Here is a 140591-nt window from a genome sequence, read left to right as displayed (position 1 = left end):
GAACTCAGCGGGGATTCCCTTGGAAAAGTCGCCGGTCGATTCACACGAAAAATATCCGTGCACATCGCGGTATGTTACGCTACTTTGTACCCGTAAGTAATATATGAAAAATTCTGAAACCGAGAGCGAAGACAATCAAAGACTCAAAGAATGTACAGGGTGTCCACAAAGTCAATTACCATCCCTTATATTTTGGAAACATGGATCTTTCGAATCCAAGCGATTTCTATCTCGCACTTATTCGCTCATTTTGTGATTATTCTTGTGTAATTAATTTATACTACATTTCATTGTTTTTCAAAATCAAGTACATACATTTGTTCTACAAACTTGAAAGTATGTACATGAATTATTTCAGATTTTCTGAACTACTTTAAATAAGTGAAAAAATGACGGATTCGAAAGATCCATGTTTGTATGGATAAAGTGTCGTTTTTCACGTTATACGGTAAGGATTAATATTAAAGAAAAAGTAACGAAAAGTAACGAGTTTTTATCGTTATTTTTAATTAACGGTAACGAGTTACTTTTTACCAAAAATAACGGTAACAATAACGCGTTACTTTTAAAAAGTAACTTTCCAAACTGATATATTGTTTAATGAGATTTTACAGTATTAGGATATTCCCAGAAAGATAAAAAGCCACGTTTTACTTTCATTGTTATCTCTTTTCTGTTCTGATTAATTATCTCGATGTGCATTACTTCATATAATTGTATATTTGTCATTATGCAAATTATGCATTTGACAGTCTGGATTGGAGAACATTATTAATATCAATAATACTATTTTTTTCTCATTTTGTGATTGTGTGGTTTGTAGTATCATAGCAATAGTTATATAGTTACACACATATTATATTATATTATACAGGGTGAGGTACCTAAAACAGGCCACCTGAATATCTCGGCTATTATTGGTGATAGAAAAAATTGTGTCAGATTGGACTTGCATGGTTTCGAGGGACACATAATTTGTTCTAAATAGTTTTTTATTAGGTAGACGCGTAGAGATCATATGAAGGTCAACTTCGTTTTTTTAAATGGTATCATATGTCTTTACGTACCATCTATCAGTAGAGCATTTGAAGATGCGCACATTGATCTACGGGTCAAAATCATTCAAGGTCACTGAAGGCCAACTGCAAGGGAAAATAATTTACTTTATATTACCTAGAGTTCTCTGCTATTAAAAATACTGTAAACTCAGAAATGAAAAAGTTCTAGCCCTTAGAAATTTTTTCTTTTTCCGCAAAGTTCTGAGTTGATGATATCATTATTTTTTATATTGCCTAGAGTTCTCTGCTGTTGAAAATACCGTAAACTCAGAAATGAAAAAGTTCTAGTCCTTAAAAATTTTTCTTTTCCGAGAAGTTCTGAGTTGTTCATATCATTATTTCTTATATTGCCTAGAGTTCTCTGCTATTGAAAATACCGTAAACTCAGAAATGAAAAAGTTCTAGCACTTTTAGCCTTCAGTGACCTTGAATGATTTTGACTCGTAGATCAATGTGCGCATCTTCAAACGCTCTACTAGATGGTACGTAAAAAAACATATAGCATTTAAAAAAACGAAGTTGACCTTCATATGACCTCTACGCGTCCTCCTAATAAAAAACTATTTAGAACAAATTATGTGTCCCTCGAAACTATACAAGTTTGGTCTGACACATTTTTTTCTATCACCAATAACAGCCGAGATATTCAGGTGGCCTGTTTTAGGTGCATCACCTTGTATACTATTTTATATCAGCATACGTATTATACTTTGAATTATTGAGCAATTAGCGAATTAGTGAGTTGTCGGGAAATATTTTAATAATTTATATGTTCTTTGCAACTAAAACTAAGATTTATCCATTAAACAAATTAAAATCCAAAAATTAAGAATTAAGATTGCTATGAATGGACACGATTACGTATCTACTTCAATTTATTGAATCTGTTTCCGAATGTAATCAGCTTGATGCAACTATTCCATTACATTTTTGATAAAAATATTTATAAACGTACATTATATATAAATTCCATAACAAACAGTTCTTCGAAATTGTTGAAGATAGAATAATATTCTGAGATAGTAAAATCAAATATAAAAAAAAGACGATTTTGACCGCTTACATGACCATGCCGAAATCGCATCACTCATTAGTCGCAATTTATTTTTGAGTGCGTACAGAGTGATATGCAATATCTCTTATTTATTAATGATGACGAATACAGTAAAATCGGATTCGAAGTTTTGTTTTATTCGGCCGAGTAACGATGCACACACGTATACTTGGCGTAATGTTTTAAATAAATCCCTGAGTGAAATTCTTGAACCATGCTGATGCGATTTGATACGTCGAACTTGTTTTTGTTTGGCACAAATATTTGTGCGCGCGCTGCAAAATCGCACGGCAAAAAAAATCGCAGCTGATTTCTCCAGCTCGATCGACTGGGATGCGTTCGGAAATCGTGATCGTTTGCGCCGCTCTGAAACTACGCGCAGCGGTCGCGCAAACTACTGCCGCCCGTCGTGCCGATGTTTAGGTAAGATATTCGTCCTCGCAAATATTTGGAGATTGTCTACAGCCTCTAACCATCGCGCACCACTCTATCGGCTCTTACATTTAATTAATGACGTGCGCTAACGTCCGGGGCGTTAATGCGCCTTAATGCAAACGCCACTTTATCCGCTCTGTTTGCGCAGCGCGTGGGCATCGTTGACTTTATTACGATTATTCTTCCGATAATCTGTGGGGCGAAACGTCGATTTGCCTTACGTAAATTGCGTGCTTCAATATTTTGACGACTCGCAGCGTGCACTAGCAGAAATGCCGAGTAAAGCATTGAGATTAATAACTGGCAATCCCTTCAATGAGCTTCAATGAATCGCCATTAAATACCGAGAATTAAGTCATTTAATTTTATGATCAAGAAACATATAAATGTTCAGCTTTAAGATATTGTTTCACTGTAATCATGTGATATATACATGATATAAGATAAACACAAAGAGACACATAGACAACTTCATGGTTCGGGTTAACCATGGGTGAACCGCAATCCTTCGGGGTGGATTGAGGCTTCATAAAAAACCGCAGGTCCTTCCGAATAATGTGGTTAACCATTAATTGGCTAAATGGGAGCATCGAGAGCTAAGCGGTTGATCACAGAATAATAATAATACTAACTGAATCCTCTTGGTCGACACGTGATGTCAGAGCGCAATAATTTCGATGAAACAATGACGTATAATTCATTATTAAATCTATCTGTGACAAAATCAACAGAAAAGAATGACAATTAAAAAAAAGAGAGAAGAATGGAAAATCTATGTACGTATGTGCGCGTGTGCATGTGTGTGCACGTCAAATCTCCAATCCACCGGTTGTTTTGATTTATCCTGCCAATATTCCGCGACCAATTCCACTATGACCATTCTTTTCATTTATAAAATTGGTCTTTTTTGGCGGCGCTCATACGCACACATGTACACGTGCACGTTGGATTTCCATTCGCGGAGTATTGCGTCGATCGATTTCGGTCATAGCTCTTTGAGACATGTACGGGAATTGGTACGCGTCCGCGAAATCGCGATTAATCCGAATTCACGCGCGGTCGCACGGCACGTCGCGAAACGTAAATCGAAATCGCGGCGTACGGTGGATATGCATATACGGTTTTTCATTTCGGCGCGACTGTTCACGATTTTTGCCAGTTACGTTGAGTGCAGATGAAATGATCGCGCGGGAATAAATGCGATACATGGAAAACGAGCTATGGAGAACAAGCAAATCACTTACGTTGCTTGACGTCACTTAATTAACAATTTGATTGTTTTTAATTATTATTGTTAATAATTCCTCGGTGAATGATACATTAGATATTTCAATAATGTTGATCTGAAGCGAAAAAAATTTGTACAGTGACATTATGCGTGACACATTGGAAGGGTCAGTCATAGATTAAAACATCTGCATTTCGCAGAGTTCTGCTATAAAACTCGAGCAACCACGTGGCAGGGCAATGACAGAGATAAATAGTTAATTAGCGCGTTATGTACGTGGCTGCGAAAGTCGTGCGCAACCAGCCACCCGGTATCTGGCCGCTTATAATGTATGGCCTAGTCAGTTCGGCGCGGTCCAGTAGGGGTTCGGTTGACAAATCATTAACTATGCATCGAGCCGGCCTGCAAATACTCGTTACTAGTGCTTCTCCGTACTGGCGGCGCAACCCCTACCTCGCGCCCTCCACGATATACCGTCGTCCTATTCCTGCCCACGTCAAACTCTTGCTACCCCCGACAGTTCCGCGTCCGTCGCCGTCAGTGACCTCCGGGTGCAATACTCGACCGTCGCGTCACTGATCGAGCTTGGCAATCCTAGTCCATCAAACAACGTGTCCACTATTATGTCAAACTTTTCGTAAAAAATGAACAACTTTTATTATTATGTTTGAACGTTTCTTTTCTGATAAAAACTTATAACAGTTTCGGTCATGCATGACATTTAGCAAATTCAAAATCGCAGTATTTTATAATAATAATGCTAATATTAATAGCATAAGGATTATTATGTAATTTCTAAACAAAAAAAGTTACGTTTTATATTCATATCTGCATGTGCATGATGAGATAATAATTGTACAAGAAATTTTCTTTAATTCTTTAATTTTCTTTAATTCTTTAACTTTACTTTCTCTTTCTATCTTTAATTCTCACTTAAAAAATTAATATTTGACAAATGTCAATTATTAACTGATATATAATATAATAATCAACTAATTTTAACATAATTTGACGAAACCAGATATTTATCAATTATTAAATTATTATGGAATGCCTTGTGTAGGTTTCTCAAATTACAAGATTGTGACACTTATGAATCTTAAGATATTAAAACCTCATTTACTAGAAAATGTTATATTAATTGATTTTTACATAATTTTCTCATGCATGTATTCCTTTCATTTTTTAAGCCAGGTCATGATGCACACAAACAGAAAATCAGCATCGCGACGAAACGACCCGGTCGCGGTTAACAGGCTTGCGTGGGGGATGTACTGCAGCAGCCTTTCATCTCGCTAATGATCCACTGCAATTTGACTGCCAAAAGCACAATCGTGGCTAGGCCTTGCGAAAAAAATGCGTTAAAAGCACATCGTTTGACTGCGATCGGTACAGGTCGATCAGCGCGGCGGGAGATAAACAGGGATGAAATAGAATCTACGGGGTAGAGCGGGGTAAGAGGTGAAGCTGCAGGACTTGTGCGAGGGCGGTTGATAATGTGGTTTGAAGCCACGCGTATACGGGAATTTGTTGTACGTTATATAGCGCCCAGGTATGAGATGGATTCAGGGAGGACGAAGGGGGTGAGACAAGGGTGGTGGAAGAAAGACTCGGTGGAGGACGAGACCGGACCAGAGTTAGGATCGACGGCGGCAGGGTTGCTCCGCGCGCTCGGATACCGGAGGGAGTATCGCGGAGACGAGAGGGTGACGAACCCCGTCGGCGAGGGTGAGAGCGAATTCGCGGCACTAAACATGGTGGACTCGCGCATTGGTTGCGCAGTAGCTGGGCGTTACGGGCCGTACCATCGACCAGCAAGGCGCACTATACCGGTTCGCTGTATACCAACCATCCCGCGGTGTATTCATCCCCTCTCGTTGCAGGAAAAGAGAAAGAGAGAGGGAGAAAGAGAGAGTAACAGAGTCGCGCGCTTTCTCGTCTCCTCCGTGCCTCTTAAGGCGAATTTACACGGTGCACTTTTAATAATCAATCCGGATACATCGTTCGAGAAATACGGCATGAAAAGGAGCACGTTATTCCTTTAATTTTCTATCGCATAGAGCTTAATATTTAAACCACTAAACAGTTATAATAATATAATTAACTGTAGAATTATTTTATTTTATCTCAACAAAATTCCAATTCACCAGTAAAGTTATATAATTGATATTTATTAGTGCTTGATTATTCTGTACTTGCCAGCTTGGTCACTAATAAATATCTATTTTATTTTATTTCTAAATTATTATATAAATTATTATATAAAATATTATACATCAGAACATAATTTTGTGCAATTGCTGGATTACGTGACTTGACGATAATGTTCGAAATCGATTGTAATCGATTTTGTTGAAGGGTACTTGCGCAGTATTAATGGCATTAATGCGATAGTTAGGATAGGGTGAATCAGTTATTAGCTACTTAAGGAATAATCGGAGAAAAATTGTTTGATATCTGATTATGAATAATATATGTTGGCAAGTTAATCTTCTCTTTTATCATTAGCATTATGTCCGAAATATAAACTATAAATGAAGCAGAATTATCAAAATTGGGATTAATATGTGTGCACGTGTATTTCCTCGCTAAGATGCGTCGTAGGTAGCGGTAGTGTACATAATATACTGTAGTATGTATAATACAACATATTTTAAATGTAATTTCAAACAATATTCTCGCGTACAATTGACATAGTGAAGCGTGATATTCAATAAAGCACGTAACCGGAAATATTTACTTTGGAAAGAGCTAGAAAATCGAATAAACGGCCAAAAATTAACTTGCAAATTTGCCTTGCTGTATCTATATGTCTATGCCGTGCAATAGTTTACGTATCACTGATTAAAGATGTTATAAACTTCAACGTAACGATTAAATAGTATTACAATACAGTATTGAAGAAGGCGTGATTTATGAAACATACAGCTTACTCATTTAATTCCAGCAACATTAACTCTTGTGTTGGAATATAACATAATAAAAAAAAGTGTTTTAATTAATTCATTATCATTATTATATTAAGAGAACTATATAATCGCTTAATGCCGAATTTTTTAAAACTTTTAATAATTTTTAAAAATACTAAACAAAAAATTTAAAATTTTATTTAATAAAATAGAATAACGGAACGGTTGATGCAGTTAGTAGTGATGCAGTTCATTATTTAAACAAAACATGCTTATGCAAGAACGGTGCAAAAATTATAAGAACCGAAAGAAGGTGAAAGGGAGAGAGAGAGAGAGAGAAACGGAGGATTCAAAGGCGACTCAAAAGGATTTGATAGCTTCGATAGAAGAGAACGAGGGCTCGCGCGAAGGAAAGGATGCGCGAGCATAATAAAGGGTAAACACATTCACCAGAACAGCGGAGGGTACTTCGCGATTTCGTGAGATTTTCAGTTAATTTTCTGGTTCCTCTTACGAACCACTCCATCAGGCGCCCCCTCCAAGCGGCTTCCTGGGCTATCTCTCGTCCACCATTTGGATCCTCCAAGCCCTACCCTTCTGTAAGAGTTTCCAACCCTTCCAGCGAGGTAGCCTGGTATAATATTCAATTACATAGCTGCAAGTAAAGTCAAACAAGCCCACGGGGCCTGCAAATCTTTCTCTCTCTTCCCTCCCCCTCTTACTCTCTCTCTCTCTCTCTCTCTCTCTCTCTCTCTCTCTCTCTCTCTCTCTCTCTCTCCCTCCCTCGGTTTCTCTTTCCGTTCTCATTCTGTCTCGCCTCTTGCTGGGTTGGACGAGAGAGCCCACGGGGAGAGTAGCAGGATGTATACACCCACCCACCCAGTGTATATATACGCCGCGTTACTCCACGTTACTTTATCGCAGCGTTCGCGCAGTTTGCAGAGACGCCTGGCCATCGTAACGAAGAGAGTGCAAATTCTTGTTTGGAAAAGGAGGGACTGCAGGTCTCTCGTCCTCGTTCGCCTTACCCTGTCGCGCCACCAAGGCGAAACACACTGCAGCACGTGCAATTTGCGAGGGTTGCTCTTGAATGTCTGTTGCGAATTGGATAATGCGCAAGTTGACTAGTGGAGAAAAGAGAAATGTGTTATATTTTCTCATTTCTTTGGTATTCTAGTGATTATGATTGCTGTGTATATTCTGGTTTATATCATATATTTTATTTTTTATTCTTTAGGCTTGATAATTTGTCACTTTCCTAGACTAGTATATCCAGTTTTGAATAATATTAAATAATGATTTAATATTAAAATACTAAGTAGTAATCATAAATTTTATACCTGATGTTATCACAACTTTTTGTAAAATAAGAAACTTATAGTAAAGATTTATCATAAAAAAGTATCATAGTAACAAAACATTTATTTTTGCGGCAAAAAAGAGTATTATCATTATAAATAATAATTATTATAAAAGCTAAATATATAAACATTATATTTGTTTAGCAAGAACACGAAACGCTAATTTAAAAAGTCAGTACTATGATTTATACTTGAACTATAGTGCGTGAGTTTCGAGGTATACTAATTCGTGAACGAGTGAGGATGGTGGTTTACCTTGTTCTCCCCCCCTCAATTATTGGCGATGATGCGCCGACAATGGAGCGAAGTCGTCCGGAAACTTGGTATAATATCTCACGTTTAACCGTGGCGAACCCCTACGATCGACGCGTCCGTAACTACCCCTTGACGTACTGGGTGAATTAAATATGAATAGGCAGAACGCTGGTCGACCAAGCGATTCTCATGGCTCTCTCGACCGAATGAGACAAATGATCGTTTAATGGCACTCGTATGAGGTAATTGGAAGAGAATCATCAGGCCCGGGGCTCGCTCATATGCGTGATGTGCTTTCACGGAATCTAGTTGCACCTGTAATTTGATCCTGCGATCAAATGGATGAAACGATCATTTGGCATAATACAGTGAGAAACAAATGCAACTTGATTGCAAGTTACACGTGACATATATCATACATCTGTTACTTAATAAATATAGCTTTGTAAATATAATTACAATTATTGTATTACAATAATTGATTAAAAGCGATTAAATTATCAAATATGATATCATTTTTGTACAAGTCAGTTATGCAAAGTCAGTCTCAGAGGAGAGCGCTAATGATAACTCTCTTTCTCTCTCTCTCTCTTTCCTCAGAGTAAGATCTTATTCTTGCTTCAGTGACGAACGAAGTCGCAATTATATCTGAAAGATCGAGAATTACATCAAGACGGTCGATTAGTCGGTCTGAGATTACTGGTGAGGAATAGAGGTTGTCTCCCGTCTCGATTTCTTGCTTCCGTGTCCCTCCCTCCTTTGCCTTGATGAGGAATCCTCGCCGGCTCTCACGAACACCGGGCCAGCCGCCGCTTAATTCCAGCTAATTAATAAACTTTTACCATCTCCGTGTTTGTACCCATCCCCCGCGCGCGCTTAGTCGCTCACTCCCCCTCCCTCGCCCTCTTCGTACTCTCTTTCATGAAGAGGAGGAAGAGAACGAGGGAGAGAGAGAGAGAGAGAGAAAGAGCGTTCGAATTCATCTTCTAACCAGTCCGCTTCAAAGGGTGGCTTTACTGTTCGCTCGCTCGGCCCTTTCTATCACCGTACCACCATCCCTCGTCCGCTTGCCCTCCTACCCCTTCTTCTCCTCCTACTTTACTCTGCTTTCCTCTCAACTTTACCCTTTCGAGAGCGAATTCAATCCGCTTCAAAGACACCGTACAATCATCCGCCTTCTGGTATCCGACGTTCAACTTCGGAGATTTTCCGCTCCTTCCCGCGGACCTCTCATCTTCTCGTAAAGGAACTGACCATTGTAGCCGCAACATTTTCAATCCGATCTATCAGGCATTTCCAGAACCATCACCAGGACGATCCTTGTGCACATGCACTCACCGAGGAGTGATATAATTCTCTTCCGCGATATGATCAGAAAGCTGCAGGCTTATAAAAGGCAACAGCAGCAGCATCGGAACATTTAATTTTACAGACAAGAAGCGTTAAGTAATTGCAAGTAAGACAAAGTAGTACTCGCGTAGTCGGCGCAAAGATTGTCTTCCGTCGGCATTTAGCGTCATTAGGCGAGTCAGGGTGGGATGGATCCTGCGGTAAACGTGCTTTATCTGCCGGCCTAAGCACGACGAGGACTTCCCCCCGGGGGTCTTCTCTTTATTGGGGCATAATTCCGCTTAACACACAGCGCGACAGTTATTGCACGGTTGTGCGAGACTTTTGGTGGAGGCGGGAGGAGGTGGAAGATCTTTAAGCCGCCGTTTTCGCTGTGTGCTCCGGCTCCTTCGTTCGTCCTGCCCCCCTCGGTATCACGTGCTATTGTAGAACAAATATTGCCAGTCGCCCGGGTCGCTAATAAACCCGGCTACGGGGGACGTGATTTACACCGTCGTTGTCGCTACGAGAGACGGAGAGAGCTAGAGAGAGCAAGAGAGAAAGAGAGGGAGTTTGTGCAGTCGCGCGGCGCAAATTACACGCACACGCAGTTACGAACCGTCGCGTCGCCGCTACGACGTGAATGTGTATGTACGTGTATGTACTCGGGACTGTGCGTAGAGTGGCGCGAAAAAGTGCTGCGCTATTTGTTTTTCGGTTCACTCGAGCCGCCGGTTATGATCATCGGCGCGATGTAATTATACGCGTGTTAGCTTTGAGCTCGTTCACGTATATTGGATGTGCCCGTACTGGATTATGGTCCTGATGTCACGGTGTTCCTAGTCCAAAAAACGCGCACAAATGTGAGTTTGAAACCGTTTGGATCACTGGTTGTGATCTTCTTCGAGTTCTGTATGGAATAAATTGCATATAGAATTAGAGGTAAATGTACTACTTCCAAACATTTACTGAATTAGATTTACGGTTTACAATCAATCAATTAATTAATTAAAGATTGATTAGCCCTTCCAATTAGGCGTAATGTCGAAATGAAGAAGCGTCGCGCTTTGACACCGTCATTAATTATTATAACAACGAAAACGCCGTCGTTACACGTGTGTGCGATGTCCTCGATGTCCGTCGTCTCGCTTCCGGTCACGTGGCCACCGCGGGAAAGAAGAGGGTCAAACGTGAAGGACCACCCTCATTAGGCGCCGTATATCAGGACACTGGCGTGTGAAGGCGACGCGTAATTGCGCGCCTCACCTGTAGTAACCGTGTACCCCGTGGGGTGCTACGGGGGGTTGCCTTACTTGTATTACGTGTGTGCTCCGGCCGCGTGGACGTGGACGCGTCCGCGAGCATTAATTGCACGGGGCCGGTCGTCTAATTTATTTGCTTCTTCGTGTCCTCCTACCCCATGATGTGTGTAAACCACTCGCGACGGAATCTTTTGAGTTCCCACGCGACACGGACGCCCCACGGACGGTCCTGTTTCATTTGCCCAGCTCAAATATTTTGCTCGGTTGGCATCTCCCAGGTTACGCCGCGACGCTACCCTTACGCGAACAACATGAAAAAAAAGGAAGAAGCGACGGTGGGAGTATGGGAGCTTGTGCTTCGAGATTGTGTTGGTGGTCGGCGGACGCCACACTCGTTAAAAGCGCCGATTGAATTATAAAATTATAAACTTGGTAATATTAATGAAAACTCGATAAATGAAATTATTATGTTAATATATTTAATTATGATTTATTGGGCAGAACATGAAATATACGCGCCAGAGCCGACACATGATATTAACCCTCGATAATATATCTTGCTAATAATGATGTATTAATAATTACACTGACTATGTACAAAATGATTATATAAAAATAATGTAAAAATAATGTAAAATCTTGTTCGAAATATCTTGCAGTCATTTTAAGAGTTTTCGGTATACGAGATTATTGTACATATATGATGGAGAGAATCCACAGATACATATGAAGATGTTGATAACTTTGTTTCTTTTATTAACTGTCAGAAAGAAGATGCATTTTATATCATCCTTCGTTAATAGAAACGCATTTTTAAATTTTATTATAAATGCTTTTTTTTAATCGATATCTATTAAATATTTATTAAATAAGTCAGAAGCTGCGATTGCTATTGGGTTATCGTCGTCATTTGTAAAGTCGGGAATTTCGTTCTTGAAAAATTTTCCAGCTCGATCGGCCAATGCATTATTCAATTCCATCCCCAAACACTATAATTAGCCAGAGTATCTTTGCGAAGTAACGACGACGGGGGACTGGTTACGAGCGAAAAAGGACGAGCGGAAAGTAGAGCTTGCCCGGCGGTGTCTCGCTTTAAATCGGCGCGCGGATGTCTATGTATCTAACGCGAACAACTATGTATATTTGCCAGGCATAAACGGAATGGCGTGGCGGAGGCACCATGGGGTTGCCGCACCGGGTATCTATGCCGCGCCACTACCCAGTAATAATAGGCACTCAAATATTTCCCGATTAAATATTTGATCTCGTTTTTATGCCATTTATTAAAAGCCACAAGTGAAACTCGAGCGCGCGTGCGACCGAAATTCGCGACCGCGACGATTCTTCGATTCAACGTACCTCGTTACTACGGTTTGCGTATCGTAATATGGGGGATCCGGATTTCGGGACGACCGGTTTTGTCTAATCTCGTCCAATTCCGTTCGGCTTCCGGTATTTGTAATCTTTATTGTTACGAAGCGAATACCTAACTAACTTTCTGCAAAAATTATTTTACGACGGAAAAGTAAGCTTGAGAAATAGATGATTAACATGTAGAAAAGTGTGCAAGCGAAATGTTAAAACCATTTCTAGTAAAAAGTATAATCGGCAGCGTAACTCCTTTCGCGACGAAGTCAAACATTTCTCTATCGTTATCATATTTCTCCCTTCTCCTTTATCCCTCTTTTTCTTTCTCTCTCTTGTGCTTTTTTTTCGTTCTCGTCGTTTCTTTTTGCAGCTTTTTGCCGGCTACAGCGTACGTCACCCAGTATCAACATTTTCATCGCCGTGTCGATGCACATTTCGCACACATTCCGTTAATACGCGATTAATAAAAACCGCGACCGGCCGATCGGTCCGTTCGATTTTCTTCCTTCTCATCCCAGCCGACATACACGGTGATTCCTCGATAAGTGACCTCGGCATATTACCTAGATTACCATTGGCGATGGATTCTCTACTCGTTCTCTCTCTCTCTTTCTTTCTTTCTTTCACGGGAGATTCTCGATGGTCAGAGTCAGTCAATATATCCGGGACGATGAAGAAGGGGGTAAGGGATTCTCGACAGAGGGGTGGCAGAGAAGGGTGCAAAACGGCCGCGAGAGAGGGGCGGATGGCGAAGGGAATAGGAAGTGGTGACTGGAGGCTCGAAGGTGGAGAAGGAAGAAGAACAGTGGGAGAGAGATGGGTTGTACGATCGAGGGGGAGTGGCGCAAACATTTGCCTGCCGCCCGGTAAATTAAAAGCACACAGAGAGGAGAGAGAATAGAAACGAGAGAGGAGAGTGAGTAAGTGAATGAACGAGCGGACGAGGAACGGATCGTAGGTGGCCATCGTTTTCTCTGGCCTCTCCTTCCCTCCCATCCCTTTATCCCCCGCGTCCACCTTCCTCTCCTCTCTCGTCCGCGTGTTGATCGCTCTTCTTCTCTCCTGAAAAGGTCTACGTGAATGAAGAGACTCGTTTCCTACACGGATACTTTCCTCTCCCGTCACTGAACCGAGCGTGAGCGTTGCGTGAGCAGCTGGAAACCGTGTATGTCATGCATCATGTCAAAGAATCTTTCTGCACCGCCATAATTATCAATGACCTAGTTTAGATTAGAGCCCTAATCATATTCGTGCAGTAAACAGTACTTGGCAAAGCAAAGTAGGTACCACGTGTTAAACCGCCCTTGATCATTAGCCAGCCCATTGCAACGCGATAGTACGCTGACAAACTGTCATGATCGGGTCGGAACGCTGGCAATCGAGTCCTCCGTGTTCTTATCGCGCGTCATTGCCCCCCTCGTTCCGCTTTGTCTCTCAATCGGGCCCTTTTATGATTCGTTTGGTTCCCGTCCTCCTGCACCTCTCGTCAAACGTTCCTCCCTCGGCTATGCATGTCGTTTGCGGCGCGCACAGAGATAGAGCGGGATGGTAGCGCGAGCCTCTCTGTGTTGACAGGCAAATATTTGTCGCGGCATACACCACCACCGTCAACCACCACCGCCGCCACCGTCGTCGCCGCCGTTACCGCCACCGTCGCCTTCGTCTCGTCAACGCATCCATCCCCGCGTTCGCCAACCCTTTCTCGTTCATCCCGCTTCGAATCGCGTTTTCGCACGACGACCCTGAAGACGTTACGCTCTTACGAAGGCGCGTCGAAATTTCCCGGTAATGCAATGATGACGTTCCGCTTCGAGAATCTTGGGTCCTCGGCCCCTGCCGTCGAGTCACACGTATCTCACAGGGTCTACATGTTCTAAGACTCGTATACTTTGAGATCTGAAAAAGACGGGTTAAAATGTAAATTCTTTCTTAAAAATGTTAACAATAATGCAGACAACTTCTTTTAAAAATACTAAATTTTATTGGCTTTTATTTTGTTTTGTTGGAGTAATATGACATGTGTGAAAATATACATATAAACTGTTATTTTATACGCATATTTGATTTTATATAGAAATGTAATAAAAATACTTTAGACATGTAAAACCGTGTAGAAAAAAAGAGATGGAACAAGAAAAACTCTGTAGTACATACTTTATGAAATCTTCTTGCGGAATGTGCTTCACTAGATATTTCGGGATAGCGTATACGATGTTGATTGAAATGAGCAATCGAGTGTTTGAGATCCATTATGATACTCCCGCGCAGTCGATAACAATATTGTGATAACGTGAAGAGTGTTTGACGAAAGGGTAAGCGTCAGAGTTAAGAACAAATGAGATGACTTCTCGATGATTGTCTATCGAAACTATGCTTGTATGTACATGAATGTACATGAATAATTAATTTCTTAGTAAATTGCAAACTTCAATTTCCGATAATATTGCCAACATGTATAACAATTTAATGATTTTATTGAAAAAATTAATACAATATTATCTCAAGCTAATTATTATAAAGGAGACTATTTTACTTAAATAAATATCATATAATATATTATTATTATTACTATGTGTTATTATATAATAATTACAATATCACATATATTGAAAGAGAAAGAGACTATTTGCTTACTAATGATTACAAAAAAGACTTTTAAACTTTTATAATTGTTTCGTTAGACGTATATTGCGATGTTCCATTTATTCCAAATTGCTTTATCTGATCGCAGATATTTTTTTATGATATAATTATTTTTTTTCAATTAACTTAAATGTTAAGAGTTTCACCAAGAGTCATCATTGAATATAATTTTGCACAATAATCTCATACATATCTCCGATGTCCGAAAACCAAGTTCACATGCTCGTCGACGACGTTCCACGGCGTTTTATCATTCGATTAGTGGTCGTGCGGCGAAAACTGGGTCAGAAAAAAGAGAATACCACGCGCGCGGGTGAGAACTGAATGCAATTGAGTCTTTGTTGCGCTTTTGACCCCGAAGTCGACTAGACCGGCTAGTGTCTGCCCGTGTTTGTCCCGCGCAAACTTTGTTTTTGCAAATAGAACCACGTGTTCCTCCGTTCACCCTCTATCCCTCCCACCCTCCTCGGCGTGCACTTCTACCTCCACCTCGCCGCTTCGTTCTCTGTGTCTCTTTTCCTCTTCCGTTCCCCGTCTCTCTCTTCGTTCCCTCTCTCTTTCTCACTGACACTCTCCATCTCTGAATCCACACCCCTTTGCGCACACATGCGACAGGTGCCCGGCCGGTAAACTATAACAAAAAAGCAAGCTCATTCAGACGATTTGCGCACGATTGGCTCCGCTGTTTGATTAAGGAGTTTATCCGGCATTGGAATCCACGGCGATTTCGCCGCCTCGATGTTCATCCTCGTCCGGGCTGTTCTCGCGTGCAAAGCGGCTAATAAAATTCTCATGATGTACGACACTGACTATTAAACATTTCGTAAACATTTGTAGGCAGGATTAATTTCCAAATCGTAAAATACCACTAAACAGCGATCGCGGTTCATGAAGCAAGATCTACTACTCACAATCTGCATTGTCAGCTTAGTTGAGATCACTAATAGCAAAACAAACTTTTATTTGAGTTTAAAGAATAAAAACAATTTTACATACATTTTTGGAACTTTAATTTGGAGCTTGAACATTTTCATGATGTATCCTGTTTCCTTCTTCTAATTCTTTTCAGTGGCGAATCAGATTTGCGTCGATTTTATTTACGTGTTGATTTTATTTCGCTTTTTATTTCCGTTCTTCATTCCGTCTCAAGTTGTGTAAATCTGGTCGTCCGTTAATCAGGATGTAACCAGCGAGAGTTCTGTAAAAATTTTCAAACGGTTAATTTTGTCGATAGATGATGGTAGACATTAGGAGACTTTATTACGCGTGAGTGATAAATGTTTTAACGTTTATAGTATATAATGTTGTAAAATTAAGAATTCCGCGAAATATACATATATGAACTATGCGAGAGATACATAAGCTTTGCTATATTAAGTTTATCAAATTAATTTGTTCAAGAATATTGCGGAGCAATGTTCAGAAAATATATTACTGCAGAGCAATTCTTATAAAATTGTAAAAAAATATCGTAAAACATTTAAATTACGAAGCAAATAAAAATTTCATGTGGTTCGTATCATGCTCATGCGATAAATATTACAATTGTGTCACAAATCGGAATCTTTTTTTCATTATTTCATAAACAGTGTCGAAACTTTTTGTAATGGACGCTGTTAAATAACTTTGCAAATCTCGCGTTGTCATGTTATACACCGAAGAGATTTCTCGTTCTCCTAGAAATTTCATCGTAGGATTGTGAACAAGTCTGATGAGGCTGAGACGCCACGTATCACGTGATTCGAAACGTGTGTGGTACATACTAATTGAAGGGCCGGTTCGAAGCAACACAGTAGCAAGCTACGCGATTAACACTTTCTGAAGACCACACACATTTCGGATTCCACGTACTCGAAAGCTATACCTGTTTGAGAAAAAATTGGGATTCACTTGTATAGATTGAATGAAACATAATAGTGCATTATCAGACAATCGCTTACTAACGAGACGACGACAGACGAATGGCATAAATGGTAGCGATGCACAATAAAAATCTTTAAATATTTATTATTAATATATATTAAAAATATTATAAAATTACTTTCCAAAATCACGCTAAAATCAAACACATACGGTTTTATCAGTGTCTCGAAGATTTTGTCATTCACGAAAATCATTGTAAAAAAGAGAAATCGCTGAAATGATTTATATCAAAAGTAATAATAACTCGATCAATCTACAAAAAGATATCGAAAACTTGCCATATGTATATGACACTATTTTGAAACACACATAGCTCGTTCTATTCGGCGATAGTATTTTGAAAAATATACAGTACTTATCTATCAGTATCTCGTTTTCATCAGATGTTTGCTGACGTGCTCCTTGAAAATCTGTATCTGACTCTTTAATACATAGGTCCTTTTCAGTCAGTAAGTTAGTTATTATTTTCCTAATTATTTTCTTTCATAAGAATTTATAATATAATATAATATAAATATACATCGAATTTTATATTTTTAGAAAATTACTTGTGATACAATATAATAGTTTTTCACACTTGAAATGAACCAAAACCAACAGTCGAAACGTTGTGTACATGATCATCAATTGTATAACCAGTGTTGGTCAATAATAAAAAGGATTTATTAATTTTGTCATTCTATTATTGAATGTCGGGATTCACAGTTGGATTCGTTGAGATAAAGTCTCAGTTATGTTAGACAGCGCGATCCTTTCGTTCATTGCCCACGCGAATTTACGAACCCCGGTTGGTATTGTTATTTGAACAAACTGCGTGCGCTACACGCGAGCGCACAAAAGGATCGTCCCGCGGATGGGAACGACAGGGAAGACGCGAAAAAGCGACGACTTTCGGAAGTTCATGAAAGTTCGTTTACACAACTCTTTCCCTCGCTGCGATGCATTATGCTCTCGAGACGTAGTGACCTGAAATCTTCGACCTCCGCCGCTCTTCTTGAGGGAGCAGCAGCACTCGTCTCGTTATTCAGATGTGCTTTCTACGGGTCCGCGTTATACAACGTGTTTCGAAAATTGTGCGCGGGGAATAGCGAGAATCTTCACGTTCAGCAAACGCGGTGGCTCCCAAAACGCGGCTCTGTCCTTCGGCGGAAATGCTATGTCTGGAGATTCCTAAAAAACTTTATATCCGGAATATCATGGCGATTATTTATATGTCGATATATTCATAATTTTGTAACTTGTTGCTAACATTAACCATTGCAATCATAGATATGCGTTCCTAAATAATTTTATCGCTATAATACTATTATTCTATTATGTTGCAGGTAAAATTTTCAACGAGGATGCCGGCCGAAATGAGCGTGTTTTATTCACGCGATGAAATCAAAATTCGCTTACCGCAGTTGTTTTCGTAATTTCGCGAACACGCGGATTGGAAGGTGCGTTTTTCGTGTCCGAAACGCGTTTGAGAGTTCGATTCGGCCGATACGAGATGTGCATCTCGAGACTGGTGTCATTTTCTACCCGGTATGCTGTCCGGCCGACTACTTCTTCTGATGGAGTGCTTCGTCCGCGCGCGCAACCCCGGAGAGGCACTCGAGGCCGAGTCGAGAGAGAACTCTCTACATGGGTGGTCCATTCTTCTTACGCATGCATTATATAAGTCTTGTAAAGTTCACACTAAGGACAACAGGAGCCGGCCAGACGGTTGGATTCGTTAATTGTACCCGGTGGCCGACTCGCGAGGAATGCCAAAACGAATCCGAGCGGAAAAGTCGCGATCAAAATCAGATCTTGCTGTAATACTGGCCTCTTTTCCTCCAGTATTAGCATGATTGGCTAATCCAAGAAAGAATATGATTGAAAATGATGTTGCTTAATATTTCGTTGTCATTGCATTTATAAGATTTAAATATAAGTCTCACAATCTAAGTCTGGAATGAGCAGTTCTTCAGAGGAAGATTAACTGCGGGAATAAAATCCGATACTTCTGGGACACTCTGTATATTGCCGTGCAGTGCGAACAAATATGAAATCCGCCGGTTGTGGTCATAACTGATGTTAAAGCATGACTCGAGAATATAGAGGACACATATCCTCAGAATCGGTTACTATGCGAGGTCATCACGTCCGCTGCTGCTGATAAGGTGATTTGTCATTTTCTCACGCTGGATCACGTGTGATAACATTATAAGTGTAAATTTCAGATTAAACGAAATCATCCCGAAACTTGAAGACCACACGATTAGATTATTCTGAATCGGTAATATGATTTTATGATAAAATTAATACACACTTTTTCTAAATCTTATCTTCAATTTCACTTACAAAGACTTATTATCGCTAATTTATCTTATCTAATTTATTTCAGTTTTTAAATATAGTTAAAGTATATATATGGATGTTAATTTGGAAAGATACATGAAGAGCAATGTTCCTGAAGATTTTTATTTAAGCTTTAATCTTATTTTAGATTTTCTAGTGGTAATATATATTTTACAGGTCACAAAAGAAAGATTGTGTTTTTATCATATTGGGTCAAGTTTTAAAAGGCACGAGTTACGCAGCGCTTTTTGTATCCATTAGAGAGAAGCGTGAGAATACATGTGACAAAAGGACAGTGCGCAAGCAGGATTGACCCTCTTTCAGAAACAGTCTCTCAGAGAACAGTCCAGGACAATATGGCCGATTCATCATGGCGTGTTCTCCTCTCCTCTCCCGGACTCGGGACAAGGAACACGAGGGACATCGAGTATCAGGAGAGAGCGGGGAGACATTGCCTGTATTTCGCAGATAAGGATAGACCCTATATTGTAACGCTGACAACCCCGACCCTTTCCTACGATCAGATTCACCTCGATCCACCCTTTGGTTTTCGCGCTTTTCGTTGTCTTCCCTTCTCGTTGGAATTTCACATGACCACGGTTCATCTCGTGCAGGCGTGAAATACGAGAGGCTTACATGGTCAATAAAAAATCTTGAGCAAAACACGCTTATAGAGATAACTATTCTGTTGTCAGCATATTAAAACTCTAATTGATCTCGGCGTGCTATTAGCTATTAATAAAATTTCTAAGGAATTAACTTATAATTCTGGCCATTAAATGGCAATATTAGTAAATTATTTATATTCCGAATACTTTTATTGTGTTGAGAAATAAATATTGATTTATGTTTTTACGTTTACAAAAAAATGTTACATATGTGAACTTTCATAGACAACAGATAGATTTTTTATTAAATATATAATATTCCATATATATATTTATAAATAAATTGTTAATTGCACTAAGATACGTAGAATAAAAGAATAAGGAAAAAATAGAATATGTAAGCTTGGATATTTGACGAATAGTGAGTCATCTGTTGGCAAGTTTCACGAATACCAACCGAGATGTATCATCGATTTTATATATTATAGTTAACAAGTGATGATAAACCTTAAATAATTATAATTGAAATATGCAATAAATATGCAATAAATGTGTTGAATTATAAAATACATATTCTTGTCTAATTACTTCTAGATTTTTATTATTAATGATTTATTATTTAATGATTACAGATTTACAATAAAAAGTTTCTAACATATATAACATATAAACAAAATAGAATAAGTTCATTAAGTATTTTATATAATACTAATATGCATAATAATTTTCGATATTCGAATTCTTGCAATATTTTTATATTTTTTCTATTTTGTAACTTTTAAATATAGTAGGAATCTACATTATCGATGAAACAGTTATCGCCGGTCGGCAAATTTGCCGATAATGTATTATTGAATATTTCCGGCTGTAGATAAAATTCTAAATGGCAAACATACTATAGCTTTTGTCCAGTCTACACTGGAGGATAATCCTATTTGTGGCTCATCCGATGCCCTCTTCAGGCCGCAAGATGATCCTACATATGCAATTAATATATTATAAAATATACATTATATTTATTAGTATAAATAATTAAGTTTTATTTAATTTTATATTTGATTTTAATAATGTTGTACATTTTCTTTATTTTGATAATTGTTGGTAATCCTTTTATATCATGAATCGATAAGAAACAACATGTAATACTGACGTTGGTAACTTGACTCCCTGGGACTTATTGTTTTGACGAATTGTTACGAGATGTTTATGTGGTAGATTTTTTAAGTCAAAAGTCATTTACGAAATTATAATAATATATAATAAAGAATTCTGATACCTCTAAAAAGAAGCAGTAGCAGTATGCATACTAATAAAGATATTTTTATTATTACTAAACACAAACGAAATCTATCTAATTTTAATTTAATTAATGTTTACTGTCTCTTATGCTTGTTTTAATAATGTATTAGTTTTAATAAGCCGTTGCATTTTTAGATTTTACATTCAACTCTCCGAACGAGGCGCCGCATAATTAAAATTATGTGAGGACCTTTTTGCTTATCTGTGGTAGCGGATATCACGAAACTTGTGCACCTGATCCGTGAATCGACATTGTAATTAATCATACATTGTGTTAGTTACATGAAAAAGAAACTAGGAGAATTATGTTATTATTTGCATCTTATTATTTTAGCTCTACTTACGCTTACATTCATATTTATAATAACCGAATGTTAAAATCCTCGAGTGGAAAAAGGCAGACATCAACACAAGAAAATAAACTTAGCTACTGCTTGCAACTAGATGTGACAAGACTTTAAGTCTTATATTTTCTGATATTTGGTATAGGATGTTGCATTATAGAAAATTTTTCAAGATTCCCTTTTCTTTAATTTAGTTTTCTACCGTCTAATTTCAGAAGATACTTTTCTCATAAAACATTCTTATGTCGCGACATTGTAATATAGAATCATTACATCAACTAGACTGCATGATTGATGCATGACAATATTATTATGCGAGACATTCGTAGTCTGAATAATAAAAGTCGTCGCATGTGAAGGGGGAAGTGAAGCAAAGCGTACATCAGAATACTGTCCTAACATCGCAGGCTATAGACATTTGATGATCGTCAGTTTTTCTCAAGTTTTTGTTGCGTATATCTTTGTGAAACAATTTCATCATTGTTACAATTGTCTTCAAATTCTAGACTATAAAAATTGTTTTCAATTGTTAGTTGACTTGATGACTTGATAATTCATTTACCAGTTTGATTTAATTAATTAATAAATAACTATATAACAATAAAGAAGGACTGTTATATATCCGACGTATATATATATATATATATTAGTATATTTTTGATACATGAAAAATACACAAAAAGCCCAAAGGAAAATGCGCATTTTGGGATTTACATTCAAAATTTTAATGAGCTGCGGTTGCTGGATACCGAATTCTTGGCGGTCTCCACATAGACGTTTAATGTATCACGTATACACCATCTTTATACTTATGTTGATAAATACGTTTACATTGTCACAATTCTTGGATATAATTTTGACCGTGGATAACGCAGACGATTTCACAGATAATTTTTACATGATGCTTGCTATGATCGTTTCCTGTTTTAAGATGTTCAGTTTATTAATAAATCGTGGTAATATCGCGATGTTAACGGACATTCTTATGAAGGGACCTTGCAAGCCGCTCGAACAGGAAGAAATAGAAATACGACAGAAATTCGACAAACTCATCGAGTAAGTAATTGCGAGTGAATGAGTAAGTATTTCGAACTTTATCGTAAGTTTTAGCTAGTTTAGTGTATTCATATTTATATAACATACGTGTGTATATATTAAAACACATATATTTTAAGTTCGGTACCTAACATATAAATTTGATAAAACTTTTTGCGGATAATTAATGTTATAAATAGTAAAAACTATTTAGCTTTATAACTAAAACCAGCTATCTTATTTTGAAATTGCTTATGAAAAATTCTTCTTTTTTAATCAAAATTGTTGAGGGAAATTAGCAATTAATGGTGAATATTGAATGTTAAAGTTGGAAAAGTAATATTAAATAGTAAGTGAAATGCAAAACTGCCGACAGCTATTTTGCAGAACAAACACGCTACACTATATGATTCTGGTTGAATTGACATGCGCATCTACGGCTGTGGCATCATTGCTCACGGATTACAGAAAAACGCAGTTAACGTTTAGAGCATGGTTACCATTTAATTACTCCTCAACAATGCTTTATCATTTTACATATTTTCATCAACTAATAAGCTTAACGGTTGGGTCTGTCCTACACGTTGCTTGCGACGGGCTTATCTGTGGATTATTGTTGCACATCTGCTGCCAAATGGAGATACTGAGTTATCGTTTGAAAAAAATTGTATGCAGTCCAGAAAGAATTCGCGATTGTGTCATTCAGCATAATCTTATATTTAAGTTCGTTGTTATAAGCTATTAATGTTATACATTAGTTGATAAAATTACTTTTCCTACAATCTCTGTATGATTATATCATAGTTTTTATTTAAATCTTTTACAATACAAACAAATTGCAAAAATAGCTTTGTAGAAATAATGTGATATTCGTATTTAATATATTTGTACGTCTTGAATATCTCGACTGTTATTGGTGATAGAAAAAAATGTATCAGACCAAACTTGCATGGCTTCGAGGGACACATAATTTGCTCTAAATAGTTTTTTATTAGGTGGACGCGTAGAGGTCATATGAAGGTCAACTTCGTTTTCTTAAATGGTATGATATGTTTTTTTTTACGTATCATCTAGTAGAGCGTTTGAAGATGCGCACATTGATCTACGGGTCAAAATCATTCAAGGTCACTGAAGGCCAACTGCAAGGGAAAATAATTTACTTTATATTGCCTAGAGTTCTCTGCTATTGAAAATACCGTAAATTCAGAAATGAAAGTTTTAGCCATTAAAAATTTTTTCTTTTCCGAGAAGTTCTGAGTTGATGATATCTATATTTTTTATATTGCCTAGAGTTCTCTGCTATTGAAAATACCGTAAACTCAGAAATGAAAAAGTTCTAGCACTTAGAAATTTTAGCCTTCAGTGACCTTGAATGATTTTGACTCGTAGATCAATGTGCGCATCTTCAAACGCTCTACTAGATAGTACGTAAAAAAACATATCATAGCATTTAAAAAAACGAAGTTGACCTTCATATGACCTTTACGCGTCCTCCTAATAAAAAACTATTTAGAACAAATTATGTGTCCCTCGAAACTATACAAGTTTGGTCTGACACATTTTTTTCTATCACCAATAACAGCCGAGATATTCAGGCGGCCTTTTTTAGGTGCCTCACCCTATATATGAATTCTATGTATTAAATTGCAATTATTTACATACAATATACAACCAATTTGTTAAAATTTCTGTGATTGATTAAATAACTTAAAAATTCAATTTATTTTTAGGTTTGCTTTTATGCTGAATAAAAAGTTCAGATTCACTATCACCTTTCAGTTCCTAGTAAGTACATTGGTGGTATGCTTCACTTTATATCAACTGACCAAGACAAGTGGGAAGTTCGTCGAGATAGGATTATATATGTCATGCATGCTGACACAAATCTTTTTATATTGCTGGTATGGAAATGAAGTCAAATTGAAGGTAGTATCTAAAGGAAGTAAAATAATAATTTTCGTCTCGTTTAAATATTTTTACATATATTTAGTTTACATAGCTAAAAATATTTAGGAAAATTATTCTTCTGCATTACGTTAAATAAAGTATAAAAAAGATTTTTATATTAGAACATAAAATTTTTTCGAATGCACTTATCAATATGCCAAATAATACATATGTGATATTGGTGCTGATTTGTTTTTAATTATCTTCTTTTCGTTTTGTTTTAATTGAGATTGTGTATAATAAATAAAGATCTCGCATTTCCAAACTTAGAGTCTACAATTAGCAAACAATCTCTTTGAAATTGAATGGTTTACGTTGAGGAAAAATGTACAGAAAAATTTATTAATAATTACAAGGCGCAGTGCAATACCCATCGAATTTAGCAGTGCTTATGTTATACCTATGAATTTGGATTCGTTTGTGGGTGTTAGTATTTATTTGTGTAATATTATATATTGATATTTTATTATACGATTATATTATTATTATATTATTATATTATTAAAAGCAGTTAATAATTTATTTTTGAAATATGAATTTAAATTGGTTAAATTCTGAAGATATTAAAACAAGACGATTTTGCAGCTACTCAAGACATCATATTCCACTTATAATATACTTCAACAAATGCAAGATACGAATAACAAAGATTAATAGAAAAACCATGTTGTTATCTATATTTTTCATATTATATAAATGTTTTGCAAAGAATATGCTGACATGTTTGAGAATATTATATGAAGAATATACATAAAGCTAAGATTTGAAGTAGATTGTTTTATTTGATTGTTCAGGATCTACAGAAAAACGCAAAACAAAAATAGTCTCGCAATATTATTGTGAATAAAAGAAGAATGATTAAATGCTATTACTTTAAATTTAATATTAAATGATAAAACTTTCCCACTTTTATTAATTTACCGTAACATTGAATATGATCTAATTTTAAAAATAATTAACATTTGTAAAAAATTGTAGGAGTAATGCATGTACATAAATCGCTCTGACATGCAAAATAACTAATTAAAGTGTCATTTGTGAAGAAAACTGATAATATAAAATGACACATTAAAAGAAACCTTTTTTATAGGAAAATACAATAAATCCAAATAATCTGCAGCGCATGAATTTTACGTCTTTTTTGACTTTTTCATGTATGTATATTATTCAACAATTTCTTTAAATTTAAATCTTAGATTTACATTTTTCTATTATTTTTTGTGAATATACATACATTGTGATTAATTATGACGTGACATTATAATGTTCAACAAACTGCATGGTAGAAATCAACACAATGATAAAAAAGTTGCTACCACATCTGCGATGAGACAGGATATAACGATAAATTAAATATCTTTTGCCGTATAGGTTATTACATTATTGAAGATTTCTGTTTTTCATTCTATAGATCTAAGTTGTAATATCTAATTTCACAAAGTATTATTATATTATGATATCGTAGTATTGAACCCGCATTTAATGATCCTATTGTATCAGTAAAGGTACATAAAACTATTATTATTCTTAGGACTTATTCACAATATGAATAATAAAAATCATAGCATATGAAGGGGGAAGTTGTGCAAAGCTGCACTATCATGGGAAGATCGCAAGATTATAGACATTCTATGATGAAGTAGAAGAAAAATTATTTTGGCAATATTTTACCATCAACTCACATACACATACAGTATGAATCTGTCACAAGCATACGGACATAAGTACTAAATAAATAAATAAAATTATTTTTCACATGGTATATGATTTTTATATCACAATTATTTAATAACCACTTTATTGAAAAATGTATAAAAATAAGTTATTAAAACATTTAAAAAAATAATTGCGTGTGTCATGCGGAAATTTAGATTTCTCATTATGACTACAATACGTTCGTTGACACTTACATTGTGTGTGTGCGTTACTTTATTTATAATATTTATATCATTTGGATATTATTGCACATATACAAATATTAGATGACATAGAAAATTAGAAATTGTACTTGCAAAACTTGATGCAAGAATGAAAACTGTACTTAGAATTTAAGGTAAAAAGTTGACGAATGAATGAAGTAAATATTATTTCCAGTTGAAGTATAATTTATCGACAGTTTTTAATATTTTATAGTAGATAAATGGAGAACTCGAGTATTCACTATTCGAGAGTTATTATTTTTTTGTATTTCCGCTTTTTAACATATAATTTTACCGAGAAATAATTCCCGTGCAGTATTATTATGCCATAATATCACAACATTCGATTTATGTATAGACGATTCTACCACATGAAAATATTATTATATCAGGAAACACACACACACACACACACACACATGTACTTGTACAATCTGAATAAAATAAGAGTTGTCCCATGCGAAGGGGAAAGTTAGGGAGGACTGTCTTCATTAGAAATCCACGAGACTATAGATACTTTACGATCGCTCGCGAGAGTTTATCGCATATGAAACTATTATCCGTGCAATTTTATTATAACGTCACTTAAAGTTCTTATCAATTGATAACATTGATGATAAACTTAGTTGCATTTTTTAAAGAAAATCTTGAAGATAAACGTGACATGTTAAAAAGTACACATAAATAGTGTACATAAATTTTCATAATTGTTGAATTTTTATTGCGTGTGCAAACAAGATAAAATTGAAAAACATTGAATCAAGACATGCATATATTAGAAAAAACATTTATAATTCTAACCATTTGCGGTTGCTGGCGGCCGAATTCCTGGACATCGTTATATAAACGTATATTATACCATATGTATACAGTTTTTATATTTGTGTTAGTTAACTCATTTACTTTATCACAATTATTGGACATTATACTCATCGTGGATAATTCGGACGATTTCTCTGATAATTTCTACACACTACTCGCGATGATTGTTTCTTCCTGTAAAATGTTTAGTTTGTTAATAAATCGCAACAATATTGCAATGTTAATCAACATTCTGATGGAAAAACCATGCAAACCATTCAGACTAAACGAAGTGGAAATTTATCATAGATTTGATAAGAGCATACAGTAAGTAGCATAAAAATAATAAATGTTTATAGTAGTAAATTGTTATCAAGATTATTCAATATTAGCTATTAAGTTACGTAAAAAAATATGCATTTTAACGTGAAAAGTCATCATTTAAACATTCTCCTTATTCTAATTTTCTCCTGCCATTATTTAAATTTATTTAAATTTATTTAAAAAATGCAATTGTGTGAAGTTAAGCAATATACTAAATGGAATAATAAGTGATAAATGAAACGCGACAATGTCTACAGTTATTTTACAGGACAAACACAATACATTACGCAATTCTCGTTGAGACAACCTGCATAAGTGTTGCGATAACGTCACTATTCACGAACTTCAACAAGCGAATATTGACATTCAGAGCGTGGTTACCATATGATTATTCACTACCAATCCTGTTTTACATTACATATATTCATCAATTGATAGGCTTCATAATGGGTTCTATTCTTCATCTCGCTTGCGATGGTTTGATTTTTGGACTGTTGGTGCACATTTATGGCCAGATCGAAATATTGGAATCTCGATTGAGAAGGATAACACATGAGCCCGATATTCTTCGCGAGTGTATCTTGCAACACAACCGTATCCTCAAGTTGGTGTATACAATAATCCTGTAATATAATTTTTAATAGAAAAATTAATACTGCCTCGTTAATATAAAATCATCAGGATAATTTTAGTTTATGCATTGAGTTGTCAAGATAATTAATCGATATTAATTGCAGATTTGCCGTTTTGATAAATGAAAAGTTTAGATTTATCCTCAGCATACAGTTTGTAGTCAGTACATTAGTGGTATGCTTCAATCTGTTTCAAATAACTAAGACAACCACATCGAGCGCAAAATATATTCAGTTGGCATTGTACATGAGCAGTATGCTGACGCAAATCTTTTTTTATTGCTGGTATGGAAATGAGGTAAAATTGAAGGTATGCTCTTATGCACATAAATAAGCTTATTATGCTAATCTAAAAATAAATTACTTATATGTACGTATTTTGCTTACAAGGCTGATGCAATTAATTTATGCACATTCCTTTTACGTAATTTAATATTATTATGTAATTATTATTAGAGTCGACAACTCAGTAATAATATTTTTGAGATGGAATGGTCTACGTTAGATTCGAGGGTGAAGAAAACTTTACTGTTGATTATGAGACGTAGTACAGTGCCTATTGAATTCACTAGCTCGTACATTATATTTATGAATCTTGATTCTTTCGTAGGTGTTAGTATAAAATATTTATTATTAGACAATTTATAATTGCATTCGGTGAGATTTTATTTACGTTTATATTTTAAAGTAATCTGTATAAACTTCTTTAAATGGAAGTGAAAACATTCTTTCTTAAACAGTAAATCTATCAGCAAAAATTGGATAATTATTGGATAATTATTGAATAATTATACATTAGGGGACACCTCGCCGTCATCGGGTCATCGGTGTCCTCTAATGGAAATAATTACCGAAAATTGTTTTCGTAACATATAATAAATTATTATTTATGGAAGTCAATTACTGATTTATTTGAATATGTTATAATTACAGTTGTTAATATGCATTTTTAATATTTGTTACAGTTACTTAAAACATCTTATTCAGCTTACAACATATTGCAACAAGTATAACTATAAAAGAATAACGTATCACGGACACAAATAATTAAGTCACGTTACAATCAAGGCTCATAAGAATTCATATATTATTATAATTTTATTGGATAAATAAAAATTGTTTCTTGTACTTATATTTTTACATATTTAATTATGCGTTATACTTTAATTTCTCTACTTATATTTTCGAATAATAAATGGATGTTATTATAACTTGATATTTTGCAAAAATATTTCTTCATATTGTAATCCCTTTGTATTGTATACACTTCCATTCTTATATGTATAATTATAGATATAATATAATAATATTCATGAATATTATTTTGTTACTAATATGACTTCTAAAATACTTTATATGTTACGTACATCATTTTGGAATCCTTTGTGAAGTAGCAACAGAAATCAATTTTTGGGAGAAAGATTTTATGCAACATGGCATTTCGCGACATAATAATAAATTAAATGTCTCTCTAGTAAGAGGAGTATACAATTTATACATTGTAACATTAGGCAGAAGTGCGTTATAAGTGACTGGTAAATTTTTAACTGCTCCCCTTTTCTTTTCTCCGCTCCGCTTTCGAGGGACATGCAACTGGAAATCTTTACACAAGGGCTACATCTATGCTTTACATATTTAATTCATGATGATATTATATTGCGCGACATATTGCAAAATAAATAATGAAATTACTGATTATGGGGTAGAAATCGAACGAGAACCTGAGATATACATACCTGAGATACATGTGGCAAAGTTATACACTCTTATTAGTTGCTACATAGACTGAATGTCAGACTTTTATCTATGTATTCTGCGTAAAGAATTTTAATATAATTATTCCGATATATTTGTTAAAGACTAATTTCAATTACTTTTACATTATTTACAGAATACGCAATATGTAATTGTTTACTTCGTTGATATATATCATATATTAAATACATAAAATTTAATATACTAAGTAATAAAAGTAGATTAAAATGCATGTATTAGATTCTACTTTTAAGTTTTTAACTATTTGTGGTTGTTGGCGACCGAATTCTTGGACGTCATCATGTAAAAGTATGATATATCGCATGCACACAATCTTTATACTTGCCTTAGTAAACACATTTACTCTGTCACAACTATTGGATATAATATTCATCGTGGATAATGCCGATGAATTTACCGATAACTTTTATATGCTGCTCGCGATGTTTGTATCTTGTTGTAAGATGCTTAGTATGTTGATAAATCGAAAAAATATTACAATGTTAATTAACATTGTTATGGAAAAACCGTGTAAACCACTGGAGCCAGACGAAATGGAAATTTATCACAAATTTGATAAGAGCGCGCAGTAAGTATTATTAAAACAATGATACATTTATAATTGTTATATCATTTACTGTGTAACTATATAACAAATAACGATTTTAACATAGAAAATTGAGATTTAAATATTAAGTAAAAAGAAAAGACACTAAATTAATGTAAAACAAAACACTGAATAATAAATGAAACAAGACAAGGTCTACAGTAATTTTATAGGGCAACCACGATACACTATGCAATCTTGGTCGAGTCAACTTGCGTATGCATCACGTTAACATCATTGCTGACGGACTACAGAAAACAGGCATTGACATTCAGAGCGTGGTTACCGTATGATTATTCTTCGCCAATTTTATTTCACATTACGTACGTTCATCAATTGATAAGCTTGATAGTCGGATCTGTCCTTCATGTTGCTTGCGATGGCCTGATTTGCGGCTTTTTGGTGCACATTTGCTGTCAGATTGAAATACTGGAATCCCGCTTGAGAAGAATAGTGTGCGAACCCGATATTCTTCGTGACTGTATCCTGCAACACAATCGTATTTTCAAGTTAGTATAATTCCATAACTTAATTTTTAATAAAAAAAATCAGTCTCGATGAAATCATCAATGCAAGCTTAATATGAATTGTAATTTAATTAATTAATTGTAATTTAACATAATTGAATTGTTAAAATAATGCATTACAATTCATTGCAGTTTTGCCTTCCTGGTAAATGAAAAGTTCCGATTCACCATCACTATTCAGTTTATAGTTAGTACACTGGTGGTGTGCTTCAATCTGTATCAATTAACTAGAGTGACCACATCAAATGAAAAATATATGCAACTGGTGTTATACATGTGCTGTATGCTGACGCAAATTTTTTTTTATTGCTGGTATGGGAATGAAGTGAAGTTGAAGGTATGCAATAACTATATATAAATAATTAATTATTTATATATTTTATTATTTATATATAATTATTTATGCATCCTTAATAACTAAATGTAATTTAATGTACCTATGTGTATAACAAATGTGTAGAGTCGACAACTCGCTAATAATATTTTTGAAATCGATTGGCGTAAATTGGACCAAAATATGAAAAAAATGTTGTTATTGATTATGAGACGTAGTACAGTACCGATCGAATTTACCAGTGCTTATATTATATCTATGAACCTTGATTCTTTCGTAGGTGTTAGTATCAAATATCTTTTGTTATTTGATTAATAACTGGACTTATTAAGATTATTATAATTTACAATAATTATTATAATAATTTGCATACAATCAGACAATCACATCAAACTTTACAACAAATTAATTATTATTTATTTCTGACTATGTTAAAATTAAATTTTTAAATATATATTTTTCTATTGTTATAGTTGCTTAAAACATCGTATTCAGCTTACAACATATTGCAGCAAATGTAAAAGTATTTCTTAAAGTATAATTAATATAATAATTTATTTCGTTATTATTCGTTGTTTTAAATTTTTATAAGTCACACAAATAAAAATGTCTTAAAGAAAAAATCCTTATTATATTATAAACTTTATCAAAAATGAACAGGAATTATTTATAAGATTTATGTTTCTACATGTATTTTATTGCGTTTATATATTTTAATATATTTTATTATGATAGTTAAATAATGTTACAATTCAATATATTCTATAAATTTATATTATTATATTATATACCCTTATAACTTACTTTTCAAGGCGCTTTGTTTAAGGCAGGACCGACCTGTGACTAAAAATCTCAATGTAGTGGATAATCTCTGTAAGGAGTTGCCTCATCACAGTGTCCTTTTTCTTTATTAATCAATACTAGAAGGTTTAGATAAGTCTCTTCATCCAGAATAGATCCTTAAATAATTATGCCAATTTTTCGGTGCGAATTTTAACTCGTTTATTAAATTTATATGTGAATATTGTTTTCTCTTTAGAAGCCAATCTTTACACCACACACGGCGTGACCCTTTTTTATAGATATTATTAAATCCAAAACCGCTAGAGTCATCATCCATCGACATGTTTCTCGCACGAGTGTCTGCTGAGAACTAATGATCGACCTCACATCAGTGATGCCAGGAAGTGTGCGACGATTCGCGAGACCATTCCCATTCCATCTCCACTGCATGCTACAAAGCATGCTTTCTGGCACCGCTTTCTCACTGCGCCGTAACCAATAACGAGCGCGCAGCTCGCCTATCGATGGCCTCCCAGCAAACACAGAATATAACTATTATATATCTCAGAAGTAACACGTAATATAACAGTTGTTATACACTATTAATATTGAAGCTACATAATTTCCTTTTATAACTGTAATATTACTTTGTTTTAAAACTTTATTATAACTGTGTTATTTCCTGGTTATAATAATATAACAGCAATATAAATTGAACATAACACGTGATATTACAAATGCTATATTATTATTACCTTGATGTTATACAACGTGTTATATAGAGATGTTATATTCATTTTATATTATATATATTGGGTTGTTCGGAAAGTTATTTCGTTTTTTCAAGGAAAAATGAAAGGCGGTTTTTTCATATTTAGAATAAATTTTATTCAGTGATGTATTGGCCATTTTGTTCCACTACCTTTCGCCATCTTTCTGGCAACTTTAAGATTCCACGTTCATAGAAGTCCTTCTCCTTATTGACAAAAAATTGAAGCAAGTGATTTTTGACGCCTTCATTTGAATCGAAGTTTACATTGTTCAAAGAATTTTGTAGAGACCGGAACAAATGGTAATCGGATGGTACCAGATCAGGAGAGTATGGTGAGTGTGGTAGCACATCCCATCCAAGCTGTAAAAGCTTCTGGCGAGTGACCAAACTTGTGTGTGGTCTGGCATTGTCGTGATGGAATACGACACCTTTCCTATTCGCCAATTCTGGTCGCTTCTGCTTGATGGCAGCATCCAATTCATCCAACTGACGACAATACACTTTCGAATCAATCGTCTGGTTGCTTGGTAGTAGCTCGAAAAATACGATTCCCTTCCAATCCCACCATACAGAAAGCATCATCTTCTTTTGATGAATATCTGCCTTCGATGTCGATTGAGCAGGTTCATCTTGCCTGGACCATGATCGTTTTCGCTTAACATTGTTGTAAACAATCAATTTTTCATCTCTAGTTATGATTCGCTTCAAAAATGGTTCATTTTCTTCACGTTTCAACAATGAATCGCAGATGGTAATGCGTCGAATCAAGTCAATTTCCTTTTGAATTGTGTGGAACCCAAATATCGAGCTTTGAAACGAATCCAAAGCGTTTCAAATGATCGTAAACGGTCGAATTCGATAAATTTAACTTTTCAGCAATTTCGCGTGTTGTTATGCGACGGTTTGCATCCACCAGAGCCTTTATTTTCTCGTCATCAGCTTTAATTGGCCGACCTGAACGTGGTGCATCTTTCAAATCGAAATTTCCAGTACAAAATTTCGAAAACCAATTCTGACACTGACGTTCACTCAATACATCTTCTCCGTACACGGCACACAATTTTCTTCTCGCTTGCACTGCATTTTTACCCTTTCGGTAGTAAAAAAGCAAAATATTACGAAAATGCTCACTTTGATTTTCCATGTTTGATGTGATGCCAAACAAAAATTACTTGACAGATCGCAACACAATAAGATACTAAATGACGTCTGAAATGTCAGTTGTCAAAATATAAAACGAATTTGTCGCTTAGAGTAAGGTTAAGTATCGAGGAACGCGACTAACGACATCTCTTTGTGAAAAACGAAATTACTTTCCGAACAACCCAATATTATAACATGAATATAACATATATATTTAAAATGTTGCCTCTTTTCGTTGTTGGTATCCTTGCGTTCTTTTCAGTTCTTGCTGGTTCTTTCATCGTGTCAGCGTGTTGTTGTGTGGTATGGAAGTGCTCTCTTTATCCAAGGTAATCCTTAATTTCTAACATTGATTAAAAGTATTATTATAAAGACTAACTATTTGTGCATATATTTTTACTAGTATTCTTTAACTTATTGCAGTTAACCTATGTATATGTAATTAAAATGGTGTAGTAGGTTATGTATGCAAAAGTCACATTGCAAGAATACAATATCGGTCGTCTTCACTTCTACGGAACATTTAGAAATGCTTATTATTATTAAATGTACACAACTCTAAAGATTGATAATGAAATTAAGTATTTCTAAATGCTCCGTAGAAGTGGAAATGACTCGGCGTTGCATTCTTGCAATGCAACTTTTGCATCTATTACCATTTTACATATGCATAGATTAACTGCAATAAGTTAAAGAATACTGGTAAAATTATATGTACAAATATTTAGTTTTCTTTATAATATAATACTTATTTTGAATACTTTTAATATTAATGTTACTGTTAGAAAAGATTACCTTGGATAAAGAGAACGCTTCCATAACACGCAACAACACGCTGTGTATATTTTATATGTATATGTTTAGAGTGCAAAATATAATGATTAAATATTTATATTTTTCCCTTTCCTCTGGAAAAACTGCATCATTATAATAACTATAACGTGATTGTTATTGCATATGTTACTGTATTAACTTATATATTTTATACATACTAATTCCAAGAAAGGTCTTTGAATTAATTTCGAGCGAAAGCAAATGAAATAGTTTTTTCTCGCTTAGAATTAATTCAAAAACCTTTTCTGGGATTAGTATGTATAAAATATATATTTTCATTCTACAGTTACTATTCAGTTACAAAAAATATAACAGTAATATAACAATTACATAATTTACATCACGATTATATATATGTTATATAATTATTCGCTAACTTTGTTAAGAGTATATAACATGTTACATACGTATTATATTCACGTTATATAATTTTAACATGTGTGAGTAGGAAATTACTACTAACGTGTATATAACCTAGTACATCTATGTAATATTGCGTGTTACATTCCGTTTTATTACGGTAATGTAATAGTTATATACCCGTGTTTGCTGGGTTCACTGCACGACCGCGCTCTCATACGTTGATATCAATACGTTAATAACTCGGTTATTATTGCGCAAATCGCAAAATGATACAGGACTTTTCGACTCAGCTAATCCAAACGCCATTATCCGGCGGTCGCGAAGTCACCAGACACTCTGTATATAGAAGGTAATTAACCAATAATTGTTATCGTAATCTGTTCGTATATCTTCCATTTAATTTCTTCGTTCACTTCACATACACAATCAATAATCACTTCAAGAATCATTTTCCTGTTCTTTCAACTGTTTTTCTTTTCAAAGTAAAAATTGTAATATCTGAAAGTAACGAACGAAATGAAAAAAGAGAGATATACGACGATTATTCCATAACATGTGGGATAAATAAAATAGTTTTAAAATGGAAGGAAATGATATGTCAAGACCACAAATAATTGGAAACCTACATGAAGAATTTATAGAAGTAGAAGTAAGTGAAACAGTATCCATATAATTTACGTTCTATTTCTTATGTATTATAAAATACAATAGTATAAACGGTTCTATGAAGATCAGAATATAAAAATTATACATTTTCTTCAGATGTATAATATTATATCTCTAGTATAATAGTATAACATTACGGTAAGCGTGTATTTACGGGATCTATGATGTAAGTCCGCTATTATGATAATGATACGGGAATATAAATGAAGGAATATTAAAGCTGGAAAAAAAATTGACATGTTACAAACGTTTTATGATTCGCAGTCGTCGGTAAAACGTCTTGTTAATCATATCTCAAGTTATTTTAAAAAGATTGTGTGTATTACATTTTTTTAAATATAAATAAAATAAAATTTATATTTCAAATATAAATACAATACGGCGCATACAAATAAATTTGACGTAAAATTTTAGCATTTCGTGAATAAATCACAAATGTTATGTGAGAAAAATTAAGTAAAATCACAGGTATACAAGTTATATATGTATAAGTTATATGAAATTTAGAACTGCATAATAGTTGATAAAATATAAAAATGAAATAAAAATTAGAAATAATAGCTTTAAGCATAAAGTATTGGGTCGTCCGGAAAGTTCGTGCCGATTTTGAAGGAAAATTCAAAGGCAACATTTTTTTATGTCGATAAATATTTATTGACTTATGTATGCACCGTTTTGTTTCACAACCTTTGTCCATCTTTCACGCAACTGAAAGATTCCATTCTCCCAGAACTTCTTAGGTTTCTCGACGAAAAACTCCTCAAGGTGGTTTTTTATGTCGATCAAAGAGTTGAAGTTCTTGCCGCTAAGAGAATTTTGCAAAGACCTAAATAAGTGAAAGTCTGAAGGTGCAATGTCTGGTGAATACGGTGGGTGAGGTAGCACATCCCAGCCAAACTCCAACAATTTTTGTCGGGTAGTCAAAGAAACATGAGGTCTGGCATTGTCCTGATGGAACACGACGCCCTTCCTATTGGCTATTTCTGGACGTTTTTCCTGAATCGCTGTCTTTAATTCGTCCAGTTGCGAGCAGTACTTATCTGCATTTATCGTTTGGTTGTGTGGTAGGAGCTCATAATATAGGATTCCTTTCCAATCCCACCAGACACAGAGCATGACTTTTTTTGGATGAAGGCCGGCTTTCAGAGTGGTTAATGCTGGTACATTTCGCTTACCCCAGGATCTTTTTCGTTCTACATTGTTGTAAATGATCCATTTTTCGTCACCCGTCACTAATTGCTTCAAAAATGGTACGTTTTCGTTGCGCTTGTACAACGAGTCGCAGATGGAAATGCGATCCATTAAATTTTTTTCGGCCAAATTATGCGGAACCCATACATTATAGCGACTTACGTAACCAAGCTTCACTACATGATCCTGGACAGTGGTTTTCGATATTTTCAGTATCTCTGCTAATTTACGTGTCGTGTAGCGCGGGTTATTCTCGATCAGTGTCTTGATTTGGTCATCATCAGTAGTAGAGGGTCTGCCCGAGCGTTCTTGGTCTTTAAGGTTAAAATCACCAGCTCTAAACTTAGCGAACCACTTACGTACGGTTCTTTCAGCTAAAGCACCTTCTCCGTAAACAGAACATATCGAATTTGTTGCTTGTGAGGCATTTTTGCCTTTCCGGTAATAGAAAAGTATCAAGTGTCTAAAATGTTCTTTGTTTTCTTTCATCTTCAAAAGAGTACAAAACTGACACGAATCAATTTATCTCAAACAACTTTTTTCCTAAAGATGCGTTGAAATGTCACCTTTAAGCATATGTATATAAATCGTATGTTTTCAATAACATTGATATATTCAGACATGTTCCAACGCCATCTATTAAAAATCGGCACGAACTTTCCGGACGACCCAATAAATGTCTTTTTAATAATCTATTATATTCTCTTTAAAACAATGTTATCTACATATATGATAGTTAATATTAATTTCTTTATAATTATTTATATTTAATATAAATTATTATATTTTTTTATTGTGTATAATCAATACAATGTTTTCCATTTCTAAATAAATTTAGCGAATTTAAAAAGATTGCGCTCAATGAAAGATGCGTATTCTACAACTAACTTTTAAAATTCTGACGTTTATTGGATGTTGGCGACCGGAGTCATGGTCGTCCTTGTATCTGCGCATGGTTTATGGTGCATATACAATTTTCATGATTATCTTACTGTATACGTTTCTGATGTCGCAATTTTTGGATATTATTTGGAATGTTGACAATGCTGAAGATTTTACCGAAAATTTGTACGTCATGTTGGCGTCTGTAGTTTCGTGCTCCAAAATGCTCAGTCTACTGGTAAATCGACGTAATATTTATGCATTAACCAACATACTCATCGAAAAGCCGCACAAACCGCTACAAATTGACGAAATAAAGATCCAATATAAATTTAACAAATTAATACAGTAAGTATTATTATGTGAAAATAAAAAGTACTTTGGAAAATAAGTGAATTACAAATACAAAAGTATCTATAATATCATCATAAATTATATATCTCTGTGTCATTCTTTGTACTTAAAATATTTAACAATAGAGTATATATGCACGTGTTGTATAAAAAAAGGAAAGGTACATAAAATATTTCGATTTTCTCTTTTTATATTATGATCAATAAAAAATTTATTATAAATTTTATAAAAATGTCAGTGCGATAGGATCTTTTTCGACAGTTACGTTGCAGAAACAAAACGTTCTGGTACACGATTCTGGTGGAAACGACTTGTGCGTGCATCACGATGACATCTTTATTCACAGAGTTCAGAAAAGGAAATCTGACATATAGAGCATGGTTACCGTACAATTATTCGTCTACGATCGTATTTTGTTTTACGTATGCACACCAACTTCTCAGCCTGACAGCTGGATCACTTGTCAATGTAGCCTGTGACAGTCTCATTTGCGGATTGTTGGTGCACATTTGCTGCCAAATCGAGATTTTGGAATACCGACTAAGCAAATTATCGAGAGACCATGATGTTCTCCGCGACTGTGTGCTTCACCACGATAGTATATTTGCGTTAGTTGTTTTATATTTATATAGTACGCTAAAAATACGTCTCATCTCTTTTATTGAAGCGAGAAGAAAGCAGTACATTTGCCCTTTTCTTTGTACGTTACACATTTGCTTCAGCCTGATTCAAAAATTTTTGTAATGTACCTGTGGATTTTTTAATTACTTTTTTCTTTAATTTTTTCCGTAGATATACTTGTAATTATTATCTAACATTTGATATGGTTGTAGATATGCGCACAAACTAAACAATGAGTTCAGAATGACTATCGCCATGCAGTTCATAGTCAGCACGATGGTGGTATGCTCCAATCTATATCAGATGACTAAATCAACAACAGCAAACGCGAGCTATCTTCCGTTATTGCTATACATGTCCTGCATGATGACACAAATTTTTATTTATTGTTGGTACGGAAACGAAGTAAAGTTAAAGGTATGTAAATAAATTTATTATTTCACATACCTGCTTTGAAATCTTATATTAATATGTAAAATTAGATTAATATATTTACATGTTTACAATATGTAATTGAAAGAAACTAAAAAATTAATGAAATCCTTTGCGTTTTAAAATATAGAGCATACAATTAGTTGATAATATCTTTGCGATGGATTGGTTAACGCTGGACAGAAATGTTACAAGAGGTTTATTAATAATTATGAATCGTGCAACAATACCAATAGAATTTACGAGTGGTTATGTTTTCTCGATGAATCTCGATTCGTTTGTCGGGGTTAGTAAGTTAATCTGCAACTTTTTATTTTACTTTTAGCATAGTGGAAAAGTACATTTTTGTTCTTTTGAGTAAAATGTTTTATGGAAAATAAATTATATAATGGATTGTAAAATGTACCTGCATTTGTTACAGATACTTAAAACATCATATTCAGCTTACAATATATTAAAAAAAATGTAGAAAATCATAAGTAAAAGAAATAGATTAAATCGAGACTAATTATTATGTTTTATGTGCGTTTGTTGCTGATAATAATTAAAACTGACGAATAAAGAAATGGTTTTAGTTTGCATAATGCGCCTTCTAAAAATAATCACATATTTGATTATTAAATAACTTAATGAACAAATATTAAATAAAATTGTAATTTACCTGAATCAATAAAACAGATTACTTAATTCAGATAATTTTGTTCATGCGTTTGTTATAATTATTACAATTAGTTTGTATATTATGTATTATATATTCAGTTTGTATATTATGTATTATGAATTATGTGATATACAGGATGTCTGACATAAGGCGAAAAACCTCTCGCCCACAGGTAGATCTCGTCAAACTGAATTAAAAAGTCCTGTACCATTTTGCAAACAACCATGTAAAATTTCGAGTAAGTAAGTAAAGAAAGTTCGCTAATTCAGCGGACGCAATTGGCAGAGAGGGAAGTAGGCATATTCAGTAGGAAACGTCTAGCCGCGCGCACGACGCGATTGGCAGCGAGTATCGGATTACAGCGGCAGGTGAGACGACGTGTGGACAATAATTTCTCAGCGTCTCATTCAAGCACTCGTATTGCCGAGAAAGTGTTGTCGTTCTTAAAAGCGTCGCCTCGCCTACCGCTGCCGTTTCTTATACATCACAAAAAGTCTCGCCTGCCGCTGTAATCCGATACTCGCTGCTATCGCGTTCTTCAGAACTACGCCAGCGCTCGCGTCGCGCGCACGTTTTTTACGTTATTCATTCATACACTTCCCTCGCGTCCGCTGAATTAGCGAACTTTCTTTACTTAATTACTCGAAATTTTACGTGGTTGTTTGCAAAATGGTACAGGACTTTTTAATTCAGTTTAATGAGATCTACCTGTGGGCGAGAGGTTTTTGTCAGCCTTATGTCAGACACCCTGTATATTCAAATTGTATGTATATACTACAGCTGAAAATATCCGGATAATAAATTATCCAGATTATCCGAGATATTTTTTATCCGACTACTGAAGTTTGAATCCTTGAACTATCCGGATAATTCGGATCCGGATCCGGACCTTAGTATCCGAATATTCGAACCTATCCGAATCTGCAAATAAATCCGGATCCAGACTATCTACAATAAATTAAACAGAAAAATAATCGTTAAAAGCGTTCTATCTTTCTTCGACATGTAATAAGCAACAATGATATAATGACGTTTTCAGCGTGTCAGCGTCCATAGCTCTATACATGGTGGACCAAAAATCTGGATACAGTCGATTATCTCGTAAACAATGCAATTTTGAAAAAAAAGTTTTAGATAAAAATTGTAGTGCTTGAAGGGGGCTAAAATTAATTTTTGGAAAAATTGAATTTTTAAGGTCATATGGTCATAACTTCATATCATCATCGCCATTTTTTTTAACGGAATAACTAACGTTATAAACAATATATATGATTCCTTTAATTATTCTGCACATAAAAGTATTAATGTGGAACTTTCGAAAATAGTTTACGAGATATTTTATACTTTATTCTGGCATATTTCGACATAAAATATAAAATATCTGATAAACTATTTAGTTTTTCACAATTGTACCTTAATACTTTTGTGCTTAGAATAATGAAATTAATCTATTAGTGCAAAAATAATATATATTTAGTTGCTTTAAAAAGAAATATGTAATTGCATATTACATATTGTAGGTAGTTCGGATCCGGATTTATTTGCAGATTCGGATAGATTCGAATATTCGGAAACTAAGATCCGGATCTGGATCCGAATTATCCGGATAATTCAAGGATTCAAACTTCAGTAGTCGGATATTTTGATAAACGAATTATTCGGATATCCGGATATTCGAAAATCCGGATCGTATTTACAGCCCTAGTATATACACATATTCTTACCCGATTTTAAACAAATAAAGATTTACCAAGAGCAGACATGTAAATAATATTCTAATAACAAGTAATTAGTTTACAACTCGCATATATGCATTTAAATATCTTTGAATTACGATACTGATTGTCTAATTCGATACTATTGGATAGTAACAAAAGTTCGTAGCATTTTTTACTCAAATTCTAAAACAATTAATTATATATGTATATGTATAAATATTTATTCAATCACATATTCACCGTTCCTTTCCATTCCTACCATTTGCATTTTAGTTTCATGATTCCGTCCTTCCAGAATTTCTCATTTTTCATTTTTTTGCTTGAGCGTTCCTGATCTTCGAGATAAAAATCATCATTGAAGAGAACCACTTGCGAAGTACTTACAGCTTACAGTACTTACAGCTATTGCATTGCATCTTCATAAACGCCACATATCTTTTTGGTTGCTTGTAACGCGTTTTTACTTTTCCGAAAGTAAAATAACATATGTCGATAATGTATCTTATTTTCTTCAATTTTCAAATAGATATACAACGAACATCGCTTTGATTATACTTGTACTTAAAAGACGCGTTACAATGTCATTATTCAGAAAATACACATATTAGATGGTTAAGTCACATGTTACAAAGTTTCATGCGTTTTAATGTTACTTATTAGAAAATGCCACGAACTTTCCTTATAACAATATAAATGAAATTTACTACTCGAAGTTGAAAAGAAATCTAACTAGCAATCAAAGCTATAGCTACTGACATCAATACATATTTATTAACTAAATATTACTTAGATAGAAAATTTATACATTTAAAATTTATGACGATATCAGATCTAACGACTATGGTTTCATGCATTTCGTCCAGACTACAAAATTTATACATTTAAAATTTATGATTTCATACATTTCGTCAAAACTTATACACAATTTATACATTTACAATTTATGACGATATCAGATCTAACGACTATGATTTCATGCATTTCGTCCAGACTACAAAATTTATACATTTAAAATTTATGACGATATCAGATCTAACGACAATGGTTTCTTGCATTTCGTATAGACTACATTTGAAACGTATCATTATCTATTTGAATGTATCATTATATTACATACTGGTTGCCTCATACAATTTGCATTGGAAAACAATTCCATATGCTGTAGCACGAAAATGTGAAGAGACGATACTGCAAGTTTCCTACAATAATTATATAGTCGAACCCCCACGAAGGGAAAACTGGACGAACGTTGTCGTCAGAAAATCATATTGTGTGACTATAGACAGACTATAGACACTTCGTGAAACTGATTTAGGGTGCTGCTGACAATAGAATAGCAGGAGTGCTTTACAGTGATTTACGTGTGATAGAATTACAATTTTTTTTCTTTCTTTAACTACAGCTTGTATTCTACCTTAACATTGTACTTATTGTACTTACGCGTTAAATTTATGTTCCATACATCTGCAGTGTGTAAAAGTACGTTAAATTTGTAATATAAATTAATATAAATGAGATATAATAAAATATTCATTAATAATTATACTAAGAATCTAATATAGTACATGATGGGTGTAATATGTGTTTTGTGAGAATGGTTTAACGCGTCGATGTTTGTATTTAATAATATAACGTTATCAGAGAGCGTTTCTTTTCTAAAAGGTCGAGAATGAAATTAGAGATGGAAGAAACAAAGATTATGGAATTTACGTTAAACGTTCTTTCGGTTGTGGGAGTTTGGCCGCCAGATTCTTGGTCGTCCTCTAAACGCGCCATGTATAACGTTTACTCGGCTTTCATAACTTTCATGTTATTCACTTTTATGATACCTCAGTTTCTGGATATTATTCTGAACGTCACCACTACTGACGATTTCGCTGATACTTTCTACATCTTGCTCGCCATGGTTATGTCCTGCTTCAAAATGACCAATCTTTTGTTTAATCGCAAGAATATAAAAATGTTAAAGACTATCCTCTCTGAAAGACCGTTTATCCCAGTGGAAGCTGACGAGATGGAAATTCGACGTAAATATGATATAAGTATACAGTAAGTACCAAAAAACTACTCTTTACAAATTTTAGAGGCGTTATTTGACAGTTATTTTAATATTACACATTTTTGTGGAAATATTTGATGAATGAATCAAGGGGAATTATTATTTAAAATATGCGAATATTAAAATTCTGTTTGGCAATAAAACACTGTAGTGAAGACGGTGTCATGCAAAAAACTGTCCGTAAGAAACCGTGCAGTCATTTTGCAGCCAGAAGACTTTTTGGTATACGGTTATGGCAGAGGTGACATTAGGGTGCATTGCAATGACATCGTTCCTCACCGATTTTCGAAAGGGCCACTTGACTTATCGGGAATGGACACCTTATAATTATTCCGAGACAGTGTTCTGCGTCATATATGTTCGTCAATTAGTAAGCGCGGCAATGGGCGCTATGGTGAATATAGCCTGTGACAGTATGATTTGTGGCTTTATCTTGCATGTGTGCTGTCAAATTGAAATACTGGAGTGCCGGTTAAGAAAAGTCGCACTCAATCAAAAGAATCTACGAATGGGTGAATGTGTACATCAACACGACTGTATATTTAAGTTAGTTCCTTTAATAGAAGAATCTTTCAAACTGTAGTTATTGTAGAAATCTTATATATGTTGAAAATTATTTATACTTATATTCATTGTTTTCTATAACTTTACGTACGAACATAGATCATCTTATTATACAATAATAATTAATTCTTTCGCTATGACAGCGTCGATTGAATAGCGATTATAGAGAGAAAAAATAAGAGATTAGAAAGACCAAAACGTAGATCGTCAGCATCTGAGTAATATTGCAGAATTACATTCTTTATTTACGTAACATTTTTAATTTTTAAAGTATATTAAATTATTTTTATTATATTAAAGATATAATATCCAAAATAAAATGAAATTTACACATAAGAACAAATATTATTAGTTAAACTTAAATGTAGTTTACGGACTATTTCACTGATGAGTGTCAACATTAGAGCGAAAGGGTTAAATGAAGATTCACCTAAACGTTTCCTCATAAGCATGTTTTTCTTCTGCAGATATGCATTTATGATAAACGAACACTTCAAGCAGATTATTACCATTCAGTTTATAGTGAGTATGCTAGTGGTGTGCTCTAATTTATATCAATTAGCAAAGGTAACGTTGAACGCAGAGTCTTTTCCTTTGATGTTATACACGGGCTCCATGCTAACACAGATTCTCATTTATTGCTGGTTTGGAAACGAAGTTAAGATAAAGGTAATGCAATTATTATAGTTAATCGAATTAGAGAAAAATTTGTCCTTTTTCTATTCTGTAGAAATTTGATGTAATGTTTTACTCACGTGTCTCTTTCTTATTTTCAGAGCGTTCAACTCGCTGCAAATATCTTCGAAATAGAATGGCTGAAACTAGATAAAAACTCAAGAAAAGATTTGATGATAATTATGACTCGCTCGTTAGTACCCATTGAATTTTCAAGTGCATACGTTATAACGATGAACGTTGATTCCTTCGTAAGCGTTAGTACCAGTTTTTATTACTGTAACAGCTAATGAATAATAACATTTATTTTAAATATTTTAATTACAACTAGAAGATTAGAAAATCAATTTTGAGATATCCATATTTTTGTTACAGTTACTTAAGACATCATATTCAGCTTATAATGTACTACAGCAAATGGAAATGGCATAATTCAAACAAAATAGTAGTATGAAAATTATCGTATAACTATCATAGATAGTCATATTGTTTTCCACTCATATTAGATATAGTTGTTGATTACTGTTAATTATCGTAAGTCTTTTATCCCTGTTCTATTATTATACTATAAGCACTTACTATTAGCAAATGAATAAATAAGAAATAATTAGAACACGCCTTTTTTCTTCTTTATTAGATAAAGTAATAAACTATTAGATAAGGTAATAAACTCTTAATTAGAATCTCATGTAAATATCTTGATTATTTAATAATAAAGTACGGAAAGGGGAATGTAGTTAAAAAATTATGAGAAATATAATATTTCGCTAACGTGTTAAACATGTATTTATTTTATTAATATAAGAATGCAGAGATTAAAATCTTATTAATAACATATACAGGTGATTCAGACCATCCGTACAGCCCTTTTATTTCGAAAATAGAACATTTTAGAGAAAAATGTTTCAGACAAAAGTTGTATGGCTTCGAGGGGGACATAAGATGGTATCATTGGTTTGACCTTGAAGAGTTCTAATATATCTAATAGCTATGTCTTATTCAAATGAAGAAGCATATGATATGCTGCTACTTTTGGGGGAGTGTCGAGGTGTATTCGCTGCAGCAGCAAACTTGTGGCAAGAGCGTTTTCCTAATCGTACTCCTTACTCGCGCAACGTTTTTTTACGATTGGATAACCGAATCAGAACCGAAGGAGTCGTGCAGTCTCATCATAATAAAGGTCGACAGATTAGGCGTGCTGTTAGGGATGAAAGAGAAGCTGACATTCTTGCATCGGCAGAATTGAACCCTCATGATTCGTTGAGGCGCCGAGAAATAGATTCTGGCGTCAGTTATAGTAGTATCCAACAAATATTCAGTCAGCACAAGATTCACCCTTACCGAATGTCTCTTCATCAAGCTTTAAATGATGCTGATTTCCAAAGTCGGCTTACATTTTGTAATTGGATAAGAGAACAACCACGTACTTTCCACCAAAATATTTTATTTTCTGACGAATCGACATTCAAAAACGATGGTAATGTCAATACGTGGAACTGTCGTTATTGGTCGCACGATAATCCTCACTGGTTGAGAGAAATTGATCACCAGCATATTTGGAAAGTAAATGTTCGGTGCGGCATTATTGGAAATCAAGTCGTAGGTCCTGCTTTCTTTGATGAAAATTTAAACGGTGCCAGATATGCAGCTTTGATAGAGACACAACTTCCTGTGTTACTAGAAAATCTACCTCTGCAATTGCGCCAGGATATGTGGTTCCAACAAGATGGATGCCCGTCACATACATCCAGAGTTGTTCGTGCAGTGATAAATAATATGTTTCCCAATAAGTGGATAGGCAAATATGGTCCAATCGATTTTCCACCTCGATCACCGGACCTCACTGTCCAGGATTATTATTTATGGGGAAGGATAAAAGACATAGTATACTGTGATCGCCCAACTACAAGGAATGACATGATTAACAGAATAACAGAAGCAATTCAATCTTTAAGTAGCGTTGAAATTCTTCGAGCAACCAATTCTTTTCAAAACAGAGTAGACGTTTGCATTGAAAAGAATGGTGTTCACTTTGAACACTACCTTACTTGAATACAGACACACACACACACACACACACACACACACACACACACACACACACACGCACGCACGCACGCACGCACACACCCACGTGAGAGGCAAGGGGATTACTCACGTTAAACCAACACCCCAAAGGGAACAGAATTCTACTACGTCCACGTCGTTGTTCCTGGATAGCGCTAAAAGTAGGATGATCCGAATGTTTTTAAACATGCATAACTACAGAGATTTGAGTGAAAAGGTAATTTGATCTTAAAATAATACCTAAGGATTTACTTGACACCATGACATAACAACATACAACATATTTTGTACTTTATGTCAAAGTACTGCAAAGTACTGCTTTGGAGCCTCATAACTCGAAAAGTACTCAATGAAAAAATATTTTATTATAGTGTTTTGGAAAGCTCTCGAGATAAGCTACAAGAATATGTAATGAGAAATAGTAGGTTCTATTTAAGAAATTGAATATGACCTTCATGTGACCATCAAGTAACTCTTCAAGATCAAACCAATGATACCATCTTATGTCCCCCTCGAAGCCATACAACTTTTGTCTGAAACATTTTTCTCTAAAATGTTCTATTTCCGAAATAAAAGGGCTGTACGGGTGGTCTGAATCACCCTGTATATGTAAAATCCAAGTTTTGGAAGAAATTCGCGTTAGAACTTCGCCTAATAGTGTACATAAGATTGTGCTATTGTTGTTCCCACAACTGATGCGTTTTAACAGTTATTATTTTCCTGGTTTTTCACAAAAGTTGCACATTAGTGATGATAATATATGTCATTAAGTACGAAAACAACACATCAAATTCAAAACAGAATACATAACAACAAACTTTAGCATTTGAAAAGCAAAGTAAAAAGCACGAGAAAGTCCATGTCTGCTAATGAAACAAGACTTCCGAAGAAAGATCGTACTCGCCAAACGTGTTTGTTATAGGGCCGAATACTTTGTGTAACTTCAAGATAGACGGCAATGTCTCGCGTCAAGTGTAAGGGCCCAGACACAATGAGACACAATGAGAGAAATAAGAACTGAAATATATTACTTTTCTATGTAATATTAATACTTGTACTGATTAGAACTGTTTTTGTTCTGATTTTTGTTTCTTTTATAACTATTTCAATATATATACAGGATGTCCCGCGTAAAGTATCCAATCACTTTCTTGCAGATCTCGTTAAACTGAACTAAGAAGTCCTATATCATTTTGCAATTAACCACGTAAAATTTTGAGATATTAAGAAAAGAAGATTCGCGAATCAGTACGCGCGTTAGCGCGACTCGTGCAGCGAGGTCGTCGGTAAGAGGGCCGCGCGCTCATGGTTGGTTACGGCGCAGTGGTGCAACGGTGCCAGAAAGCTTTGTAGCATGCGGTGGAGATGGAGTGGTGGAAGAAATCTCGCGAATCGTCGCACGCTTTCTGGCATCACTGATTGTGACTATAGAGGGTGAGGGCCTCAAGCGTGCGACGATTCGCGAGATTTCTTTTCAACTTCGAGAAGAAAATTTCATTTGTATTAGGTTGTAAGAAAAGTTGGTTGCGTTTTCTACTAGATAGTATTATAAAACGCTGAAACATTGTAACATGTGGCTTACCCATTTGATATGTGTATATTTTCTGAATAATGACATTGTAGCACGTCTTTTAAGTACAAGCACAATCAAATCGATTCAGTTTTGTTCGTCGTATATCTATTTGAAAATTGAAGAAAGGTGCATTATCGACATCTTATGTTATTTTACTTTCGTAAAAGTAAAAACATATTACAAGCAACCAAAAAGATACGTGGCGTTTATGAAGATGCAATGCAATAGCTGTGAGTACTGTTCGCAAGTTGTTCACTTGATTAAAAAATGGTGATTTTAATCTCAAAGATCAAGAACGCTCAGCCAAAACAATAAAACATGAGACGTTCTGGAAGGACGGAATCGTGAAACTAAAATGACAAATGGTAGGAATAGAAAGGAACGGTGCATATGTGGTTGAAGAAATATTTATACACATTCATATATAATAAATCTTGGAATTTCAGTAAAAAAACGCTACGAACTTCTATTAGAATCCAATAGTATCGAATTAGACAGACAGTATCGTAATTCAAACATATTTGAATGTATGTATGCAAATTGTAAACTATAAGTCTGTTTTACAGGAGAGTCTATAGCAGGCAAACCTATAGCTACTGATATCGATAAATATTTCTTACTAAATTTTACTTACATAGAAAATTGATACATATAATTTATGACGATAGCAAATCTAACGACTATGGTCTCTTGCATTTCGTCCGGTCTTCATTTGAAACGTATTATCCATTTGAATGTATCATTACATACCGTAAACGTATTATCCATTTGAATGTGTCATTATATTATATTATATTACATATAGTATTATCCTTTTGAATGTATCATTATATTACATACCGGTTGCCTCTTTCTTTATAAAATGTGCATTGGACAACAATTACGTATGCTGTAGTACGAAAATATGAAAAAACGATGCTGCAAGTCTCTTATTACGATAATTATATAGCTGTCGAACCCCAATGAAGAGAAAACTGGATGAACGTTATCGTCAGAAAATCATATTGTGTGATTATAGACAGACTATAGATACTTCGTGAAACTGATTTAGGGTGCTACTGACAATAGAACATCAAAAGTGATAGTGTTTCACAATGATTTACGTGCGATAGAATAACAAACTTTTTTATTTCTTTAATTATAACTTGTATTCTAACTTAACATTGTACTTATTGTACTTACGCGTTAAATTTATGTTCCATACATCTGCAGTGTTTAAAAGTACGTTAGATTTGTAATATACATTAATATAAATGAGATATAATAAAATATGCATTAATTATAATAAGAATATAGTATACTGAGTGTACTATGCATTGTGTGAGAATAACGCATCGATTTTTATACATTTTGTAACATTATACCGTTATCAAAGAGAATTTTTATACCTAATAATATAACGTTATCAAAGTTTCTTTTCTAAAAGGTCGAGATTAGAGATGGAAAAAGCAAAGATTATGGAATTTACGTTCAAAGTTCTTTCGGTTGTGGGAGTTTGGCCGCCAGATTCTTGGACATCGTCTTTTAAACGCGCCATGTATAACGTTTACTCGGCTTTCATAACTTTGATGATATTCACTTTACTGATACCTCAGCTTTTGGATATTATTCTGAACGTCAAAACTACTGAAGATTTCGCGGATATTTTCTACATGCTGCTCGCCGTGGCTATGTCCTGCTTCAAAATGACCAACCTTTTGATAAATCGTAAGAATATAAAAATGTTAAAGAATATCCTCTCTGAAAGACCATTTATCCCAGTGGAAGCTGACGAGATGGAAATTCGACGTAAATATGACAAAAGTATACAGTAAGTACCAAAAAACTACCCTTTACAAATTTTGGAGGCGTTATTTGACACTCATTTTAATACTACACATGTTTATGGAAATGTTTGATGAATGAATCAAGGGGAATTATTATTTAAAATATGCGAATATCGAAATTCTTGCAATAAAAAAACTGTATTGAAGACAGTATCATGCAGAAAAATGTCCGTAAGAAACCATGCAGTCATTTTGCAGCCAGAAGACTTTTTGGTATACGGTTCTGGCAGAAGTGACATTAATGTGGACTGCACTGGCATCGTTTCTCACCGATTTTCGAAGCGGTAACTTGACTTTTCGAGAATGGACACCCTATAATTATTCCGAGACAATGTTCTGCGTCATATACGTTCGTCAACTAATAAGCACATCAATGGGCGCTATGGTGAATATAGCCTGTGACAGTATGATTTGTGGCTTTATCTTGCACGTGTGCTGTCAATTTGAGATACTGGAGTGCCGTTTAAAAAAAGTCGCTCTCGATCAAAAGAATCTGCGAATGGGTGATTGTGTACATCAACATGACTGCATATTTAAGTTAGTTTCTTTATTAGCAGAATCTTGCAAACTGTAGATATTGAAGAAGAAATCTTACATATATTCAAAATTATTTATACATTCATCTTTTTAAATAACTTTACGTATGAACGTAGATCATCTTATTATACAATAATAATTAATTCTTTCGCTATGAGAGCATCGATTGAATAGCGAGTATAGAGACAATACATAAAAAACAATAAAATAAAAGGTTATTAAGACAAAAACATAGATCGTCAGCATTTGAGTAATATTGTAGAATTACATTCTTTATTTACTTACTAATTTTTGGAGTATATTAAATTATTTTCATTGTAGTAAAGATATGACATCCAAGCACAAAATAAAATGAAATTTACATAAGAACAATGATTATTATTTAAACTTAAATTTAGTTTACGGACTATTTCACTGATGAGTGTAGTCAACATTAGAAGCGAAAGGGTTAAATGAAGATTCACATAAACGTTTTCTCATAAGCATGTTTTTCTTCCGCAGATTTGCATTTATGATAAACGAACACTTCAAGCCGATTATTACCATTCAGTTTATAGTGAGTATGCTAGTGGTATGCTCTAATTTATATCAATTAGCAAAGGTAACGTTGAACGCAGAATCTTTGACTTTGATGTTATACACGACATCCATGCTAACACAGATTCTCATTTACTGCTGGTTTGGAAACGAAGTTAAGATAAAGGTAATGAAATTATTATATTTAATCAAAGCAGAAAAACAGTTGTTCATTTTCTATTCTGTAGAAATTTGATGTAATGGTTTACTCACGTGTCTCCTTATTTGCAGAGTGTTCAACTCGCTGCAAATATCTTCGAAATAGAATGGCTCAAACTGGATAGAAGCTCTAAAAAGGATTTGTTGATAATTATGAATCGTTCGTTAGTACCCATTGAATTTTCAAGTGCATACATTATAACGATGAACGTTGATTCCTTCGTAAGCGTAAGTACAAGTTTTTATTACTGTAACAGCTAATAAATAATAATATTTATTTTACTTATTTTAATTATTTTAATTACAAGTAGAAGATTAGAAAATAAATTTCGAGATATTTATATTTTTGTTACAGTTACTTAAGACATCATATTCAGCTTATACTCTACTAAAGCAAATGGAAATGGAATAATTCAAGCAAAATAGAAGTATGAAAATTATTGTATAACTCGTATATAGTCATATTGTTTTCCATTCATATTAGGTATAGTTGTTGATTAATGTTAATTATCGTAAGTCTTTTATCCCTGTTCTATTATTATACTTATCATAAGTAAATGAATAAATAAGAATTAATTAGAATACGCTTTCTTCCTTTATTAGATAAAGTAATGCAACTCTTCATTTGAATCTCATGTAACCATCTTGATTATTTAATAATAAATTACGGGAAGAGGAATGTAGTTAAAAAATTACGAGAAATATAATATTTCGCTAACTTGTTAAGCAGTTATTTATTTATTTCATTAAAACGCAAGTATAGAGATTAAAATCGTAGTAATAACATATATATGATATATATAAAATGTAATTTGTTCTCTTGATTCTAATAGAAAAGAATAATAAGTTACAATTCGCATACATACATTTACATATTTTTGGATTACGATACTGACTGTCTAATTTGATATATACTATTGAATTGTAATAAAAGTCATTTTTTTACTGAAATTCTAAGACAATTATTTTATATGTGTGTGTATAAATAATTATTCAACACATGTGCACCATTCCCTTCCATTTCTACCATTTGCCATTTTAGTTTTATGATTGCGTCCTTCCAGAACTTCTCATGTTTTATTTTTTTGCGTTCTTGATCTTTGAGATTAAAATCACCATTTTTGAATCAAGAGAACCACTTGCGAACAGTACTTATAGCTATTGCATTGCATCTTCATAAACGCCACATATTTTGTTGGTTGCTTGTAATGCAGTTTTACTTTTCCGATAGAAAAATAATATAATATGACGATAATTCATCTTATTTTCTTCAATTTTTAAATAGATATACGACGAACAAAACTGAATCGATTTGAATGTGCTTGTACTTAAGAGACGCGTTATAATGACATTATTCAGAAAATATATACATATCAAATGGTTAAGCCATATGTTACAAAGTGTCACGTGTTTGATAGTGCTACCTATTAGAAAACGCAACAAACTTACAATCCAATACAAATGAAATTTACTACTCGAAGTTGAAAAGAAATCTATAGCAAGCAAAGCTATAGCTACAGACATCAATAAATATTTATTAACCAAGTATTACTTACACAGACAATTTATACATATAATTTATGACGATGCCATATCTAACAACTATGGTTTCTTGCATTTCGTCCAGTCTGCATTTGAAACGTATCATTATTCATTTGAATGTATCATTATATTACATACCGGTTGCCTCATAAAAGTTGCATTGGAAAACAATTGCATATGCTATAGCACGAAAATATGAAAAAACGATACTGCAAGTTTCTTATTACGATAATTATATAGCTATCGAACCCACGAAGGGAAAACAGGATGAATGTTGTCGTCGAAACGCCACATTGTATGACTATAGATACTTCGTGGGACTGGTTTAGGGTGCTACTGACAATAGAACAGCAAGAGTTATGGTATTTCATGATTTACATGCGATAGAAATATAAACTTTTTTATTTCTTTAACTACGGTTTGTATTGTAACTTATTGTACTTATTGTACTTAAATCTATGTTCCATGTATCTGCAGTGTAAAAGTACGTTCGATTTATACTATAAATGATATATAAATGATATAATAAAATATGCATTAATTATACTAAGAATCTAATATAATACATAGTGGGTGTAATATATATTTTGTGAGAATGGTTTAACGCATCAATTTTTATACTTAATAACATAGCGTTATCAGAAAGTTTTTTTTCTAGAAGGTCGAAAATGACATTTGAGACGCAATAAAAAAACGCAATAAACAAAGATTATGGAATTTACATTAAAAGTTCTTACGGTCGTGGGATGTTGGCCGCCAGATTCTTGGACATCTTCGTCTAAACGTGCCATGTATAATGTTTACACGGCTTTCATAACTTTGCTGTTGTTCACCTTTATGATACCTCAGCTTCTGGATATTATTCTGAACGTCAACAGTACTGAGGATTTCGCAGACACTTTCTACATCCTGCTCGCCATAATTATTTCCTGCTGCAAAATGACCGGCCTTTTGATAAATCGCAAGAATATAGAAATGTTAACGAATATCCTCTCTCAAAAACCATTTATCCCACTGGAAGCTGACGAGATGGAAATTCGACGTAAATGTGAGAAAAGTATACAGTAAGTACCAAAAAACTACAAAGTTTGGAGGCGTTATTTGACAGTTATTTTAATAGTACTTTGGAAATGTTTGATGAATAAATCAAGAGAAGTTATTACTTAAAATATGCGAATATTAAAATTCTGTTTGGCAATACAAAAACTGTGTTAAAGACGGTACCATGCAGAAAAATGTACGTAAGAAACTGCAGTCATTTTGCAGCAACAAGACTTTTTGGTATATGGCTCTGGTGGAGGTGACATTAGGGTGCTTTGCAATGACATCGTTACTCACCGATTTTCGAAAGGGCAACCTGACTTATCGGGAATGGACACCTTATAATTATTCCGAGACAGTATTCTACGTCATATACATTCGGCAACTAATAAGTGCGACAATGGGCTCTCTGGTGAATGTAGCCTGCGACAGTCTGATCTGTGGGTTTGTCTTGCACATATGCTGTCAAATTGAGATACTGGAGTGCCGGTTAAGAAAAATCGCACTCGATCAAAAGAATCTGCGAATTGGTGAATGTGTACGTCAACACGACTGTATATTTAAGTTAGTTTCTTTAATAGAAGAATCTTGCAAACTATATATATAGATATATAGGAAGTCTTAAAAATGTTCAAAATTATTTATATGTTTATCTTTGTAAATAACTTTACGTCATTTTATTATAACAGTAATAATTTATTCTTTCGCTATGACAGCATCGGCTGAATAGCGATTAGAGAGACAATACATAAAAGTAAAAAATAAAAGATTATAGAGACAGAAACATAGATCGTCAGCATCTGAATAATATTATAGAATTATATTCTTTATTTATTTACTAATTTTGAAGTATATTAAATTATTTCCATTATATTAAAGATATGACGTCCAAGTACAAAATAAATTGGAATTTACATAAGAACAATGATTATTTAAACTTATATTTAGTTTACGGACCATTTCACGGATGACTGTAGTCAACATTATAAGCGAAAGGGTTAAATAAAGATTCACACAAACGTTTTCTCATAAGCATGTTTTTCTTCCGCAGATTTGCATTTATGATAAACGAACACTTCAAGCCGATTATTGCCATTCAGTTTATAGTGAGTATGCTAGTGGTGTGCTCTAATTTATATCAGTTAGCAAAGATAACGTTGAACACAGAGTCTTTTCCTCTGATATTATACACGGTCGCCATGCTAACACAGATTCTCATTTATTGCTGGTTTGGAAACGAAGTTAAGATAAAGGTAATGCAATTATTATAGTTAATCGAATTAGAGAAAAATTTGTCCTTTTTCTATTCTGTAGAAATTTGATGTAATGTTTTACTCACGTGTCTCTTTCTTATTTTCAGAGCGTTCAACTCGCTGCAAATATCTTCGAAATAGAATGGCTCAAACTGGATAGAAGCTCAAGAAGAGATTTGTTGATAATTATGAGTCGCTCATTGATACCTATTGAATTTTCGAGTGCATACGTTATCACGATGAACGTTGATTCCTTCGTAAGCGTTAGTATGAGTTTTTATTACTGTTATATATGATAAATAATAATATTTATTTTAAACATTGTAATTATTTTAATTACAACTAGAAGATTAGAAAATCAAGTTTGAGATATCCATATTTTTGTTACAGTTACTTAAGACATCATATTCAGCTTATAACCTACTGCAGCAAATGGAAATGGCATAATTCAAGCAAAATAGTAGTATAAAAATTATCGTATAACTATCATAGATAGTCATATTGTTTTCCATTGATATTAGGTATAGTTGTTGATTAATGTTAATTATCGTAAGTCTTGTATCGCTGTTCTATTATTATGCTTACCATAAGCAATTGAATAAATAAGCATTAATTAGAACACACATTTGTTTCCTTCTTCATTAAATAAAGTGATGCAACTCTTAATTAGAATCTCATGTAAACATCTTGATTATTTAATAATAAATTGTAGGAAGTGGAATATAGTTAAAAAATTACAAGAAGCATAATATTTCATTAACTTGTTAAACATTTATTTCATTAATACGAAAACGTAGAGATTAAAATCCTTTTATATTTATAATATATAATATATGTACAATCCAATTTTTGAAAGAAATTCGCGTTAGAACCTCGCCTAATATTATACATAAGATGTTGCTATTTTTGTTCACGCAATGGATGCGTTTTAATAGCTCTTATACTTTCCTGTTTTTCCACATAAGTTATTGATCATGTCATCAGTAAGTACGAAAACAACACGTCAAATTTAAAAAACAATACATAATAACAAACGTTCACAAATAAAAAGCAAAGTAAAAAGCACGAGAAAGTCCATGTCCGCTGATAAAATAAGACGTCTGAAGAAAGATCGTCAAACGTGTTTGATATAGGACCGAATCCTTTGCGTATCTAATATCTACACGTATATTCCGCTTTATACTTACAACTAATAAACGTTTATTAGAAACATTTCAAATTTAAATTAATTATTCTATTATTCACGTTAAATAAAGAAGGAACAAGACAAATAAATATATGTAAATTTAAACGTGATTTGTTTGTTCTGTTTATAGATAAAAGATTTCGTACAATGTAATACTTCGTTTAGATTAGCGACTAGATATACATTATTGCAACTTACCATGCTTTACCTATGTAGTTATATTTAATGAGATTTTGAAACTGCTTGTATCCTGCCAGAGTTACGAATACGTCGATATGAACAGAATTAACAATGTCATAACAGTTGGATGTGAGACGGAGCTGAGGACAACAACGAATTCTATATTTCCTATACAAGTATGAATTATAACTGCATTAAAATTTTATAACGATATACCATAATTCATAGTCTGTCAGCAGTCAGAGACTTTGGTATATCCATACTTAACTGCAATGTGTACTGCTTTTTTTCATTTCGTTCCACATATAACACGATATTATATTCATTGTCATATAAAATTCGCAAAACAGGAAAAAGAACGGAATCGTCCATATAATTTCATGAAATTATTATTAGCCATCGGAATTATTGCAAGCAACTCGATATTGCTGTAATTATATAGCAGTCGAATACGAAGAGGAAAGCTAGGCAGGGAACATTGCGTGTGTAGTTGTATCATATGGCTATAGACATTGTAAAGTTTGTCGGAGTTTTATAAAATTGTTAAAAATATCAGCGTACACAAGCTCGACATTTTTTAAACAATTAAATTTGTTCTGATTTAATTCCAGTTATATGTGTGAGTAATTCCAGATTTATGTAATGATGAAAAGTGCGATGAAAAGTTTAATAAAATAACTTTTTAAATATTAAATTTATTTACATATACTACGAATTTTAATAATTTATTTTTAAAACTTTGTCAGGACTATACCACGGATTATAAAATTATATTTTGCAAATAAACGTAAAATTATATTTTACTAAAATATGTAACATAGTATTGAAAATATAGTTTACATTTGGTATTTTGTGATATTAAAGACTAAACAAGAAAGTTTGAAAAATGCGAGCCATGCAGTTTCCATTAAAAATCCTTATGGTGGCGGGATGTTGGCCGCCAGTTTCCTGGTCCTCACTGTGCAAGCGAACAGTATATAATGGATATACGATTTTCGTAACTTTAATGTTGGTCACCTTCATGTTTCCGCAAATCATGGACATCATTTTGAATGTCGACAATGCTGATGATTTTACGGAAACTTTTTATGTTATGTTGGCCACTGTTATCGCTTCGTGCAAGATGTTTAGCTTGTTGCTAAATCGCAAGAACATCAAGATATTAACCGACACATTGGCCGAGAAACCATTTAGACCACTGGAACCAGATGAAATAGAAATACGACAGAAAGTTGAAGACACAATACGGTAAGAAATTTGAACATTTATGTGATAACATTGGAAGAAATATTGCATTTATATATTTGTGTATGTATTTACATATTTATATAGTTTTTGAAGAAAATATCAATATGTCTTTTTTCAACTTTTTATAATAAGTAGTAAAGTTTACTTAATTGATAAATTTACCAAATATAATATACAAGGATTTTCATAAAAAAACAATAAGGAATTAATTAAATAAACGTATTCTCTGTCATCTTGACCAAAAGAACTGTTCCACCTTCCATTCTCTCTTCCATCTTAAATTAAATAAAGACAAAAATATTGATTAAAATTCTCACAAAATAGTTTAGCATCTATAGTTGTTTTATAGGACTAATAGTATATGGTATATATTTTTGGTTGAAATAACATGTGCGTGCATAAATCTGACATCCTTGCTCACGAAATTCCGGAGAGGAGATTTAACGTATAGAGAGTGGACACCGTATGAATATTCCAGTGTAATGTATTATATTACGTATTTTCGCCAATTAATAAGTTTGTCAACTGCAGCTATCGTGAACGTCGCTTGTGACTGCATAATTTGCGGATTGTTGGTACACATTTGCTGCGAGATCGACATTTTGAAATATCGGCTAAGGAAATCCTTGCGTAACCGAACCGATTTCAGGGAATGTGTACGTCAGCACGACAGTATCTATAAGTTAGTTTTTGTACGAAAAATTCTGCACATAACTTTTTTAAATTTAATACATATTAACTATTGATAATTGCAATTGTTTTATTATATCGATTAATCCACTATTATTTATATATTTAAATATATTTAGAAGACAATCACGTTAAAATCTAAAGTTATAGTCATTTTGCATGGAATTATAATAAAATAGTACGAAATAGTGTTACAGGTATACACTATACAGCAATATACATATACAGCAATGCATCTAATCAATCTTCTAAATTAATAAATCAATTATAATACTTTTATAATTAAAAATTCATATTTAAATACGTTTTGATTAATTATATGTTTACGTGACAAATTTTATTGTAGTTATTGATATTGAAAAATTATTTTATTATTGACTGTATGTATAATCGATATAATATATAATCTTATTATATTATATTATATAAGTAATAATATAATACTTTTGCAAACAAGTCAATAACATTTTAATTTTTGTAGGTTCGCATATACGATCAATGAAAACTTCAGGATTATACTCGCTATTCAGTTTGCAGTGAGTACGCTGGTAGTATGTTCCAATATGTATCAAATTGCAAGAACATCGTTGAGCGCAGAATATATCCCACTAATGTTATATACATCCTGTATGTTTACACAAATTCTGATCTACTGCTGGTACGGTAACGAAGTGAAATTAAAGGTATCAATTAAGTGCATAATTATGCACATATTGTGAATCATCAATAATGTAATGATGCAAAATTCCAAGATTAGTAATCTAAGAGAACGAAATAGTTTTTAACATACGTTAGGTCTGCAAATTAATTTGGTGCTATTCAAAAAATTGAGTCTCTATTATAAAAAAATTATAAAATTATAAATGTTAATTTTCAAAATATTCGTCATCTTTTTCTAATTTGTCTCCATCTATCGGACAGCTAATGAATTCTCTTTCGAAAAAAAGAAAGTAAATAAAGACTCAATTTCTTCAAAAAGGAAGTACCGAATTAATTTACGGATCTAATACATTGCATTATTTATTGCTGAAAAATTATATTATATAGTTTAAATATTATTCAATGTTATGTAATAAGATTTTGTAATAACATTATGTAATAACATTGAATAATATTTACACATAATTTACAGCTATAATAAAAAATATTAGACTTATTCATATTCTAATTTTCATTACAGAGCGTTCAACTTGCTAATGAAATTTTTGAGATGGACTGGATAACAGTGGATAAAGAAGTGAAAGAGGGTCTTATGATGATAATGAATCGCTCTCTGGTGCCTATCGAATTTTCTAGTGCACATATTTTTACAGTAAATTTAGATTCTTTCGTCAAGGTTGGAAATAAATTTACTCTTACGGCAGTAAACTACTATATAAATATACTTCAGAAATGTAAGAATGGATGATTTTCAGATACTTAAGGCATCATATTCGGCATATAGCATACTTCAACAAATGAAGTAAATAAAAAGGAAGGAAGTAAAAAGTAGTAATACTGTTAAAGGATGAAAAAATAGGAATATTTAAAATGTGGACATGCAGTGCAAAGAGAATGTTAAAGGACAAAAGTGTTAAAGATATCTGATAATAATAATAATAATAATAATAATTTTCTGCGCAATTGCATATCATATAAATAGAGGGAATATTATTATAATAAATTATGGAAAATGTAATTAATGTAATAAATATCGAAATGCAGTCTAAAGGATATTATTTAGATGATTGTTTTTCATTTTCTCTGCCAAAACATTTTATTTTTTATGCTCTGTTGTTTTTGTCTTCCAGAATATTTTTATTCCAGAAAACTAAATTGACTATTGTTTTCTTTTCTTCAGCAAAGAAATTTGTTCCTTTTGTTGTTCATTTATAAAGAAAACAACATTTATATTTATATGATAAAAATAAATAAGCAATATAACAATAACAATAATATATCAATAAATCTAATAAATGTACTCACTTTGACGAAACGTCAGCGGCACTTGAATACTGCAATGAATAAAACGCGCGTCGTATACTCTTGTTTGCCATCCACATTAAGTGATCTGAAAGGTGCCAATACCCAGTGAGAAATGACTCGTCGATCGACGTCGAAACCGTCAAATCGACGTCGGTTCGATATTATTTCAACGTCGATCGACAAGTCATTTTTCACTGGGTAGCCACTTATTGCACGAGAACGAGCACTGTTATTGGTCATCACGCGTTTAAGTAACAGATGTTAGTGAGTTCTGAATATGGGCCGACGTATTACTGCAACGTACTACGCTTGCTTTACATGTATATATGTATATTTAATCAGTTCCTGAAACCGCGCTTGTGTGTGTATCCTGCCGGTCAATACGAGCACACACATACTCAACAGCGTTAACGATGACAGTTGCACGTAGGGTGGAACATGGGGCAATAACAAATTCTACATTTGCTATACAAGTATGGACTATAACTGCATTAAGATTGCATGTCGAAAGATATAATTCATGCTTCATTAACAATCGAATCGTCTATTTTACTCATAGACTATTGCATTATTGCCTCTTTTTATTAAAATGTAACATGTATATAACAATGTAACATGATATACGATAATGAATATAACATTGTATTCATTATTATAAAGTATCTTCAAGAGAAGAGAGAGAAAAGAATGGACACGTCCATTTATGTAATGGATACGTCTAACGTAATTTCATGAAATTATTATTAGCGATTGAAATTATTGCAAGTAGTTCGATATTGCCATAATTATATGGCAGTCGAATGCGAAGAGGAAAGCCACGCGAGCAACATATGTGCGGAAAGTCATGTCACATGGCTATAAACTTTGCCAAGTTTGTCGGAGTTTCGTAAAATCATTAAGAAATATCGGCGTGCAAAATCATCAGGATTAGCTCAACAGTTTTTATACAGTTGCTAAACTTGTTCTTCGATACAATCCCAATTACATATGTGAGTAACTTCATGTTATGTAATGGACAAAACTGCACTTTTGAATAACTTTTTAAGTAACACCTTTATTTGGATATTGTATTAAGAATTTCAACAAATTATTTTTTAAAGCTTCTCCGGATTACACTGTATAATTACATTTTGCAAGAATTATTTTATATGTAATATAACACGCGCATTGTAGGTATCTTTTTACATTTGGTATTTTAAACTATTAAAAGTCGAATAACGAATTTCGAAAAATGCGGGTCATGCAATTTCCATTGAAAGTTCTTACGGTGGCGGGATGCTGGCCACCAATTTCCTGGTCCCCATTGTGCAAGCGAACAGTGTATAATGCATACACGATTTTCGTAACATTATTGTTGTTCACCTTCATGGTACCGCAACTTCTGGACATCATTTTGAATGTCGATAATCCTGAGGATTTTACCGCAACTTTTTATGTTATGTTGGCCATGGTTATCGCTTGCTGCAAGATGCTCAGTTTGTTGCATAATCGTAAGAACATCGCAAAATTAACCGATACTTTGGCCGAGGAACCATTTAGACCATTAGAACCAGATGAAATTGAAATTCGGCAGCAATTTGATAACATGATACAGTAAGAAGTTTGAACATTTGTATGTTGGAGGAAATATTGCTCTTATATGTATATGTGTATATATCTGTACCTATATCATGCTTTCTGGGAAAAATATCAATTTTTTAAAATTATTTTATTATATAATAGGTAACATTGTTTACTTAACGGATAGATTTGGTAAATATGAAATGCAATGGTTTTAGTAAAAAAATAATTATATAGATAATATATCCTCTAAATATAAATATATCGTTTTAAGAGAAAAAAATGCATTCTCTCTTTTTTAAAAATAAAACAAAAAGAAAATGCAAAGCAAACTTATCACGAATCAGTTGAGTATCTATAATCGTTTTGCAGAACTAATGCCAAAGTGTACACAGTTATGATCGAAACAACGTGTGCGTGCATGAATCTGACAACCTTGTTCATAAACTTCCGAAGAGGAGATTTAGCATACAGAGAGTGGCTGCCATATGAGTATTCGTCCGGTATAATATATTATTTTACGTACTTTCGCCAATTGGTCAGCTTGACAGCTGCATCCATCGTGAATGTCGCCTGTGACTGTATGATCTGCGGATTGTTCCTGCACATTTGCTGCCAGATTGACATTTTGAAATGTCGGCTAAGAAAATGCTTACGCAACCGAAACGATTTGAGTGAATGTGTATGTCAGCACGAGAGTATCTATAAGTTAGTTTTTGTATGAAATTTTGTGAATTAATATGTCTTTTAAAACGTACCAATAAACCGTAATCGTCTTCTTACTTACAGTTAAACTAATTCACTATTGTTTAACAATAGCATAAAACGGTTCCTAAAGCCGTTATAGAGGAAAGACGCCGAAACTGACATAAACCTCTTAAAACATACCCCTATTTCTCCGAAAGTAAATGTTACTTTATCAAAACTAATATAAACGCGATCTATTTAGTTAATTAACGTATTAAGAACTTATAATTTATATATTTCTTGTTTGTTTATATGCTAAATGAGCTTATATCGAGTTCTTGAAGTTCAAAAGATTTTTTTTTTATAAGTTTTCTATAAGTTTTTTGACGAATTACGTAGTTTAAACAACGGCAGTCATACAGCTGTTTTTATAATATCAAGTTCTTCTATATGCTTGTAACTTTCTAAAAATATTTAATTTAATTTTTATCTTTATTACAGATTTCAAAGATTTAGAATTTAAATTTCAGAATTTACCGTAAACCGACATACTCTATCGGTGTTGATTGGCGCAACTTTACTCAATAATTACTGCTTTATTAAGCATTATAGAAAAAAATGGTTCAGGACTTTTCGACTCGAGTTTTCATCAGAACACTATGTACTTAGTGGGCGCTTTTTAAGTTACACCCTGTATATAAGTATGTGTACGCAAATATTTATTTCGAGCTTTAAGTTAAAAGATAAGAACCTCCAAAAACAAAATGGTATGTCGGTTTTGGCATCTCTTCTCTACTAATCTAAAATTATGGTTGTGTAAAATTAAAACGTATTACAAGTACGATTACGATACGAAGTATTGGTATATACAGCAATGCTTGCAATTAATATAATACAAAAATAATATATTTAGTGTAATATTTGTATAATTAATTATATGCGCTTTGATTGATTGTATGCTTATATGCCAAATATTAGTTATTAATTATACATACAAATTGTTTAATTGTGTGTATTAATTATATATGTTATTATAAATAATAATAATATTTCTAGAAATAAACCAACATGTGACAATAACATGTTTCTTTTGTAGATTCGCATATATGATAAATGAAAAATTCAGGGTTATAATCGCCGTTCAGTTTGCAGTGAGTACGCTAGTATTATGTTCCAGTATGTTCCAACTAGCAAGAATGTCGATGAACGCGGAAGTTGTCCCATTATTATTATACACAATCTGTATGTGTTTACAAATTCTAATCTATTGCTGGTACGGTAACGAAGTGAAATTAAAGGTATTAATTATATGTATAATTAAATATCGTCACAATGTCAGACTTAATAATCAAAGAAGAAAAGATAATTATTAGCACATACGTGACATTTTGTTAAAAAGGATTATATTATGTACACTAACGTAACTAGATCATTTAACTGTTATTTATATTTCTAATAAAAAATATATGTCTTATTAATGCTCTGACAATTTTCATTACAGAGTATTCAACTTGCTGATGATATCTTTGAGATGGACTGGATAGCATCGGATAAGGGAACTAAGGAGAATCTTATAATGATAATGAATCGCTCTCTGGTGCCTATCGATATTTCTACTGCACATATTCTTACAGTGAATTTAGATTCTTTCGTTAAGGTTGGAAAATAAATTTACTCTTACAGCAGTAAACTATTATGTTCAGAAATGTAAGAACGGATGCTTTTCAGTTACTTAAGGCATCATATTCGGCATATAGCATACTTCAACAAATGGAAGGAAATAAAAAGTAGTAATACTATTAAAGGAAGAAACAATAGGAATATTTAAAATTTGGACATGCAGTATCAAAGAGAATGTTGGACAATGGTGTTAAAGATAATAATTTTCTGCGCAATTGCATATCATATAAATAAAGAGAGTAGTATTAGTCTCGTACATATTGTACTGTATCTTTAGCTATATATTTTTATAATAGTATTGCTCTATTTAAAAACTAAAGTAAATAAAACTTGCAACATCTTCAAACTTTCAATCAGGATGAATAAAGAAATAAAATATATTTTTAATGTGACGACATCTAAACAAAATATAAGTATATTTCTTTAGAAATATACAGCAATGAATATGTATTATCAGTTTACCAATCGAAAACAAGCGTTTGGGGAAGATTTTTCACATGAGGCGCAGATCTGGAGCGTCTGTCCAGGTCTATCCGGAATGCTCGGTCGAGGTCGAGGTGCGCGAAAAGATCGCATTCTCGTAATTTCGTTGCACTGTCGGTTTCATTAAGCGAAACATTCAACTGAAAGGTATCACTTCGTTGAAAGTGGCTATGGAACTTGCTAAAGCAATTAAAATAATCGACGAAAATAGTTTTATTAAAAGGAGACAAAATTCCGCCAGTAAGGGGGGCGCGGAATCAGAGAAATATAATCGGAAACGGAAAGGTGAGACAGGAGACTAGTGTTTCATGGAAACGCGACGCGGTAAACAAAGAATCGAAGTGAAAATGCGGTTTTGGTGGAGCCACCTCCGGACAATATCATGTTGTTATTTAATGCGAATAAAATTAATTTCTTGAATTAATTATAGTTATCATTTTTTCAATATTATTTTTTATTTCTACACATAAAATACACCAAGTAGTATTTTGTTTAAAATGTATCTATTCTAACGTTCTTCCGTATTATCCCACTTCATTATTTTATTTTCGACTATAATAATATGACAGACGCGCATACCGTAGATGTAACTCTTTCCGCGTTTATATTACGATTGCAGAAATCGATAAAGAATGACATCTCGAGATTCCTAGCTAAAGGTAATAATAAATGAAATAAAATTACCGATGACATAGGATAAATAAGGTGTATCAAGAAAATTATTCGTTTTACAATCGGGACTTCTAAAACTTCAATTATATGCCTTTCCTTTTATTTTTATTTTTTCTCTGTTCATGGCCGTGTAACGTAAGAATAATACTTTACTATCTAATAAAGTGATAAAAGTTGCATTTAAGAAAAATGCTTTCGGTTGATTCATATAACCGTTATTTTGCGAGGAATTGTCGCAAAGGTGACATTACCGAGATAATACATATTAAATGCTGAAAAAAAAAGAAAATTTCATCGCTGTCAGAGAAATAGCTCGCAAATCTATAGACATTTGGAAGTTCTCCTTCTGAAGTTACGTAATCAGTTTTCGCTTTTGCCGCGTTATAGATCTTCGTGAACAAGAATCTATCTCGAAGAGTACAAGCATTGCTTAAGATATACGTATAACTGAGTACAATACGTATTTTATATATTATGTATTGTAATATTATTGCAAAAATTAAAATATAGTGACATCAAAAATGCCTCTGAAATTGACATATACAATCGTTATGATCGCTGGATGCTTCCGGCCGTTGTCGTGGACATCCCCATTTAAATGTACAATTTATATCATCTACAGATTATACATAATTAGCATGTTATGCACTTTTACTATGCTGCAAATAATGGATATTTTGCTGGACATTGACAATGCCGACGACTTTACAAATAATTTGAACATGCTGTTGACCACGTCCGCCGCGTCTTACAAAATGTTCATTATGTGGATAAATTACGAGAATTTTGCAACGTTGATTAATTATCTCACTGAAGAACCGTTCAAACCATTAGATCTGGATGAGATAAATATTCACAAACAATTTGATAACATCGTACGGTAAATATATATCTTAATTAATTAAGGATAACTTTATATAAACTTTAATAAAAAAGATTATAATATTATAACACTTAATAAAAAACTTTATAATTATAAAGAATAAGAATTGTAATCCTTTGAAGAAAATTTGATAAATTCACAAATATACAAATATCTTAATTAAACATGTTACAATATCATAATGTTTAATTAAAATTATATGAATGAGTAGAATCTGGTAGATGCGATTATGTCGATGTGTACATTTTTATTATTTATCTTATAATTATACAATATTTGAACATTTTAACTTCGCTTCAAATTTTCTAATGGATTTTTAATGTCGACTCTAATATAGTCATAATATTTAAACGTCCTTTGTTTTAAAATATCTTTATGTTTAATTCACCTTGAGTGTGAGTTGATTTTAAATTAAGTTTTGTTGTTAATACAACTTTGCTATTAAATAATATATCAACTGTTACGAAAGATGTAATATTATAAAAGACAAAACTGACAGCTGCTTCATTCGGGAGTTCATGTTAGAAGTCGTAATAATCTCCTCAGCAATTTTTTTCAGGAATAACACATTACGTTATACAATTTTGATTGAGACAACGTGCTCCTTCATCGCTTTGACATCATTGTTCACTGATTTTACACATAGAAGGTTGACGTATCGAGAATGGGTACCATACGATTACTCGTCTTTCATGGCGTTTTGTTTTACGTACGCTCAGCAAATGGTAAGCACGTTCCATTGCGCTACTGTGAACGTCGCTTGCGATACTCTCCTTTGCGGGTTCTTAATGCACCTGTGCTGCCAAATCGAGGTCTTAGAATATCGTCTGAAGAAGCTTTCAAGCAATAAGAATAGTGTGGGCTACTGCATACGACATCACAATCGAATTTTTGAGTTAGTATTTATATTGATGTCGGAAAATTATATATCATTCAGTATTCATTATCATGCAAATGATTGAAGATAAAAACATAAAAATCATATTCCTACTTTTAATATAATTTATTATTAATATAATTTATTATAATTTATTATTGTTTATACATATAATAATCTCTCATTAATTACAACAATTAAACTAAATTTTATTGACTTGATTTAATACGATCTTGAAAAAGATATAATTCGATTTCAGATTTGCACGATTGGTGAACATAAGATTTGCGAAAATAATCGGATATCAGTTTATAGCGAGTATGTTAGTAATTTGTGCCAATTTATATCAACTGACTAAGTCGTCCCTGAGCGCAAACCATGTTCAGTTGATCATGTATACTAGCTGTATGTTAACGCAAATATTCATTTATTGTTGGTTTGGGAATAAAGTCAAATTAAAGGTACGCCTAATAAAATGGTTTGGTATACAGATTATAAGTAATATCACGTATCTTTTTACAGAGTTACCAATTAACAGATAGCATTTTCCAAATGGAGTGGCCAATCATGAACGATAGTATTAAAAAGTGTCTGTTGATTATTATGCAACGCACGACAATTCCTATTGAAATAAACACTGCATACATTTTGACTATGGATTTAGACTCTTTCGTCCGAGTTAGTATAAAACATTTTTCTTAATTTATTATATTATATTAATTTTTCTTAATATACATATGAATTAAATTGATAATTAAAAAAATTTTATTGTCTCTCGCTCAATTACATATAACAATAGGACTTTTTTGATAAAAAGTTTATTATACTTTCCACCAATTGCTTAAGAAATTTATTTTTATTAATTAATTAATTTTATTATTATTGTTTACAATGATCTGATTTTATTCGATTATTATTTTATTATTTCAGTTGCTCAAAATGTCATACTCTGCTTACAATTTATTGGGACGAGTACAAGAAGAGTAAAAGGATTAAGTTAAAATAACTGTTATATTTCTGATTGTTATCTATAGTTACTTATGCATATTTACGATGTGATTTCTTTACGCAAACCCTGTGTGCGGAATCAGTACCTATAAAGAATATGTTAATAGATGTTTAATTCCTAAAAGCTTATAATCACTAGGAAAACAATTATAAAATATTTTGTTGTTAACATCGAGGTCCAAACAGTAGAGTAATTATAACAGTAAAATAACACTAAAAGTAACAGTAAAATAAGTGTAAAAGAATTGTAATAAGATAATTGTGTTAAGGGGGGATTCCGATCTAGGAGCCCGATTTTTCAGGTATTTTTACTATTTTTTTTATGCAAAATTGTTTAGATTTATTTATACCAGGGTTTCTCGTACATATTAGTACACATCTTGAGTATCTTTCAGAATTTTTTATTGCTTTATTTTATAAAATAAGTCTTGTACAGCAATAATTATAAGGGCATGTAAAAAATAAAGTGCTCCACGGTACCTATGATTGCGGCCGTTCTGCTTATTTAAAACAAAAAATCCAAAGAGATTCTTAAAATATATGTTGATGGCTATCGCCTGAACTAGAATCAAGTCAAAATGTTCATTTTTATTAATCTTGCAGCCCTTTAAATAAAAAAAAAATCGCAAAAATCAGAACCCAATCTTCTAAACGATGCCATTTTGTTTTTTTTTTGCGATATTGTTTATTTATTCTAGTTCAAACGATAGCCATCAACATATATTTTAAGAATCTCTTTGGATTTTTTGGTTCAGATAAGCAGAACGGCCGCAATCATGGGTACCGTGGAGCACTTTCTTGTTTACATGCCCTTGTAATTATTGCTGTACAAGACTTATTTTATGAAACAAAGCAATAAAAAATTCTGAAAGATACTCAAGATGTGTACTAATATGTACGAGAAACCCTGGTATAAATAAATCTAAACAATTTTGCATAAAAAAATAGTAAAAATACCTGAAAAATCGGGCTCCTAGACCTGAATCCCCCCTTAAATAAACCTAGCGCGCGTGCATGTTTACAATATTTTTTTCTGCTATAAATAGAAAAGAAATATATGTATATATATTTTTTCTTGTTTAAAATATTGTTAAAATATATTACAAGAATTTTCAAATTTTTTAAAACATTCTAAATATATTGTTAAATTTTTATATAAATATCTTACATATCTATTCTTCAATTTTTTAAACTTTCTTTTCTGTCTTTCCTTTCTATTATCAAGACTAAAGTGATGCAGTTCACTGAATTAGATTTGGACTTCACTGAATTCACTGAATTGACTGTGAACAGTAATGTCTACTTATATTGCCTTACGTGCGTTTCCGATGCAACTATGTTACACATTTATAAAGCGTGTATAGGAATCAATAAATAGGCGACATATGAAATTCCAATTCCTAAGAAATTCTAAGTTTTAAGAAAAAGGAAAGATAAAATATTGTGTTTTTAATGTATCAGAAAATAGTAAGCAAAGCTATTATGGAAATTACCCGCATTTTATATTAATAAAGTTTTGACGGATTCATTCTTTCCGTTGTATTATAATTTTTGTCCCCTATGTTCTGGAACATATTATGTAAGAAGAAGAGAATTCCTCTTATAATAAGTTTTGCGTAGCACTATTTGCAGGCAATTTCAGTAAACGGTAGTATGGATGGAAATAGATACTGAATATACTAGATATATCATCAGAGATCATGTCGGGTCATATATAATAAGTCTATAGATATTCCCAAGAGCTTTCTTTTTCTCTCTATCTCTAAATAACATTATTTGATTTCCAGTTATACTATTGCATCCAGATAGAGATTCTGTCAGATTGCAGAAATCTTGTGAACAATGTATATCGTGTTTATCCACTGACTTTAAAACTTATACTATAATATTATATCATTAAAATCTCAATTAACGCATTTTTCACGCATTTTACATAGCTAGGTACACAGTATAATTAATTAAATAATATCTGAAAATGCATATTCTAAAATTAACATTCATGATTGTTATGTCCGTTGGTTGCTTTCGACCGCCTTCGTGGACGTCATTATTTAGACGTGTTGTTTACAATATCTACAGAATATTTATAATTACCATTCTGTACATATTCGCATTTTTACAATTTATGGACATCGTGCTGAACGTAGATAATCCCGATGATTTTACTAACAACTCATACATGATGTTAAATGTGTCCGTTTCGGGCTATAAATTATTGATCATGTGGATGAATTATAAGAACATTGCAGCACTAATTAGCAAATTCACCGAGGAGCCGTTTAAACCATTGGATTTAAGTGAGATGGAAATTCGCCGGAAGTTTGATAAATTAATATGGTAAATATGTAACTTTCAGAGTTTTCTTTAATCATAATCTTTTTTCTAAATTTATATTTCATTTTATTCACAAAAAGCACTTTATTTTTGGAAGATATATGGAGTAAAAATATTTTTATATTTAAAAAGATGAAATTAAAAAATTAAATTAGAAAAAAAGGATTCTCTTTTACATTTCTTACACCAAAAGCTACATGGAAATGACATTCCTATCATCTCTTTAATTACTTTTTAGGATGAACACATTACGTTATACGATCCTCATCGAGACATCATGGTCATGTTCTGGCTTGACATCATTGCTCGCTGATTTCAGGCATAGAAGACTGACGTACAGGGAATGGGTACCATATGATTATTCATCTTATATGGTGTTTTGTGTCACTTACGCTCATCAGTTCCTAAGCACCTTCTATTGCGCCACTGTGAATGTCGCTTGTGATACTCTTATATGCGGTCTCTTAATGCACGTGTGCTGTCAGATCGAGATCTTGGAGTATCGCTTAAAGAAGCTCTCGCGTAATGCAGATACCCTGGATTATTGCATACGTCACCATAACAGTATATTTGAGTTAATTATCCTTATAATTATTATTATCGTTATATTAAATATATGCATGAATCTTAATATTTTGTTTCACTGTTTGAAAAAAATGATTTAAAACTGGAAAATGTTTTGCCCCAGAAAAATTATTTAGAGTTGTAAAATATTCCTGTCCTTTTGCGATATTAAATTTTTGGATATTAAATTCTAGTGTTTAGATAGTTGGAAATTAAAGTCTCTAAAATATTATATATTATAGATACCATGATAGAAAAATTATTTTTTATAAAATAAGAATTAGAAAAAGCTTAAAACTCATGCATAAACTTAATAATAAATCACTCTTTTATATATTATATAAATTTTAAATTATATAGATTAAAAGTTAATAAAAACTCGATTGCAGATTTGCGCGGTTGGTAAACACGAGATTCACGCAAATAATCGGATTTCAGTTTATAACGAGTACACTAATAATATGTTCTAATCTGTATCAACTAAGCAAATCAACAATGAGCGCCGACAATATTTCATTGATCGTATACACATTCTGTATGTTGACGCAAATATTCATTTATTGCTGGTTCGGAAGTAAAGTCAAGTCGAAGGTGCATTTAATCAAATAGAATATTTCGACATAAAATGTTTAGAGATATATGTATATACGTAATATCAAGCAAAAAAGATTTGATCTATTATGTTATTATAATATTGTGTTTTATTTTGCGTACATTCTTATGCCGTTCTGTTGTATATTAAAAATTTTCAATTTCAGAGTCTTGAATTAACAGACAGAATTTTTCAAACGGATTGGCCAATGCTGAATAGTAGCATTAAAAATAGTCTGTTAATCATTATGAAACGCGCAATAATTCCCATCGAGTTTACTACTGCACATATCATCAGCTTGAATTTGGAATCGTTTGTAGCGGTTAGTACAAGACATTTTATTGCATAATTTATGGTTGAGTCAATTAATAAAATTTCATTTATTTCTTCACATTTTTATTATATTTTATACAGCTGCTTAAAATATCGTACTCTGCTTATAACTTAATAGTACGAATGCAACAAGAGTAATGGACGTAAGCAGAATAAAGCCTGTTTTAACTAAAGGTACAAAAATTATGATCAAAACTTTGTAAATAATTTATAATAATTTATTGCAATATCATATATTAAATTACACAATATTACATTTGATTTATTAGGATTATGCAAAAGATTTAGTCTTTTCTTCAGTATTATTTTTCAGTATTATTATTTAAACTTTAAATAAATTCTCTCATTTTTGAAGAATTGGCAGCGAAGTTTGTAAAACGTCATATGTCATGATTTAAGGATAAATATAACTTCGAAAAACAATAATGAATGAGCAATGAAAACCTATATATGCTTTTCAGCAAACCATTTTGGACTTGGATTGAAAAGTTTTTCTGCATGCGGCATATTTATTCAACTTGGCACTTTCGAATTATCACTTATTCCAATCGACTAGCCATACTTTTTAGAAATGGCTGAGAATCATTTTTTCGCAAAGAAATTCAAAGTTTATTTAAATTTAAATTTATTAATTTTTTTAAAATTAAAAATACGAGAGGTGACAGAAAAATTGTAAAAAACGAGGTCAAAAATATTCTGATTACAGAATTGTATTGCATATATTATGCACTAAAGCGAAAACGTGCAGAAAATGAAACTAAAAGTTTTGCATATATCTAACATATATACAATATATACACAATACATATATGTAATATTTAACGAGAATACCAACTTCAGAAATCTACATCTCGATGACATTTGAATATCATCAGTCGGTATAATAAGAAGAAATGATAGAGGAAAGTTCCCGATTATGAGATACCATATCGATTTTGCCGAATGTAAGGAAATCTATAGGCAGAATTTAAAAATTTAATACGTTATCTTGAAGAGAATTTAATAAGCTTTAGGTTGGTGAAATGAAAAATCTAATTTAAATATTATTTTTTCTGAAAATTAAAAAAATTTGAAAAAGAGCTTTACGCAGGATCAAGAAAGTGTGCTCCTAATATAAGATACCTCGAGAAATCGGTGTTAAAAGTGCAAAATACATCAGTATTGCAAGTAAAAAGCTTTATTAGATAATTTTATAAAAATACTGCTGCCACAGCCTTCGCCAAATCTTCACGATTCCACTGTCGACGCTTCCTCATTTCTCTAACCCCTATAGTCAGATTCTATAAAAATTAAATACAAAACTTCGTAATATAAATTCGTATTAACTTTTTTTTAACCTTAAGTAGTATTTTCTTTCTTTTTATTACACTACATAATCTTCATATTCGAGCAATAATTATCTCATATTAAGAGTACCCTGAATATCTCATTATACGAGCCACACGCCTAGCGGTTCCGCGATCATGAAATCTAATCTCTACAATTAAGCAATTCAACAAATTGCGTATTTTCCTGTTACTACGATTCTACTCTATCATTGCATACTGAATTTATTGCCAACCATTTTTTTATTATATAATAAACAAGGTTTAAAGACTTACCTCAAGTTACTTTGACATGTTCACAATTTCACAAACCTTTTCTTGCAAAGGCTAAACGCAATAACGAACAATGAATTTTTCACTAAATACATTTTACACCAAGAGTAATAAGTTCATGGTGGAACTAACAGATGGTGCTCAATAGTTTAGCAGAAACCCCATTATCTCATATTAGGAGCATATCTCATAATAGGGGATTCTCCTCTAGTAATAGTTTATAGCCGCATATGTAACTATGGGTTAGCTGTAGATTAAAATTTCATGCAGATAAATTGTAGCTATTAAGTTATCAATTGATATTTGAGAAATGCATTTTTTCGTATATTTCACTACACACGAGACGATGTTACATCGGTGTCCTAGATAGCAATAAATAAAATATTTTATAATGAACGTATAACATATGCACGTACAAGGAAATGTATCAAGCTATCTTCTAAATGGTTCACAACTGCTGATCTATGGATGACAACCTGCAAAATTTATTTTACTGTATACCTGGCTTTCTTTTATTGCAATATTTCCTGTTTCCTGCGGTTAAAGTAACTGGATATTACGCAATTTGACAATAAAGATTATCTTGAGAAAGTAGCTTCTCGATTTATAAGAATATTCTTTCATGCAAATTTATACGTGAAGGGAAGTCCGATGAGTATTGCTATTATTGAGTCGGGAGACTATAAACACGAGATTGTCATTTCTACATGTAATATTATTTAGTTTGTTCTATGACACATTGCAATTTAGTCAAATCTTTAGCAACAGCAGAATGTTATTTAAACATGTTGAAATATTTTTATAAGTTTAAAAATATAAAATTATATATACAAAAACTACACAGAATATATTCTAAATATAGACATTATAATAAATGCGCTTTTAATAGTGTACGCTTTTTAATATGTTCTTTTATTTTTCTTATTTCTAGTAAATCATTAGTTTTGTATTTGTTTATTACCATACTGGAAGGCAGTAGCATTAGAAAAATAATTTAGAAACTATCTTTGTTTTATAATTATTTAAATAATTGAATTATTATATAATTACTTAAAAAACTAAATGATTAGATATTTTTTTCATAGCTATAAATGTTATTACACACAACTTGTAATCGTATAAGCATTACATAATCCATATTATCAGTGCATTATATCGTATTATAATAACAGCGGAAATGGTAAGTAAATAAATGCATCAATCTCTCAATATAGCGATTGATGTTGGGCAAATGGATAAGAGAAGTGAAATGCCTGTGTTAAAATTCACACTTACGGTTTTGGCGGTCGCAGGATGCTGGCGACCAACATCATGGACCTCGCTATCTAGAAACATAATATACAACGCTTATTCGGCATTCGTAATTTTAACGCTATACGCATTTTCGATGAGTCAATTTGTGGAGCTCGTATTAAATTCTGACGATGCTGAAACGTTCGGCGATGCCTTGTTTAATATTATGATTTCTCTGCTGGCATGTTACAAGACAATTGTTATGCGATTGAATCACGAAAGTATCACAATGTTAGTTAATAGTTTTACCGAAACGCCATTCAAACCATTGGACCTGAACGAAAGCATAATACGACAAAAGTTTGATAAGAGAATAACGTAAGTATTACTTTTCTTGATAAATATAATGTTTACAATAATAAAAATTTCCTGTGATGAGTATAACATTATTAATAATTCTTAAATAATTATATTTCATATATGATCCAATTTATCCTTTGCAAAGAAAAAAATTTTATATGGTTTTATGCGTGCGCACATTCAATATATTTTAATAACTTTAATAATGCTCAAAAATATTATCTTATGGTTAAAATCTTATGGTTAATGATTAAAATAAAAATAGTTAATATAAATTTCAAGCAACAAGTTAGTATTCTACTGCAAATAAAAATTACAACTTTGATTTCGTAGGAACAATACGTTACATTATTTAATCCTTATCTTCGTAACTGCTTTATACATGTTTGTGCTTTCGTTGTTCACAAACTTTAAGGATGGGTTACTAATGTACAAGGCATGGATACCGTTTGACTACTCAATCTCTGTGCTATTTTGTCTTGTATACGGTCATCAGATATTGAGTATAATATTTATCGGTCTTGTTCATCCCACCACTGACAGTTTTATTTGCGGATTATTGTTACACGCCTGCTGCCAAATCGAGATTTTAGAGTATCGCTTGTCAAATATCGCGTATGGTCGCGGAAACTTGCGTGATTGTGTACGTCATCACGTAGGTATATATGAGTAAGTTCCTTTTTAGAATAATTTTATTATTTCTATATCATATATGTATATGTATGTATGTATTAAATTATTTATTAAAATATTTATTTAAAAAGTAATATATTTCCATACTTTAATATTAAGTATTTAATCAGTCAAATGAAATGTGTTGATTAAATGTCTCGGGCAGTACATACACAATTGATTGAAAATATCCCATACAATATTTTAGATATGCACACATACTGAATGAAAAATTTGCTAAAATAGTTCCCAGTGAATTTACAATGATCATTGTAGTAATGTGTTATAACTTGATTCATATGGCCTTAACATCATCTAGCACCATGTTTATACAAGATTTGATGTTCGTAACTTCCACACTGGCAGCGATTTTTTATTATTGCTGGTTTGGAAATGAAACTAAACTAAAGGTAGTTTGCAATGAAAAAAAATCTCAATTTACTTAGAATATTTATATATATTATTATTAACAATATTACTTCAATATCATATATATTATATTCTCATATAAATAAAATCTTTTTCTAAAATAAACTACACATTTTCTCTATCCATTTAATATGTATGTAAGAAAGATAAATAGCATATAAAATGTTATTGTGATTTTATGTGTAGAGTCTGCAATTGTCGAAAAACATTTATAACATGGAGTGGACATTCCTTGATATTAATATAAAGAAAGGATTGTTAATGATCATGAACCGTGCAACAATACCTATTGAATTTAGCAGCGCAAATATAATGCCAATGAATCTCGAATCCTTCTTAATGGTTTGTACAAATTTCTTCTTTTGTAATTAATATTTTTTAATTTATTCAATGAATTTATTAATTTTATCATTATTATAGGTACTTAAGACGTCCTATTCATTATTTAATGTATTGATACAATCACGAAAGCAGTAATTTAGTAAATTGTGATATTGTTGTTTATTCAGTTATTATTAAATTTGTTAATTCCATGTAAGCCATATAATAAAGATAGTACTAATTTATTAATCAATCTAATAGTGCTAATAACATATTTTTAAGAAAAAAACAGTTAAAGCATAATAAATAAAAATAAATAAAACGAAACAAATTAAAAATAAATTGAAACGACTGTGGACCAAAATATAGCAATGTATACAAATTGCATAAAACAAATATTAATAGACAATAGATTAACAATAACATAAATGAATTATTGCAAATTTTTGATATTTTGTTTTCATATTCTTTCCCGTAATGCTAATAAATAAATAAATGTTTTTTTATGTCTATATTAGCAATAATTCTATAATAAAGTAAAGCAATGATTATTTTAATTGTCATGATAATCCTGAACTGATTTATTACTACAATCACTACTAATGATATTATGAATTAATTTTCCTCCAGCGTTTATTTTATCAAAAATCGTGATTAGAAATCGATAAGCAGAATATAATGACATATCATATAAGCAGCAATATACAGTTTATAATATGATAGAATATTTATAATATGATAGAATATTTATAATATGATAGAAGATCTCAAAACAAGTTCAAAATCTATAGAATATTTATAATATGACAGAAGATCTCAAAACAAGTTCAAAATCTATAACACAAGATTAAAAGTAAAAGAAACTATAAAAATGCAGTCCTATACGATATTATTGGTTCTTATTTTTTATCAATGGACATCTAAATGGCAACATTTCTAACAAGAACCTAATGCGTACTCAAGAAAATTAGCGTAGCCTGTTGCCATTTAGATGTCCATCGATAAAAAATAAGAACCAATAATATCGTATAGGACTGCATTTTTATAGTTTCTTTTACTTTTAATCTTGTGTTATAGATTTTGAACTTGTTTTGAGATCTTCTATCATATTATTAATATTCTATTATAAAATATTATAAAAAAACATATCAATCTCATTTAAAAAATGAAGATGATCTTGATATCTCCGAAGCGCACCTGGACAAAAATTATTATTGCTATATGATAGCCTCCTTCGTACTGTGAAATTTTGGTTACACCAATTTTCTTCTGGATCACATAAATTCGAAGATATTTAAGATGGTAATAATTATTGCCACACCTTATATACAATCAACATACAATAAATGACATTTTTATGTGAATCGTAACTAAATATGTTATATATTTTGCCTCATAAAAATAACATTCCGCGTCCTCGCAAAATCGATATTACGGTAATGACACAGCTTAACGAGAAAAAAATTGACCAACGAAGCTATTATCAAAACTCTGCTCTGTGAAATACATTCACAATGTATTCCGTTCTTTCGTGTAAATTGACGTTATTTAATTCTTTCTTAAAAGCAAAAATTGTTCGAATACTATAAGTTATTTTTAAAGATGTGGCAAAAATTGATTGGCAAAAATTTGTGACAAATACTTTAAATGCACAGAATAAAATATACAACAATACAATTCAACTGTAGAACTGTGTAAGTATAAGATGTGCGTTATATATCGAAAAATTAGACATTAGTCAATAGAATTGCACTATTCAAAATGCTATTATAAAATACATGCTTACTTAAATACAAGCACTACAAATATTGTGCTTGAAACATATATAATATTTTTTATTATTTTTATATTAAATTTATTTAGTTTTATACTTGATCACAATGGAATCTAATATAAAAAATAATTTATATAGGCAAAATTAAATAACAAGGAAAGAATTGAAATGAGCGTAATGAAATCCACACTTTTAATCTGCACGATCGCTGGATGTTGGCAACCGCCTTCGTGGAAGTTATCGTTTAAATATATAATAATTTATAGAACTTACGCAATGTTTCTTACATCCTTGTTGTATTTATTTACGATATCTGAATTTATGTACATCATCTTGAACGCTGATAGCTCTGATGACTACACCGATTCTTTATACATGTTGTTAAGCATATTTGTTACAGCGTACAAACAAGTTTCTATGTGGATAAATTATAAACGCATCATGGCGATAATTAACGTACTTTCTGAAAAACTTTTTGCATCATGTGATTCATGCGAAGTGACAATTCAAGAAAAATTTGAGAAAATGTCACAGTAAATATTATATCATTTTTATAATATATTTATTAAATTTTCTATGAAAAGACTATGTTATAACCGGCTAAATTTAAGAAGATATATTTTTTATAATTATTATGATTGCTTTTTAGGACTAATACGTCGCGGTATTTAAACATCGTGATGTTATCCGTCATAACGATATTTTCAATGTCTATTTTCACTAATCTTATGAAAAGAAATCTCACGTACAAGGCATGGATACCATTCGATTATTCATCTCCTGCTGTATTTTATATTGTATATGCTCATCAATTATTAGCCATGGTCACCTCTGGTATAGTTAACATCGCTTGCGACAGTTTGCTTTGTGGATTCTTGTTATATATCTGTTGCCAGCTTGAAATTCTGGAATATCGATTGACAAAAATGGTATGTGGCCAATACATCCTGCGTGATTGTATTATTTATCACAATTATATCTTCGAGTTAGTTTCTTGTACAAACAATTTGTAACTCCAAGAAATTGGATTGCGCAAGAGAAGTATGGCTCCGTTTTTGTATTCTTGGTTTCATATTCTTATCCTAAGTAGCATTGAAGAAAAGGATTGATCGCAAACTTTCTGCTCTAAAACGTTTTTTCATTTATAAATTCTGAAACACATTTTTGAGGTATTATGTTTCAGTGATAAATTACTTACAGAATTTGTAAGTACTAAAAGATGCGAATGAAATTCGAAATACTCTATATTTTTCCTTATGATTTAATTATTGTCTTCAATTTTTAATTTAATTAGTATTATATCTAATAAAGTGCGATAATGCAATTATTGAATAATTTTAGTGAATAATTTTAATAGCTATTTCCAAGAAAAAGAATTAAAATTTTTTTTAATCGCAGATACACATATGCTGTAAACGTGTTCGCAAGAATAATTGCTATACAGTTTGTTGCGAGTGCGATAGTAGTCTGTTCAAATTTGTATCGAATATTTGTCGCAGTCGTTGAAAACGATTATATAACTACTCTAATAATATCAACATATACATTTGCTATATTAATGCAAATTTTTCTCTACTGCTGGTTTGGAAACAAAGTTAAATTAAAAGTACGTATCTTATTTAAAGTAATCTTGTTTATATATCAAACGTTATCAAAAATAGATATAATATGTTAATAATAATAATAAATTATTAAATAAAAAGTAATATAGATAATTGAAACAACTAAAAGTAATATGTTTTTAATTTATAAAGTAATATTTGTAATATAATGTAATATATACAGGATGAGGCACCCAAAACAGGCCACCTGAATATCTCGGCTGTTATTGGCGATAGAAAAAAATGTGTCAGACCAAACTTGCATGGTTTCGAGGGACACATAATTTGTTCTAAATAGTTTTTTATTAGGTGGACGCGTAGAGGTCATATGAAGGTCAACTTTGTTTTTTTAAATGGTATATGTTTTTTTACGTACCATCTAGTAGAGCGTTTGAAGATGCGCACATTGATCTACGGGTCAAAATCATTCAAGGTCACTGAAGGCCAACTGCAAGGGAAAATAATTTACTTTATATCGCCTAGAGTTCTCTGCTATCAAGAGACACGGTAGTGTCTCGCGCCAAGTATACGTGCAGCGAGACCGCACCGTGACTCTTTACGCGAAGCGACGCTTTCGCAGACACTCAGATTATTAGATCTCAATAACCGCTGAACGGATCAACTTCTAAGTAGGCTCAATGGATAGCTTGGGGTCGAATTATATAATAAAAGTGTTTTTATTTTTCTTGTACGTACCCTACGAGCGGAGATATGGCGATGCAAAGTCTAAAATTGGATGAAATGGAAAATTTCATTTAAGAAACGTCGTCGTCGTTTGTACAGTTCGTTCTTTTTCGTCGAGATGGCAGCAGCTCCATTTACGTGTGACTCAACATAACGATCATATGTATGTAGAGGCTCTACATTAGAAAACTCTAACTTATCGACCCGACCGTCATGTGTAAGTCACACGGATATACGGATTGAGATATCGCGAATCTGATTGCGCTGACTTTTTGACAATCGTTTGTAGTTTCGTTTTGTTTGTAGTTGAACTGTTCAAAAGGTATTAATTCACATTTGTTTAAATGAAAAATAGCTACTTTTGCCATTTGTTAAGATATCGCGAATCCGCTTGCGCTGTCTTTTTCAAAATTGTTTCTAGTTGTTTCGTTTGTAGTTGAATTGTCAAAAGTTATTAACATTTGTTTAAATAAAAAATAGCTAACTTTGCCATTTGTTAAGATATCGCGAATCCGCTTGCGCTATCATTTTCAAAATCGTTTCTAGTTGTTTCGTTTGTAGTTGAATTGTCAAAAGTTATTACCATTTGTTTAAATAAAAAATAGCTAACTTTGCCATTTGTTAAGATATCGATATAATTAAAAAATTAAAATAGTAAAATATTTAAAATATTTATTATAAAGTTTATAATTGAGAATATTCACTCTTAATTCACTCTTCGTCTCTTTTTTTTGTGCTCTTTATAAAAACACAAAGGTGCAATCGAGCCTAAATTTTAAGTTTTATGCCTCAAAATCTCATTGTAACTTATTGTTACAAAAGAACGCTATCGCAAAGTGAAAGATGTTCCATGGGCATTGTCAAAAGTAATTGCTTCAAGAGAATTGTCAAAATCAAATATCACGGCAAAATATTGCTTGGGGTTTACATGGTTTACAAAATACAGATAATGTTTCGTGTTATGCAAATCCTCATATAGTATAAAAAAGAATACTTCACACTACAAAATGTGTGAAATCACAACAAAATTACCTTTTTAAAAAGGTACAAAAAAGCGCCAAGTATACGCGCCCGAAGTTCTTTCAAAAAAGAACTCTACAAAACTAATGATATCAACAAATTGCGCCAACTAGGTACAATGGGTATTTATGCAAACCAGAAAATCTATTACTTTTTATTATTACTCTTTGGCCGATATTCATTGTTGATTCTTATTTAAGACCATCTTAAGTACATTCATAAGATATTTGAATTGATACGAATAAATATTTTAATACATATACATATATAAATATGTCAATACAAATGTGTTTTTTGAAAATACTTGGCGCTGCTAAACCGAATAAAAAATTCTCAACAAATCGAACCAATATGTTAATTGCCTTATTCTCTTTCTTCCTCTCTTGTGAATGTGTGTGTGTGTGTGTATTTCGGCGATTGTGTATGTAAGTTAGGTGTGTGTGTGTGTGCCCCTCTCTCGTGCGCACGCGCGCGCGTGTGTGTGTGAGACATTAGAGTTAAGTATAGAATAAGTGTAATTAACTACATTTGTACATTTCGGCAAGTTGTTGTGTAAATGAGAGTCTAAGCAAATTATTGTAATGTTTAGATTATTTAAATACTAAGAGAATGTTTTATTCGGTTTAGCAGCGCCAAGTATTTTCAAAAAACACATTTGTATTGACATATTTATATATGTATATGTATTAAAATATTTATTCGTATCAATTCAAATATCTTATGAATGTACTTAAGATGGTCTTAAATAAGAATCAACAATGAATATCGGCCAAAGAGTAATAATAAAAAGTAATAGATTTTCTGGTTTGCATAAATACCCATTGTACCTAGTTGGCGCAATTTGTTGATATCATTAGTTTTGTAGAGTTCTTTTTTGAAAGAACTTCGGGCGCGTATACTTGGCGCTTTTTTGTACCTTTTTAAAAAGGTAATTTTGTTGTGATTAAAAATACTGTAAACTCAGAAATGAAAAAGTTCTAGCCCTTAGAAATTTTTTCTTTTTCCGAGAAGTTCTGAGTTGTTCATATCATTATTTCTTATATTGCCTAGAGTTCCCTGCTATTGAAAATACCGTAAATTCAGAAATGAAAAAGTTCTAGCCGTTAGAAATTTTTTCTTTTCCGAGAAGTTCTGAGTTGTTGATATCTATATTTTTTATATTGCCTAGAGTTCTCTGCTATTGAAAATACCGTAGACTCAGAAATGAAAAAGTTCTAGCACTTAGAAATTTTAGTCTTCAGTGACCTTGAATGATTTTGACCCGTAGATCAATGTGCGCATCTTCAAACGCTCTACTAGATGGTACGTAAAAAAACATATACCATTTAAAAAAACGAAGTTGACCTTCATATGACCTCTACGCGTCCACCTAATAAAAAACTATTTAGAACAAATTATGTGTCCCTCGAAACCATGCAAGTTTGGTCTGACACATTTTTTTCTATCACCAATAACAGCCGAGATATTCAGGTGGCTTGTAGGTGCCTTACCCTATATATATTTTGTTCTTTTTTTGCTTGCAGAGTCTGCATTTAGCAAATAGCATTTACGATTTAGAATGGAGAACACTTACCGTTAGCACCAAGAAAGCTCTTCTATTAATTATGAATCGCGCTAAAATTCCCATTGAATTCAAAAGCATCTCCATAATTACGATGAATCGTGACTCGTATTTAAATGTTAGTATCAATCAATAATGACAAAATGATATCAGTTTCACTGCAAACATTTTAAATAATTTATGTTTAATTTGTTACAGTTGCTTAAGCTATCATACTCAGCTTTCAATGTGCTGTATCACACACGATAACGTGATCAATAAAAGGAAGTATATATTGCAAAAAGTAAATATATTAATATCTTATTAATAATAGATAAATATAATTTCCAGAAAGTTCGTAAAATCCTGCCAAGCAAGTACTTTTACCGAAAATTCTTTAAAAAATAACCATAAATAAAGTATTTTTATGAAATTGAAAATTGTGAATAAAAACGTTATGTTAAAACATTACAAATGTATATTTGCACTCAGATATAAATAAAATGATTATAAACATTCTTAATATTTTATTTATATCATATGCCATTACATTAAAATAACTCTTTATATTAAAAATATCGATTTTTCATGTAGATATTTTCAATAAAAATGGGATCAGATATTACAGATATTATAACAATAATTAAAAGTAGATGAGAGGAACATATACACATATACACAAAGCGAAAATGTAAATACCAATAAAATATCCCAATAAGAGAATGTATGCTATCAATCTGATATGATATCTGAAAAATTCTATATTTAGGAATTAGAATTTTCTTTTCTTATCTTGTTTGTGCTTGACGAAAGAAACGATGGACATAAAATTTGTATTCAATAGAATATGTCACAGATTGTGATATATCTTGACACCATGATGTCAGGTCGTATACAATATATTTTTAAAAAATGTACATATTGAACGTACGAGCCACCAACATTTTATAAGTATAAAGCACGTCAATGATTTGTTAACGTACATTCGAAAGCACATATCTAATAAAATTGTAGATCGTATCATAAAAAGTAATAAATATAGTCTGTAGATAAAGAAAAGAAGCTTTTATGAAGCTACATAGATCAAAATATTATGAAATGAACACTTAATCTTTTATTGAGAACAATTATTAAGAATGTTTTATTAAGAACCTTTTTTCTTCTGTCATGTATTGCCATGAAAATACTGACGTATTATGCAATTTTCTTATAGGACATCTTGAAATAATGTTGTGTTTCAATTTATCAAAGTATTATTTCGTGAGGATATTTCCGTAAAACGTATGGATATGTATGTAGATAATGATACTAACAGTTATGATAATAACAGATATATGTATCTATATACAAAGGGGAATACGACAATATTGCTATTGAGAAGTACCATTATTGATGTATGTACACGTATATGCCACGAGGGGCTATAGACATTCTGTATTTCGCATTTGATTTAATGCCTGAGGTGAGGCATGACGAGCGGTTAATTAAATTAAATTTATAAAATTGAAATAACTGGTAAAAGTATAATAAACGGAATCATATTTTTGAAAACTATAGAGAACTAAATGCAGATGCATATAGTTCGTACAAGCGGGTCAGAAATTTTTGTAAGTGCAATACATACTATACATTATATATAAAAAGTTTAATGTTAAAAAATAAAATCAAACAGTTAATTTCAAAAGTAATGTATATACAATTTACATACAAAATAGTTTTTTGAGAACACAAAAATTTCATTTTCAATATTTTCATACAATTTTTATTTTTTGAAAAACATATTTTTATAAGAAACAGTAATATTTTCATGAATTTGATAAATTATAATGTAACGTTATTAATAACTGATGTAGGTAAAATTACATTAGAGAAGCTCGATAATTAGAGAAGCTAATGCGCGTACTGAGATTCACACTTTTAATCTGTGCATTCGCTGGATGTTGGCAGCCGTCTTCATGGACATCGTTACTTAAACACATCATTTATAAAACTTATGCAATGTTTCTCGGTTCTGCACTATGTATTTTTTCGATATCGCAATTTATGAACATTATGCTGAACGTTGAAAACTCTGACGAATTCATTGATTCGTTATACATGATGCTGACCGTATTCGTCGCAAGCTACAAACAGGTTTACATGTGGAGAGATCGCAAAAATATCATGATGATCATCAACGTATTCACATTCAAACTTTTTGCACCTTGTGAATCATACGAAGTAACGATTCAACGGAAGTTTGAAAAGATTACAAAGTAAGTATTATTTTAAAATTTTACAAGTAAATATCATTGTAACTGTCTCTCAATGATATTTTATCTAGTAAGCACAGGATTTCGAATTACTGTTATAAATGTTGATGCTTTGATGTATTTACATCGTGCATATTTTATTATATGATCTGTATAAATAACGCGTTAACGCCATGTAATGAATTAATCAAATTAAATTAATTAAAATAAGTTTTATAATTAATTTTATATTAATTGTATTAATTGAAAAGTATAAAACGAATAAATTAGTGTAAATTTTATAATTATTTTTCAGAAACAATACGTTGCGATACTTACTTCTCATCGTGATAGCAATCGCATCGATGATTATGATGTCTGTATTGACAGAACTCACAAAACGAAATTTGACGTACAAGGCATGGATACCATTTAACTATTCATCTCCTGCCGTGTACTTTCTTGTGTACATTCATCAATTAATAGGCATGGCGACTTCCGGTATAGTGAATGTCGCTTGTGAGAGCTTAATTTTCGGACTCTTGCTGCAAATTTGTGGTCAACTCGAAATCTTGGAGCATCGACTGACGAAACTCGTACACGATGAAGGCATCATAGGCGACTGCATTCTTCATCATAATCTTATTTTTGAGTCAGTTTTCTCAGTAATTTCTCTCTTCCAAAAATTTGCTTCTCATCCAAAGCTCCGTCTCGTAAGACAATTGCTAATTGTTTTCCGAATAAATGTTACTGTTCAGACCGATTGAGAAACCTTCATTTAATCGCAGATACGCGTACAAGGTGAATAACATGTTCGCAAAAATAATCGCTCTCCAGTTCGCAGTAAGCATGTTGGTAGTGTGTTCGAATTTGTATCGACTAGCAATGGTAACGGATTATGTGACATTTATTTCACTGACAACGTATACGTGTGCCATATTAACACAGATATTTATCTATTGTTGGTTTGGAAACGAAGTCAAAATAAAAGTATATATAATTTTTTCTATTAAAATAAAATAACTTTATCAAATAATAGAATTATTATACTTGAAGAGTAACTTAGAATAACAAGAAGTAAACAGTTTTGGAAACTAAAAGTTTTAGTATCTTTTATTTATAATATGTGATATTTTTGTCTTTATTTATAGAGTCTTCATTTGGCAAATAAAATTTACAATATGGAATGGTTGACGCTTAGTAATAGCTGCAAAAAGGGTCTCCTAATGATTATGAAGCGTGCAACGGTTCCTATTGAATTTAGTAGCGCATATGTTATCACGATGAATCTTGATTCGTTTGCAGCTGTAAGTACTGTTAAAAGACAATAAACATTATGAAAATTTTGCTGTAAACATTGCAAAGCAGTTTAAATTAATTGTTTGCAGTTGCTTAAGATGTCATACTCAGCCTTCAACTTGTTACATCAAACGCAAGAATAGTAGATTGAAGTAAACGGAAATTATTATTATTGCAAAAAAATTATTATTCATATCTAATCTAATTATGAAATCATACGTAATAGATATCAAAGTATGCAGAAGCAAATATCTAATTATTATAAGTAGCGAAATAATACTTTGTTTTAATAAGTGGAATAAATCGAATATTATCTCAGAATTACCAACAAGAAAATATTTGTTTACTTATTAGATGCATTATGCACTGAAAATATTACATATATCAATTCTCACCTTTTTTAGCGCATATTAGATGATTCTTGCATAATATTATTCAGTTTCTATAATAAACGCAACATAAGAGAGGTAATGTTTAAAAACCGCTTCGATATTATGTCGCTAATGTCACTACTTTGTTACTCGATGTTCACGATGCTCCTCGTCGACAATCGTAGACAAATCGATAAACGTAGCGAGTGATGATATATCAAATGGTAGCGATAGTATAAATAAATAAAATATTTTTTCGTCAACGCACGAGAACATCTTACATGAATACTTCATAACGACAAATTACTACTTGGTGTTCTATATTAATTTTCAAAGCTATTCTATCTTGATTTGTTTCTTACTTTATGGAAATATTATTTATTCTCCATTGCAAGGGTTCTGCATCGTCACAAGACTATCATTACAATAATAATGGAAGTGGATAAAAAGGGGTTTAGTGAACAACATCGCTACCAGAAAATCGCCTTGTGAGAACTATAGACATTCTGGATATATACCGTTCTTCTGTAAAAATTTGACGTGCAACTATGCGCAATTGAGTTACATAATTCCTGCGAGATTTACCGGAAGGGTGTACATTATTTTGGAAAATATTTGTGGCAAAGTGGGTAAATTAACTACAAAATCTTGCAAGTAGAACATGTATTGTACGTCAAAACTACGAGTTAAAAAATAGAATTATATAATTCTAAATTAAGATTAGTATTTGTGCTTTTTATTTATTTTATAAGATTTCTTTCATGAAATAATTTTTTTAAAAATATTTCTTCGACGGAAATTCGTCCGCAATTTTTTAATATGTAATGTAGCATCTGTATTATTATTTAATTTTCATAAAATCTTTTTCTTCCTTTGTTTTATATGAGATATAAAAAAAGTATATCTTTTTTTCTTTGTTTTATATGAGATATAAAAAAAGTATATCACGTCACTAAAAGACTACCTTGTATTGGCAGAATAAAATCACTTTAGATGAAGTTTACACTTCTACTCTGTACTCTCAGCGGATGCTGGCTACCGCCTTCGTGGATGTCGCTACCCAAACATAGAATGTACAGCATTTATAGAATATTATTAATTGTCATTCTATTCACATTTACGATATCTCAAATCATGAATGTTTTATTGAATATTGATAAATTCGACGAAATCAGCGACAGTATATACATGATGGTATCGATATCCGTTGCGGCCTATAAAATAATTGCCGTATGGATAAATCATAAAAATATCACGGAGATAATCACTATATTTGCGGAGAAACCTTTCGCAACAGTAGAATCGAGCGAGGAAATGATTCAACAAAAATATAATAAAGCGATAAAGTAAGTGCCGCATTTTGCGAGTGAAATGTATTTATAAACGTATCTGTATAGCTCTATTTTTATTGTTTAAACAGTATTGTAGCGTAAACACACTGATAATAAAGTCGAATTGATAAAATTGGCTATAATTGAGTGGTAAAAAAAATTATAATCGAGATATTCATTTTTATAGTAAATTCTATTGTAAAAAATATTAGTAATATAATATTATACTATTCCATTATATCATTAGCACTATTCTATATGCTTGGCGCCTCAGGATACTATAAATTATAGTAATTCCAACTATATTGTTTTATCAGTGTACCTTTAATAAAAATGATACATATTTAATAAAAATCATATTTTGCAGGAAATATGCATTATGGTACGTGATCCTTGTCGAAACAACAGTAGGGATCATGATTGTAGGATCTGCCTTCACAGACGGCGTGGAAAGGAAGTTGCCATACAGAGTATGGCTGCCGTATGACTATTCGCCACCTACTATATTCTATCCCACATACATCCACCAACTAATAGGCATGACTATTGCCGCAAATATAAACATCGCCTGCGACAGCTTGATATCCGGGCTCTTACAGCAGATCTGCTGCCAGATTGAGATTTTGCAGTATCGGCTAACAAAAGTCTCGCATGATGGACATGTGCTCAATAACTGTGTACGTCACCACGACCGTATATATAAGTTAGTTTTTAAAGCAATTCTCTTATTTCAAAAATTACGACTGCGGTGTTTCGTACGGAATACTTCTGCACGTGTGAACCTATTTTTTTGTTCGAAATTTTTTTATCAAAGCGAAAATTGAAAATTACGAGATTATTAATTAGCGAATAATGGCATATAAGAAATTAAACTAACAATAAGATTGGTAAATTTCTATATTAGGGGTCTCACCTTCGATTTAGTTCAAACTTTACATGAAGCTTCCTTTTGACTTATAATTAAGAATTATGATATCATCACTTGATGATTTTCCCCAAGAACATATTGTTTGCCTGCCTTTAAAATATCGTAACTCTTAATTGTAAGCCGAAAGGAAGCTTCATGTAAATTTTGAACCAAATCGGAGGTGAAACCCCTAATATAGAAATTTATGAGGTTCTTTATCTAATTGCAGATACGCACAAACGGTGAATATGAACTTTACGAAGATCATTGCTCTTCAATTCGTGGTGAGCATGCTGGTGGTGTGTGCTAATTTATACAAATTGGTGATGGCAACGATACTTGCGGACTTTATTATATTGATGTTGTACACAGCATGCATGCTGGCGCAGATCTTCCTCTATTGCTGGTTTGGAAACGAGCTCAAGTTAAAAGTATATAATTTATCTGTAAAGTCATTTTATTATATGTATATTTATCAAACTTGTGTATCGAAATTAAATTTTGTGTAATTGTATAATTAAAAACATTTTATAATAATTTTTAAAAGAATTGTATTTTAAAATGCGATATATTCTGTTCATAATATGTGATATCATGTTCATAATATGTGACATCTTTACTTCACAGAGTAAATCGCTATCAAACAGCATATACAACATCACCTGGTATACACTTGATGACAGCAAAAAAAAGAGTCTTCTATTAATTATGAAACGCTCTATGATTCCCATCGAATTTAATAGCGTAGTCATTATCACGTTGAATCTTGATTCGTTTGTATCTGTAAGTATCAATTAACTAAAGTAAGAATATTCATCATTGGTCATTATACCGATTATTAAATATTTGGTCATTATACATTTTCAAGTAATTTTCTAAATATATTTACAATCATTTTAGTTGCTTAAAGCATCGTACTCGGTTTTTAATGTATTAAAACGCGCACAGTAGAAATGTGAGTAATAAATAAAAATTATTACGGTTCATATCTAATTAGCCAATATATAAGGTTTGTTGAAAAATATATTAATATATTACTGAAATATTATTTACATAAGTTTTAAGTAGTATGTAAAAGAAATTTATAATAGCAGAGTCATAAAATAAAATAATTACAAATATTTGTGATATTTCTTTTATCCCATAGTTATTCCATATATTTTTATTTCACTTTGAGCGAATATCGATATATTGAGTCAGTCAAAAAGTTTGACACAAAAGCATTAAATTTTACTTTATTGCAGTTTGTTTTAGTATAAACAAATTATTCATCAACGATGTAATTACCAGTAATCTATGATCATAGGCAACGATGGTGATTACTTGATGAATTTGTTTCTATTGAATATAACAACGTAAAATTTGACACAAAAATTGAAGCTTTTTAACTAGTCTAATAATAAATTGCATTATAAAATTATTGACTGATCAATATTTCATTTTATTGTATATTTATTAAATTAAATGTTCTAGCAAATAATGCAATAAACAAGATTGCATATTATAACAAATATATCAATAGAGGAAATTATTGATTTGATAAATTTCAAATTTACAGATATTCAAAATTTTTTCTTTTTTTATCCCTCCTATAACAGGCGGATAAACCAATATCAAACAAAATACGTAATTCCAACACATCTGGACACATCTAACACATATAACGACAAGATGTAAGCAGTATCATAACAAGAAATGTACTATAGTCTACTGTGAAATGTACGTACCAATATTAAAATTTCATAGAAAGAGAGACTACAGCTAATGTTTCATTACGCGACAATCAAGATTTTATTCCAGAAAATTGCAGGTAAATAGAACATTTTATAACAGAGACGGAAAAAGCTATCTCATAAGATTGCGACAATAATAGATGAGTAATGCTGTACTACGAGCAATTCCTAGAGAATCTATTCTTCCGCATACTTCCTTTTTTCTCTTTTTTTATTCTCTCGATGAGGAATAACGATAACTATATGCCAGTAATATACTTCTCTATAACACAATTGTTCAATAAAGTATGTATTCTGAATCAATGTTTAATTCATGAAAATATTGTTTTGCGAGAAAAACGTTGTGTTACATCGATTCGGTATTATCATATTAATGACGATGATGAACAATCGAACATCACCGTTTTAAATTCGTGGAAGTATAGACATTCACCTGCCATCGTTTGAAAAAAGAGTTTTATGTAAAAACATTCCTCTATATAAGGATCGTGAGAGCATTTAAGATCGATTTTACAATATGTGATAGACAATTCGAATACATACACAAATCATCTAAAGTGCAAATTTACCACAAATTTCTGTAAGTGAATTTTACATTCGACAGCTTAAAATTAAACAAAATGATCTCCAAACAATATTTAACAGTCAATATAATATGATTCTTCGATTAATTTAAAAACATTTTTATAAATTAAAAAGATTTTTACAAACTTTTGTTAATGTTTAATATGGAATAAAATTTTATTTAAGTACAACATGAAATTTGAGATTAATTAATGAAAAAGTATTTATGAAATATATACATTGAATGAATATTCTAGTTTGCATCGTAACATCGTTATTACATTGTTCTCATTATACATACATAATATAATATATAATATATAATATATAATATATGACATTAATATAAAACAATCAAATATTTTAATAACAGTAAGTAATATTGTAACATTAAGAGCAATTGTGTAGGCAGTAGTGCGTTAGAAAAGCTCAAATGAACGTATTAAAATTTACGCTCATAATATGCGGATTCGCTGGATGTTGGCAGCCGCTTTCATGGACGTCGCTGTCTAAAAATATAATGTACAAAGCTTACGCAACGTTTCTGATCTCCTCATTATATATATTTTTAATATCGCAATTTATACATGTCGCATTGAATGTCGGTAACTCTGACGAATTCACCGATGCTTTATACATGATGTTGACTATATTAGTCGCAGGCTACAAACAAGTTTATATGTGGATAGATCGTAAAAATTTCATGATAATAATCAATGTTCTTACCGAAGAGCCTTTTGCACCATGCGAATCGCACGAGCTAATGATTCAAGAAAAATTTGAAAAAATAGCACAGTAAGTATATTACGTGCAGCTTTGCGTAGGTAATTGCGGCTCACGTTTTGATGATAAGTTTTACAGAAAAAAATGTGTAAATGTGGATTTTTTATATAAATACATGCAATAGTATTCATTTGTAGGACTAACACGTTGCGGTACTTGATCCTCGTGTTGATGTCGATCTCATCGATAATTTTAACGTCCGTCTTCACGGTGCTCACAAACCATAATTTGACGTATAACACATGGATACCATTCAATTACTCACCGCCTGCTGTATTTTTTCTTGTATACACTCACCAGTTGATAGCTATGTCTACCTCTGGCATAGTGAACGTCGCTTGCGACAGCTTACTCTGTGGATTCTTGTTGTACATCTGCTGTCAGCTTGAGATATTGAGATATCGACTGTCGAAAATTATACATGGCCAAGACATTTTGCACGATTGTGTTTATCACCACAATCGTATTTTTGAGTTAGGTGTTTCAAACAATTTACTTTTCTAGATACTTCTTGCTGTCTTCTAAGTATTTCCTTTGAAATAATTCAGGTTTCTAAGTAATACAAAAATACATAATTATAATATTTATAAAACAATAAATGATATCGCAGATGATCTTATTATGTGTACGAGTTTTTAGTCAGTTTTGAATTAATTATCTTGACATTGTGTATTTATTTTTAATTATTATTATAAATGTCATAATTATAATTATGTTCAATAATCTATCAATTACTGTAGAATTATTTCTGAAATTGATTGATATTTCTTTGTTTAATTTTAGATACGCTTACATAGTAAACAAGAAGTTTGCAGTAATAATCACTATCCAGTTTGCCGTGAGTATGTTAGTAGTATGCTCAAATCTTTATCGAATAGCTATGGCGGCGAATTATATGAGCTACATTCCATTGGTAGTGTATACAAGTGCCATACTGATGCAGATTTTTATCTATTGCTGGTTTGGAAATGAAGTTAAGTTAAAGGTATATATATATTTTTCGTAATTTTTATCTTGCTTACATTCCAAGACATTATTGTATACATTATTAAGAATGCATTAATTGTTAGATGATATAAATACATAATTAATTTCCTAAACAATTAAAAGGAGAATATTGTATTTTTAATATGCATGCAATATGTTTTGCACTTTTTTTTATTTGATATAGAGTCTTCATTTAATGAATAACATTTACAATATGGAATGGACAACACTTAACAGCAGCAGCAAAAAAGCTCTTTTATTTATAATGAAACGCGCGATGGTTCCCATTGAATTTCATAGCTCATATATAATTACAATGAATCTTGACTCGTTTGTAGCTGTTAGTATTACTCAATAACGATAATAAAAATTGTATTACTATTATAAATATTTTAAATAATTTTGTAAATATGCTCATAATTTTTTCTAGGTACTTAAGATGTCATATTCAGTTTTCAATTTGCTGCTTCAAACGCAAGAATAATATAATATGATTAAAAAATAAAAAATCATCGAGTAAAATATTATTGGATATAATATTGGATAATACACAAAATATTTTTGGAAACATTCTTAATTTCTTCTTACCATATTTCCTTTTGCCATATCTCTTCCTATTATATGTATTGCAAATAGTTTTAGATAATTAATTTTTTTATTTTGAATATTTGTATAGTTGATTCATTGAGTTTGAGCCTTAACTAAACGAAAATAATAAATAAATAAAATAAAAAAATAGCTTTTGCATACAACTTATACATAAATTTAAAAATATATAATTTATATATAATTAATAAAAAAATTTAATAATTAAATGAAAAGTTTTTTTTCTCAAATACATTACATTTACCTTACTTCTATTTCGTTATTTATATGAAAATGCAGAAAATAGATTTTCTAATAAAGCATGTATATCATACAAACTTTGCATCTCTGGTCATGAAAATATTATTTCACGGGGACATTGTTGCAAGCGCTCTGTTATTACGTTAATATTAAAATAATAGCAAACGAGAATAGAAAGGGGTGCAGTCAGGACTGTTGGAAAGCAATGTTATGAGATTAAATATTCGGAATATCTCAGTATCTTTTGCAAAATTGTTCGCACAACACATTTTATAATAATATTTTAAACAGAACTTTTTATCAAGAATAACGGATCTAAATTTGTTTTTTAAAGATATTCGATCTTCAGTTAAACGCAAATATGAATAATGTATAAATAGGAATATAAATTAATTGGAATTGAGAAAATACATACATATTACACACAGACAGTGTAATCGATAATTATTTTTAGGTACTTAAAATGTCATATTCAGCTTTCAACTTATTAAATCCAACGTAAGAATAGTAAAAATATAGTGAAAATTGTAATTAACATTGTCATATTTGCTTTCTTACCAAATCATGTACAGCATATTAAAACTGATATATTATCTCCTTAAAAAGAGATTATTAACAAATTAGAAATGTGATGTTATAATAGTTAGCTTATTTCTAGAAAGTTGTGCTAAATTTTTACTGGAAGTGTTTACTAACATTAATTTAAGAGATGAAATCCTTTTCTTCGACCAAACTGGCTACTTTATTAATATCTGACTTTAATTTCTATTTCTAATATTATTATCTGACAAAAGATACCATGCCTCCAATATTGAAACGGTCCGTACAATTTTATACAATAACTGCTATCCGATGGAATTCATCAACAGACATATTGATAGAAGACTCAAAACTATTAGGTTTCGTATTGATCATGGTAGCAGGACGAATGACGGATCTGTTGATAATAGTCGTAACTTTATTGTGATGCCTTACGTGAAGGGATTAAGTGAAAATGTTAAGCGAATTTTGAACCGTTGCAACGTGGATTTTGTGTACTCGGTGCCTAAGAGATTGAATAATGTCATTAAACTTGGCAAAGACGTGGTGGCCAATAATCAACAAATGGGCGTTGTGTATGAGTTGAGTTGCGTTGAATACGAATCGGTCTACATTGGTCAGACTAAGAGACACCTTGAAACACGAGTTAAGGAGCATAAATCGAACATTTGTAAAAAAGACAGTTGTTTGTCGGTAGTGAGCAAGCATAGACTTGAAAACGATCACAATTTTGACTGGAATAATTGTAAAGTTTTGCATCGAGAGAATCACAGAAGGAAGCGTGAGATTGCGGAAATGTTTTTTATTATGCGACAATGTAATGCGATAAATCTGCAGAAAGATACAGATGATTTACCGCCTGTTTATGACACGATTTTGGGAAACATGTAGTTGTTTTGGTTGGCTGGCAGTCGCCAATAGACCTTTGTAATGGTTGAGCGTGTGTTTCTAAGGCTTTAACCTGGTTATTTTCTGCCAGTGAGTGGTATTATTTTATTGATTTATTGCGGTTTGTTTCGTTCTTTGAATTGTATCATTTGTATCATTTTTCTATCATTTTTGTACATTTCTTACTTTCGGTTTATTGATGTGTATGACTTAACTTTACTGTAATTGTGTAATATTTTTGTATGACTTAACTTTATTGTAATTGCGTAATATTTTTTGTTGCTTTTTCTTTATTGTAGAAAATAACTGTGTTTACTTGAGAAGGACCTAAAATGAAGGTTGAAACGTTGTAACTGATATTAATAAAGTAGCCAGTTCGGTCGAAGAAAAGGATTTCATCTCATTTGTTATTCTGGCGGAACAAACAATTTTTACTGGATTAATTTAAGAATTTTAATGTACTTCAAGAGTGTAGTTATGTATAGGGAGAAACAAAATTAAAACACATGTAGTACAAAAAAATTTATATTAATAGTAAAATCAGATAGAACTGTTGCATACATCTATGATGTTAATATTTTTTTTCTTTCGTATCACTCTTTTATATAAAAAATGTCATTATATCATATCAAATGTAGAAAGCGTTTCAATAATATTTTTTCTATACTAATTTGAGTACTATCATGTATAATTTAATATGAAATTTACTTATCACAAGCTTATTTTCCACAAAACATATCATTTCTACTTGATATTATAATATTTCACAAAAAATACCTAAGGTGACGTGTAAAAGATGAATGTGAATATTTTAATATTAAAACATTCCAGTAATTTGAGGTATTATATTCATTTAATTTATAAATCTTATTCCTAATGTAAATGGTATATTGATTTTCTTTCCGTAAATTGTTTACGTTGGAAGACAAACGCACTGTCAGACGCATGCACACATAAATACAGACATTAAATACTGAGCGTAATACCTTTACGTAATGAAGAATTGAGCACTAAGTAACAAGCCTGAGAATTATTAAGTCGGCCTATCACTCAATGATTAATCGCATTTGATCATTGTATTTCGACATCATCATTATTAATTAATTAATGATATGCATTATTTTCAGTTATGTTTCTTTTCCAGCATTTATTATGTAATCCTTTCTAGAATTGTAAAATTATAAAGTTATTATTATTTAATTAAAGAATAATTGATATAATGACAATACATCATTATCTTGGTAGAATGATAATAATGAGAAAATAAAAACCATAATGTTTACATGTAGACATTTCGCTTCTCAGAGCAAATCGTTTCAGCATTTTGTTTATTAGAATGGCTGTATTATCAAATTAATGCAAAGTAAAATTTATTTACAACTGTATCTCTTCGTCAACATCTAAAGGTAATCATACTAATAAACGTATGAAAGATATTGGCGGATCACGAGAAAACGGAAGCGCTTCGTTCATTACGGTATTTGTAAGCGTCATCGTTCTTCCAGGTTCGACTTGTAGATTGGTCTACTGTTGAGTGGGTTGTTCCTGGGGATGGTATTGGTTCTGACTTGCATATACTTTGGCCTCTTGTGTCGCCTGCTCCAATGAAGGTATGCATACCATCCCGCTATCAAGGCACCCAATCCGTTGCAGGTACACGAAAAAATGAGGAGGATCGTCAGGATATTTTCTACCTCGGGACAATTGAGATCCACGTACCTGATGACATATACAAAGTAATATTTTGCGTGCGTTACATTTCGATATGTCACTAAATTGCTATTTGTTACATTTGTGCTACGTAAAATGGTATTTCCTTCAAAATAACTGTTTTTGGTATCAAATTGATATTTGTCTCGTTTCTCATACTAGGAATAAATAAAAGATAACGCTAAAATGCTTATAAAATATAAAAAAACATTCCCGTATTAAATCTTTGAATATTTGAATATTTATTCAGATATTAAAAGATTACTCGACGTTATATAAAAAATTGAAATAAATTCTCTCTTGGACATTAGAAAGAGTTATTATTATTATTTTTAATTTAATTTCATTATCATTATTATTTTTTTGTACGGATTTATGATATTATATGAGTATCATAAACATATCATATCATATTTTTTATGATTTTGTAGATGTGCTCAGAAAAATATTATGTGATTTATCAGTTCGAAGTTGATCTCATGGCATACCTCACTGCACCTTCGAATGAATCAGGCGGTTTATCGCGTGGCCTGCATACGCACGTGGCATTCAGTACCCGCGCCGGAGTGCATTCCAGTCCCATAAGACGCGACAAGTGCATCGCGGAAGATGCGCACGCGCTTATACACGCAACTGTTGCCATAAATGCCAGAAACACGCTAACCATCTATTCGATACAAAAAATAAAAAAATAAAGATATAACAACACGTTGAAAAAGAGCAATTATTCTACATCTCTGTGATTAATCATAAACTATTTAGGAATTATGAACCATTAAGACAAGATAAAAATGCAATAAAATTCTTTCTCGCGGTAAAAAGATATTACAATGTAATGTAATGTAATATTATACTAAACACGGTATTGCAGATTACACTAACGGTATAAGAGATTATCATTAAAGGAACTGAGTAATAAGCGACTCGACCTCAAGATTTTTTCAAGAAACCTACGATGAGTCATAGAGCTCTTACGTGCCTTCGTGAGGGAAAAACAAAATCCAGGACTCATGCTTGGATATTCCTTCTTGAAGCAGCACAGGAGACAAATTCCGAAAGTCCCTGACATCAAGAGCTGAAGATAATGATCGTGTGTATTATACTCGTGTAATAATTAACGTATAATAAAAAACGCATGTAATCTTATTTTTTGTGAATGGTATATATACACATGGAGTAATATTATTATTATAAAATTAAAATTATATTATTATATATAATAATATTATTATACAATTAAAAGATCAAGAAGATTGTGTTAGTATGATTTCGGTGCAACACAAAAGTATCGATTTTGTTACATACTTACCTTCATTCATCAAAATTTCAATTCTTAGACATTTTGTTAACTTTACATGAAAAATGTATCGTTCAAAATCGAACGAGACTATTAAAACTGATGGGATCGAGTGTTAGTCTCAGTGAGTAATCGCTCTGATTTATAAACATATAATATTAAAAAATTCGCGACATTCTTATTGTTTAAAAAAATGTAATTATTACGCATATACCAGCATGATTATAGTACACTGAGAAAAAAATGTAATTGATCTTACGAAATGTTTTGTCACGGGCTGCCAACAAAATATATACTTATTTCAACAAGTTATATATTGAATCAAATATATAATTGTTGGATTATAATTCTCATATGTGTGATTACACATCCATATCCATAATCCAAGAACTACATATTTGTTTCAATATATAACTTGTTGAAATAAGTATATATTTTGTTGGCAGCCCGTGACAAAACATTTCGTAAGATCAATTACATTTTTTTCTCAGTGTAGTTACATTGATATATCCATTCCAACAGAGTCATTCAGCTTATTGGAGGAATGGCAAATAAGCGGGAATTGCCGGTCTGCGTTATCCTTGCAGCGTCATGATGAGCAACGCAAGTTCAACTAAAGAACACAAAAATCACTTACAGGCGCGCCGCTCCAATACGGATTGTCCACGATGGGTAGATGCGGTGCCCAAAGCAACAGCCACAACGACAAAGCGATTATCGCAACGCCGAGGATGGTCTGCACCGTTGCCAGACATCTGGCTAATCGTTGATGATAAAGCAGAGGAGGTAAAAATTTCTCGGGACCTGAAAGTAAACCTGTCTCTCGGTACTCGTGCTACTCTAATGATCGTCAGTTTCGCAATGCACACCGCGAACGTCACTTATCGCGAGCGGATCGATCTCGCGGATCCGCCAGACTCTAGAAAGTTAGTGGTAATTATATAGAGATACGGACCGATTTCAATAATTTTTTAATATGTCATCAAGATCATCATCCTGAGTGACCTTCAGAAGATTTTAGCCGGCGCTCGTTGTTTATTAAAAAGTTATTAAAAGAAAAGTTACTAAAGAAGTGTAATAGTTTCGCATGCGTTGTCGACTGTCCACCTGAAGTAAAGACTTGACCTTGACATATATTATAGAGGTCAGTCTCCTGAGTAATTTGCAGGTTTCAGCCGTGACTCGTTGTTTATTAAAAAGTTAGTAATAAAAAATTTTAATGATTTTGCACGAATTTTCAGCTGTCCACGCGATGATGACCTTGATGACATATTAAAAAATTATTGAAATCGGGAGGTGGTCCATATCCGTATGGTCGGTATGTATAATTACCAGTTAGATTTCCGGGCGATCGATTGTCTGTTAGATAATTCGATAATTACTAGCACGATTGATACTTTCATCCGCCGTTCTGACACACATTTCCCCGTGACGTAAATTGTCGGCCAATATAAAACCCGTCGTACGGGGAATGGTACTATGTAGGTCCCAATGAGAGGAGAGTTTCCGAGTAGAACGGCCTCGTCGCTGTCCCTCCTTACAAGGCATCCCAACCGTGTGATTGAACGAGCGTATGTCCTTGCCGTATGGGAAGAAAACTCGCCTACCTCACCACAATTTGCACAAGATTCGCGACGGCTATTTCCCCCCGAGGGTACCGGATAGAAACGCGAACGATCGCCTACCACGACGATTTGTACGACGTTTTGCAATAGCACGGCAATTGCACCTCCTTGCTTGGCTTCGTTGACGCAAACGTCTTGGATTAGCTTCTCTGGCTTACGAAGAGAAAGAATACGTCGGTAATGTCCAAGATTCCTTTTTCTACACGATTTTTTATCTTAGGATCGTGATATTCCATTATCCTGTTGCTTTCAATAGAACTTAAATAATTTATATAGGAATTTAAAGAAAAATATTAAATAGGAATTTAAATAAAAATTAAAAATTTCTTCCAACTTTCTTTTTTGACACAAAATTATTTCTTCATGGAGAAAATATTAGCTCCTTCCTGGATCATTTTCAACCCAATGCCTGTCCCTGTAGCCGTTAACTGGCGGATATCGCTGCTCCTTTGAGGAGCGATTCGCACGGTGCGAGAATGCGGGACGTGAATACGTGTCGTTCGTATTGTGCCGTCTCGCCATACATGCCGTATTTATTGCACAATGTGAGAATATACCAGTGTGAGTATAAAGGAAGAAAGGGCTTCATGACGAGAGGTCAAATGACGATAACGGTCGCCGAGACGCTTATTACATTTAATCCGATACCAATTCGATATCATTTATTGTTAATATATCGTTGGCGTGACAAAATATTTTAGCAATCAAGCATGATTTTATACGTGTAAAAAAACGTATATAAAAATTCACAGTAAAAAAATGTAAATCTGAGTGATTAAAATAACTATCAAAAAATAACTATCAAAAAATAAAAGCACGTAACTTTCGGTGCTACGACGATCAAAGGCAACTGTTGAAATTATTTAAGACTGATATATTTAAAATTAATATATTTAATAATTAATATATAATAATTAATATAATTAATATATTTAAAATTAATTGTCAACATTGTTTAAGATTACTTGTTAAACTTAAGAGGCAAAATGTTATTTCACGTCCGCATACACGGACGTATACAACATCATGTAAATCCGCGTAGCTACCTATAATTTGTCTTCGTCTGCATCAACTATCGAGCTCATAGTCGAGCTACGTGAACGACCTCGCTTGTATCAATGTGTGCGAACGCATACATTATGCGAAGATAACAATGAACTACGTAGTTCTCGTTGATACATCGCGCCGTTATGGCCGGAAAATTTTACCACAAACGCATACAGCCCACGTACACACACATGTAATGTAAAACCCATACGTGCTGGCTCCGACGCATAGCTATAATGATACGATGTCGCGACTTGCGTAAGAAACACGGGGTAATTGTGTAATTACGCTGTACCGATAATACATTTATCCATTGTCTCCAATTTGCCTTATTATTTATCGAATATGATCAGTAGTTAATTCCTAGTTTTTGAAATAAAGTGAGAAGTCCGACATCGTAAGAGAAAAAACATGCAATTACGTTATTAATAATTTACGTGTTAAGTTTTAATTAATTCACTGAAACTGACGTGAGCACAAATTATCATGAATTTTCATGAATCTGATATCCATACAGTTCAACTGCTTTTAACGAACGAAGATATAATCGTTTGATTATTTAGCATCTCTAGTTGAAGATCAAACATGGATTAAACGAGTAAGAACACTGGAAATTGGACGTAAGAATACCGATCTGTAAGCCTGTTCCGCCGGTTCCAAAATAGATTTAGGGCCACGCCAAATACATGGGCGGCCCTTGAACGGGAATCACGGTACGTACACATTTCATCAATTTAGACCCTTCGCCATACGCACGTGTCGTTTATATTTCCTCACAAATGAATGAAAGTGCTATTCACTGCTCGCATAACGTGTTATTTCTTTATTTTGTAATTAGATGTTAAATGTTGAACAAATATCTTAAAAATATATCAAATAAATCTTTTCGTATATGAAAAAAATAAGAAAAAATTAAAAGGAAATAATATTTAGTTATCTTGATTATGTAAAATTATGTAATACCTTATATGATACGCTCATACGCAATAATTTAATAAAGATTTTGTTTGTATACAATAAATGTCTTCGTAAAGAAAAATTTGAAATTATAATAAATGATAATTAGAGTTAGCCATTCAAATCAAGAAATGTAGTAATTTTATATGTATAATGTATTAACAACGATGCAAGTTAATTGTGGTGTAAAGCAAAATGAAAAATATAATAAACCTTTGCATTTATGCGCGAAGTTGAGAATATATTTTGAACGCGTGGCAAAAAGATCACGCGATATATTTCCGGTTCGGTACTTCCGCTATCTACAGAGAAACATGTGCATCCACTTTAAAGTACGTACGGTGGCCAGCGGAGCAAGAAACGTTTAAAACGGTGGGATGTATGTGCGAGGAAAACACAGAAAGAAAAAGTTAAACCTCTTTTTTAACAATAGAATACATTTCTATTGTTAAAAAAGAACAATAGAACATTAATGTTATATTAATGTTAATATAACATTAATTATGTTATATTAACATATTTAATATATTATGTTAATATAACATAATATATTAAAAATTCTATGCACCGAATAATTGCTTTAAAAATAAATTACATTCTTTTGATTAAATGAGAAATGTGTTAATGCGCTGCAATAATTCAAGCATAACTTTCGATCTGTTTGCATTTTAATTTAATTTTAAAAAACATTTTAATTTTAATAAAATCAATATTTTAAATAAAATAATACTTTTTCAAAATACAAAATTTTTAATAAATTGCAATGGCATATATGTATAATAGCCTCACATCTAGCTGATAAAAGTGGAACTTCATGAAAAATATTCTCGATATTATCTTCCGCAGAATATCTTTTTTATATCATTATTTTTTTCTCTTGCACATATCCGTCATTTGAATATATATTTATTTGTTACAGATATCTAAATGTTATTCCAAATTCGTCCATCCTTTTTAAAAGCTCCCGTCATCCGACGTATCGCATTTTCATCACCTTTCGGTAACTTCCATTTGCCAACGTACATGCGCTATCTAATTACTGCGGTGATAAAAAAAACCGCTGCACTTTCCTGCCTTCACAGCTACGCTAATTACAATCTTCCCGTCTGCCTTGGCATCAACCTCGATCCTGCCGGCCGGTGCGCGGTGCACATTAAGAGCGATAGTACCTGCGCTCGTTAGTGTAGAATTATACAGCAGCTCTTATAATGTGTCGCGCGAAGCCACGAGGCGATTACTGGGAGAAATCGAGAAAATAGAGGGATACCGGGTCGGTGGCATTCCGGGCGAATACGACCGGCACTCGCGGTCTCACCCTCAGGAGAAATCGATCGTATCGCTATCAATTGCAAAAAGCGATTATTCGTCGAGCAACCGATGCAGATGAGCAAGGACAGAGAAGGATCATTGCCTACCCCTTCACTTCGCAGTTCTTCAATGATTATGCGCGCAATTCTCGGGTAAACTCCAAAACGGCAGTTTAGATATTAAACTACATAATCTTTTCTTGTCTTTTTTTTTCTTCTTTTTTTCGTAATGTGATACATAACGAGTGAAGAAATGATCGCGTTCTTCTAACTGAGAACTGTGGAATTGCAGATGCTCGTTGCGCACGGAGAGCATGTTGTAAAGTCACGCGGAGCAGGGCTGAGCAGTTTTACAGGCAATACGACGAAATCGATTGTTTCAAATACCGCACGTGGCTTGAAGAGACAGATATAAAGCCGGAAAACCGGAAACCTATTTTTCTCGCAACGCATGTCGTCCACATGCACCGCAATTCAAAGAAGGGAGGCGGATAGTTATAAAAGGATCAGGTAAGGAGTTATTGTCTACTCACGATGGCCGGTCCGATGCATCACGATCATCCTGCTGTGCCTCAAAGAATTTCTCGTGGGAGTGTGGCGACCCGCTATTTGAGAGGCTGCCAAATTGACGGGCACCGTGGTTGACAAGCAGTTCGCCATCGACGGCGCACGACCGAGCTCCTTCTCTTTTTCTTTGTCGCCACGACCGACTCGTCCGATATTCCCGGTTGACACCGCACCTGTCGATGGTGAGAGTATTCCATGACATATCCAGATATCTTTCGAGCGACTTTTGGACTAAGATCCAAAGTTTCAGAATCGAATCCGGTTTCTTCCGAATAAGCATTTCTGTACGTGCAGAATTTCTACTGCATTTTGCTCGTACAGGATTTTTACTTTCGGGAGAACGTTAATGTTTTCCTGATGGACATTGGAGTGCTGGAATTTAATCGCATTTTTTCTTTGTTTTTTTCTTTCTTATCGCGTCATTAGACCAATTATTTTATAACTAAGATAGTTGTTCACGAGCACACTGTCTTTCTTGGAAACGTAGATACAATGTAAATACGACGTAAATTTACAATCCCTCTCAAGCATGTTTTACGACATTTCTCGTGTTTACTTTTTACTGTCCTGTCTACGTAAAGGAGCAAACAAGTTACATTTTATCGCGGAACATTTTAACCCGTCAATTTGTCAACGTGCTGCTCTTACGACTAATAATAGTTCCATATCCTGCATCTATATTTATTGCTTCAGCAGCGATCGTTTAATTATTATTTATCTACACTTATATCTTTACTTGTTCTTTTGTTTTCCAGGGGCATCGCTACAAAAAAGATTCAATAAAAGTATCCGTATATCCATGGGCGTCCGAAGGGAGGAGGGCAAGACCAAGCATTTGCCCCCCCCCTGGGATCAGCAAACAATTAAAATTAATCATTTTTTCTTCCTTGAAATAAAGAAAAAAGATGCTAGATTGCAGACGTAACGTACGCTTACATCATCTACCTTGTTGCGGTGAGGAAGCTTTTACTACCAAAAGGTGTATAAATTTTAAATTATAAATATTTTAATTCTGGAAGTGACATTTTAAATCATGCCCTCCTCCTAGAAAAAATCTCCTAGAAAAAATCTTTCGAACGCCCATGCGTATATCCTCCGAACGAAAGAATTATTTTATCTATTTATTATTGCGCAATCATCGAATTATGCGATTAAAAAGTAGAGACACGCACACACACATGCACATCCTGATGTATGTACTTTGCGAAAGAAGTAACTTTTACTCACCCGTGACTTTGACAGCGTGAATCTTGGATACGTTGCCCGCGCTGACAGCGTTGCTAACTCTATTGTTATTCATATTGTTGTTATTACTACCACTGATGGTATTGTTGTTGCTCTGAGATAAAGTGGACGTGCCATTGCCTTCACGGACCTGGTTCAGATTGCCCACGCTCATGGTGGAAGTAACGCAAGGCGGCATCATCACCGGTACGTCCTGAAGAAAGAAGAGATCGAGGAAACCGCATCGATCGCATTAATGTTTGGTATTTCATCATTTAGAAGAGAGATAGAAACAGAAATACGAGATAGAAATAGTAATATGGTTGCATCATCGAAAAATAACTATTACTAATCATTTTCTTTTAATGCGCGCGCGTGTATATGTAATTTTCTTTGAATTACTTAAAGAAACCTTGAAATTTTCTCTTTTATTTAGGATTAAATTTATTTAGGCTCTAATAGTTTAGTTAATTAGAATTAGTCAATAGTTACATGTGTAATATTCCGGTGAACAGAATGAAAATTATGTTGTATGGAACAGATATCGCAAAGTGCAGAAAAGTACAGAATTCAGTTTGTAATTTGCGTGTGCTGACGTATAATAAGTGTCTAGATAATTAACATTGACTGGATTCAAGACTCTTAGTAATTAACATTGACTCTACTCGAGAATGTCATTATGCAAGATACTTCGATTTTTTCTACTGGCATCTTGATCATTCGTTTCCAGCGTTTCTTGTTTTTCTTTCTTGCTTTTATCACAATTTCTTAATTTCTAATTAATAGTTTCTAGATTAATAGTTTCTGGTATTACAGAATATCCTGAATAATATTTGTTATTATTAAATTGATGAAATAATAATTTATCAAAATAAAGATAATTTTATATCCGTTATTCGTTTATAATTGAAAAATTATTAATAATCAATAAATCAATAAAGAAGGTAATCGTGAAATGAAAAACAGTGACATTTTATGTTTTTTTTCGTGCAAAAATGCCTGTATGTAATCTTGTAACTCAAGAAACACGGAAATCATCGGAGCAATGACTAATGCTGGTCGCGTTACGCTGACACATGAAGCTTTCTCATGATGACAAGACATGCACGTAAACAGAGACACGTGGGTAAAGCCATACCTTATAATTATCGTAAAAGCTCACTGGCCGGCTTCTCGGTGCATACTGAATTTCCTCGTCGGGCTGCATCGTGCTCGCACCGTATGACAGTGCCCCTAAGGGATGCGCGCGCAACTCGTAGGACATCCTTCGTAAGTCACTATGTCTGCATTTATTATACATAATAAATGCATATGTACAATCTATACGCGTACTATGTAGAGAAAAGATGCCAATATCGATTATATACTATTTTGTTTTTCGAGGTTATCTCTTAACTTAAAGCTCAAAATAAAAATTTGCGTACACATATATACGGTTTACGGCAAACTCTCAAATTTAAATTCTAAATTTGAACTCGTACCGTAAAAAAAGTAAGAAAAATAAAAATAAAAACAAAATATTTTTAGAAAGCTACAAGCATGTAGAAGAACTTAATATTATAAAAAAAGATAATTACCATTAAACTAATTAAATTAATTTGTAATTTGTCAAAGAAAACTTAGGAAAAACTTTTCGAACTTGAAAAACTTGATATAAGCTCATTTAGCATATAAACAAACTAGAAATATATAAACTATGAGTTCTTAACGTTAACTAACTAAATAGATCGCATTTATATTAGTTTTGAAAAAGTGTAACATTTATTTTCTGAGGAATAGGGGTATGTCTCTTTAAAAAGTCTATGTCAGTTTTGGCGCCTTTTCTCTATAAATTAATATATTAAGAAATAGAATTTACTCTCTTAAATTATTAATAAGAAAAAGAAAAAAATCTATAAAAAATAATTTTTTTAATAAAAACCATAATAGACATCTATTTATAATATGAACATCTAGTAACAGTATCATCTAGTAACAGTATCATCTAGTAACAGTATCATTATAAACTTTTGCAAATGAAATCATTTGTTCACTTATACCCGAATATTTTCGTCAGCTGAAACGACGATCATATCGATCACCAGACGTCATTTGGATTCGTTTGTTCCTTATTGCCGTACGGAAGTCCTCCACTATTTCTGCGGAATTGTACCTGAGCTCAATATGCTTCGCATCCAACGTGGTATCGATGACTCACGAGCCAATCCGCCAGCAATTTTGGAAGAGAATTTCCGTCTAATCCCATTCGACGCGTCGTAAGTCACGTGCCGCAAGGGATGCGCTTGTGCATAAAATGGGGATGATCAGGCGTCTCACGAGACAAGACGATCGAGAAGATAGGCGACTTTTCCTCCATGTGCACGTGCTCGGTCACGTGCGCTGTACATCCGTCACCCCATATATGTCTGGTAAATTAAAAAAGATTGTCTGCGTGAAAATAGATCGGCATGGACCATCTGAACGGATCGTTTATTTAAAGCGTGATTGATCTTTGACCACGATACGTTTAAATAAATTAATTTCTTCAAAGCAATTATAATAGATTTCGTAAGAATAATATGTAACGAAAATAGTTTTGTAAAAATTCGCTATCGTTTCGTAATTATATTATCAATAAATATCAAATATCACTATCATAGTGGTATATCACGTGATAGATGACGTAGGTAATGATAGAAAAGTAACAAACGAAGCCGCAGACGAAACGAGTATGAAGTAAAATGAGGAAAAACACAGGGCTCGCGCATCGCTTTGCAAACAATAATCCTCTGGAGGCGTACACTCGGAGGCGCGGAGGATCTCGATTTTATGGAGGTCGTTTCACCTTCTTGAGCTATCCCACGAGCCACCCGCTGCTCGCAAAAAGAACGATATTTCTTCGTGGGAACACCGACGCAAATTACGTTAAGGCGGTCCCGGAGTTACGGCTTCTTCGGTCTCGCAAGATGCTCTCTTAAGTGCTGATGAAACTTTGATCCTAACTTTTAACCGCATGATCTCCTGAACCATTAGCGCTGGCGACACTTCGTGTGCGGCTGATGATTTCTATGAAGTGACTATCGTTTAAAATATTAAAATACCGCATATTAATATAAATCTGCTTTTAAAAAAATCACGTAGAAAAATGACATCTTAATTTTATCTGTACGTAAAAACGATAAGAAATATTAATATTAATATTAATTCTCCGCAATTAATATTAATTACGGAGAAACCCATCTAACATAATTCCATATTTTCTTTAAAAGTAGGCACGTTTACATTTATGGTTTATTTTATATTTCTCTTTTATGCCGAGAGTTCTGTGTGTCGAAGAGAAAGCTGATGTCAGTTAAATGAATTGAGTAAACTGAAGCAAATTTGACTTTGCTTTTAAGTATCAAAAGAATTATTTTTTTCGATAATAAACACGAAGAGAATCATGAAGCAGATTCAGAGCAGTAAAGTGATTGCATATTTTACATTACACGCTTTCATAGATTTCTCTTGCGTTTCTCTAGATCAGGAAAGTACCTTCCAACGCTTTTCGCTCATATATAAACGCGGGAAAAGTAAAAGCGTAATGCACTTGACGCAAGAGCTCATAGCATCATGGCGCGATACTTTGGAATGCAACAGCTCGTCAACATTTGATTACGTTCGCAGTTAAGTGAGCCTATCTTAATGCATTCAACTCGTTTTCCTTTGCAATTAAATGCACGGAATTAAAGGAACGATTATCGATGTGCTAGCAGTATGTTGAAATCTTCAATGAACCTTTAACGTTTGCTCCCGTAAAAATATTAAACGTTAAAGAAAAACCCGAAAAAAAGATTTGTGTCTATTGTACTGTTTTTTAATTTCTCAGCGAGTAAAGGAAGAAAAAAGCGGAAAATTTTTTGAAAATGGTTGATGATTCTTATCGCGTTATATTTTAACACAGGGATGTACGTACTAAATATTAATACATAGGTAATCGTAAGTGAAATAATGTGATACGATCGTGAGCTTTTTGATGTACTGGTGCCTGTTGAGTCAGCTGAAGTTTATGGTACAAGAGTAATGTATCTTCATTCTTCGTAAGTCCTTATATTACTTTGTGCATGCATTAGTCAGTTTAATAAAATCGCACGAGAAAATGTAAATTAAAATTTTAAACGTCTTATCAAGTCTTATCAAGCGCACGTTGTCTGAGAACAATATTTATCAATTATATGTTTATCTTGCTAAAAAGTTCTAAAAGTACTATTTATTAAAGAAACTTACTAACATAAATCCATTCGTCTTATTACGAACTGTTACATTTAACAGGGCCATTTAACAATAACTTTTACAGGAAAAATATTAACGCATTAAATGGCCAAACAAAATGGAAAAAAACAGAATAAAGCGCGTGGAAAGGCTGGTGTGGACGCCGCCTAAGAGGGCTTAATAGAGAAATGACTTATTTCCAGCTGTGTAACTCGAGCATATACACGTACACATACATACGCACAAAAGTCTATCGTAGGTAGGTCATCGTTATTAAGTAGGAATTTGAAGAACCTCGCACCCTACCAATGATGTGCGAGGAGTCCATTGATGATGTGAAAAATTCTCTCTGATGATGACAATATTTGCACGGTTATTAATAGCACCGTGTGAAGGCTTACTAAGCTTCCGTCTGTAACTTTATTGCCTTGCGTGTATTACGCAATGGCGCATTAACTTGGGATCTCGAAACTAAAGTTACGCTCACAGAGTTTCGATCAAGACAAGCAACTCGCACAAAGCAACAAGCAAAAAGTGCCAATTGTTTTTTGCAGATCTCGACGAAATCTATGAAATAAATCCTCGCTCCTTGCTTTATTCCAGCATAACGGCGAAACCACGCTTCAATGCTCAACCAAAGAAAAAAAAAGAGAATCTTGACGTAATCACTTGCAGTAGCACACTCACTAAGTGTCACCTGACATCATTGGCTGTTGCGCTCAAAGGTATGATTCAAAAGTATGACTACCAAGGTATATTTGTCTGAAAGACAGTAAATTAAAAGTGATTAAGCAGGAAACAATGATGATTAAATCAATCAACTATTTGCAGGATTGTATATTGCATTGCATGATTATTACAGGCACTTTGAATAATACCAGAGATTTTCTACCTCTCGTCCGGGTTGCAAAACTTACAATTTTTTAGCAATAATTTGGATTATATTAAAATAGAATTGAACGGTATATACAGCGAATATAAAATTTTATATCAACTTTTATTAAACTTTAGTGTTTAAAAGTTTTGGCAAAAAGAATTATGTGGACAATAATACATATTTGTTTTTAACTTTATCTTTTATATATATATATATATATATATATGTAGATATATCATCTCTCTCTATATACATATAACAGTTTATTTATTTATTGGCAATTGTTCGTTATAAATGCCGACTTTATGTGTGCCTTAAGATTCTATTTTCGTATTTATGTACGGTACGTGGTACCGTAAATCGGGTGCCAAAATAAAATTTACGAGTAAGATAGAGGAAAAAGGAGAAAGAGCAAAGTAAAAGAAAATTTGTAAAATCATGTAACGAAGGAATGCATTTTAATTCCAGACTAGATAAAAGTCGACTCAATAATACAAAGAAGAAATGAGACAAACAAGGTACAAAGATATTCTAATAAAAATTTATTAGCATAAAGTTTTCTTAAGAGATGCGTACGTATGTATGTATACGCACGTGTGTGTGTATGTGTATATTGCATGTTTTTCTAATTTAACGAAACGTGCATCATAAATCGCGGGAAATAAATTATTCAAAAATTGCCTAGAGTATACTACTCGTAATTTAGATTGATGTACAGAATTCTATTTATCGAACTTTTCATATATGAATAGTTCACAGTACCCGGAAACATATTCCATCGCGATAATGTTGATTGGAAACCGTTTGAAATACGATGTTGTCAATCTCTCATTGTATCAGGCAGCGAGATTGAATCAGTATAGTATAATAGAATGGACGTGAGGTAGTTGAGTTCATCTGAGATGCAATTGCTTACATTCCTCTTTTTTTCGACAGAAATTAAATAACGACAAATACATGGATACTGTTATTTGTAGGCAATTGCAAAGTGTGGGACTGGAGACGTTAAGAAGATTTCTTACAGAATGATTGGGATTTATTAAAAAGAATTTTGTCGACTTTGAAAAATCTCTTTTCTCTGAGATTTTAAAATAAATTATTATTTAAAATAAATAATAAATAATTAAATTAAATTAATTAATAATAAAATAAATAAAAAATAAATTATTATTAGGCGCAATATTTGAAATTGTAGTAATATCAAAATCTTGTAAAAACTTCACCATAATCACCTCATTGCAAAAGAAATTTTCGTTGTGATATTTTCAAATGGAAATCTCATGCGCGTTGCGTACATTTGCATTAACGCGAAATTGTTAACAACCACAAATCGTGAAGCAATCAGCGGACGCGCGAAAGTAGCGTTCGCATTCTATCACGCTCGATTTTCATCAGATATGCATTAGTCAATCGTGTGTCTTGGATCCATTTAGGCTACTCGTGTGCGTAATTAACGTGCGAATAGACCGGCAAATGTTTTTTATAATTCGAATGTGGAACGTGTATGTCTACTGACCCAAATAGTCTACGGCTTTTCTATTTTCGTGCGAAACCTGCAAAACTGGATCAAATAATTCTTTTACATTTTATGAATACCGCATGTACATACGCAAGTAATGCTAAAATCCTGTACGGAGAGAAAAATATTGTAGTATGATAACGAATTCAAGCATATTAAATAATTTCTATTTGTAACAGGCATTCAATCAATGTTATTGAAGATAATGTATTTAATTTGAACAGAAAACTGATTATATAATATATTTATATTAATACAAATATAAAATAATCTTTTTCTATTGGATGAACGTGTGTCTACTCAATTATTCATGAAAAATGTTAAACTTCTGCTATAAAAAAAGAGGATATAAAATATATTATTAATAAACAATATCTGCGAGATAGTGACAGTGGAACATTAATCAAATTTGGAACGTGTTATTCTTCTCACATGCATGAACGTATGTTATCAACAAAACGCTTTGTAATTCAAATTAATTGCACAATTGTGCAGACATAGTCGTGTCACCGAGTAACGTCATATTGTGAAGTAGCAAAAATATTTCTTGCTAAAGATAAAAAAAGCTTGTCACATGCGGAACCCCGCGGCCACTTTTTTCCCTCATAAGTACTCGGTCTTTGACGGTCGCGTTGCGTTACATTGCGGATGATAATTATCACCTGTCTCATTATACGTTCTGCCAAGTTTCGTCAAATTTATCGGCGGTTCTTATTCAAGGTAATCTCGAGATTGTAAAGTCAAGTATAATTCCTTAATTCCTGAAATTCTGTTTGAGTTACAAGACTGTCTGTAAACAGATGTGGTCTGTTAAATAGTCGCGAAATGATATGTCGCAATCGCATATAATTGATATAAAGTAATCGCACATTTTTTTGCATAGTACGTAATCATGTTTATGAGTAAAAATATCGTATGTGTTACGTTAATTATCAAAAATAAACTATCGTTGCATCAAAAGTCCCAAATTCCACATATTGGGAAAATGAGAACTAATACAGATTTTTGTATCAGTTCTGTTTTTCTTTCTAAGTTTTATTTACACGTACAATTATATAAATTATATAACATAATTTTTTCTAATTTTTAAAATCTTTCAAAATAACATGCCAATAAATTATAACTGCACTCATATTTTTTAGCGTGAAAGAGAAGACATATAATTTTGTAGTGATAACGCCGAATGTGCAGCGTGACACTTGTTTTTGCTGCATTATCAGTATTTTTGAGATGTCATTCTGTCTTAAAATATTCAGTTTTGATATATAAATATTGTCTCCGATAAAAATAATGCTTGAACATTTAAATATAATATGAAATAATGTGTCTAAAATATTAATTTAATTAGTTATACATGTATTCATGTAATAAATGTTACATTTGTCAAATGTGAACTTCTTTATTGTTAACCAAAACTAGCATAAACCAAATAGTCAAACTACAACGTTTCGATCATTGATTTTGATCCTCATCAAGTGGAAATCATGTAATTATGTCAAAAAGTCATCCTCTAAAAGTCAAAATTAAAAATTAATTAAATTTTTATCAAATGTTTTATCAAATTCTTAAAATCTCTCAAATCACGTCAATATTTCTACATGGATCACGCATTGTGATAGTCCATAATTCGCTTCCAAGAATCCCTTAATAGATCGCTTAATAAGACGCTCTATATTAACCAATGATTCCTTTATCTCCAAAGCATCTTTTAAAATCTCAAAAATAAAATTTTCCAGAACCTAAAGAAGAAAGAAGTAAGAAACCCCAATTTCTAATTCGCTGCCATATAAAAAAAATCAATCGATCACTGACATACATGCACATCAATCGACCCCAACAAAGCTGGGTGCCACGTGAGGCCGAAATTAGATCTCAGACTTCGATGCAGGCAGTTTTGGCTTCCAAGACGTCGTCTTCCACTATTTTCACACTGCGACACGTTTTAGCTAGACACAAATATTCTCACTTACGCGATTCACACCACACTGTAACAAGAATCGAAGCGTCCTCCACGAGCAAGCCGGTCTCGAAAATACGGGGCACAGCACAGAGAATGCAGCACACACCGCGACTCCACCGATGTCGCGGTGACAACTGAAGGCCCATGTATATAATGCATCGAGGCGAGGCTGAAGAGGCCCCACCAGAGCGTGTCCGAGACGAAGTCGGGAACACCAGGTGTGTTCAGAGCGCCTCAAACCGGGGGGAATCCCGTCGGCAGGTGAGAACGACCATCTGATCGCTGGCCAAGGATAAGCACGCGATCGAGGGTAGCCGGCGTTCTGGACGCATGTGTATTTTCTGAACAAACACATGTCATAAAAATGAAAAAAACGAGAAAGTGCAAGCAAAATCGCGAATAGTCATCGGAATATATTCATATTTATGAGATAAGTAAAGTCTGAGGAAAGAACAGATTTATTATATCCATTAAATAATATTTTTGCTTTCGTGTATTGTGTATGCGGTGTGCTTTAAACAGCATCTGATATTGATAGTTGTCTTTACCTTGACATTTAGCATCCTTTTTTTAAAAATTATTCTTAATGCGTGATATTTATTGTTCTTTTGTTTCCAAATATGCGAGCATAAATAAGACTAATGCACAGCCAACAACGGAAATCCAATTCTACTTTTTACAATTTACAATTTAAATGGCTACAGGAGCGTATAAAAAGAAGTAAGGTGAAATGTTTTGACGTGATGATGTATTTATCACCGATCGACGATCGAATGGGATGCTAATCAAAATTTTTTCAAGGCTGAGCACCACTGTTGTTACTTTCACGTCGTCGAGCGATTCAGACCTGATGAAAGAACTTATGGAAAGTAATAAAAGGGGCAAGAGGAAGGGGTTCTACCCACTGGTTCCTGTCTACCTTGAGCAGTTCTCCATTATCTTGCTCTGTCTCTTTTTAGTATTTTTAATTAACACTATTTAATAATTTTTAATATTTTCTGTTCCGCTTTTGCATAAACCCGTACTTTCTGGCTACCTCAATATTTTATGATAGCAATTTCAACAATAACCTTGAAGAAAATGTATAGAATATATTCTAAACTTCATGTATTTTTTCATCTTTTGCATCTTAAAATCGACATTATTCTTTTGACAGATGAAATAATATTATTTCATTAGTCATTAAATAAATGCAAGCTATACTTTGTCACTTTTCCTTCAAGATATATTTGCTATAGACGTGCTATCAATTGAAATGCTACGTTATGTCTGCTAATTAATTAAGCAATTATTTTTCCTGTGTTCGCTAGCTTGTTGCAACATAGAATGAGTAATAATAATGAATATAGATTTTGTCTCGAGTGTGTGCACTGTAATGTCGTTCTACCAATGCCGTGTTCCGGAAGATCGCTGATGTAAACGAGAATCTTTCTTATGTGGCTCATTAGCGTAGTAAATTAGTGACTCCGGTTCAATGAGCTCTCTAGGACAGACGTGTTGAGAGATGTAACGAAAAGAGCTCACTCGAACGAGCACTGTATATGCACATGTGCGTATGCAGGAGAACTCTTGTCTCTTGTCCACACGAATAATCATATTCGAGGGTTGCAGACTGGTCTCTGGTGCATTCCAAACGATTCGATGGGATCATAGCTTTCCGTTGGGTAGACAGGACAACTTCATATTCGACGAAACTTCTTTAGAGAGGGAACTAAGTTTACCTTTACTTTAGAGATGAAATTCACACATAACACACGTGTCACCTAATTAACTCTTAAAATTCTCTCAAAAACTGTAAAAGTATTTCGTTAATTAATTTTTAAAAACAATTTATACAAACTATTTACATACTAAAGAGTTATATTCATCATTATGATCTGGATTTCAACCTCCATTCTTTCGATTTTGTCAGTTCTTCGAGGGAGAAAATAGATCCGACGTGAATACCTGAGGATGATGCCAAACCGGTCTTCCGAAATCATCTAAGTGGAAGGTACAAAAGAATCGTAACCGGCCAGTTTTCCTTAAAATCTCACTTTGGCAGATGAGCGTGCGTGCACGCTCATTGTTCTGTATTTAATATTTTTGCATAATCGTAAAATACTAGATTTCACATAATTCATTACACTTCTTGATTATACAATATCATATAATTCTTATTAATATATACACGTTATTATTATTAATAAATCCATATAATTCTAAATACTTGAAAAATTAAATGTATTAACGAATTTATTCAGTTTTATGTTATAAAAAAGATACAGTTGCAGTAAACAATTGATATAATTAATTGTTTATAATTGACTTAAAAATGTATTGCGTTCTCTTAATAGCAGATAATTATTATAAAAGCAAGTTTTCTTTTTACAATTAGATCGTATTATTCCGGATGCATTTTATTATTGTACTTTCGTTTTGAGGCCTCTGTACTGCGCCGCTCATTCAACCGTGGATGATAATTTTACACGCTAATGAGTAACAAGGAGAAAGATCTCCCCGGTGTTAGTGTTAGTTCGTAGAAAATAGAACGGACAAAATCTAATTCACTTCAAACTTATATAGTTATCTAATTAAATCAGTTTTTGATCTTGTTATTTTTTATTTAAAGCAAATTGCTACTTTTTGAAAAATAATCCTTTTATTACAATATCCTACATATACTAGATGGAGCAGCTCCATAAATTATATAGATTAATGCGTATTAATCTTATAAGTAAAATATGTGATAATAAAAATATTTTTATATCAAACACAAATAGTTAATTCTAATAATGTAATACATATAACAATAATAATAATGTAATATTATATATATGAAATCTGTCACTTACAGTATATAATTTTTAGTAGGAATTAAATTACTTAATGGAGAATTCGAGTGCACTGAGTGCGCTTCCTTTCGGTCCTTTCGGTACGCTGCTCCTAGGTCAATAAAAATGATCGCACTCAGAAAAACTACTCACCTCCGTGCACCTTGTAACAAAAAGCTACTAGCCACTGGAACGGAGCGAGTGCACATCAACCGAATTCGCCATAAATCAAATTTAAAATTTAACATGAAAAATCTAGGGAATATTACAGAAACTGAATTTCTTATTTATTAACTAGTATGAATGAAGTTGGCGGCATTGACAGGCACAGTAGCGCAAGTGAAATCGAGTCAAACATGTGTGGTCGAGTTTGTTGGTGAATTATTTTATCATTAATTACAATACTTTTACATAATACGTTTAACTTAATAAATAAACACAAAAAATTTTATCTGCAGTTTGAATTTTGAAAAAAATATCGAATTTTCTTCTTTTAATTGCTACATAACATTTGTCAATTTAACATCATATAATTCAAATTCTCAAATTTAAATTTATTATTGCAATAGAAAGTACTGTAGTTATAGAGTTTTGTAATTTTGTGTTTTTTTTTTATTTAATAACTAATATTATATCACTACATTACAATGAGAAAAACATTAAAACTAATGTTTTCCGTATATTGTTTGTAAATTTTCAAGGGATATATTTTTGAAATTGATAAGAGTCAATAATAATAGTAATTATACGTACGTTTCCAAAGAAATTTTACATGGATTAGTTTACGTGTAAAAATATTTCAAATCTTTAGGTTAGACTAAGATTCCAAAATTATGCGTGGAACAATGTGTCAAGAAAACTTATTTTAACATTACTTTTAATTCATTATTTAAATGTCAGAAATTATTGTAGTTTAATTTCAGTAAGAAAGTTGTGACACATAACATTTTTACAAGAGATTGTAATTTATATGTAGTGCATTGGAACCAGACACCTTGTGCTGTGTGTGTGAATACAAAGATGCCAACAATAAGCTGTGCAAACCAACATGGACTGACACTGAACTAAAATATAATCCATCATGTAATATGGGCCCACAGGATATTTTACCTTGTATAGTGTCTGGTTCACATTTTGAGGAAGAAGATGGAAGAGTCCTGTGTGCAATGATATGGGGACTGATTCCACCTTGGCATCAAGTGAGTTAAAGTATCATAATAAAAAACTAATATGTCACAAAATTATTTCTTATCATCTTATTATATATAATATTTTCTAAATAATTCAAGACTACTATAAAATGTAAATGATTATATTTGCAAAGTGTTTTTATTAACATAATAAATAGAAATCTCAATTCTTTCTACAGGGGAATTACAAGAAACGTTCGGACAAGTTGTCTACGCACAATGGCCGTTTGGAGAGCATACAAACTTCAAAGTTGTACTTGCAATCTCTGCAGAGGCGACAAAGATGCATCGTTGTCTGCGAAGGCTACTACGAGTGGAAAGCTGCCGCAAGTAATAAGTCTTCGAAGCAACCCTATTATATATATGCAGCTCAAGACGAAGGTGTGAAAGCAGACGATCCTACAACGTGGTCGAATGAACTTTCCGAAATAGATGGATGGAAGGGTTTTAAGGTGCTGAAACTGGCTGGGATATTTGGAACGTACAAAACTGAGAAGGTAATTTTCTGTTCCGTTTCTGCCGTGCGCGTTGCGTTTAGAATAGTTAACATTTTAAACACCAATAATATTGATTATTAATTATTTTAGGGGAAAGTTATTCACAGCTGCACAATTATCACAAAAGCGAGCAATGAGAGTCTATCATGGCTGCATCATCGTATGCCAGTATATTTAAATAACGAAGAGGAATGCCAAGTGAGTGTTTTACACACGTACGACATTCGCAGAAATTAATTCATATAAAGATATTATAGTGTTTTATGTGCTTTATTATTTTCATGTCGTTTTTTTACTAGGTATGGTTAAATAAGGACTTACCGACAGATGCTGCCGTTAAAATGTTAAATAATCTGGCATTGCAAGAAGGTACTCTGAAGTGGCATCCGATATCTACGACTGTTAATAATGTGCATCACAAAACTACTGATTGTAGAAAAGAAATACAGCCAAAGTGAGTAGAATATAAAATCATTTTAGTATTCTACAGAAATACAATATATTGATAAATTATTCATTGTACAGAGAAGAGAAGAAGAACAGTCAGGCATCTTTTATGGCTTCCTGGCTGCAAAAAGGCTCCACTGGTTTAAGCAAAAGGAAAAGCACAGATAACAAAAATACAAATACAGGCAAAGAGGAAGATGAAGCAAAAGCTTCAAAGATTCAAAGGAAAAAAATTTAAACTTTACGCAAGTAGTGTGATCTGCGCACATTCAAACTGATGTATCAAAGAGATATATCGATTAAAATATTTGTAGATATTTTTAACTTATTTGTTTCAGTATTTATACTGAAAATATAAATTTGTATAGGTGTTAATTGTTAACATGGTGTCGTAAGCTCAGGAGAATTAACTACCTCTTATAATTATCTTTTGAATGATGTAATATATTTTTAATATAGTAGTTGTATATCAGCAAAATAATTTCTTTTACAGGATTCTCTTAGATTTAGAATTATATCTAATATACGAGTAATCTAGTTTTCGAAATCGATTCGTAAAAAAAATAAAGTAAAAGTTGACCGGCTAGTGGCGCAGTCCCATGGTGCGGAATATCGCCGACAACGAGGGGACCAATAGTCGTTCACATCACTGGTGTATCTAGGGAATTTTAACTAGCAGATTATCAGCGCGCATGTTCTTCGCGCTGTCCGCGGCCATGATCGCAAGTTCGGGCAGTAGTGTGCGCGGCGCCGCAGTGCTCCGTACCGGACCATGAACTATAGGTTACGTACGTGAGTACGTTGGAGAGCACCCTTCTCTTCCCCGCGCAGAATCACTACTTACGTCGCGGCGTCGACTTCCTTCCTTGTGCATTTTCGTGGTTCGGTTGCTGTTTGCTCACGGATGACACGTTGATTCGGGTCGACTCGGCAGTCAGGTGCTGAGAGGAAGACGGCCCGTGAGCGTTCGCCTCGTTGTGTAAACGCGTTCGCGGTCCAGCCCCTTCGTGCGTGTGTGCATGCGTGCCTACGTGCATCGTGCGCGTGCATTTTCTATTCCATCATCTGCCAGAACGTAGGAGCGCAGCGGGCCGCAGCAAAATGAGCAGCAGCGGCGAGGAAGCGTGCGAGCAGACGCGCGAGCAGACGATTAGTAATGTTGAGACGGAATACCACGAAATCAACTCGAAGTGCGCTTGGCCGATACTCTATCAGGTGAGAAAAAGGAACGAGAGGCGCGGAGAGGAAGAAAGAAAGAAAAAAAGAAAGAGATAGACTAAGGGAGGAACTGCTCGCTGTTCCACTGCCATTTCCGCAAGTCGCGGAACCACGCGATTTCGATGGAAGACGCTGCCGCGTCTCGTGCCTACACGTCGTGCCGGCTACTCGTCGGCGCACTTTCTCTCTCTCTCTCTCTCTTTCTCTCTACCTGTCTTTTATTCCGGCGTCTACTTTCCTTTTCCACATCCCGCGTTATTGTTCCCCTGAAATACATTCGTTCTGTACTGCTACTGACGTTGTTCTCGCAGAATGTCCGTGCTGCGCTCGCCGTGTCACGCTCGATAAAGACTCTCGGATGCATGAACGACCGAATATCGCGAGACGTTGAATAGTGCTATGCAGAACGGAGCTTACTCCATTATTACAGAAACTCGGCAAATCGCCGGCTGGACTTGCTCGATGATAAAATGAGGATACGAATATTCGTACACCGTACGCATCGCGTTTCGTACCCAGGTAGGATTAATATGAGGAGCCAGAGTGGGCCCGGGCCCACAGCGGTAAAATTTGAGGGCCGGCAAAAACCAATAGGCGATAAACGGTGTAGCGCGGTAGCGAGCGAGCGTTGAGCGCGTGACAAACGCGAGGGAGAGAAGGTAGAGCTGGCAACAGTCTTTGTGTTGTCTTTTAAATGCCGCGATATACTATAGAGAGGACGTTGTTCGATACACCGACCAGCGAGTTCGCCGAACGCGATACGGCTTCCGCCGTATTATTGTGCCGGTTCCGTTGCGACGCGACGTGCGGCCGTGTCTCGTGCGGGATTCGCCGGGATTTACAGAGCCGATCGATTTATCAGAGCGGTTCGCCGGAAAGAAAACGACTTTGCCACCTGACAGCGGGAGATTGACAGCGCGTGCCTGTGTGCTCGGCGTGCGTGTATGTATGTACGTGACGCGATTGTGCTCACCAAGGTCAAGCCTCCAACTCGGAAATGTACGGTTTCAGTATATTTAGCAATCGTGCAATTTCTCCGAAGCGACGCGCAAGAAATCCGATGATGTACTGCACGCTTCCACGCTCGGACTTTAGAATTCTCCCACCGAAGTCGCGGTATCTTTATTGAGATGTATTGGACTGACCGGAGAGACCGTGCGGAATTTTTTAGCAAAATTCTAATGCAAAACTTTGCATCATATTAAGAATTAATGGAGAAATTGAATTTTGTTAAAAAAAAACCCGCGCTGACTTTTCGGTCAGTCCACAAATTTTCACCTCTACATTGATTCTGTACTTATTTGATCAATCTATCACACGATACCCACTTTGCCAACTAATTAGAAAATATTTCTCTGCGTTTGTAAATTTAATAAAATAAGAGATTGCTCTTTTGTTGGTGGTTTTCCCAGTCCAAATTCATTATGGATTGAACCTGCGTTTTAATACTTGGTTCTATTTTGCAGCACATACGTAACGAGTGTGGGGGTTACGAGTACACGTGTAATGAATCAAAAAAGCCACAAAATAAAAACTTGAACCGCTACAGGGACGTAGCGCCGTATGATCACACTAGGATTATACTTAAACGAGGCGTGTGCGATTATATACACGCCAATCTCATACAGGTAAATACATCGTGCGATAAATTATTTGTATATGCAGCTGGTGACAGGTGATGCAAGTGTATCGTTTATCACTAGGTGGATCGCGCTAATAGGCAATATATCCTGACGCAAGGGCCCTTACCGAATACTGTTGGTCACTTTTGGTTAATGGTTTGGGAGCAAAACACTAGAGCTGTATTGATGTTGAATAAGATAATCGAGAAGAATCAAGTGAAATGCCATCAATACTGGCCACTGGATGACTCACACGAGCCCACTATGACGTTCGAGGACGTCGGTATAAGAGTGGAGTACGTCAGTAAAACGGAATCGTCGGACTACACCACTAGGACGTTACGGTAAAGAAATGTGCACATGTGTATATTTTAATGAGTCGCATCATCTTCACCCAAGCCCAAGCCAATTAAACAAATTGGCAATCGCCCCTTGATCTCCATGCGAGCATCGAGTTATCGTTTAACGTTTCCAATGTTTTTGACTTCTATCTGCAGTATAACGGACCTGGAAAGTAACGATAGTAGAGAAATCTTACATTATCACTATACCACTTGGCCAGACTTTGGAGTACCGCAATGTCCAACGGCCTTTTTACGTTTCTTGGCAGACGTCAGGCAATCAGGAGCATTAGATCAAAATGTCGGTCCACCTGTGGTCCATTGTTCCGCAGGGATAGGAAGATCAGGCACGTTCTGCTTGGTCGACACGTGTCTAGTATTGGTAAGTGTAATGGAGCAGCTTTAGCTCTGCCTTTCTGACCCAGCCAAAGTGAAGCTGGAATTTTAACGGATCGCGTTAACCGTCGCTCGTCGCTTTTAGATCGAGGAAAACGGATTAAACGCCGTGAATGTGCGGGAGGTGTTGCTGGAAATGAGACGGTCTCGCATGGGTCTGATACAAACGCCGGAGCAGCTACGTTTCTCGTACGCCGCCATCATTGACGGAGCGAAACAATTGCCGCTCGACAGCGCGGTAATTAACTCGTAGTAGCACTCGCAGTGTGCTGTTGATTGTAAGTAATTTGCTTGAATATCAATTTTGCACTGACGCTTACGCGCTTTGTAGAATATCAGTGACGATGGAGCGACGACTCACTACGATGAGATGAATAACACGAGTAAGCCACTGGGGGAGAAAGATGATGAACCTCCACCTTTACCACCACCTAGGGGAGACTCTCTAACTCGTAGCATGATGCCAGATTTAAGCCCGGATACATCATTAGGAAACGGTATTTTCTCGTTGTGCAAGATTGTTGTTGTCCTGGTGTGAAGGGAAGGTGACCTCTTTGATTGCAGATGAATTCGGCGATCCGCCCGATAAGCCGCTACCGCAGGAACCGCCAACGAATCATGCGGACTCATTAGCGAGTTCACCGTCCGCAAATTCCATCGTGAACAACGTATGCGATCAAACTGCTGACGACGCCGCGACACCTGACGAAGTCGCAACTGATGATATCGAAAACTCTCATCAGATAAACAGTTCTTCGTCCAATTCAGACGTGTAAGTAACGTTTTTTCCTCTCTCCCTCTTAGCGACGAACGTAAGTCATCATTTAATTAAGTTCATCACAAGGCTCATTTCTGTTTTTTTTTTTTTTTTTTTCCTGAAACAGGAAAGGGGAATTACGTCGACGCAATCGGGAGAAGAACGAACGACTGGCAGCACAAGTGCGCGAGATGAAACGCCGACAGCAGGAGACGGAAGAATGGCAGAAGCTCAAGAGGTCATTATTTAAGCCCCTTACAATAGGCATAGGCATCGGAATTGGTGCGGGTATTGTGCTGTGTGCCTACCTGTACATGCGTTAGTTAGATCTACCGAGTCACGCTTAAGTCGATGTCGTCGTACGTACGTACATACGAACTGCACGCGAACTTTCCAATTGTCAGTAACGTATCGAGAGGAAGAAGGTTACTCCCGTTAACGGAATAACCTGATGATGACTGGTGTTCAGCTTGATCTTGAAACATCCTCGAGAGAATTAACGAAAGCGTTTCCGTAGCGTACGGAATCGCATCGGTGGTACAGTCCTCATCATCGGTGGTACAGTCCTCATCATCGGCGATATCGCGAACGATACTTTTTTATTGGTACTGAAACAGTAAATAAGAGAAGAGCAAGGCGACGGGAAAGCAAGAGAACATTGCTAAGGAGGAAGCCAACGTGTAGTGCGTTGTTGAAAGTATATACTGCTAAATGTTCAAGCAGTAACGGCGAGAACAGGGAGAATCGGAAATTGAGGCATCGAGGGCGAGGATAGAAAACGGATTTCGATTTGTATTTTTATATTGTGATTTATTGATTGACGAGTATCTCTAGGACGTTAGGATATATATGTTTTCTCTCCTCACAATTCTTTTGCTATCTTCGAAGTTGCTACGGTCGCGAAGCGAGCAGCTTAAATCGAAATGTGCGCTCTTACGTTTTTAACGATGAACAAAAAGGTATGTCAAAAGGCATTTAATTTTTGTAATTGTAGATCTGTTGAAAGAAATGTCTGGTTGCACTTGTATATCTATTCAAAAACCAGTTATGACGAAACTGCATGATTTCGATGGACTGCATGAATTTGACAAATATGAACCTCGAGTATCTTCTTGTTTGCGCTATAATGGCGATAGTGGAGTTTTAGATATTTTAAATATCTAAAATGAAAGTTGTGGATGTTTAAAGCTGAAAGGCCACTTTTAACATTATTGAGAATCGGTAACAAAATAGCTTGAATTTTTTATAGATCGATCAATGCTTAAATGTACATTTTTACATTGATTACATTGATTTTATAGATTAACTGATTTTGATAGTCGGTTAATGATACCGTGTTAATCAATAAGCGAGAAAAACGCTGCCGTTATGCTTTTTGACAAACTGTTTCTATATGATTTTATAGTATGCAAAATCATTAGTTTTGACGAATTGGAGCGAAAGAGAAAGATAATCATTTTTAAACCGCCTTAAATCGAATCGAGAAAAAAACATAGCTTTTTTTTATATAATATATTAGTGTTCTATAATCTCAAAGCAAATGCACGTGAGCATTATGCTATTAATTCTTCTTTAAATACAGATTTAACGTATTGGAAGTAAGCTTTATAATTTTCCTAATTTATTAAATACATATATTTCTAACATGCTGAGCCTAGAGAGACATTGTTAAAAATTTGATTCTAGTTTGCTCGCGTACATGGATTTTGTAACTACTTGCCAATTAGATTTTGCTGCTTTATGTGAGAAATACATTTTCGTAAAAAGCATATTATATTACATCCGTATTATATATTGTGACATTATATTTTAGTGTTTCAAAGATATTTTCTGTCTACTATAGTAATCTGTTTCACTTGAATTTCTTATTGGGCTATGAGTAACATATATTTTTTTTTCTCTTTATTTTACAATCTTTTCATTTTCCTGTTTTGTTACAATGGATTACGTCTTTATATTTCGTGAAGAAATTGCTTGAGAGATGTCGTGTGTGTATATATATATATATATATATATATATATATATAACGCAGTTGCTTTGATAAATTCCTGCTAGAGTCTGCTATTATTTATACGAATCCTGTTAATTTATACGGCAATAGATTATAGAATCAGTTATTTTATTCTGTAAGACATTCCTGTGTGATGTGTATGAATATTAGTCAGAAATTTCTTATATTTTGAAATAGTGTTACTTCGAGTTGTGGATGCAATCTTATAGACTAGAAAATTGATATCATGCTTATCTAAAACATTTCTTGCTATTACACATTGGAGTTTTATTTCTTTTCTATAATTAATTAAGATACTAAAAATTGCAAAATTAATTGATTTTAATAGTTTGATATCAAATCGTTAACAGTAGATGCAATCATGCTTTTGAACAGCAATACGGTATTTTCAAGAGAGATGCTAATTATTTCTATGTTACATTTTCTATGTTACATTTAAAAAAAAAATCTTTCTTTAAATCGAGTGATACTTGTGCATTTTACTTGAATATTCGCATGAAATACCGAAAGTTCGGTAGCGAAATTATCTTAGCTGTTAAAGAGAAAGGAGGAAGAAGTTAAAATGAAATCTTAGAAAAAAATGTGAAGAATTCCAGCTCATCGCCCGATAAACATACGTTACAAACTGTGTATTGGGCGTTGGATAAAGACTGAGTAATCTAATGAACTTCTAGAGAAACGAAAGAGGAGGAGGAAGGAGGTAAATGAGCGGCAAAATGACGAAAATTAAGCCCGCGTATTCTTAAGTCGAGCTTTTATATAAGTCATCTCGAGAGAAAGACTTGTCAGGACGTGTTCTAATCCAAAGACAAAATGCGAAAAGAAAAACGCGATGCACCCGACACGTCTTAGCGATGTCTCAGAAAGATGCGCGTCGTCACTGAAGCGTATTTTTTACTTTTGTATGTTATCGCCGTTGAAGCACTATCTCCCAAAATGGGATATTTCAGACACGTCGAAATCTTGTGCATATCGGCGTGCTCATCTTCGTGTTTACGCATGCGGCATAGTGCTTTGCAAGGAACTGAATAGAGAGACGTGAGAAAGAGAAGGGGATCCAAATGAGGCGGAGAATTAGCGCTCCGCGGGGAACACGATGTCGAATTTCCGACGGGACATGCAGTATTCTATTGTCAACAACACGTTTTGACTTTACACACTAATATACTATTGTTATCTAATTTTTATCGAAATATTATTTATGTAAATACAGACACTGCAGTATGCGACAATTCGACCGAAGAAAAAAAAACGACGCCAGTCTCGCGATGATCGTTATTATGTCACCGAGAGAACGACGAGATGCGGACATTGGAGATCACTTCCCCATCGTATTCATCGTATCACGCGTCTTTGATATACTCATCGTATCGGCGTCGAAATGTAATTTTGAGGATGGCACATTCGCACGGTTCCGAAATCCGCAGTTCTCACTACCGCCGTTTTATATGTGCACGAGAAAGAGCCAAATACGATCGTATATACAATATAAGCGTTCATCTCTCCCTTATTGCTGGCGATCGCGCAAAGCTTCCGGAAGTGGGATATACGAACGTTGATAAAACAGTCACAAAAGACACACGGTGCTAATTTAAAGTTCCAAAATCGACGTGCGCTCCGACGTGCATGAAGCATGCATATATATGCGTATGTATGTATGTATGTATGTGCAAAGGATAGGGGTATGCATGTATGGGAATCCGAGTGAATGCAGAGGAGCGTGAAATGAAGTAGAGCGGTCACTAATATTGGCCGTGCAGTTCCCACGTCAAGGCAGCAACCAAAACGCAAAATGCGTGCGCAATCTCGCAAAATTCATTCTCCTGGCACGAAACAACGTCTTTTACGTTCGCCACAATTTTCCGTTGTTCATTTTCTCGACTTCCGATTAGCGGAAACGATTCTTTCACGCGCGATATAATCTTCTAAAAAAAACATAAAAGGGCTTCACACGCAATCAGCATTGAGTAAGACAAACGAGAAAGAGCAGAGCCGGCGACACAGATACTTTTATACTTCTCGTGTGTGTACAATAGACGTAACATTATACAAGTGAACACAGAAACATAGCCAAGTGCCTACTCGTACAAACAAGGGGAAAGGAATGAAACCACAGCAATCGGTCAATAGCGTAACGGTAGCGATCTCTTCACCTTTTTGGAAGAGCATAGTCGCCGTGGAAGCGAGCCGTTCTTATTATCCGACAATATATAAGTAGATAATTGTCTAGTAAATCGAGATTAGATTGTTTACTCGAAATGGTACTTTCGAAGATGCTCCCACCGTGTTTGAGATAATAGAATAACGTGTTCGTCTCGCTTCGTTTAATCCTATAGGCCGCAGTTTTTATTTACCTCTTTGTGTACGAAGTACTTGTGAATATAGTCTAGTGATAATGATGTAATCAAAACTTTATCTCTTTTTACAACAGATTTACTTTTGAATAATTCTTATGTGAGAACGCAGGTCCTCGTAGATGTGCTCCTGAAATGTACTAAGAAAGGCCGTTTCAAAGTGATCAATCTACTATAGTCTTCAGATTGCCGAGCGATCGTGCACCAGGGTAACGATGCGAATGTGAACGATTTTTCGAGCTTATTATTTCGAGAGGAAATCGATCTCGTGATCTCTAACGACCTTCGTTCCGCGGGAAAAAAATCTTGGCTGATGACCGCAGAAAAACTGCTATCTCCAATTGAAAGCAATATACGCACTAGATTATAGTGTAATATCAAACGTTACGATTCGATCGATGCGCTTGGCAGCCGGACTAACGATAATAGTAGGAATCGAGTGTACGTATTAAGCAGATGTAAGAATGGTGAATGGTGGGGAAAAATCGAAAGATCCTTGATTCTTGGAAGCGCACTAGCTGAAACGTACATTTTATACGCTGATCATAGAGTCCTTTAGTCTACATAGTACATCTTTTATAAATAATGGGGCCTTTTTACAGTTACTGATGATGATTGTCGATCATCGACACGCGAAAAAACGCGAACTTACCTCGAGACGAAAAATAGGTAATTGAACGTGCTTCAAAGGATTAAGGCAAAGTGAGAGAAGATGTGAAATGTGAAAAAACTACCTGCGCTTACTCAGTTAATCGACAGTTAATTAAAATTAGAAATTCTTGCAAAACGAATAAGAGATTGCTTACAGAATTTCAGAAAGTTTTACAAAAGATTATAAGGCTGATTAAAAGGACTAAATTTTCCATATTTCAAGGAACATAGTCGCGATATATTACATATAAAAAAAAACACTTTTATATTTATGTGTCTAAGCAATAACTGTCGATTAAACGCGCAACGTCAGCGAGAATAATAATATTTCTCCCTAATCCATTCTGCATCCTGCAGCTCGAACTATAGTTAATTACATTTATATCGTTGTAGGACTATAGCATTGAATGGTATTTTAATGTATAGAAAACTGAATGCGGAGAGAAAACGGAAATCGTGGAAGCGTGTGTGAAAGAAACCATCGGACAAAGATGAAAGGATAAGTGAAGGAAGGAGCGAAACGGTTTCGCAATGACAAAAGCAGATTGCCGAAAGGTCCTATCAACTATAAAAATTTTCCCACGATAATATAAGCATATTGTATATCTTTCGAAATTCAAATATGATAGCCAATTTTTTCGGAAGTTTTCTCAAATGGCTCTCTATCGTCGTTTCGCTCCTTCGCTCGAGTTTCACGAGAGAAGACGAGTTGCACGAATAAACACTGGACGGCATGGCATGAAAGACGCGCAATTAAATGTTGCGGGAGTAACGGCAAGGACCGGCAAGCATCGCGAATGTACGCACGTGTATCAGGCCGATTCGTTCGAAATGGTCTCCTGCGAGGAATGCTCTCGTCGTAAAGGCGAGATTTGGATATTTTACTCAACCGGAAATAGCACTGTGAGAGTAGACCTCTTTCACATCGTAGATTTTATATTCTAATTTCGATTACGACCCGACGAGATACGCGATTCTCACGATTGTGCATCTCTCACCGTGAACTTATTTTTGCAAAATACATTTCTGTGGACAGTTCGGATTCATGTAATTGTGGATTCAGGTAATACAGACGTTTTTTTACGAAGTTGCGGCGTAACTGTAGTAGATCCCAGACAATCACGAAAAGCCATTTCAAATTAATTAACCTGATATACTCTTTTTTTATTTGTATTCCTATGTAGAGAGAGAGAAAGAGAGAGAAAGAAAGATAGGTTTTATAAAAATTTGATAAAGATTAATACAGTGAACTATTAGTTACTCTATCAGTTAGATTGGGAAGGAATTCTGTTTCATATTTTTCCATTCTTGGCTCTCGTAATGTTCTGTCATCCATTTGGAAAAATTTAATGCGTATCAGAAGTATCTTAAAATATGAATTACTCATCGATGAAGATGAGCACATATTTCGCATTAACATTTCATTCGTAGATCTTTTTAGATCAAATTTTTCTTTATATGAAACACATTAAAGAGAGATTGATTCTTTTGTTGCAATAATAATAGTTATATTAGAGAGAGTAATTTTTTTATTGAATATTTTTAATATGACTACCCTGAAAATTAATCGTGAGTTACCTTCTTGAGAATATACGAGTTACTAATAGCTGACGATAGTAGTACATCTGTGTTGAAAACTACCTTAGAGTAAATTGGGTCGTTTATTCCGAAAATTGTATAATTATAATAATATGTAATAATTTCACTAAAATCATATCTTAAAGTCTCGATTTTCAAAATAAACGGCTTAATTCATGATCTCAATCCCATATTATTTCGAATAGAGAATCGCCTTACGTTTACAAGTGACATGAATCGTGCAACCCTTTCTCTCTCTCTTTCTCTTTCCATCTTTGCATCAATATTGCTGTTTAGGGTAATTTATTTCAGCCTTACCGTTTATCACTTCGTACTTAGTTTTTTTCATTCAGCCAAGGAGCACGGAAAGATCCTTATCTGATGATTTCTTTCAGATCAAAAAGCGAAACTACCGAAAGCGGCGAATCTGTGCACGAGGAGGCCGAGTCCACGATCTAAATCGAAAGAAACAAAAAAAAGAAAGAGAACCGCCGCGTAATCATCCTCCGCAATAATACTTCGTTTTGTGCCTTGTCAGATTTTACATGGAACCACAACGGATAGGAATCCGTTTCACTAGAAAAATGAAAATACTTGACAAACAAATAAATCGCAATGATTGCTATACAGAGGAACAACACGATGTACCTATGTGTATATTTGCTCTCGCGATTTCTCGATTTCCAGATTAAATTGACGGGGCGATTCTCTCACGATTTTTCATCCTTTCCTGATCGTTCCTGGCTATCTTGTGGACCGGAAACTTCTCTGGAAACAAAGAAGACCATACATTTTCAATTGACAATAATCCGTTTTCTTCTGCTTTTTAATTGTCCTGCGTGTTATTTTACTTATACTTCAATGCATTGTAAAAGAGAAACTTTTAAGATAGTAATGCACGAAAATTAGAGGAAAAATGTATTTATAAAATTCAATACAATTTGTTTTTTAAACGAATCTAACATTTAATTATGATATCAGTTTACTAAGAATAGGAAAATTATTGAAATTTAAGTCTTTTTCTACATTATCATTCCATCAAGGGGCCAAGTTGTATTTTTTAATATACGTTAACAAATTGGATCTTCTTTATATAATGAATTATTGTGCAGCATTGCGAAAAACAACATATTTTGCATAGTGATGTAACAATGTGTAACATCGCGACGCTCTAAAAACGGCTCTCTCTTATGTCATGCACCACGTGAAGCTCTAACAACTTGGATAATGAGATATTTCGCAAAAGGTTGCACATATCCTGTAGACTATTAAAAATAAACAAATTATAAAATTTTTTGTTGTGTTATTTTGATCAAACAAGGATTGGCTGATAAAACACGAAATCTTCCATATTATAAACATCGAAGAGCTTCTCTTTAAATTTGTTATTCTTCCTAAAATCGCAAAAATTCTTGAAATTATATTGTAACAACAAATTGAGAAAAATGTGAAAAACGAAATATGCAATATTTAAATATTTTTTATTTAAAGCAAGGAAAAGCAAAATTAGATTACGTAAATAGAATTTGGAGGAAAATTGGTGAATATATCTACTTGAAGAGCTATATGCAGAATGTATCCAGAAGAGTACAAAACTACGTATATTCCACGTACAGAAAGTGCCATGAAATTCTAAAAAATCGAAGAAGAAGAAAATCTTTCAGATCTCGTTTGATCAGTCTGTATCTGTGCGATAGTTTGGAAAGAGGAATGCTAAACCCACGTGCGGGCACGCGCGTGCAAACCGGTGTATATATATTAAATTAACAATATTTTAGGCGTTGACACAAACATCGAGGGAGACGTATCTCCCCTTGTGGCCATGGTTAACACCTGCAAGATCGACGTAAAACAAGAAGCAACGTAGTACCACCCAGGATAGATTGGCATGTGTCACGTTGGTTTGCCAGGTCAGTTATCACCCGTCGTAGAACGTCACTGTTTAATTAGCGTGCTCTGGTTTGACGTCATTGTTTCATATAAATACCGAATGCTCGATCTCAGTCACCATAAACTCGCGAGAACGCTTCCTTGCTGTGCTATAATATTGTACTTGGAGAGGCGCTTTACGTCGAGATTCGCCGTTACGCAGTTACCGTGTTTTGAGGGTGAAGAAGTGATCGTTATTTTCCTGCAGGGGATTCTTGACTACACTCGATACTTGCAAATATAAAATAGTAAGTATTACGACTTTAACTGTGTTAATCGCATATTTTGTTGGTTGTTAAGAAAAAGAATCAGGAAGAATCGTGTTTTCCTGATTTTATATTTACAATGTTTAAATATATTTTCTATAAATTTAGAGTATCTAAGTTTCGTTTCAAAGCTCTCTTACTGCATTACAATCAATGCACGAATTTATTCTTTAAAAATATAAAATACTCTTGTAAATCTTTAAAATCAATTCATTAAAACTTGATTGAATTTATTTTTCTTTATTTTCTTTATTTTTCCTTAGATGGCTGCCAAATTCATTATCTTCGCGTTGCTGTTCATCACCTGTTCTTACGCATCGCCCCTCAGAATGGCGACCATGTACGGTTCTCCGTTGATTGTCGTGCCAATCTTGGTGCAGGAGCTTGAGGAGCCTTTGATTCAAATCGACGACGAGCCAATGTACGATTTGCACGACAATTCTGAGGTGGCAGATGAGACTACGACTTCCTTCGGTGTCGTAAAACGCAGCGCTGAGGAAACGGCCGACGACGACCTGGAAACGGCAGCTGGTACTAATGTTATGCGTCCTTTGTTCGTCTATCGGCAGCAGGTCGCGTATCGACAACGTGTCAGAGACGCAATTCGACGGGGAAGACGAATATAAACGAGGAAGAAGGAATTTCTTGATTGGAGAACTTGGCAATCAAGCGAATTGCAATAATTATCTCATTTCGGTATTATCGCGAAGGTAATACATTCGAGATATTTGGAGCCCTCGATACAAAGGCCTGAAGGTCTTCAAAATCCTATAGGATTGAAGAAGAATCGGGCCTGTAATGGGAAATTATCCTATAAAATTTAATAAAGATGGACGGAGATTAGAAAAAGCAAATATCAAAGGAAAATGAAGATCGACTTGGATAATTCGATGGAACAAACAACGAAGGCAGCGTCTGTTTTAAAAATAGCAAGTTAAAATCATATGAGGATAATATGAAGACGAGGTGATGGGAAGAAATGCTGATGATTTTGAAACAGCGATAACTTCTTCAATAACCGTCTTTCAATCATTTTAATCTAATAATTATGATCAACGAATGACTGTCTGATAGGCGATAATAAGTCTGATGAAGTCTTTCCTTTGCCTGTTTTCAATTATTAACTCCAGAATTGCAAATTTCTTTTCAAATCAAGAATGTAAAAAGATAAAAATTCAAACTTACGGACGGTGAAGCGGAAGATTCGCACCAGAGTGAAAATTTCGGGTGCAAATAAGGCTATTCTCTTGTTGACGGGTTTGACGGAGCGCCCCGAAAATGAAAAAAAAATATATATACATTGGAGAGAAGGGAAAAAGCGACAGAAAAATACAGTACCATACAACGGAAGAAAGAAGCTTTCGTGGCGAGAAGCGAATGAACTTTGGGACGAGATATTGAACTCGTTAGTAAATTATGCTAAAAGGTTGTGGACCTCGTTATTTCGACGGATATTAACGACGGATAATGATGCGAATTAAGCGTGTAGACTAAACTCGCTGATACAGCGAAGATTTTCTTTTTAAAGAATGAACAATAAGAACAACCAGAGAAACGCTTAATCCTACGATCATGCGTAATCTCTTGTAAGCTATAAATTTAAGTTAGATAAGAAATAAAGTCTATGTAATTAATGATTAACTACTTAAATAAAGCGCGCGGCACTTTTTCACAATTTGTATAATTAAATAGCGATAAGTTATCTCTTATTTGTATACAAATCGATTATTAAGTAATACATAATATTAACGAAAGCTGCCTACCAAAGCTGCATTACAAAATTGCACGAGCAATCAGATTAATTATATGTATGTGATACGCGAATGTATAATAGAAATGATGAGAATATAATATAATATCTTTGACGAATCTTTGTTACCTCTACAGATATGTGTACATAAAGTTTTATAAATAAATATACATTATAACATCAATTATAATTGTTAACGTTTGTTTCCTATTTAATAAAATTAACATAATGCACAAACGTTACACTCAACATGAAGATTAACATAATATTAACATAATTTAAGATAACAGACACATTATATTCATATAATTGTTTATTTCTTATTATAATATCTATTATTGATGCAATATAAATGTTCATACTTGAATAAGGAAAATCATAAATAGAAATAATTAAATTCATACAGTAACAAAATTATTTAATTTAAAAAATACGGTTTGTAAAGTATTATTATACAAGCATCAGTTATTGCAAAACATTTTTTTTAGTTGCAAGGGAAAATGATTTCAAAAAACACCTTAGAATTTTTTGAGAAAAGCAATCTTTTTAATCTTGAAAAATTATTATTTTAATTACAAGTTTAAATTTGAAAATAATTTATTTACATTTCTTGAGTGTTACTTCCTTCTAACAGAAAGTTTTATTATTCTGGCTACTTTTTCTCACTTATGTAAATTCGAAAATGAGAATCTAAGTTTTAAAGAAATATATAATCTCTCTTCCAGAGTTATTTTCCCGGAAACACGGGATATCTCAAGTAGTTACGATAATGCTCCCTCCTGTCGTTCACTCGATACCTTTGATTTGTAGGCTGTCCCCGATACCAATAAGGATACTGACGTCTATCTTCGGCTACTCCGAGATCATCCTCGAGGTCTGAACCTCGTTGCGACAAATCGATACTCTCGACATTGCCGGAAGTGTCCTCGTGTGTCGGATAATCCGCATTGCGCTTTTCAGCCTGGCGAACCAGGCGTATTAAAGCAGGATCCAGTAAAATATCGTGCGACGACAAATTTACTGCTTTCTGTTGATGTTCCAATTGAAACGGATCGTCCTTTCTATCGCCAATATATTTTGAATGCTGCGTCTCGATACTCTTGGAATCGAACGAGGCTGTCGATGCGTTTGATACCTTGTTAGAATGCGATGGATCCTTCACGGCGCGTTCTCCAATCTGGGTCACGCCTTTCAAGAGGTTCGTATTTGAAGGGCACTCGGAATTGTTCTTCGCGTCCTCCAATTTCGATGGACTTATATGATGATTCTCGGCATCCTTCGTATCGTGTGCATCGCCCGTCGAAGCGTCAATCGTCGTTGAACTTACAAGTATTGATCCTGCCAGGATCGCGAAGCAGAGGCCGAAGAGATTGCCGAGGTGTTTCATCCTGTCCACGAATTTTCCATATAATGCAAGAATAGGAATTCCCAAATGTCGACTAGCAGCTCAGGAAGTCGAAGCGAGTCTTTTATAGCTTGTTATCCCTGTACATCGCTAAGCTGCACGCTAAACATTACCAGTCTCGGTAGGTACACGCGCTAATGATAAGTAAAATATTTCTTTCTGGTCAGCCAAACGGCAGTCGTGATATTCTGCGTAGAATGTTACTTGTGACTATGACAGAACATGATACATCATTTTATTATAAATGAAAAAATAAAACTATAATATTATGAAACATATTGACTTATTAATGTAATCTATCTATCTATATATATATATATATATATATATATATATATATAGATAATTCTAAAACTGGATTGTAATTTTAATAATTCTAATTTTAATAATTCTAAAACTGGATTGTAATTTTATATTTTTACAAGTTTTGTATAAAATACTACTTTACTTTAATTTTTTGTTATAATTATCTTATATTTTGACGATAACAATGAATAAAAAATATTGCAAATTGAATTATATGAAAATAAATTTTACTGTTTTCAAATATGAATTTCTTATATTCTAAAAGTAAAACGATTGAATAATATTGTATATAAAATATCAAGCAAAAAAAAGAAATTTTATCTTATCTATTATTCTTATCTATTTATCTTATTATTATATTCAAATCTTTCAAAATAAAAGCATATTAATGATCATCAGTTTAATAAAAACGTTCTGTAATATATTTTATATATTATATGCATATGCATATATATATATATATATAAGCCAATATTGCATATAATATATAAAATATATTACAGAACGTTTTTATTAAACTGATGATCATTAATATGCTTTTCCCATTTTTATCTTAAATAATAATTAAATTGTTAATCTATTAGTTAATTAATAATGAATTTTAAAGTTACATTTTTCTCTTGTGTATAAAAGTTAGATTTATTACTGATGTTACTTTTATTTTGAAAGATTTGAATATAATAATAAGATAAATAGATAAGAATAATAGATAAGATAAAATTTCTTTTTTTTGCTTGATATTTTATATACAATATTATTCAATCGTTTTACTTTTAGAATATAAGAAATTCATATTTGAAAACAGTAAAATTTATTTTCATATAATTCAATTTGCAATATTTTTTATTCATTGTTATCGTCAAAATATAAGATAATTATAACAAAAAATTAAAGTAAAGTAGTATTTTATACAAAACTTGTAAAAATATAAAATTACAATCCAGTTTTAGAATTATTCGGTACATGATCGATCAAAGATTCGCATGATACAGCACCCGACGAAGCTAAAGTGTATCAGTTTACCGCAAGGTTGATACTCACGTTTATTAGCAAAGCGGCGATAATTCTGTCAGCACGTCGTATAAAGCCTGTACGTCCGTTATACCTTGACAGAGCTGGAAAATCTTTGGCGAAGCAGTCTCGTTGAAGACAGGAAGAATATCGCATAGTTTCAGCATCGCGATGAAAATTGATCTACCGGTATGTTCTTATACCAATAGTGTATTATAGCGTTTGAAAAGTTCAATTATCACTTAGCAATTAACACGAAGTAAAAATACAATGAATATACATATACATATATTACACTTTGCACGCGAGTAATCAAGACAAACAGACAGATTTTCGTTTTAAATGATGATTCATCGTTGAAGTTGCAGGAAATTGATTAAAACAAAATAACTTAACAATAGTTTTAAATTAATATATAAATATAAATATGCATATATATAATGAATGACTTTATTTTCGCATCTAAGAATAAATTAATGTAATATATATTAACATTTTTTAATACTTTACATTAAATATTCGGATAATTATGGATGATTAAAATTATATTACAAAATCGAAGTCTAATTATGTTGAATAATTCCGAACTATTTAAAGAATGTCATTTACTGATCGGGATTATCTAAATTGTCTGTTTAAAAAATTAAAATTTACTACATTTTACAGTTGAAAGTAATTATGTTGCCCGTGATTCTTCTGCTGTTTGCGGGAACACTACGTGCGAAGCCCATAGATTACGAGGATGTGGAAAATCTGTTGCCAACGGAACCTCAGACCACGAATGACACGTTGGCCGTTATCGTACAAGATCCGGTGGTACAAGACGCTGTGCAAAACGCTGTCGGCAATGGATCGTTGCAGGGCTTAGTGGTGAAGAAAAAGGTTCTTATTATGCCTGCCACAGAGCCCACCAAGGTTTGCACGCCGGCTTATATTTAATCATATTGCTTGTATTTGTACCACTTGGAAACATTAATGCAACGTTTCCGAACATCTCTTCTTTAAAGAAGAAGACAAGGTGCTTGAAAATGCAAGCAAATATTATTGCCATCGTTAGCGATACTGGTTAATCAACAGAGCGTTTATGACTGTTAGCATTTATTACATCACTTCAATGCGTGATTAATCATTTATATAACAGCACTTTGGAAATATCAATTAACTATCAAAAAGATTATATAATTTTACGACTATTTTAGTTCCGTTGCATATTGTTGCGCAAATGAGTTTTTGATGCGATAATTCTTTTCTAGTGGAGAATAAAGGAAATTCGGTTACGTCATTTTCTTGGAAGGGTGATAATGATGTTATTTCCTTTAAGGTGGTGTCACAACGCGAGCAAGTCCTCGTCGTTCCGGTGACGCACTTGGAAGATGTGCGAAAGAACATCACAGAAAGTGCGACTGCGGAAGACAACGTAGGCGACCTAGTAGTCCTTCCGGAAGTACAATCTTTCGTCAGGGACAATGAAGATGCATACGCAAGTTTGGCAAACTATGAAGGAGCGTTAACTGACTCGTCGCAGCATGATGACTTCTACGAGATGCTAACCGAGATTCCAAAGATCACGCGGAAGCCAACATTTCCCGTCGATAATGCGCCGCAGGAAATTCCATACCTCCTGCCAAATCCGACCCAGGAAGAACTTCCGGCGCATCCATCAATATCGGTACCGATCATAGCGTTCCTCGATCCTTCGAGAATCTCCGACGACAAAATTAACGCGCCGATCGCAGCAGCATTACCAAGACGAGATGGCACTCCGAACCAATTGGATCTATCGAAGAACGAACGCAACCAAATTCAACGGGACGTTCAAGATTATATCGATGGAGACTCGTGGGGTGTGGATCTCGACAATTGGCGACGCGCTTCGCCTCCTTCGGAGGTAAATCGAGTGACCAGTACTTCTTAAGGCGATCTTCTTTCTACAAGGTGCTCTTTATTTTTCTAGAAGATCTAGAATTTCGCAATTCTAGTTAATCGATAAATGAATAATGATAAACCCCATAAAAATGTGATAACTAGTAACTTTTACTTCTTCTTCCTTAACTGCTTAACTAAATATATATAAGAAGCGTTATATTTTATATTATATATTATATATAAAATATAATTTATAATAAAATTATTTTTACAGATAGAAGCATCATCTTTGCTGTTTGAACCGACTACGATGGAAACTCAGTATATGAGCGGCATTAGTTCTGAAAACTCGCTACCTCTCGTAATGCCTTATAGCGATATTGTGACACCGCTCTTTTGGACGGCGGACGCGAATGATGATTATCCTAAAAATCCACATGATATGAACGTCGCCGCGGACATCGTCTTCAGACCACTCTTCAGATATCGACAGGAAGCCCAGCAAAGATCTTATAGAAGATCGGCATATCGAAGATACAATTCTTATCCGAGACGCAATTACCGCTACAGATCGCGATATTCGAATGATTATTATTACTAGAGTGTTGATGATAGCAAATATCTTCATTACTGAAAAACTTGAATATTAATTTGCATATTATTTCTTATTATAAATAAGTCTTCTCTTTCTTATGGTATTAATAATTAAGCATTAAATAATAAACGCACATAATACATGAAGTTGTTATATAATATTTATTGTTTATGTCCAGTTTGAGATCTTCAGCTTAATTTTATTAAGTGCATGAGATTTAAAGAGAAGATTGTGTTTTGCTGTTATTTAAACTTATAAACTAATTATTAATAATATATTAATTAGTATAAAATATATTATGTATACTTTCTCTCTCTCTCACACACACACATACACACTTAAATATTTTAATTGAAATACAAGAAAAATTGAGAAATTATTCATTCTAATAATATGTATTTATGCTGTGCTTTTTCATCTTGCTTTTTTATTTGTCCTTTTAATCATTTCTGCAATGATGCAACATCAAGATGCACTTTGATATATTGCCTATAATTATTGATCTTAATTGGCTCTTTATCAATTCTGCGTCATGGTCAGAGTTGACAGCCTTATTGAAAAATATGTTATGTATTATAATATGTACGTAGATATGAACGTAGATCGCTTGGCAGTAAAAAGTATATGTTAAATAGAACAAATTTACCGCTAGAAACGGACAATAGAAAATGTAGGATCAATTTAGCTTTTGCTGGATCGTACTTCGAGATATGTGGAGATTATTTGTCACACAAACATATCTTGTACACACAAAAATAGCATCTAAATGTGTTATGTATAAAATATATTAGTATAAAATATAGGTGGAATGTGAAAGGAATTTATTTGCCATAGAATACTCTAACTGTTCTCAAAAATATATAAATTCACGATACTTCCGAAAGTAGTACACTCGATACAAAGTGTGATATGCACATTTTTAATTCTTAAATCTGATTGTTATTAGCTAAAATGCTAATTTATATTAATCACATCACTTTATATTATTGATCAATTCGCATTATAATTATCAACAAATAATTCTTCTTCTTCCTGATCC

General features: G+C 33.2%; 18 protein-coding genes and 4 long non-coding RNA genes across 37 annotated transcripts; 17 read left to right on the top strand and 5 right to left on the bottom strand.

Moving 5' to 3' along the window:
- Positions 1 to 20516: 20516 nt before the first annotated feature.
- LOC113562633 lies at positions 20517 to 21401 on the bottom strand. Its single transcript, XR_003407026.1, has 2 exons — positions 20909 to 21401; positions 20517 to 20734 (listed from the first exon to the last, which is right to left on the bottom strand). It is a non-coding gene; the product is annotated as an uncharacterized LOC113562633 (long non-coding RNA).
- Positions 21402 to 21409: 8 nt separating this feature from the next.
- LOC105276046 lies at positions 21410 to 29191 on the top strand. The gene is made up of 10 exons (XM_026972659.1): positions 21410 to 22457; positions 22824 to 23159; positions 24167 to 24362; positions 24654 to 24809; positions 24969 to 25031; positions 27051 to 27430; positions 27696 to 28052; positions 28165 to 28369; positions 28516 to 28671; positions 29025 to 29191. Exons 1-10 carry the CDS (start codon positions 22066 to 22068, stop codon positions 29070 to 29072), a joined length of 2289 nt encoding a protein of 762 aa, XP_026828460.1. The 5' UTR covers positions 21410 to 22065; the 3' UTR covers positions 29073 to 29191.
- Positions 29192 to 29878: 687 nt separating this feature from the next.
- Positions 29879 to 31850, top strand: LOC105276317 (odorant receptor 46a-like). 3 transcript variants are annotated; one of them, XM_026972594.1, is made up of 5 exons: positions 29879 to 30403; positions 30595 to 30930; positions 31081 to 31285; positions 31409 to 31558; positions 31756 to 31850. In XM_026972594.1, exons 1-5 carry the CDS (start codon positions 30042 to 30044, stop codon positions 31801 to 31803), a joined length of 1101 nt encoding a protein of 366 aa, XP_026828395.1. In that variant the 5' UTR covers positions 29879 to 30041; the 3' UTR covers positions 31804 to 31850. The 3 variants fall into 3 exon arrangements, with proteins under 3 accessions (XP_026828395.1, XP_026828394.1, XP_026828396.1); XM_026972593.1 differs by having other exon boundaries at positions 31409 to 31564; XM_026972595.1 differs by lacking the exon at positions 31409 to 31558.
- A 4083-nt stretch (positions 31851 to 35933) lies between these two features.
- Positions 35934 to 45613, top strand: LOC105276316. Its single transcript, XM_026972658.1, has 11 exons — positions 35934 to 36311; positions 37873 to 38264; positions 38543 to 38878; positions 39104 to 39308; positions 39454 to 39609; positions 39745 to 39788; positions 43365 to 43751; positions 43969 to 44307; positions 44793 to 44994; positions 45102 to 45257; positions 45376 to 45613. Exons 2-11 carry the CDS (start codon positions 37903 to 37905, stop codon positions 45430 to 45432), a joined length of 2244 nt encoding a protein of 747 aa, XP_026828459.1. The 5' UTR covers positions 35934 to 36311; positions 37873 to 37902; the 3' UTR covers positions 45433 to 45613.
- A 152-nt stretch (positions 45614 to 45765) lies between these two features.
- Positions 45766 to 47892, top strand: LOC113562629. The gene is made up of 2 exons (XM_026972596.1): positions 45766 to 47284; positions 47439 to 47892. Exon 1 carries the CDS (start codon positions 45991 to 45993, stop codon positions 47050 to 47052), a length of 1062 nt encoding a protein of 353 aa, XP_026828397.1. The 5' UTR covers positions 45766 to 45990; the 3' UTR covers positions 47053 to 47284; positions 47439 to 47892.
- A 1469-nt stretch (positions 47893 to 49361) lies between these two features.
- LOC105276315 (odorant receptor Or1) lies at positions 49362 to 52318 on the top strand. Of its 2 annotated transcripts, none has more exons than XM_026972585.1 (6): positions 49362 to 49861; positions 50052 to 50450; positions 50665 to 51003; positions 51505 to 51706; positions 51811 to 51966; positions 52094 to 52186. In XM_026972585.1, the coding sequence occupies exons 2-6, from the start codon at positions 50080 to 50082 to the stop codon at positions 52148 to 52150; spliced, it is 1125 nt and encodes a 374-aa protein (XP_026828386.1). In that variant the 5' UTR covers positions 49362 to 49861; positions 50052 to 50079; the 3' UTR covers positions 52151 to 52186. The 2 variants fall into 2 exon arrangements, with proteins under 2 accessions (XP_026828386.1, XP_026828387.1); XM_026972586.1 differs by having other exon boundaries at positions 49367 to 49861; positions 50067 to 50450; positions 52094 to 52318.
- Positions 52319 to 52424: 106 nt separating this feature from the next.
- LOC105276051 lies at positions 52425 to 65040 on the top strand. Its single transcript, XM_026972657.1, has 13 exons — positions 52425 to 54344; positions 54547 to 54885; positions 55373 to 55574; positions 55682 to 55837; positions 55965 to 56015; positions 57842 to 58188; positions 59360 to 59414; positions 60059 to 60214; positions 62054 to 62436; positions 62776 to 63111; positions 64187 to 64388; positions 64592 to 64747; positions 64819 to 65040. Exons 1-13 carry the CDS (start codon positions 53992 to 53994, stop codon positions 64879 to 64881), a joined length of 2799 nt encoding a protein of 932 aa, XP_026828458.1. The 5' UTR covers positions 52425 to 53991; the 3' UTR covers positions 64882 to 65040.
- On the top strand, positions 56959 to 60600 carry LOC113562628 (odorant receptor 94a-like). Of its 3 annotated transcripts, XM_026972587.1 has the most exons (6): positions 56959 to 57559; positions 57687 to 57727; positions 57805 to 58188; positions 58538 to 58870; positions 59360 to 59561; positions 60059 to 60600. In XM_026972587.1, the coding sequence occupies exons 3-6, from the start codon at positions 57827 to 57829 to the stop codon at positions 60284 to 60286; spliced, it is 1125 nt and encodes a 374-aa protein (XP_026828388.1). In that variant the 5' UTR covers positions 56959 to 57559; positions 57687 to 57727; positions 57805 to 57826; the 3' UTR covers positions 60287 to 60600. The 3 variants fall into 3 exon arrangements, with proteins under 3 accessions (XP_026828388.1, XP_026828389.1, XP_026828390.1); XM_026972588.1 differs by lacking the exon at positions 57687 to 57727; XM_026972589.1 differs by lacking the exons at positions 56959 to 57559; positions 57687 to 57727 and having other exon boundaries at positions 57827 to 58188; positions 60059 to 60214; positions 60294 to 60600.
- LOC113562632 lies at positions 57720 to 58048 on the bottom strand. The gene is made up of 2 exons (XR_003407025.1): positions 57958 to 58048; positions 57720 to 57898 (listed from the first exon to the last, which is right to left on the bottom strand). It is a non-coding gene; the product is annotated as an uncharacterized LOC113562632 (long non-coding RNA).
- A 270-nt stretch (positions 65041 to 65310) lies between the features above and the next one.
- Positions 65311 to 73363, top strand: LOC105276052. Its single transcript, XM_026972655.1, has 11 exons — positions 65311 to 66805; positions 67368 to 67703; positions 67945 to 68146; positions 68208 to 68363; positions 68616 to 68668; positions 70659 to 71030; positions 71266 to 71601; positions 71981 to 72182; positions 72350 to 72505; positions 72598 to 72690; positions 72978 to 73363. Exons 1-10 carry the CDS (start codon positions 66447 to 66449, stop codon positions 72652 to 72654), a joined length of 2229 nt encoding a protein of 742 aa, XP_026828456.1. The 5' UTR covers positions 65311 to 66446; the 3' UTR covers positions 72655 to 72690; positions 72978 to 73363.
- Positions 73364 to 74249: 886 nt separating this feature from the next.
- Positions 74250 to 77387, top strand: LOC109611529 (odorant receptor Or2). 3 transcript variants are annotated; one of them, XM_026972582.1, is made up of 6 exons: positions 74250 to 74823; positions 75329 to 75725; positions 76041 to 76376; positions 76588 to 76789; positions 76995 to 77150; positions 77229 to 77387. In XM_026972582.1, exons 1-6 carry the CDS (start codon positions 74766 to 74768, stop codon positions 77283 to 77285), a joined length of 1206 nt encoding a protein of 401 aa, XP_026828383.1. In that variant the 5' UTR covers positions 74250 to 74765; the 3' UTR covers positions 77286 to 77387. The 3 variants fall into 3 exon arrangements, with proteins under 3 accessions (XP_026828383.1, XP_026828384.1, XP_026828385.1); XM_026972583.1 differs by having other exon boundaries at positions 75200 to 75725; positions 77229 to 77321; XM_026972584.1 differs by having other exon boundaries at positions 74250 to 75294; positions 75407 to 75725; positions 77229 to 77321.
- An 878-nt stretch (positions 77388 to 78265) lies between these two features.
- Positions 78266 to 84060, top strand: LOC105276055 (odorant receptor 46a). The gene is made up of 5 exons (XM_026972598.1): positions 78266 to 79436; positions 79553 to 79888; positions 80302 to 80509; positions 83732 to 83887; positions 83968 to 84060. Exons 1-5 carry the CDS (start codon positions 79072 to 79074, stop codon positions 84016 to 84018), a joined length of 1116 nt encoding a protein of 371 aa, XP_026828399.1. The 5' UTR covers positions 78266 to 79071; the 3' UTR covers positions 84019 to 84060.
- On the bottom strand, positions 79727 to 84016 carry LOC113562631. The gene is made up of 3 exons (XR_003407024.1): positions 83782 to 84016; positions 79908 to 80054; positions 79727 to 79808 (listed from the first exon to the last, which is right to left on the bottom strand). It is a non-coding gene; the product is annotated as an uncharacterized LOC113562631 (long non-coding RNA).
- A 301-nt stretch (positions 84061 to 84361) lies between the features above and the next one.
- Positions 84362 to 90909, top strand: LOC105276312. The gene is made up of 12 exons (XM_011333835.3): positions 84362 to 85355; positions 85602 to 86003; positions 86296 to 86631; positions 86738 to 86969; positions 87131 to 87286; positions 87368 to 87420; positions 87718 to 87745; positions 88643 to 88995; positions 89348 to 89683; positions 90117 to 90318; positions 90515 to 90670; positions 90788 to 90909. Exons 2-12 carry the CDS (start codon positions 85642 to 85644, stop codon positions 90836 to 90838), a joined length of 2265 nt encoding a protein of 754 aa, XP_011332137.1. The 5' UTR covers positions 84362 to 85355; positions 85602 to 85641; the 3' UTR covers positions 90839 to 90909.
- A 498-nt stretch (positions 90910 to 91407) lies between these two features.
- Positions 91408 to 97181, top strand: LOC105276311 (odorant receptor 46a). Of its 3 annotated transcripts, none has more exons than XM_026972591.1 (6): positions 91408 to 92200; positions 92593 to 92979; positions 93105 to 93440; positions 93751 to 93952; positions 94139 to 94294; positions 94385 to 97181. In XM_026972591.1, the coding sequence occupies exons 2-6, from the start codon at positions 92618 to 92620 to the stop codon at positions 94436 to 94438; spliced, it is 1110 nt and encodes a 369-aa protein (XP_026828392.1). In that variant the 5' UTR covers positions 91408 to 92200; positions 92593 to 92617; the 3' UTR covers positions 94439 to 97181. The 3 variants fall into 3 exon arrangements, with proteins under 3 accessions (XP_026828392.1, XP_026828391.1, XP_026828393.1); XM_026972590.1 differs by having other exon boundaries at positions 92580 to 92979; XM_026972592.1 differs by lacking the exons at positions 91408 to 92200; positions 94139 to 94294 and having other exon boundaries at positions 92353 to 92979.
- Positions 95653 to 96231, top strand: LOC105276310. Its single transcript, XM_011333833.2, has one exon. It carries the CDS (start codon positions 95653 to 95655, stop codon positions 96229 to 96231), a length of 579 nt encoding a protein of 192 aa, XP_011332135.2.
- On the bottom strand, positions 96738 to 114654 carry LOC105276043. Of its 5 annotated transcripts, none has more exons than XM_011333373.2 (9): positions 114405 to 114517; positions 108002 to 108367; positions 107101 to 107245; positions 105966 to 106176; positions 104705 to 104911; positions 99873 to 100051; positions 98918 to 99013; positions 98427 to 98605; positions 96738 to 97947 (listed from the first exon to the last, which is right to left on the bottom strand). In XM_011333373.2, the coding sequence occupies exons 3-9, from the start codon at positions 107224 to 107226 to the stop codon at positions 97719 to 97721; spliced, it is 1227 nt and encodes a 408-aa protein (XP_011331675.1). In that variant the 5' UTR covers positions 107227 to 107245; positions 108002 to 108367; positions 114405 to 114517; the 3' UTR covers positions 96738 to 97718. The 5 variants fall into 5 exon arrangements, with proteins under 5 accessions (XP_011331675.1, XP_011331677.1, XP_026828382.1 ...); XM_011333375.2 differs by having other exon boundaries at positions 108115 to 108367; XM_026972581.1 differs by lacking the exon at positions 114405 to 114517 and adding an exon at positions 114559 to 114654 and having other exon boundaries at positions 107101 to 108367.
- LOC109610775 lies at positions 103400 to 105753 on the top strand. Its single transcript, XR_002193055.2, has 2 exons — positions 103400 to 104681; positions 105494 to 105753. It is a non-coding gene; the product is annotated as an uncharacterized LOC109610775 (long non-coding RNA).
- A 2991-nt stretch (positions 114655 to 117645) lies between the features above and the next one.
- On the top strand, positions 117646 to 119967 carry LOC105276041 (embryonic stem cell-specific 5-hydroxymethylcytosine-binding protein). 2 transcript variants are annotated; one of them, XM_011333367.3, is made up of 6 exons: positions 117646 to 117737; positions 118338 to 118560; positions 118731 to 119048; positions 119139 to 119246; positions 119348 to 119502; positions 119574 to 119967. In XM_011333367.3, exons 1-6 carry the CDS (start codon positions 117661 to 117663, stop codon positions 119731 to 119733), a joined length of 1041 nt encoding a protein of 346 aa, XP_011331669.3. In that variant the 5' UTR covers positions 117646 to 117660; the 3' UTR covers positions 119734 to 119967. The 2 variants fall into 2 exon arrangements, with proteins under 2 accessions (XP_011331669.3, XP_011331670.2); XM_011333368.2 differs by lacking the exon at positions 117646 to 117737 and adding an exon at positions 117785 to 118110.
- Positions 119968 to 120069: 102 nt separating this feature from the next.
- On the top strand, positions 120070 to 131716 carry LOC105276042 (tyrosine-protein phosphatase non-receptor type 2). 2 transcript variants are annotated; one of them, XM_011333370.3, is made up of 9 exons: positions 120070 to 120710; positions 122180 to 122341; positions 122417 to 122679; positions 122833 to 123058; positions 123158 to 123310; positions 123404 to 123569; positions 123637 to 123844; positions 123957 to 124067; positions 130820 to 131716. In XM_011333370.3, exons 1-9 carry the CDS (start codon positions 120597 to 120599, stop codon positions 130881 to 130883), a joined length of 1467 nt encoding a protein of 488 aa, XP_011331672.1. In that variant the 5' UTR covers positions 120070 to 120596; the 3' UTR covers positions 130884 to 131716. The 2 variants fall into 2 exon arrangements, with proteins under 2 accessions (XP_011331672.1, XP_011331671.1); XM_011333369.3 differs by lacking the exon at positions 130820 to 131716 and having other exon boundaries at positions 123957 to 125427.
- A 2758-nt stretch (positions 131717 to 134474) lies between these two features.
- Positions 134475 to 135854, bottom strand: LOC113562630. The gene has a single exon (XM_026972597.1). It carries the CDS (start codon positions 135754 to 135756, stop codon positions 135097 to 135099), a length of 660 nt encoding a protein of 219 aa, XP_026828398.1. The 5' UTR covers positions 135757 to 135854; the 3' UTR covers positions 134475 to 135096.
- Positions 135855 to 137173: 1319 nt separating this feature from the next.
- LOC105276038 lies at positions 137174 to 139595 on the top strand. Its single transcript, XM_011333364.3, has 4 exons — positions 137174 to 137280; positions 137758 to 138006; positions 138413 to 138979; positions 139232 to 139595. The coding sequence occupies exons 1-4, from the start codon at positions 137263 to 137265 to the stop codon at positions 139556 to 139558; spliced, it is 1161 nt and encodes a 386-aa protein (XP_011331666.1). The 5' UTR covers positions 137174 to 137262; the 3' UTR covers positions 139559 to 139595.
- The last annotated feature ends 996 nt before the right edge of the window (positions 139596 to 140591 follow it).

Source organism: Ooceraea biroi, chromosome 9, assembly GCF_003672135.1.
Source record: "Ooceraea biroi isolate clonal line C1 chromosome 9, Obir_v5.4, whole genome shotgun sequence".
Classification (NCBI taxonomy): domain Eukaryota; kingdom Metazoa; phylum Arthropoda; class Insecta; order Hymenoptera; family Formicidae; genus Ooceraea; species Ooceraea biroi.
Note: the sequence above shows the minus strand (reverse complement) of the source record. Positions and strands in the feature narration are given on the sequence as shown.

What these genes read in the sequence shown, in the direction of transcription:
- LOC105276046 (XM_026972659.1), top strand. Translation starts at nt 22,066, where the DNA reads ATGAAAAATACACAAAAAGCCCAAAGGAAAATGCGCATTTTGGGATTT. An exon ending in AGATTTGATAAGAGCATACA is followed by an intron (nt 27,431 to 27,695) that starts GTAAGTAGCATA and finishes GTTATTTTACAG; the next exon opens with GACAAACACAATACATTACG. An exon ending in GAAATGAGGTAAAATTGAAG is followed by an intron (nt 28,370 to 28,515) that starts GTATGCTCTTAT and finishes AATTATTATTAG; the next exon opens with AGTCGACAACTCAGTAATAA.
- LOC105276043 (XM_026972581.1), bottom strand. Translation starts at nt 107,262, where the DNA reads ATGTATAATAAATGCAGACATAGTGACTTACGAAGGATGTCCTACGAG. An exon ending in GCTTTTACGATAATTATAAG is followed by an intron (nt 106,177 to 107,100) that starts GTATGGCTTTAC and finishes TTCTTTCTTCAG; the next exon opens with GACGTACCGGTGATGATGCC. An exon ending in TTTGTTTTTCCCTCACGAAG is followed by an intron (nt 98,606 to 98,917) that starts GCACGTAAGAGC and finishes TGTATCGAATAG; the next exon opens with ATGGTTAGCGTGTTTCTGGC.
- LOC113562628 (XM_026972588.1), top strand. Translation starts at nt 57,827, where the DNA reads ATGCGAGCCATGCAGTTTCCATTAAAAATCCTTATGGTGGCGGGATGT. An exon ending in CAGCACGACAGTATCTATAA is followed by an intron (nt 58,871 to 59,359) that starts GTTAGTTTTTGT and finishes TAATTTTTGTAG; the next exon opens with GTTCGCATATACGATCAATG. An exon ending in GTAACGAAGTGAAATTAAAG is followed by an intron (nt 59,562 to 60,058) that starts GTATCAATTAAG and finishes TTTTCATTACAG; the next exon opens with AGCGTTCAACTTGCTAATGA.
- LOC105276042 (XM_011333369.3), top strand. Translation starts at nt 120,597, where the DNA reads ATGAGCAGCAGCGGCGAGGAAGCGTGCGAGCAGACGCGCGAGCAGACG. An exon ending in TACACGCCAATCTCATACAG is followed by an intron (nt 122,342 to 122,416) that starts GTAAATACATCG and finishes GTTTATCACTAG; the next exon opens with GTGGATCGCGCTAATAGGCA. An exon ending in TCGACACGTGTCTAGTATTG is followed by an intron (nt 123,059 to 123,157) that starts GTAAGTGTAATG and finishes CGTCGCTTTTAG; the next exon opens with ATCGAGGAAAACGGATTAAA.
- LOC105276315 (XM_026972586.1), top strand. Translation starts at nt 50,080, where the DNA reads ATGGAAAAAGCAAAGATTATGGAATTTACGTTCAAAGTTCTTTCGGTT. An exon ending in GAAACGAAGTTAAGATAAAG is followed by an intron (nt 51,707 to 51,810) that starts GTAATGAAATTA and finishes CCTTATTTGCAG; the next exon opens with AGTGTTCAACTCGCTGCAAA. An exon ending in ACGTTGATTCCTTCGTAAGC is followed by an intron (nt 51,967 to 52,093) that starts GTAAGTACAAGT and finishes TTTTTGTTACAG; the next exon opens with TTACTTAAGACATCATATTC.
- LOC105276055 (XM_026972598.1), top strand. Translation starts at nt 79,072, where the DNA reads ATGAGCGTAATGAAATCCACACTTTTAATCTGCACGATCGCTGGATGT. An exon ending in AAATTTGAGAAAATGTCACA is followed by an intron (nt 79,437 to 79,552) that starts GTAAATATTATA and finishes ATTGCTTTTTAG; the next exon opens with GACTAATACGTCGCGGTATT. An exon ending in ATCGTGACTCGTATTTAAAT is followed by an intron (nt 83,888 to 83,967) that starts GTTAGTATCAAT and finishes AATTTGTTACAG; the next exon opens with TTGCTTAAGCTATCATACTC.
- LOC105276317 (XM_026972593.1), top strand. Translation starts at nt 30,042, where the DNA reads ATGCATGTATTAGATTCTACTTTTAAGTTTTTAACTATTTGTGGTTGT. An exon ending in AAATTTGATAAGAGCGCGCA is followed by an intron (nt 30,404 to 30,594) that starts GTAAGTATTATT and finishes GTAATTTTATAG; the next exon opens with GGCAACCACGATACACTATG. An exon ending in CAACACAATCGTATTTTCAA is followed by an intron (nt 30,931 to 31,080) that starts GTTAGTATAATT and finishes AATTCATTGCAG; the next exon opens with TTTTGCCTTCCTGGTAAATG.
- LOC105276312 (XM_011333835.3), top strand. Translation starts at nt 85,642, where the DNA reads ATGCGCGTACTGAGATTCACACTTTTAATCTGTGCATTCGCTGGATGT. An exon ending in AAGTTTGAAAAGATTACAAA is followed by an intron (nt 86,004 to 86,295) that starts GTAAGTATTATT and finishes ATTATTTTTCAG; the next exon opens with AAACAATACGTTGCGATACT. An exon ending in ATCTTGATTCGTTTGCAGCT is followed by an intron (nt 87,287 to 87,367) that starts GTAAGTACTGTT and finishes AATTGTTTGCAG; the next exon opens with TTGCTTAAGATGTCATACTC.
- LOC113562630 (XM_026972597.1), bottom strand. Translation starts at nt 135,756, where the DNA reads ATGAAACACCTCGGCAATCTCTTCGGCCTCTGCTTCGCGATCCTGGCA.
- LOC109611529 (XM_026972582.1), top strand. Translation starts at nt 74,766, where the DNA reads ATGAGTATTGCTATTATTGAGTCGGGAGACTATAAACACGAGATTGTC. An exon ending in AAGTTTGATAAGAGAATAAC is followed by an intron (nt 75,726 to 76,040) that starts GTAAGTATTACT and finishes TTGATTTCGTAG; the next exon opens with GAACAATACGTTACATTATT. An exon ending in ATCTCGAATCCTTCTTAATG is followed by an intron (nt 77,151 to 77,228) that starts GTTTGTACAAAT and finishes TCATTATTATAG; the next exon opens with GTACTTAAGACGTCCTATTC.
- LOC105276311 (XM_026972591.1), top strand. Translation starts at nt 92,618, where the DNA reads ATGAACGTATTAAAATTTACGCTCATAATATGCGGATTCGCTGGATGT. An exon ending in CACCACAATCGTATTTTTGA is followed by an intron (nt 93,441 to 93,750) that starts GTTAGGTGTTTC and finishes GTTTAATTTTAG; the next exon opens with ATACGCTTACATAGTAAACA. An exon ending in ATCTTGACTCGTTTGTAGCT is followed by an intron (nt 94,295 to 94,384) that starts GTTAGTATTACT and finishes AATTTTTTCTAG; the next exon opens with GTACTTAAGATGTCATATTC.
- LOC105276310 (XM_011333833.2), top strand. Translation starts at nt 95,653, where the DNA reads ATGGAATTCATCAACAGACATATTGATAGAAGACTCAAAACTATTAGG.
- LOC113562629 (XM_026972596.1), top strand. Translation starts at nt 45,991, where the DNA reads ATGTCTTATTCAAATGAAGAAGCATATGATATGCTGCTACTTTTGGGG.
- LOC105276316 (XM_026972658.1), top strand. Translation starts at nt 37,903, where the DNA reads ATGCGTATTCTACAACTAACTTTTAAAATTCTGACGTTTATTGGATGT. An exon ending in GAAACGAAGTTAAGATAAAG is followed by an intron (nt 44,995 to 45,101) that starts GTAATGCAATTA and finishes TCTTATTTTCAG; the next exon opens with AGCGTTCAACTCGCTGCAAA. An exon ending in ACGTTGATTCCTTCGTAAGC is followed by an intron (nt 45,258 to 45,375) that starts GTTAGTACCAGT and finishes TTTTTGTTACAG; the next exon opens with TTACTTAAGACATCATATTC.
- LOC105276038 (XM_011333364.3), top strand. An exon ending in CTGCCACAGAGCCCACCAAG is followed by an intron (nt 138,007 to 138,412) that starts GTTTGCACGCCG and finishes ATTTCCTTTAAG; the next exon opens with GTGGTGTCACAACGCGAGCA. An exon ending in GCGCTTCGCCTCCTTCGGAG is followed by an intron (nt 138,980 to 139,231) that starts GTAAATCGAGTG and finishes TTATTTTTACAG; the next exon opens with ATAGAAGCATCATCTTTGCT.
- LOC105276052 (XM_026972655.1), top strand. Translation starts at nt 66,447, where the DNA reads ATGCCTCTGAAATTGACATATACAATCGTTATGATCGCTGGATGCTTC. An exon ending in CATCACAATCGAATTTTTGA is followed by an intron (nt 67,704 to 67,944) that starts GTTAGTATTTAT and finishes ATTCGATTTCAG; the next exon opens with ATTTGCACGATTGGTGAACA. An exon ending in TTGGGACGAGTACAAGAAGA is followed by an intron (nt 68,669 to 70,658) that starts GTAAAAGGATTA and finishes ATTAATTAAATA; the next exon opens with ATATCTGAAAATGCATATTC.
- LOC105276041 (XM_011333367.3), top strand. Translation starts at nt 117,661, where the DNA reads ATGAATGAAGTTGGCGGCATTGACAGGCACAGTAGCGCAAGTGAAATC. An exon ending in ATGTGTGGTCGAGTTTGTTG is followed by an intron (nt 117,738 to 118,337) that starts GTGAATTATTTT and finishes ATTTATATGTAG; the next exon opens with TGCATTGGAACCAGACACCT. An exon ending in AGAAAAGAAATACAGCCAAA is followed by an intron (nt 119,503 to 119,573) that starts GTGAGTAGAATA and finishes TTCATTGTACAG; the next exon opens with AGAAGAGAAGAAGAACAGTC.
- LOC105276051 (XM_026972657.1), top strand. Translation starts at nt 53,992, where the DNA reads ATGGAATTTACATTAAAAGTTCTTACGGTCGTGGGATGTTGGCCGCCA. An exon ending in CAGCACGAGAGTATCTATAA is followed by an intron (nt 63,112 to 64,186) that starts GTTAGTTTTTGT and finishes TTTCTTTTGTAG; the next exon opens with ATTCGCATATATGATAAATG. An exon ending in ATTTAGATTCTTTCGTTAAG is followed by an intron (nt 64,748 to 64,818) that starts GTTGGAAAATAA and finishes GATGCTTTTCAG; the next exon opens with TTACTTAAGGCATCATATTC.